Source organism: Sceloporus undulatus, unplaced genomic scaffold (assembly GCF_019175285.1).
Source record: "Sceloporus undulatus isolate JIND9_A2432 ecotype Alabama unplaced genomic scaffold, SceUnd_v1.1 scaffold_20, whole genome shotgun sequence".
NCBI lineage: Eukaryota > Metazoa > Chordata > Lepidosauria > Squamata > Phrynosomatidae > Sceloporus > Sceloporus undulatus.
The window spans coordinates 1,426,638-1,533,530 of NW_024802942.1; the positions used below are offsets into that span (position 1 = coordinate 1,426,638).

Consider the following 106,893-nt stretch of genomic DNA (forward strand, 5'->3'; position numbering starts at 1 on the left):
AAAGCTCTGTCACTATACACACCTCTCATACTCTACTATACAACTAATAAATTAAACAACATTTCCCCATACAAGCTCATGAAAACATGGGGCCTTTTCATGCTACATAGTTGTAGCACTATGATTTAAGTTTAACTGCTCCACCCTATGAAATGTTGGGATTTGTCATTTGAGATGGTATTTAGAATTCTCCGCTATAGAGCTCTTGTGCTTCACCAAACAACAAACCCCAGAATTCCACAGCATGCAACCATGACAGCTAAAGTGGTATCATAGCGCTATAACTGTGTAATGTGAAAAGGGCCTGTATTGTCATGGACTTGTTTTGGGGAATGTTGTTTAATTTATTAGTTGTATAGTAGAGAATGAGAGCCAGCATTGTGCAGTGATGTGAGCATTGGACTACAACTCTGGAGACCAGCATTCGAAACCCACTGGGTGATCTTGGTCGAGTCACACACTCTCAGCTGCAGAAAATTTCTTGCTAGGTTTGCTTTAAGGTTGCCATAAATCAGAAATGAGCTGATATTGTGATTAGTTAGACAGTTGGATTTAGGGAGGGGGTTGGCATGGCTGGTAACAGTAGAAAGGTGGAAGTTGAAAATTTATGGTTAAGAGTCAGGTTTAGAAATAAATGAAAGGCATTTTAAGGGTCTGAGTTAGCTAAAGAGGAGTGTAAGAGAGAGTGTGTGTCCGCTGTTTTCAATCTAATAAATATTTAATCTGCTTTTTTATATTTAACATCTGTAAATAAAGAACTGTTATTATTTTTATATACTTCTGGCGCTTGGGAACACTTTCTAACTAAAAGCTTGGGTTCCCACAGGTTGTCTGTGGTGGCAGCAGTGAATATAAAAGGGTGGCGCCTAAGTGGGCATAGAAGTTATATAACTCCTCATAGCATCTTTGAGGGCATTTAGGTGGTTCCCACATTTGGTGCCACACAAGGGGAACAGGAAGAAGTCTTTACACTGATGGCAGAGGTGGGAATCAGGGAAAGCCCTCCCTTTTGATGATCAGTGGATGTTTTCATATATGGTGAGTGGAAGGACAGAAACTCTAAATTTGGGAGTTTATCAGAGAAGGGGAATTGGAAGTATAATCCGATGGCAATCTGAACAGTTTAACATTATTGCATGATAACCCACTACACACAAATTCAGGCAATGGGAAGTCAATCCGAACACAGTCATGGGGTCTCATGTTATTGCGTGATAGACTGCCACACGCAAATTCGGGCAATGGCATGCTATTTTCGGGCAATGGGAAGCCAGTTCAAATGCAATGCGTATTCATGTAATTGCGCGAAACTAGCGACTTTAAGTGAATGCTTTCTGGCACCACTTTCTTTTCATTCGAATTTAAGAGAAATTCCTCCCGTTTGATAAACTTCTTGGCCACAGTGATAGGATTTCCTGAGAGGAAGCCCCACTGTTGATGGTGAGAGAGGGGTTTCTAGAAAGAAAATCCCCACATTTGGTGGCAGTGTGGTGGGATTGGAGTGGGAAAACCCCATATTTGATGGAAGGGCTGTGGGATATGAACCAAAAGTGAGCCCCATATTTTATTTATTATTTATTTTTTATCCCGCCTTTCTCCCAAAGTGGTTTCCAAGGTGGCTAACAACACATATAAAACACATTAAAACATATATGCTATGAACCAAAAATGAACCAAAGTCTATAATACAAAACAGTAAAGTGTAAACTAAAATTTAACAGAATTGAATTTGAAGAAGAATGAGGGGGGGGGGGGGAAATGGCAGAAATTTGGGTTTTGGTATATACCTTGGAGGACTCTTTTGTAGCTCTGTCAACTCCATGTCTCAGAAGAGAGGTGCTTCATTTTGGGGACATTTCAAAGGCTGATAGGCAGCAAATGGTCTACTGCTGCCATTATGTTGCAAAACATAATGGGGAAAGGATGAAGAAAGAAAATATAGCCACTATCTGGTGCCAACGCAACTCAGAACTAGGATTTTAAATTCTTCCTGGGAATGCAAATACATAAAGGCTGACAATAACATTACATAATGTAAACTCTACATGGAAAGAGGGAGAATCATAGAATCATAGAGTTGGAAGAGACCCCAAGGGCCATCCAGTCCAACCCCCCGCCATGCAAGAACTCACAATCAAAGCATCCCCAGCAGATGGTCATTCAGCCTCCGCCAAGGAAGGAGACTCTTCCACTCTCTGAGGGAGTGTGTTCCACAGTCAAACAGCTCTTACCATCAGGAAATTCCTCCTAATGTTTAGGTGGAATCTCTTTTTCTGTAGCTTCCATCCATTTCTCCGTGTCTTAGTCTCTGGAGAAACAGAAAAAAGCTTGCTCCCTCCTCAATGTGACACCCCTTCAAATACTTAAACATGGCTATCATATCACCTCTTAACTGTCTCTTCTTCAGTGGGGTATGAGTGTGTTACCTCCGTTTCTATCACTGTTCTCATCACCCTCCATTTATAGGATGTGGCTTCCTTAAGTGGAGTTTCCTCATAATTAAAATCTCAGTGATATGACGGTGGAGTTGGCATGTTGTGCCCCATGTGCCCTCCCCAGTGTATAAAGGTTATAACACCTGAATTGGGTCTTATAATCACATATTGGGAATATGTGGCCCTCCATAGGTTGTTGGATCCTAATGTCCCTCATCCTTGGCCAGTATAGTTTACGGTAAAGAAAGATGAAATTGTAATCCAACAGCATGGAGGGTCACATGTTTCATATGCATGGTTTATATGAAAGACAGGAATCACGCAGCCCTCCAGCATTGCTCACCACTGGCTAGGGCTGTTGGACTTGCAAGCCAACAGCATCTGGAGTGCTGTATGAGTACTAACCCAGTTCATAAGTCAAAACATGGGCTGGGACATAATTACAGCATCCCAACTTGCTGTACCTCCTTTACAGTTTCTGCATCGTATAGTTATTGCCCCTCTTCATGTCATCTGTACCCTGTAAAAATGGAGAGATTAGCGCTACTACTCTGTGTAGTGGTCCATGGACTGTTGCTGGCCAACAGCTCATTGGCTGGTGGTTCCTGGTGTGGTCAAGAAGGAAAAAAAAAACAATTGTAGCCGGTGAGCACAAATATAGTACTGTTCCCTGGCACACTGGGGGGCAAAGAAATCACCAGCTGCAACATTTGTTTTTTCCTAACTTTTTTTTAAATCCAAGACATATGGGAGCAAGGTGCTCCTTTCTCTTTTCCTGGTTATAGTGCTATAATGTATCTGTGGAATAGCACTTTTGTACTATTACTCTTTAATTATTAAAAAAATCAGGATAAAACTTTGCTCAGCAAATCAGGTTTTAAAAAATACATATTTGGAAGAGCCCTAGTGTAAATCCAAAAAATCACTACAAGCATCCTCCCAAAAGAAATGGTGCAAGTGGCTGCAGAGGCAACAACTGGGAATTTTTATATTACTTTAAGGTGCTATATTGTGAGAATTCTCATTTTTTAAGATCAAGCTTGAAGAGCCCTTGAGCACACAAAAAGCAGCATGGAAGAAATTTAAATAAATTTATCTAAAAACCAAAGTTTAGACTTTAGAGTTTAGACTTTAGAGAGCCAGTGTGCTGCAGTGGTATGAATCTTGGATTAGGACTCTGTGAGCCCACAGTTCAACTTCACTCAGTCGCAGAAACCCACTGTGTGATCTTGTGCAAGGCATACTCTCCAAGCCTCAGAAGAAGGCAATGACAAACCTTCTCTGAATAAATCTTGTCTAGAAAACCCCAGGACAGAGTCAACATAAGTCAGAGTTGACCTGAAGGTACATAACAACAACAGCAAAAGCAAAGCCAAATTACTTATTTTATATCCAGTGTTTATTCACAATCTTTCTGCTTGCCCACAGACCAGTAGGGCAGCTTAAAGTAATTTAAAATGAATATGGAATAAACACAACTATTGAATTACAATAGCACAACATTAATGCAAAGAGCTATCAGGAGTAACATCTTCTTGTCATCCTACTAAGCTTCTCCAATGCATACAAAAAGAAAAAGGATGTCATCCTTACTCTTATTGATCATCCTTTTGGGGTGATCTGCCACCAAGGGGGGAATTGTACTTAGTAGCAACCCCACCAAGAAGCAGAAAATGCTTTCTTCTACGTAATAGTTGGGGGCTGTGTCACTGGGGCAAAGGGTCAGTCTTGGCTCCCAGTTCTGCTCAGTATTGTCAAAGCTGCTAGCAGATAAAAAAATGTCTTCTTCCCAAATACAACTCAATTTTATTTATTCAAACTAAAGAAATGAGATAAACCCAGGGTTGCATCTACATTGCAGAATCAACACAGTTTGACATCACTTTGACTATCATGGCTCAATGCTATTAAATTCTGGAATTGTAAAAAGAAGCTTCTTTTCAGAGGTGGAGGCCCGTTACAGACGGGCCTTAAACTACGGACTCAGTCTGTACTAGGGTTAAAAAGGGGCGTCGCTTCCGGATGCCCCTAACCCTAGTACGGACTGAGTCCATACAAAATGGCGGTGCCCCTTCCAAACGGGGAAGTGCGGTCGTGACGTCGCTTAGTGTGCCCTTTCGGAGTGGGAAGGAGCTCCGAAATGGAGCTCCTTCCTGGTTTGCGTCGCTGGTGCAGCTGTGTGAAGGCTGCACCAGCGACGCAAATCAGAAAGGGCCCGAGCCCCTGCTGCCGTTGGGGTGTCCTTGGGGCTTGAAACCCCAAGGACACCTCTTTTGCCGCTTCCCCACGGCCTGGAAAGCGGCAGATCGGGGCCTCAGAGGCTGCCGTTCTGGCAGCTGAGGCCCCGATCCGGCGGGGAAAGAGCCGGTTACAGGATGCCCCAAACGGGCAGTCTGTAACACGCCTTTGTTAACTGAGCTGCCTGTGAATTCAAATATTTAATAATGCCTTCGTTTGAAACATCTGGAGGGTACCACGGTAAAGGACAGATACTCTGGTGTCCTCCAGATGTTTCAAACTCTGACTCCAAATCATTATATTTGAAATGTTGAATAATTATGGATTATAGGAGCTGAAGTCCCAAAGACAGGGAGGTTCCCTTCTCCTGACTTATAAATGTGAATACTACTGGAATACATTTTAAAAAATGATGTGTGAAAATAAAAAAGCTTTTTACTGCAGTTTTCAAACATATGATAAAACTCCAAGAAATTTGCAAAAATGAGATATTCTTGTGGGGAGGAAACCAGTGTGTTGTGTGCAGTGGGACTAAGAGCTGAGTTGCAGTTTTTGAGGTTAGTGGAATTCCAGAAAGCAGTAAGATATTAAAGAGAGAGATGAGCTCATTTAGTATGCATGACATTATTTATCATGCTAAACCACAAATACTAGCATTTGAAGGTCACCCCGTAAACACAACATAATATGTACTAAAAATGCATTGAGTTGCAACTGAGTTAGATCTTTTGTTCTGCATAGACTGAAATAGGTAATATCCAGCTATTCAAAAAACTAATTGCCAAGAGCCTTTATGTACATAATGATAAATATTGCACAATAAAGAGAACTAGGTCAAGTTAACTAATATCCTGTTTCTGGACTTTAGAAAGCTTCAGTGAATATATGAAGAGAGATGGAATACCTAATAAGCAAGGAGGGATTCTAAGAATGTTTCCTACTTCATAAAATTCAAAAGTTTGCCACCAGTTAGCCAGTCACTTTTGCAAACTATAATTACAGTTTTTCATTATTCAGATGGGGCATTAATTACAGGAAAGGATCTCATTTTTTAAAGTAGTTAACACTAAAGGAAAGATATTCATCACTAAGGACCTGATTTAAGCAACCCTGGAGTAGTTTCCCGCTAGCTTGTTGAAATGATTAAGGATATAATTATTAGAGAAAGATAGCAAAACATATGAGAAGATTATCTATGGAGGCAAAGTTTAAAATGTTAGCATAGGTGGGTTGTGGATATTTAAAAAACAACTGCCACATACCTATTTGTTGTTAGCCACTCTCAAGTCGATCTCGATTCATGGTGACTCTGTGAACGAGACATCTCCAAGACTCCCTATCCTCCAATATTCTTCTTTCTCGCAGAACTTCATACCTGTGATCTCCTTAACTGAGTCCATATATCTGGTATGTGATCTTCCTCTCTTTCTACTTCCCTCCACCTTTCCTAAGATTATTGCCTTTTCTAATGATTCATGCCTTCTCATGATGCGGCCAAAGTAAGACAGCTTCAATTTAGTCTTCTTTGCCTCCAGGGAAATTTCAAGCTTGATCTGTTCTAGGACCTACAGTTCTGGATCCCTCCGCGTAAGGTGAATTTCGCCTATGCTCAAGCTCCATTGTAAACAATGGGGCTCGTGCACGGCGGTGCGACGGCGCGCGAGGGCGCAACGGGCGTGTGCGCCCTTGCAATTGAATGGGACGTGCCGCCCCTTCCACCCCGCGCGTGCCCCGCAGCTTGAGCACGTATGCTCAAGCTGCGTAAAGTGTACTCGCGTATGGCGCGGGCGCGCTGTATTTATTTGTTTTTGCTGTCCAACGTATTTTCAAAACCCATCTGGTTGATTACTGTATATACGCATGTATGTCCAGCATTTTAAAGGGACATAGGTAAATGCCACAGCCCTTTTCTGCCCAAAGGCAGATGTTTGGGTATCAGTGGTGCCACTTGCCCTTTGGGTGTCATCTGGTGCACCTCCCCAATGCACCTCCCCAATAAAAACCCTGCCTTCAAAATAACCGTAACTTACGGCAACCCTATCCTAGGGTTTTCTTGGCAAGATTTATTCAGAGGAGGTTTGTTACTGCCTCTATCTAATGCCGAGAGACTATAACTTGCTCAGGATCACTCAAGATGTAGCCACGCTACAAAATCACAGCAGTATAATAATAATAATAATAAAAATTATAAAAGTATGATAGACTTTTAAATGCACGGCTCCATTCTATGGAATTCTAGGATTTGTTGTTAGGTGAGGCACTTTTAATTCTCAGAGGTATTCTTCTAAACTGTAGCACTGGAGCTTTAGTTTACTAAAATCCCAGAATTACAAAAGTAAAAGCCCCTGGATTCCACAGAGAGAAGCACCATGATATTTAAAGTGGTATCGAACTGCAGTAATTTTGTAGTATGGATATACCCCAAGTGGGATTCAATGGCTGAATAGGAAACCAAACTTGGATTTCCCAGAGACCTAGTCCAACACTCAGACCGCTATACCATGCTGGCCACCATCTCTAAAAATATATTGTTCAAATACTTAGAAGTTATTTCATTTTCTTTGTCCCCAGTGAACCCCTACACTGGTGGTCCTCCAAGACACGAGGGAAACATTTCTACTATACATTATGGGTTCTTTGGCACTGAAAAATTGTTTTGGTTCCAAGTGCTGTATTACAATTCATGTAACAATATGTGAAAGTTTGATATAAATACCCAAAGCTTGGTTATAATTTAGCTCCTGGTGAATATGTTCTTGAAATCAAATGTGAATCAGCCATCATTGAGCTTACTTGTCATTGATTTTGATGCAGATGATAATGTCAGAAATTACTCTGGCTGGTTTTTATTGATTCTTCTTCAGTCCTCATATTTCATCTCATTCAGGAGGGTTCCCTGACGCTCAGAAGAGACTCTAGGCCTAGGGGAGTGTACCATGGGAGTGGGCAAGTTGCCTTCCACCTCATCCTTTCTGGATCTAAACTGTTGCCTATCGTGGATAACTCCAATTATTAGTTATTTGGTGGAAATCGAATTGCCTATACATTCTCACAGATTTTCTATTCATCCTTAGATAAGAATGTCAACTTGTGTTCTATTCTTTTGCCAACCAAAGATTGTACACTCTGGAAAGCATTGAGACATTAAATATGTTTGTGGGTTCAATAAATTGCCATTTTAATTACTGCATATCACTCAATTGTCAGAGAATCTTTGCCAGAAAGAAAAGTTAACTATTCTCATTTGACTACAAGTGGTATTTCAAAATTCTTCACAGCCGTAAACCGCAAAACTGTTATTTGATTGGCTAGCAACAAACTTTGTCTTGTGAAGCAAGGAATGCTAAAAATAGCTAATGGAAACAAGTCTGTTCAATTTGCAAAGGGGACTCCTGGCTAATCACTCAGAGGTTTATTGATGGTTTCCAACTGTGGTTCTCCAGATGTTGTTGGATGTCAGCTGTCATCATATGCAAGCAGATTGGTTAATGGCTGGGGATTAAGGCAACACATAAACAGCCTATGGATTATTGTACGTTGATTACAACTTCTCCCTCTCCCTCCAAAAAAACAAAAACACTCCCTCTCCAACCCCCCCCCCCAAAAAAACACACCAGATGATGTTTTACTCAAAACAGAATTAAATCAAATTAAACCCAGTATACAGTATAAAAGAGGGAAATGCAAATAAAAACAGTGATTAATGTTCAGTTGAGACAATGAAAATAATTAACACAGGAATAAGAACCAGCACTGCAGCCCAGGCACACCAGAATAGAGGGAACCTATTCCATCATTTTGTGTGTGTATGTGCCTTCAATTTACTTGTCGACTTATGGCAACTCAAGGAATCTCGTAGGGTTTTCTTAGGCAAGGACTACTCAGAGGTAGTTTTGCCAGTTCTTTCCTCTGAAGAACCTGATACTTGTTGGCACTCTCCTATCCAAGTACTAACCAGGACTGACCTTGCTTAGCTTCCAAGATCAGACAGGATGTGGTGCCTTTAGAGTATTTAGGTACTTAACCCATCATTTGCACTAACAAAAATGTACACAGGCAGGTTTCTTTCAGAACTGTATCCTGCAATGGGCAACTACAACAGGGAAGGCCCTGCCCCATATATCCACACTTTTTGAGCAGATTCCGGGGTTGTTCATAAGATTAATTACATGTTAACGTCATACGTGAAGAATGAAAATCTTGCTTCCACCATGGTATGGCAGATTACAACCTGAAGACTCTTTCTACCATTTTTAAAGTGTAGAAGCAGAATATACAACTTAGATTTTCCCATCTCTGCTGCAAGAACACTGCATATGGACAGGTTGCTTACCTGTAACGGTATTTCTTCGAGTGGTCATCTGTGAATACATACAAATGGGTTTCACTGCGTCTGCGCAGTGCTGCTCGGAACCTATTGGAATCACTGGGCAAAGTTTACTTTGCAACATATAGAAACTTTTTGGCGGTAACTCTGCCCACCCGTTATAAGGCCCCTGCCTTCCCGCTCTTTTCCCCAGTTCCACAATTTTTCCACCAAGCAGGCGATGGAAAGAGCCAATGAGAGCAGGACACTGAGGGGACGGACGGGTGGGATTTGTATGTATTCGCAGATGACCACTCGAAGAAATACCGTTACAGGTAAGCAACCTGTCCTTCTTCTTCGTGGTCTCTGCGAATCATACAAATGGGTTTAGACTGACAAGCTAAGGTATGCGGCGGAGGGAGTGTCCTGAAACCAAAGCTATGGTGAACCAAAGGTATATTTATTACAGTAATAAACACCTTGAACCATAAAAAGAGTCAGTCTTTGTTGTTCATGAAAAGGCAAACATAGCAATAACATTGCTAAACCTGAGAAGGGAACAGAGGTCATGCAAGACCGGTCCCCTAGAACTGTACAAATCAACATTCAACCGAATGTAAACAGTATATTTGTACATAAGTACTGAAACACAAACCATCAGTAGTGCAATCAATGCAACCCTGAAACCAACACAGCCCTCCCGAAAGCTGCGTCTCGGATGGCCCTGGTGTCCAACCTATAATGTTTGATAAAAGTCAGAGGTTGGGACCAGATAGCAGCCTTGCAGACATCCTCCAAGGGAATCCTCGACAGGAATGCAGAGGATGCTGCCATTGCCCTTGTGGAATGAGACCGAACCCTGCCAGGGAGAGGTTTGCCCAACAGTCCATAGCAGAGGTGGATGGTACCAGCCACCCATTTGGAAAGCCTCTGCGCAGACACAGGCAACCCTTTTTTCGGTTCCGAGTAGCATTGGAAAAGTCTCTCGGACCGGCTGGAGGCAGCAGTTCTGTCCAAATAAAACGCCAGTGCTCTCCTGACATAAAGAGAGTGCAGGCGTCGCTCCGCATCCGAAGTCGGGCTGGATGCGAGAGTAGGCAACACAATGTCTTGGCACATGTGGAAAGCAGACGCTACCTTCGGCAAGAAAGTAATGTCTGTCCGGAGGACCACCTTGTCCTTGTGGAACCTCAAGAATGGCTGGTCCCTCCGTAAGGCACAGAGTTCGCCCGCATGACGGGCAGAGGTGATGGCCACAAGAAAAGCGGTTTTCCAAGTCAATAGTCTCAAGTCCGCTGTGGCCATCGGCTCAAAGGGCTTGGATTGGAGGGCAGACATTACCGCCTCTAAACTCCAAGCCGGTGTAGGTACCGACACAGGAGGATAAAGGTTGGCACATCCCTTAAGGAACCCCTTCACCAAAGGGTCCTTGAAGAAAGAAACCCTCCCCCCGAACTGGTATTTGGCACAAATGGCAGACAGGTAGCATTTGAGGGATGTAAGGGACAGCCCCTCATCCATGAGTGCCATCAAAAACTCCAGAACCACTGGAGTGGAAACCTGAGCAGGAGACAAGCCCTTTCGGTCAAGGAAGAGGCTAAACCTCCTCCATTTCAGGGCGTAGGACCGCTGGGTGGAAGGTTTCTTTGCAGCCAGGATCACCGTCCTTACTGCCTCCGGCAGGGCAGTCAGGGCTGTATCCTCCAGGCTACCAGCGGCAGGCTCTCGATGTCCGGGTGGAGAATCCGTCCGTCCTGGATCGACAGCAGGTCCGGACGAGGGTCGAGATGGAGGAAGCATCTCCTGGAGAGGTGAAGAAGGGATGCAAGCCAGGGCTGTCTCGGCCACCACGGGGTGATCAGGATCGCATGCGAGTGGTCCACTGTCATCTTGGACACCACCCTGATGATGAGAGGGAATGGAGGGAAGGCGTAGAGAAGCTCTCCCGTCCAGAGGAAGGCGAACGCGTCTCCGAGGGATCCGTCCATTCGCTTCCTGGAGCAGAACTGGGGACAGTGGCTGTTCCACCTGGTTGCGAAGAGGTCGATCCGGGGGGTTCCCCACCGGTTGAAGAGGTCGCTGACCGTCTCGGGATGGAGACTCCACTCGTGGCACACCGAGGGAGATCTGCTGAGGCGATCTGCCAGCTCGTTGTCCTCCCCGGGAAGGTGAATCGCCTGGAGGAGGACGCGTCTCTGGACCTGGTACCACCTTGCTTGTTGATGTAATACATCACAGTGGTATTGTCCATCCTCAGGAGGACCACCTTTCCTGTGACGGCGAACTCGAACGCCCTCAATGCCTTCTCCACTGCCAGCATCTCCAAAGCGTTGATGTGGAGGAGCTTGTCTTGTGTGGACCACCTGTCTTTGATGACCAAGTCGAGCAGGTGAGCGCCCCATCCCTCCAGGGATGCATCGGTTGTCAGAGTCAGTTGTGCCTGGGGCTGATGAAAGGGCATTCCGGTGCAGACGTTGCGGCGGTCCAACCACCATCTGAGGGAGGCGGCTATCGGTCTCGGTACCGTGAGCCACTTGGACGGGGGGTCTTCTACCGGAGAGAAGACCGAAAGGAACCAGGATCGGAGAGGCCGAAGACGAAGTCTTGCCCAGGGGGTGACGAATGTCGTCGACGCCATGTGGCCTAGGGCGACTTGGATGTCTCTGGCTCTCACCCTTCTGTGGGAGATGCACGGCCTGAGGGATGTTGTCAGGGCCTGAAACCGGTCCAGAGGGAGGAAGGCTGAGCAACTTTCGGAGTCGAGGATGGCCCCGATGAACTTGACCTGCCTGGTCGGTGTGAAGTGGGACTTTTCCCTGTTGACGACCAGCCCGAGGGAGTCCAAGAGGTGCAAGGCGAATGAGACTGCCTCCTGCAGCTCGTGTTGGGATTCGGCTGCAAACAGCCAGTCGTCCAGGTAGGGAAAGACCATGAAGCCCTTTTGATGAAGGTATGCCACCACCGGTGCCATGCACTTTGTGAAGACCCTTGGAGCCGTGGCCAAGCCGAAGGGAAGGATGTTGTAATGGTACGAGGTGGAGCCGACAGCGAAGGCGAGGAATCTCCGGTGGGATTCTCAAATCCTGATGTGGAAGTAGGCGTCCTTCAGGTCGACGGTCGCAAACCACAGGCCCTGGTGAAGCAGAGGCAGAATGGAAGCCAAGGTTACCATTCGAAAGCGACGGTAGTCAAGGAACAAATTCAATTGTCTCAAGTCCAGGATGGGCCTAATGCCCCCATCCGCTTTCGGTACCGTGAAGTACCTGGAGAAAAAGGCTCGAGGACATTGGTCGGGCGGTAGGGGGGAGATTGCCCCCTTACCAAGCAAGGCGCGCACTTCGTCGAGAAGGGTGTCCGAGGGGGGAGTGGACATGAAGGCTCCAGTTGGAGGGAGCTCTTGGAACTCGAGGGCATAACCCCTACGGACGATGTTGAGAACCCACGAGTCCGATGTTATGGAGGCCCAGATGTTAACAAAGGGCCTCAAAATGTCCAAGAAGAAGAGGGGTGAAGGAGGGACGAAGCGCGCTGCGTCCCTTCAGGTTATCTTCTTCCCCTGGTCGGTGTCCTGCTGGCGAGACTTGCGGTACCGAGGCGGGAAGTTGCGACGGCCAGAGGAGGAGGAAGACTGCGAGGGAAAGCGGCGTCTCTGGGAGCCCTGTTGCTGGGACTGCCGATCCTGGGAGAAGGTCCCCTGTGACTGACCTTGCGGCTGCCACGGGTGCTGACGCTTCCGAAATGGAGAAGCCGGTGTCGAGGACATGCCATGTTTCTTCGCCGCCGCCTTCATCCTGAACTTCCTGTTCAGGCGGTCGTCGGTCTCGGCATGGAAGAGCCCGGTCCCGTCGAGCGGCATGTCCTCGATGGCCGCCTTGACGGTAGGGTTGAGGTCCGAGGCCCTCAACCAGGCGTGTCGTCTGAGTGCCATGGATGCAGACATGGCCCTCCCTGCACAGTCAGCCATATTTCTGGAAGTGGTGATGAGCCAGCTTCCGATGGAGTGTGTCTCGTCCCTGACCTCGACCAACTGCCTCTGGACCTCATCTGGAATGTCTGGGATGAGGGGGGAGATCTGTTCCATGAGGGTCTGGATGTAGGCCCCCATGCAGGCAGTGTAGTTGACGGCCTTCACCGCAAGGGCCGCTGCCGAGTAGGCCTTCTTGGCCAGGCCATCAAACTTCTTTGCCTCCTGGTCGACAGGGGAGGTCGTCTGCTTCGGGACGAAGCTGTGTTGGGCTCCCTCCACGATCGCAGAGTTCGGCCTGGGGTGGTCGGCCAACCAGGGACAACTTGCCGGAGCGACTCTGTAGAGCGACTCTACCTTGCGGGAGGATGCAGACAAGGTGGCCGGGGAGTCCCAAGACCTCTTAATGATGGTCTGAAGCGACGGAAGCAGAGGGAGGCAAGGTGGAGTAGGCACCCGTCCGTGCATCCGACGTTCCAACGGATCCTGAGCGTTGTCGTCCGGGAAAGCGAGCTCGATGTCGAGAGCCCTCGCCATCTTCACGACGTGCTCACTGAAGGAATGAACGTCATCCGACGGGGAAGACGGCTCAGGATTGTGCATCCTCTGAGGCGAGGCCGACACGGAATGGACATCCTCATCGGATGGTGCCTCGGACGGAGGCAAAGGCTCCTCATCGGAGTCCAAGTCAGAGGAGAGGGCATCCATCACTCTGACTTGGGGTCTTAGTCAGACCGGGACGAGGTCGGTCGAGGAGCGTGAGTGCCTCCGAGGTGGAGATGGCGGCCTCTCGTACACGGATACGGTCGGGACCGATCTGGACGAGGTGCCATGCTGGGGGTCTGCTGGATGGGGGTTCAGTCTGGTGAACTCCCTGATTGCTCTGTCCTCCGATACCGACATGTAGTACCGGCCCGACTGAGTGTCGAGGAACAGGTCCAGTATCTGTTGTCTACAGGGCGGGTCCTTGTAGTTGTCGTTCCCGGAGTGAGGAGGCGACCGCTGTTCCGGAGAGAGAGGAGGAACGGTGTCCTCCGTCCCGTGGACGAAGTCCATGGTGGGCTGAGGCGGTGGCGTGTCCGGTACCGGAGTCAGCCGGACCTCGGGCGCAGGCTCTGGATCACGGGGAGCTGCCGGAGTGGAGGCGCGGGCCTTCTTGGAAGGGGAGCGCCTCTTGTCCTTCGCCTTCGGTGGGGCGGTACCGGGCTGATCCTTGGACGGCTTAGCCCTTTTAGAAGCAGGGTCACGACCCGTCTTGTCGTGATGCCTCTTCTTTCCCGGCCTCGGGGTCTCTTCCGGTGGGAAAAGGATTGTCCGGAAGATCCAGGAGGACAGCCGCCGCTCCTGATGAGGAGGGTCTTGGAGACCTTGCCCTGTCAGATGACGGGACGTGGGCCGCTCCCGAAAGCACAGCCGGCTCCTTTGGCTTTGGAGCGTGGCGAGATGCCTTGGATGCCCTGGAGGACGAAGGCGAAGCGAGTTGGACCTCCGCCTCCGTCGCTTTCCTCGCATGGGAGCCCTCCGATCTCTTTGTCGACTTGGAGGCCGGCTCGGTACCCTCAGTCCCCGCAAGCTTGTGGGGGCGCTTGGAGGGTTCGTCGGTGGCACTGGGCGGTTTCGAGCCACGGGCCACATCAGAGGTGGTGGAAGGAATTGTCCCGGCCGGGACACACACCACGCTGGAAACGGCGGCCCTCACGGACGTCACGCTGGACACACTGGCCCGAGAAGATGAAGCATGAGGTGCGGAAGGCGGGACGGAAGACGAACGCGAACCTCCCTCTTGCACCTTTCCCAGGGCAATCGCCGAAGTAAGCCGGGACTCACGGTTTTTCCAGGCCTGAGAAGAGAGGGATCTGCAGAGCAGACAGGCCTTGGTGTCATGGTTCTGGCCGAGGCACAACAGGCAGGAGGAGTGCGGGTCTTGGACGGGCACCTTGCCCCCACAAATATCGCACTTCTTGAACGGAGCAGGCATTTCCGAAGTTGTCAGAGCCAGAGGAGAATTCCAAGTGAGGTCAACAGTCCGAGAGTCCGAAGTTACCAGGGGCGGGAGACAAAGAGTGGTCAAAAACAGTCCGAGGTCAAGATGAGAAGTGATTCCAAATGCAAGCTAAAGCGAGCGAAGTTCCCTGAAGCAGCTAGCGCGGCGGAAAAAAGGAACTGGGGAAAAGAGCGGGAAGGCAGGGGCCTTATAACGGGTGGGCGGAGTTACCGCCAAAAAGTTTCTATATGTTGCAAAGTAAACTTTGCCCAGTGATTCCAATAGGTTCCGAGCAGCACTGCACAGGCGCAGTGAAACCCATTTGTATGATTCGCAGAGACCACGAAGAAGAACTTATATTTATCCTCAGCTCCACCCAGATTTTGCATTCATCTTTTAGATTCTTTCCCATGAAAGGTTTCTTTAACACCCCACCTCCATCAAACAGCCATGTCAGAGATTAAGAAGTTAAATAATCATAGGACGATTCCCATGTTGCATTATCTGACTGACTTTTTGTGTGTGATGTTTTAGAATTCCTAATGACTTTACATCCAAATGGGACTCACTGGTACTCACAGAAGATTATTGCAGGCTGTATTTCTTAATTAAAAAAAAGAAGTCCCTACGGCAGTATGCAGATGCTTGAATAATCAGAATTCATAGCTTCCAGTATACTACCCTGCCTCATAAAAACACAAATTGGTGTGTTTGAACTCTCAATTAATCCGTATTAATTGTAAATATAATTGTGTGTGTGTGTGTGTAGTGTGTGTGTAAAATGTCTTGATTTGAGGAACTCCTGTTCAACATTTCATATACAATACTGTAAATCGTTTTCATCACATCAGTCCATGGGGATGAGAGATGCAGGATTATATGGTGCTGTCTTTCGTCAGATTATATTTCAGTTGATGTTGGAATGTGGAGTCTCACAGATCACACAGAACTGTCCATCATGTGGAATAGAAAAACGCCACATTTTGAAGAATGTGGGTAATTGCGTAACAGAGCAACATAGGTAATTCAATAGTGTGGCAAAAAACCTCATTGCTTTTTCAGTAGTAAAGAAAATAAGATTGAGAACAGAATTGCATAAACCTTGGAAAAATCTGCTAAAATGTTCTCAAAAAGGAGCTAAAAAGCAGCTAGAAACTGTAAATAATTAAAGGCTCAAGAAATAATGTTGGCACAATAAGGTGGAAAGGCGAGGGAGGGAGGGAGGGAGGGAGGGAGAAGGGCTGATGTTCTAATAGAGCATGTTTGGATATAACTTAAGAACAAGTGTTCAATGATCAAAATCTAGTGATGCTTCTCACAGGCAACAGCTCCCTGGGTGAAATGGTTACACATGAATAGGGATGACTGACTGACCAGACTGCTCAGAGTGAATCGTTTTTGCCTATATTTACTGATGCCAAATCAGTTTTTCATTTGATTAGGGTCATTTTTCAATGTAGCCCTCTAGTCTGAAAGCCTTTGCCAAACAGCATTAACTTCGTCAATGTATCTGAGGAGGATAAAGTTTCTGATACAGCTGAAAATGGACCAGAGATGAACAGAGATCGTTCTGCAGTTTTTTGCCTTTAAAAATTAAACTATAATGAGGAAATAGTACCTACTTAATGCAGATGGTCCTAATTGTTATAATAAAGCACCACTAGTGTATTGCTTCACGCCCACTTTCTCTATGCGTCAGGCAGGAATACACAACCAAAGCACTTCAAAGAAATGGCAATCCAACCTCTGTTTAAAAACTTTCAAAGACGGAACTTCCACCACCTTCTGAAGCAGTCTGTTCCAATTTTGAACAACTCTTACAACAAAGACATTCTTCCTAATGTTTAGGTTGAATTTCTTGTAATTTGGATCCATTGGTTCATGTTTCTGGAGCAGCAGACAAAAAGCTTGTTCCATCTTCTACGTGATATCCCTTCAGGTATTCAAATATGGCTATTGTATCACCTCTCTTCTTTGGTAGTCTAAACATAACTAGTTCCTAAACCATTAATCATAGGGCTTGGTTTCCAGACCCTATACCAACTCAAGTCATCCTCTTTTGGCCACAATCCAACTTGTCAATAACTTTCTTGAAGTGTAGTGCTCAGAAATGGACACAATATTCTAGGTGAGGTCTGACCAAAGCAGAATAGAATGTGGTACTATTATGTCCCTCAGTCCGCAAGAACATAGACTTTTACTTCCCACAGTCCACAAGAACAAAGAATGGAAATACCATGCCAGTACCACGTCATACACAAGGTGTCAACCAAAGCAGATGTTTGGCCAAGCATCCGAGTTCTGAGCTAGGTCCACAGCCAATAAGGGAGTTACTAAGAACAGTAATTCAAGGTACATGCCAAAGTTCTGAGATTCACAATGCATCAGAAAAGGTTACACATGGAGTGTTGGAGCTGATTATTTGCACCAAGAAAATGGTCTGTGTTGAACCAATTTAGGGCCAGCTGTAAATCACAGCTGGTCTAATTAGCTCAGGATTCTCCTTTCAAGCTTGATCATGGCATTTCTTGTTCCTTTACAGCCTGCATTTTAATCTACCACACTCCACAGGATGAAATATCTGCATATTGTCGTCATGATATGCTGGAGTTGCGTGGAATGATCTGGATTCTACTTCTGCCTATAGCAAAGTGGGTATGCTTAGCCTAGAGAAGAGTCAGTTAAGAGGTGATATGATAGCCCTGTTTAAGTATTTGAGAGGCTGTGCTATTGAGCATGGAGCAAGTTTTTTTTTCTGCTGCTCTAGAGAATAGGATCTGGAACCATGGATGCAAACTACATGAAAAGAGATTCCACCTAAACAATAGGAAGAACTTCCTTACAGCAAGAGCTGTTTGACACTGGAACACACTCCCTTGGAAAGTGGTGGAGTCTCCTTGTTTGGAGGTTTTTAAACAGATGCTGGATGGCCATCTGTTGGGGGTGATTTGCTTGTGTGTTCCTGCATGTCAGGGGGTTGGACTGGATGGCCCATGGGGTCTCTTCCAACACTATGATTCTATGAACCCAAGGACTACCAGCCTCCTTTCTGTGACTGAAGCATTATCTTGGCTCTTCTCTCCCACTTCATCTGATGAGGTCTCCTCCAGGTACCACATGACATACAGCTGCACATCATTGCCATCCAACACAAGGGTCATGCAGCACATCATGTAATGCCACATTTGGAGATTTATGTTATGCAACTCTTATGTAGGATTTCAATCCTTGTCTCTCGAGGGGATTCAGGGGCATTTAAATGATGATTCACAGATTCATACATTATGGTACAGAGCAAGCATGGGGTAGTGGTTTGAGCCTTGGATTATGACTCTGGAGATCAGGGTTCGGATCCTGACTTGGCCATGTAAACCCACTGGGTGACCTTGGTCAAAGTCACGCTCACTCAGCCTCAGAGGATGGTAATGGCAAACCCCCTCTGAACAAATCTTGCTTAAAAAAAAAACCCCCATGGTAGGTTTACCATAGGGTCGCCATAAGTCAGAAATGACTTGAAGGCATACAAGCGTTGGTAGTGCCAGGGCAAGTCCTCAGTGTTGGTAGAACCTGCTGGATGCCTTGGTAGCTTCTCTGATGCCAGATGTGTGTGGATGTTCTCCTTAACGTTAATTACTGCTGATGCAGCTCAAATGGAGCTGCAGTTGGATCTCACAGCTTGTGTCAGTAGCCCAAATTGCTCTTGTTAAATATTCCGGCATGAGGAACAGGCAAAGCCATAATTAAAATCACAGTATCAGCAAGGGTACACCTGCTTCTGTAGATGTATAGATTTACTGAGACTCTGGGGGGAAAGGATGGAAATCAGTGACATTTGTTAAACTAAGAAGAGCAAAGAAATTACCGTCAGTGTAGGGTTTTTTTCCCTGGCCCATTTAGTTTTATTACCTCAACATTCAATCAGATAACATTTCCCCTTCTCTTGAATCAAACATTCTTAGTTTCCTCCAGTTTTATTCTCCAGATAACTAAAACTTTTGGTTTAGGAATGAACAATTTGGGTTAGCAGCATTGTAATAGAAATAGAAAGTATGTATGTACGCAGACAGAGGACATCATTAGACATTATAATAAAAAGGTACCAGTGGAAGCACATATCTGTAATATAGCTAGCAGCACAGGGAATGGTTTGCATTAACGATGAGGAAGAAAGTACAGAAATAGTTTTGTGAGAGACCGAAAAGTCCTACAATATTCAACGGATAGCTATACTTTAATAAGTATAGATGAGTTCTATAGAACACACAGTCCATTTGTAAGGAACTCTACAGCACTACCAGCAATTTGCCTTTATATATGTGTGTATATGTGTGTAAAGGTTTAGAATGATCTTGATAATCAAATCAAGTGTGCCAGGAAACCATTGTCAATGACTGGGTGAATCGAGTCTGTGTTGCTGGATCTGGGTGGAAGCTATTGTCAAAAAGAAGACAACAGCAAAAGAGAAAAGCATGCTATACAACAAAGAAGCAGAGCGAAACTATTCTAAAAATGCCATAATTTATTCAAGACCCACATGTTTAAGGAAACAAAGTTTCCTTCCCCAGAGCAATCAGCAACTTGCAAATGTAAACTCCTTGGCAGTCTCATTACTGAACCATTACAGTAATGAGAGAGCCAAGGAGTTTGCTTTTGCAGGCTGCTGACTGCCCCTGTGGAATGAAATTATATGTTATAAAAGGCACATTTGGGGCAAGAATTGTCAAGTGTTGGTATAATTTCCAGCTACAAAATTTGCAGAAGAGCTTGAAATACTTTTTGACACCTCAGATTTTCTTTTCATGCAGGTGAAAGGCAAAATACAGAGAGGGGTAAGATTTAATCTCTATGAGTTATGAAAAAGCTTTGCAAATGCCAATGGATGTGTTTAAACTCAACTGCTTTTCTTTTAAGCCTTCAAAACAATATGAATATATGTTTAACAAAGGAAATTCCATCACAATTTTTAACCTGGCAAATCAACTTGGGGCCTTGGGTGGGAGCTGGCCTATGCCACACAATTACAGCAGTTTAATACCACTTTAACTGACAAGGTTCCATCCTGTGGAATCCTGGAATCTGTAGTTTGCTGTCATACTTAGCACTCTCAGAGTTCTCTCCCTTGAACTATAGTTCCCAAGGTATGCAAGAGAAGAGATTAAGAATTAAATAAGTTTAATTCTGTAATATAGATAGGCAAAATGAATTTCTGGAAAAAATGAATGATTTAATTTCAAGAAAGAAAAAAGTGACAAACTTATTTTGAGGTTCCTTCACACTTCCAGAATTAGTGGTATGGCCAGTCTTACATTTTGAGCAAACAGCTGTCCAAATGCCATGTTTTCTACAGATCCATTTGCAGAATTGGAACGGCCCTTTTTTCACTGCAAATTAAACAGCAGAAGTCATAACAGTCAAGCTATGTTTGTAAATTATAGCCTCAAAACAGGATTTTAATGGTTTGCAAGTATGAGTTGCAGTAACAGCAGAGATTTCTCCTTTAAGATGTCATTTATTCTCATTCTTTAAAGCTCTTCTAATTCAGTATAAACTCAGGCTTTTCATCCGCCTGAAGTATATTTCACTAGTCATTCGGAAAAAAACCTTTTTCCTAAGCTAAGCACAAGCTGTAAATTGTCCAGTATCTGCTTTCCTTTCAATGCTGAAATAAAGGCCTTTGCTTGCTCCGTTCTTATTAGGACTACATAAATCAAAGTCTATTAAAGGGCAAGTCTGGTAATCTGAGACAACAGCCCCATACAGACTGTGCAGTGGAATTGTTGTGCATGTTTCTTTTGCTTTTATGCTTGCCTGAAATAAAGGAAAAACTTTCAGGGAAAGTTTCCACTAATTCTCACCCAGGTGCCAGTATACAGTTTTCTACATTAAAAAAACACATAAATTAACAGGATAACTAAGTAAATTTGGTAAGACTCAGGGTATACATGATTTTTATTTCTCTCAGTGCAGCAGCATTTTCACACAGGTCAAATGCATATCACTTTGACACTTTCATTCAAAAATTCCACATTTCAGCTCATATACTGTATGACTAAGCACCAGAACACAACACTTGATATGGTTATACTCGTCATATCTGTGTGTCTTCAGGAGATGCACTTGTACCAGACTGCTCTGTTGTACAGTGGTACCCCGGGATACGAATGCGCCGGGTTACGAATTTTTCGGGATACGAAAAAATCCCATAGGGATTTATTGCTTCGGCTTACGAAGGTTTCTTCGGGTTACGAAAAAACCGCGGCGCTATTTTCCGCCACCGGAGGGCAGCAGAGAGCTATTTTTCCATTAGCGCCTATGGGAATTCGGCTTACGAAGGTATTTCGGGTTACGAAATTAACCGCGGAACGAATTAATTTCGTAACCCGGGGTACCACTGTATATTAAATGTTGCTTCCAAAGATGAAATATATTGTAACCTATCCACGGCCATGACTTCAGTTTGCTCATTGTCCGCAAAGGAGTGAAAAATGTAACATATAGACATAGAGACGAAACCTTTCTCTATATATACACATATATTCCAAGAAACACCGAGAAGTTTTTTTTAATACAGCTCCCAGAATCCCACTATGGCCTGGGAGTTGTAGTCCAGAAGTAGGAATTACATGCTTTGCAGATTCTACAATTCTGTGGCATGCCATTCTGTCCTTAAAATAGGCAATTCTATGATTAACAAGGTCTCAGTGAAATCTTATTCATGTCACTCGTTCTTGATCCACCCCCTTCTTTCCCACTACTTTTAGTGAAGCCGTTCAATTGGACACTTGCTATTTTCAAAAATATAACCCACTGCCCCAGTCCCATCACTCAGACAAAATGTGCTCACATGTCATGTTGCCCCATGGTTTATGCCTATGGGTTGCTGCTTTATGGAAATGAATTGTCTCACAAACCAAAGGGTCTCTGTGGTTCCTTTTGCCAGTTCCTCTCTCTGTGTAGGCAGCTGAGAAAACTAACTAGAGACCACTGCTGCTTTATGGAAATAAATTTGTCTCACAAACCAAAGGGCCTCTGTGGTTCCTTTTGCCAGTTCCTCTTTCTGTGTAGGCAGCTGAGAAACTAACTAGAGACCACTGTTCAGGATGCATTCATAGTGTAAGCAACCTAGAGTTCACAAGTCAACAAAAATCATGTTTTTTAACTGTAGCTTTAGATAGCTAACAAACCTTGGTTTGTTTACCTGGACAGGTTCAAGACAAATCAACAATCCTGCAGCAAGTGGGGAACTAGTCTGTAATCAGATATCTTTCTATCTAGCCAGTCAGTCTTTCTCCCAATGCAATCATTATTGCCTTGCAGCATCTGTTATAAGAATTATATACTGCAGAAATGCATATAAAATTTATTAGGTCCTTCTGTGTAATTGGGGTTGAGAGATTACCATAAAACTCCAAATATTTTGTTTTAAAAATCACACAGACAGCACAGTATTCAAGACTAGTCTTTGCTGTTGGTTTTTATTTCTCAGAGAGGTGAGGTAACCATTATCAGCTCCTTCTTTTCAAAGCTGAAGTTGCTGCAATAGATAAATGACCCCTCTTTGGGGATTTTAAGTAGGGCATTATTTACAGTGATGTCAGGCTCCCAGCATCCCAAATTACAGAGCTCTCTGAACTCCTGTTCTGCAACAATTGGCCTCCCTGCTTGAACAAGTTGCCCCTGTCATATTCTTTGAAAGTTTCAACATTCAAAGGTCAACAAGCAGCAAGTTGAATATACAATTTCCTTTTTGGTTTAGAAACTTCATCTCCCACTTACAGTCCTCTCTTCTCAATTCTTTATAGTTGAAAGTTAACTTGAATGGAATTTTCCCTTAACAAGTTTGTTCACATCTTCAAAAATGCAACCTGCAATGGAAAAAAAATGAAACCAAAAAGTTAGCCACTATCCATGACTTTAAAAACAAGACAGTAATTCACCATCCCACTCATCCTGCCCCAAAGCTATTTATAACATTTTGAAGAGACATCTTCCTGTCTCTTAAAAGGGGGGTAAATGAAACGAGTGTTTTCCCCTTTAATCTCTTCTTACTGTCCTGCTTGAAGAGACAACCCATTAAATTGACTGTGTTCAGCATAACATATTCTACTAAAATTGAAGCAGATATAGATGTTGTGGCAATGTACTTTCCATACACTCAGCAAACTACACTATAAAGTACAAAGAACACTTCACTTTTAAGATAGCAAAAGCCCCACTTTGGAAGTGAATAAGCCTTGAAGAACCTGGACAGCTAGATTATAGCTGATTTTGTAGAAGAAGCAAATCTGAGGATTTTCAAGCACATCGGAAGCCCTGGTGGCACAGTGGTTAAATGCCTGTACTGCAGCCATTCACTCAAAACCACAAGGTTGCGAGTTCAAGACCAGCAAAAGGGCCCAAGCTCGACTCAGGCTTGCATCCTTCCGAGGTCGCTAAAATGAGTACCCAGACTGTTGGGGGCAAATTAGCTTACTTGCTAATTAGCTTACTTGCTGTTCACCGCTATGATCTTTGGAATAGCGGTATATAAATAAAACAAATTATTATTATTATTATTTAATTATTTTCCATAAAAAATAAACATTAAACAGTTTAATATTTCATCCTATAGCACCAAGATTTCTTTTAAAATAAATTTATGGCTAGAATCCTAATGGTGACATACACTGGTATAGGTACTCTGGAGGCATTATTGTGGAAGGAGGTATTTGGGACCTTCCTCTGCAGCACCCTTGCCCCAGTTGTGGAACATCTGCCAGAGAGTTCTTCCCTATTCCACCTGGGCAAGAAGGAGGACACTTATACTAGGAGAACTGGATGCTATTCCTTCTTCAGGTGCACACACTGACCAAATGTTCCCAGGTACAATTCCTCAGATGATTAGTGGCCAGGGAGATAGTTCTGCCCAGGAGCCTTCCTCAGTTGCTACTGTTCATTCAGAGGAGGAAATGGGGGAAGAGAAAGCAAGCTCTGAATGCTGACAGGATAGTGACACGGACTTACATTCCACTAGTGGACTATTTGGCTCTCAGCCTATGTGACACCTTTCCACTACGGCCTTCCTCACTTTGAAAATGATACTCATTATAAACACTCAATTGCAGTGAATTAAAACTAAAATTAATATAAAAATAGTAGTACAAGCATATGTAAAAGTAGTGCTGGATGGTGATTGTAGTTAACAGCTTCAGTCAAGATAAGACTGCACTGGTTACAGGACAGTAAGAACTTGCCAACATTGCCTAGCATCCTGTTGGTTAATCCCAACTAGATTAGAGTCGTTAAATCAACTGCTGAATGGCAAGTGTACATATATGTACATCCCACCAATTCAATGGGGTCTACTCTAGCTAGAACAATGTTTTTAGACCATCTGTCCCCAGAGCGCCCATCTTGCATAAAATAATTTGCCTTGTATGTAATGGATAATTTATCTAGGATAAACCATGGTTGTCGGACAGGTACCATTCTTTACTGGCATGGACAGGAGAGCATTCTGGTCTTCTTTTCCTTGTGCTAGGGAGCTCTTGGATTTAGTCTTGCTAATGAACTCAGAATTACCCATGTCACTGATTTAACTAACAACTGAGAGCCCCAAGTTCTTGTGTGCTCTTAATGAGCAACAAAACATTCCCAGCTGAGATAAGAAGACTCTTGTTTGGAAAAGTACCAGATTAACAGCCTCCTTTTTAGTTTAGTTAGGAAAATTCTTCCCAGTTGCTACCCCATTTTTATTTTCTATGAATATTAGCTGGTCTGAACTCAGTCTCTCATTCTTTTTGTTTGTTTGTTTTGTTTGAAAGTGTCCTTGGTAACATCCACATAATCCAACACTGTGTCTGTGCCCCCAGTTTCTTTGGCCAAGGTGTGCATCATTCCACTCTCCCTGTTTCTGAATTGTTGTCCTTTCCTGAAAGAGCAGTGCAACAAACAGCTATTTTCCTGGGATAGGACCCTCTGGTCTCATCCTTGCTATTCCTTCCTGTTGTGTGCCTTATGAGGGTACTCCACCATCTACAACCAACTTCTTAAAGTTACCTATGACCTGAATAACTGCTAGTCTTTACTCTAGTTGCCAAATCCTGAAAAATCCAATATGGATATTCTAAGGCAGGAGAAAGTTTTTCATTTAAACAAATAATGCCATGGAAATGAACTAACTGCAAACTTTTTAAAGAGATTAACAGGACCAGAAAACCTAAAGTATAGTTCTAGAGCTGAAGCAATCCATCAGGAGAAGCCTCATTAGATGGGAGCCTGACCTCTCCCACCCTCCTCCTGATCTTTGGAACAGCAATGTATCATCTGCAGTGACAATTAGAAATGTAATGCTGCCCAGTATAACTGGAAGCTTATAGCGCCTGTGCCAGTGTTTTTTTAATTACTGTCACACATGCTGGGAAGCAATGCATGCCAGTGGGTATTATTATGTTGCTGCATAAATTGTAGAAGAGCACAGGTGGCCACTAACTGAAAGAATCTTATGCTCAGATGAAAATCCAGAAAGCCTGATGATACCAGTAGGAACACTATTTTATATTCAGCTGGACCACTGATCAATCTGGTTCAGTATGCACTTCACTGAGTGAGTATGGCTTTCCAGAACTTCCGACAGTCATCGCTGTCATATTTACTGGAAAGTTGCCAGAGACTGATCTTGAGTGCTTTCATTGCTGAGCAACCACATGCCTTGCAATACTAAGGAGAACAGCACATAAAGATTTTGCTAGAAATAAAGGCCTTTCTATAATTACATTCAACCCTCCATATTCACAATTTTTTTAATCCATGGATTCAACCATCCACAGCTTGAAAATATTTTTTAAAATATGTAAATTTCAAAAGCAAAACTTGATTTTGCCATTTTATATATGGGGGCACCATTTTACTATGCTACTACATTTAACAGGACTTGAGCATCCACAGATTCAGGTATCCATGGGGGTCCTGGAACCAAACCCTGATGGATATCAAAGGCCCACTATATACAAATGTACAAAAATTAAATAAATAATACTTGAAGTACTTAATTGTAAGATAAACATAACTTCATTACTTAAAAATGTACATTCCAAGATTATTTTCAAAAACCTCTTCTTTAATTTTTTTAAAATTTCAGTTCTTTTACTTAGTTGAAAACCTTTCTTATAATTAATATCACTGTAAATTCCAGAATTTTTTAAGAAAATAAAATACAATTACTCCAAAACATGATTAACCAACCATTCTTTCCCAATTCAAGTGAGATCTGTTGATTTGATTATATACAACAGTCCCTCATTTAACAAAGCTTCTGGCAAAGGAGCTCCTTTTTATATACACCTGCCCAGCTCCACCTTTTCCTCCACAGTATCTTGCTAGCTGGAAGTTCATTTTAGTAGAAATGGCATTGAGAGAGGATTGTGAAGGAAGGCTAGAAACATACACTTTTGGTGTTGGAATGCACCAGTGTGTCTGCAGTAAATAATGCAATAACAACGCTTGAGTTGAGAAAGGGCGAGATTCTGTTGTAGTCATGTATGTCTGCCTGTAACAGCAGCTGCTTGTAGAATCATTACACAGCTTATACGAACACCAAAGCATAGGTCAATGGGGACTTGTAGATAAGCCTGCCTCATCAGATTCCTCCCATATTAAAAAAAAATAGTAATAGTTGAATTGGCCATCAAAATGGGACTCTTAACAAAAAGTGGAGACAGGTGAAATAAAAAGTGATCCACAGGTGCATTTTGGAAGAAGCCTTCAAGTGATCTGTAGAAGGTTCAAAATAGTTTTGTTTACTTATGCAAGACTTACCTGACCTGACTGTTTCATTCCACATGTTCATATAGTTTTATTGTTATGTGACTTCAAGTCATTTTTCTTACTTATAAAATAAGATCACCATTAGATTATTTGGTAGACTGTAACTGCTCATAAATTGGCCTAAACTAGATTCCATCCGATCTTAGAAGCTAACCAGGGACAGCCCTAGTTAATATTTGTATGGGAAACCACCAATGTATACCAGGTATGCAGGCTATATTTTAGAGGAAGAAATGGGCAAAACTACCTCTGAGTATTCCTTGCCTAAGAAAATCCTATGAAATTCATGGGGTTACCATAAATGAACAAATGAGTTGAAGGTGCACACGCATGCGCGCGCACACACACACCCCTGATCATAACTATCATCTTTCAGAATGGCATGTCTCAGTAAATATATGCACCACACCAGAAGAACCACATCTGCAGCAAACATTATTAACTCTTGGACAAATAATAGAATCATACAATTGGAGAAGGCCACAAGGGTCATCCAGTCCAACTCCTGCTGTGCAGGAATACACAATCAAAGCATTCCCAACAGATGGCCACCTAGCCTTTGTTTAAAAACCTCCAAAGGAAACTCCACTAGACTCTGAGGCAGCATATTCTGCTATCAAACAGCTTTTATACCAGGAAGTTCTTCCTAATGTTTAGGTGGAATCTCTCTTCCTGTAGTTTGAATCAATTGCTCCATGTCCTAGTGTCTGGAGCAGTAGAAAACAAGCTTGTTCAATCCTCAATATGACATCCCTTCAAGTACTTAAACATGGCTATCATGTCACCTCTTGGGAGTAAAGTACCATCATACACACAGTTCATGTAGCATTTTATGATGAATGTCTCTGAGATGTTTCTAGCCACATTCTAGTCTCAGAATTCCTTAAGGTATGCATACATCTGTCTTAAGAGTCCCTTTAACTGCTTGTTAGCGATGAAAAGTGGAACGCAACTGCTGGTGTCAGTAGAATCACTAGGGTTGGTGTCACCCCAGTGCATCTCATGATATCAGCCCTCTGGCAACACCTTTGCTAGCCAGAAGGTAGAGGGGCAGCTGTTTTGGGAACTGGGGACCCTATATGTATCTGACACCACACCCACTCACCAATGCTCAGCTTCAAAAAACATGCACTAGGTCTGGATAAGCATCCCCCCCCCAACCCCCCCCCCCCCCCCAATCTTGGCTTGCTAGGATGCCACTGATCACCAGGTGCAGCCCTTTCAGATATATGGATACCTTGGCTAAGGTGAGGATTGCAGGCATGGGGGGGGGGGTGATCCTCTTTCTGAGCCAGAGCAACCACAGCAGAGGCCAGCACAGAGGTTTCTCAGCACTTGCTGGCACTTCCCCCAATGACTAAAACAGTCTCCTTGGGGTGTCGGGCATACAAGCATCACCTCCCCAGCAGTGTCATGCCCTCTGATGAGTGTCACCGAGTGCAGCATACTCAGTACATCTTGCTAGTGATGCCAGTGGGTGTAGTCTGCTCACATAATGGACCAGTTATGCAGATGACTGTATTTTTTCTCAGAGTTGTGCAGGGCAGCAATGGCAGGAGAAACTTGCTGGCTCAGGCTATTGTCCAAGCCAGATCTCCTGGAATGTCTTGACTCCAAGGATCCTGCACATCCTGAAAGCAAGGCACTGGAGAAAAAGGCTACTTGAACCATGCAACGCTCCCTTACCACCACTTCCAAGTGTAGATTTGGACAATAGCTTGTTCCATGGCACAGGTGACTGTCCAAGCCACCTGTCCCAGATTGCCTTGCTTCCAAGGATCCCCCTTCCCCTGGAAGCCAGGAATGGGAAAAATCATCTCTCACCAGTGTCTTTGCCTTCTTTCCTCCATCATGGCTGCAACTAAATCTTTATCCTTCCTGCTGTTACTTCCATTTTTATCTGCACTGACGTAGTTCTATGCTAATGTGGGCAATCAACACAATTTCGGTCCATGAATTTGAATTACAATCTCTTATTATAGAAGTCAGATCCTTAAAATGTTGTAAATGTGAAGTTTAAGTTGTCCTACAGCTTAGAAATATTTTTGTGGGATAAATCTAGTATTAGTCCCACTTAAAATAGGCCTATTAAAATGAACTGGACTTGTAACTAATATGTCCTATCCATTTCCATCTAACTGGAACTAATTAAATTTAGGCCCATATTTTCTCAATATCTCATTTAATTACACATTTTTGATCTCCAGTACACCCACATCTTCCCAGTGTTGTTTATTATATTACAATGAATAATGGAGTTTTAGCATACATACTAAAGACATATGAAAAAGGGGGAAATACCAGTCATATCCACAACACAGCAAAATACTTTAGTCATGCTAGTTGTAAAGGAATGTCTGGAGGTATTAGTTAACACAGCACCATAAGTAAAGATGATATCTGGAGGTGTTAGTTAACACAGTGCCATAACTAACTTGTGGGACTCACCATGGAAATCCATTTTTGTGTTTTTGAGGCTTGATGCATTAGCCCTCAGAAAGAGAGCAGTACTGAACAAAGCAAAGAGGAAAGTAATTCCAAGGATAACTTCCAACATTACATTTATTTTCAAAAATCTTCAACTATTCTATGTGTGGTTCATCTATTTTAGTTTCTCATGCTTTCTCCTTAAGCATACTTGTGGTTTGAAAATAACTGTTAGGCAAGATTGCTCTTCAGCAATATCATGCTTTTCTGCAAGGCTTGAAACATACATATTGACATTACACACATCTCCCTTATCATGAATTCTAAAATATGAAATATTCCAAAATCCAAAATTGTCCATATGGGTGGCTGAGATAGTGACACTTTTGTTTTCTGATGGTTCAGTGTACACAAATTTTGTTTCATGCACAAAATTATTAAATATTTTGTAAAAAATTACCTTCAGGCTATGTGTACAAAGTGTATAAGAAACATAAATAAAGTTCATGTTTAGACTTGGGTCCCATCACCAAGATATCTCCTTATGTATATGCAAATATTCCAAAATACGAAAAACTCCAAAATTCCAAACACTTCTGGTCCCAAGCATGTCATAAAAGGGAGACTCAATCTTTTAATTTCAGTAGTCTAAATTCAATTTTAATTTCAGACAGAGTAAACCAGTTTAATCCATGGGAATGTGGAAAATCAGCATTTATGTAAATCTGATTCAATAGTTCTGCTTTAGTAAAGACTAATAGTTTTATTTAAAGACAGTGATACGGTTCTGGTTGTCTTGTTTTCCATGAGCACTCACAAAGAAATTAACTTGACTTCTGTAAGTATTATCATCCATCTGGCTCAGTATTCTCTACTCCACTCCATTTCACAGTGGCTCTCCAGGGTCTCAGGCATAGATCCTCCCCAATCCTACTATGAAATATTTGAACTAACAATACTAGGAATTGAACTAATCAAATGTGCCCTTCCTGTGAGGGCATGTCCTCTCCTATAATGTGAATTTTTGAAAACTTGTGGTTGTCTGTTACTTGCTGCTTACAACGCTTGCCGTTTACTGGACCATAAATCTAACAACTCTGTGTTACCATTCACCCCCATATGAGTGATGCTAAACTCCACTGGAGACATACATGTGCCTGACATATATATTGCCACATGCCAAGTTGCCTTTTAGGCAAAGAACTGAAAAGGGCCTTGAAAATGTTTCTTAAAATGGTAGCTCTATAAGGATGTTTGACAAACTGCAGTTACAGAGTCCTTTCCATATATTTATGTTCAATGTGGAAAAATCTAAAAGGCAGCTGGATTTGGGAACCTCATGTACAGATGAATGACTGCACAGGACTGAAATGATTGCTACCAAATTTGATAAGTGGACTATTTTAAACAGTCACCTCTGGCAGCATATGCTACAATATTTTGTCCTAGCTTCTATACTTCCGTTTTCCAGAGTCTAGACTCAGAAAGGTATCTACTTAGTAAGATCTACTTATATTCATTTTAGATTTGAAATGCTGGTAGCTGGTGGAAGTAATTTGGCATTTCAGCAGCAAAACAGATTAACTAGAGTTTTGAGGAGGGAAGGGATGTTCTTAATAGCATATAAAGTAGAAGAAATCTACTTTAACTCCAATGGCAAAATCGTCCAACTGATAGCCATGATGGTTTGCTTAGAGAAGCTGGGGGAAAGCTTACAGTCGACAGGCAATATATTTTAAGGGAAACAAGTCCTTCCAAGTTCAGCTTCTAGAAACTATTTTGTGGAGTTGGCAGCAAAGATATTTAGATACAAGAAATGGATGGGAAGGTGAGAAAAGCACAAAGTCAAAGGAAACGCTGAAGTCTTGAACAGAGGTAGCAAATAGAATGTCTGCCTTGAATGAGATAAAAGAAATGGATTTATTTTTCAACACTACCCTCCCTTTACAAAAAAGACAAGTAATTCAGTGTGACACATAAAGGCTTGACACTGCTTGCCAGTTTCTTTCCACAGCAGTAAGAAAACAATGAAGCTTCCAAGGCAGTCGACAAACCACTAGCTGCATTTGAACTACTCCTCAATGAAGCTGGTTTTGAGCTGCTCCTACATACACGTGCATGCACACACACAAACATATACTTGAAAGAAAGTGAAAGGAATGATGGAAAGAAGGAGGAAGGAAAGGAAGGAAAAGGCTTAATAAGTAGAAAGATCTGCACTATTTATAATATTTATGTCATTTCTGTCATGGCTCTCTAAATACAAGCCAAAGAAGCTGATCACAATATTCAGTGTTAAAACTAATACAAGGTAGGATAAATGTTTCCTTCCCAAAGAGCACGCCCAATATAGTGGACCCTTATTATACGCTGGGGTTTGGTTCCAAGATCCCCAGTGGATAACAAAATCCGTGGATAACAAAATCCGTGGATGCTCAAGTCCCATTAAATGTAATGACAAAGCAAAATGGTGTCCCTTATAAAAATTGGAAAATCAAGGTTTGATATTTGAAATTTATACTTTTTTTGAACATTTTCAAACCGTGGATGCTTGAATCCATGTATAAAAAATCCGTGTATAAGAAGGGCTGACTGTACAAATAACAAAAATCTTTACAAAAGTGTTGTAAAAAGGAGAAGCCTCCATTACAAAAAATAGCAATAGCAAGTACATTTCTGTACCACTTACTGATGTACTAAGTGGTTTACAAAGTGTAAGCTAATTGCACCAAAAAGCTGGGTACTCATTTTAGTGACCTATGGAAGGATGCCAAGCTGAGTTGACCCGCAGCCCCTAGCTGGTATTGAACTCAGAACCTTGTGGCTTATGAGTGAGTGTTGCAGTACAAGCATTTAATCACTGCACCATCAGGACTCTTACACACATTTGTAGACTAGGGGTGGAAATTTGCTTAATACAGTGGATCTCAGCATTTAGTCTTCCAGAGATTTGAGACTTCTGCTCACAGAATCCCTAACCATTGGCATGCTGCCTTGGGTTTCTGGGAGTTGAAGTCCAAAATCTATAGGGCTGGGCCAAAGGTTGAGAAATGCTGCAAGAACATAAGCTATCAATGAAAATAATAAATAATATAATAAAGATCGAGGCGAGATTACAACCTGACAAAATACATACGTAGTACAATCAACAATAAAATATAATAACAAAGATTTCAGATAAAAAGCTAGGCCTTATCATAGTACAGCAATAATTAACAATAGAATTGCTCAGTAATCATGGCTGGAGGAGTGGAGCATTGAGATGGATGGTTATCCTATACAGCCCAGTACTGGATATGATCCTCCAACTGGCAGGTCAGAGAACAAGGCTTCCTGATCTTAAGTCCCATGTGGTTTATAGGGCCATAGTATTAATTTCCCAAGCAAGTAACCTTATGCTCAAAAATTCTGCAGCACAGATTGCAATCATATATGGAGAGAGAAATCCCAAGCAGGATTCAGGAAAGGAAGAGGCACTGGGGACCACATTGCAAACATATGATACTTAATGGAACACACCAAATAATTCCAGAAGAAAACCAGCATGTGCTTTATTGACAATAGCAAAGATCATGAAAAAGTTATGGAATGATCTTAAAGACATGGGAGTGCCACTACATTTGATAGTTCTGATGATAAATCTGTACTTGGGACAAGAGTCTACAGTTAGAACAGAATATGGAGAAAAAGAATGATTCCCAATTGGCAAAGGGGTGAGGCAATTCTATCACTATTTGTTCAACTTGTAAGCAGAAAGTATTACATGTAGAGTAAGGCGGAGTAAAAACAGGAAGAAGGGACATCAACAATCTAAGATATGCAGATGACATTGTATACTTGGAACAATTACTAAGGAAGGTCAAAGAAGAAAGTGCAAAGGCAGGCTTACTGCTGAACACAAAGAAAACAAAAATAATGACAATGAAGGATCTACATAAAATTCAATCTAGATAACAAGGAAACTGAAATAAATATTGCCCATATCTTGGATCATATATTGGTCAGAACAGAAACTGCAGTCAAGAAATCAGAATCAAATCTTGTTCAGAATATAAAGTGCAGTCAAGAAATCAGAAGACTAGGAAAGGGCAGCTATGAAAACTAGATAAGATCCTAAAGTGTAAAGATATAAAATTGAGGACGAAAGAAAGAATCATCCAAGCCACTATATTCCCAATCAGCTGTACATATATGAGTGCTGGATAATGAAAAGGGTGAATAGGAAAAAGATCAACTCATTTGAGATGTGGTGCTGGAGAAGAGTGCTGAGGATACTGTGGATGGCCCAAAAGACAAACAAATGGGTTTTAGAACAGATCAAACCTGAACTATCCCTGAAAGCCAAGATGATGAAACTGAGGCTGTTGTATTTTAGCCACATCATGAGAAGACTGGAATGAATCACTGGAAAAGACAATAATGCTAGAAAGGTAGAACGTAGTAGAAAGAGAGGAAGATTATATTCCAGGTGGCTAGACTCAATCAAGTAGGCCACAGTCTAAATTTGCAAGATCTAAGCAGAGCAGTGGAAGATAAGGGGTCTTGGAGATGTCTCATCCACATGGTCGCCATGAGTTGGGATCGACTCGAGGGCAGTTAACAACAGGCTCATACCAACACAACTGCTGTGACTGCATGTGCTCACAAGAACAGCCTCCACTTTAAATAGCCTGCCTTCTACCAGTATAAAGCAGTCTTAACTCAACTGTAGCTTAGCTAAATGATAGAGTAAAATTCCAAGAACAGACAGTAACTGATTGAACTGGTAACAGCATAAGGAGGAATTAAAGTATTGTTTCGCAGACTCTGAAGGCAATTTGGCATTTTAGCCCACAGAAAAAGCTGTTCCCATGTTCTGCCCTCTCTAGTTTTTACTTGGCTTGGTTAGGACTTATTTTGTGTGCACTTATTTTGTTTAATATAATATTCAAAAGAATATTTAATTAAAAATAAGAGCATACTGTGGTTGTGATTCTGCATTAGGACTATGTAGTGTAATTCTTCTCATATAGAATTAAGCATTCATTGTAATATACAACCTTTGTGTTGCACAACTGAGCCAAAATATCAATTACCAATATTAATTAAATATTCTTTTTGAATTGTTCTAAAAACTGAGATCAGACATAGTGGTGCAGCCATGAAAACTGAACACATCTTGAGTCCCTTATTGGGAGAAAGGTGGGATATAAATTAAACAAAATAAGTGGAACTGAATGTACAATCAAAATGTGCATGGGTGTCCATCCACAAGGTACACTGATGTGCATCCACATGCAAGAAATCTCTACATGTGCAATGCCACAACATGCTATGCTGCTTCTGCAACTTTGAAATGAATGCAGATGCTTTCATCAGTCAAAACATTCAATTGTTTTTGCAGAGGAACTTGGGCATATATAAGAGACCAGTAAAATTCTGGCCTATATATAAGGGTTAGTACCAAAACAGGAAGTTTTTTATCCACAAAAATATGGTATTCTAATACAATCTTGGGATGGAAATCAGATGGAGACCAGACAGGTGAGGCATCCTCTTGGAAGTGAAAAGTACCATTTCAAAACGGATACAGTCTGTTATCAATATCCCCAACGGGAATAACATCCTCTTCTCTTGGCAACTGATTTGCTGAGTGGAACAGATCATGATTTTACAGAAGGTTGTGTGTGTGTCCCAATTTGGGAGAGACTGCCCTGATTGTCCACTGTCATCCCACTTTTTCATCTGCTTTTAAAATATCCCAGTTTCTCTCTCCTCCTCAAACTTTCTCTCTTTGTCCTCAGCACTTTACAATTGCTGCAAAAAAGTACAAATGTAGTTTGTAATCAACTTAGTGAGGGGAAACCCAGCCATTTCTGGTAGGGTCAGGTAAAAGCAATCAGCTGCAGCCTCTCCTAGCTTGTCTTTTGTTCCTCATTAATAATGTTTGCCTTCTTGACCACATTCCGATGTTAGTTGGCCACAGACATTCTAGTTTTCAATTGTGAAATGTTGCAGAGTATGGTTATGTTACAGTATGAAACCTATATCCACTCCTGAAAACATCTTTTACTACCAGATGATGAACCTCACCAAAAATTTAATCACTCTTCAAAATGGCATCTTTCACTGCCAAAGCCCACTACTGCCTCAGATATTCAAGCCAGACTTTGTATAGCTCAAACTACTATGCACAGAAACAACACACTTAGACAAATGGGCTCATCATCCAAAAAGAAAAAAAAACTTTTCAGAGGCTTAGTTTCCTGACAACTGACAGCGCTCAACATTATAACAGCTAGTGAGCTTCTGTATCAAACATCAGTACATGCCACTTGAATTTCTTCTATGCCTGACCTGTCAGGAAGCAGAAAGAGAACAGCAACAAAGCACAGCCGATTTCTTCGTCTTCCATTTACAAAGAAAAACTGCCACTATATTTTCCTAGACATGCCATCTACAGAACTAAAACGAGTGGGTATATATTGCAGTGAGTTCCTTGAGTTTTATAAGATGTCTAGTTCTCATCCCAAAATCTGCTTCCAGTAGTGCAATATTTGACAAAAGTTATCTTAGTATTCATTTTGTACATTTCCCAATATACTCTACACAGACTGCATTAGTAATATTTACAGTTCTGTAAGGGACACTCTGTTGCATGAATAAGAATAGCAAAGGTGCCGAATAAGGCTGAGAAATAGCAGCAAATATAAGAATAAATAGCAGAAAATTTCCTTTTACTTTTTCCACAAAGTTGCATTTTTCTGTAACTTTGTGGAAAAAGTAAAAGAAAGATGTATTCAGGGATGAAAAGATTGAGATGTCTCTCAAGCTGTTTTCTACACATACAACCAGTGATGTAGAAATATACTTTAGTTAACAAAGCCTTTGACAAAGAAGGTCCTTGTTACAAAGGCCTTTTATGTTTACTTCACTCACCAGTTAAAGTGGTGTCAAAGTACATTGTTTCTACAATGTGGTTGCACCCACAAATAACTGGTTCAGAGACTTCAATGTTGTAGTTCAGGAGCAGGAATCATGTGGCACTCTGGATATTGTTGGACTGCAGCTCCCATCAGTCCTAGCCAGCACAGCCAATGGTGTGGATCACTGGGAGATGCAGTCCAAACCTTTGGAGTGCCATGTGATTCCTATCATATAGAGCAGATGCCATTCATGTAAATGAAATAGTGTTCAAGGGTCCAACTCGGAGTTGGACAAATTCAACATAAGGCTGCTTCATACAACTGCCCCCCTCCCCATAAGAAAATCAGCACAGTCCCTTTAATTAAATCTATCTAGAGGAATTAGCTTTGTAATACTACTTTAGGCAGTTGATATGAAGCAGAGGTAAACGTAAAATCAAGAATGGTATTCCTTTGAAGATCAATGGTTGCACAGATTTACTTTAAGCTGCCTTTTTGCTAACGTTAACATAAGCATGCCAAGACCTGACCTAGCTTCAGAAGGAAAGGTAGGCATGCTGCAAAAGACAAATACAAATTGCTGTTGACTTTAATTCTCAAGATGGATGAGAGAAATCCTTTCAAATATGTTAAAAGGATTCTTGAAGAGGACCTTATTAAAGTTGAGATGTATGAAAAAGCTGTCCCTGCCTTCCTTCTCCATGCTCTGTCAGATCTCCAGATAAAGTCTGCAGTGTACTTTGGATATCTTTGTTTTCAGGAACCTTGGACAAAAATAATCATCACAAAACAAGCCCAAATATAGATGTCACCTATAACACAATGGTTCCTTTTTTTAAAGGGATGTTCATTTAGATTATTAAGCCTGAATTTCACTTCTGCATTTCTGTATTTAGCCACTGAGTTGCCACCCCTCTCCCCAATTAGAGTCTGAAAGAACTGATACTTCCAGGTGCTGTTTTTATTGATGGATATGAAAGGCTTGTGACAGTTATTGGAACCAACAGGGCTACAATATTTCTCTCAGAAACATGATCTAGGTTAAAGCCTATTATGGTCTATGGGAAAGTGAAAGATAATTTTTAAGAGACACCTAAGAAGGACAGGTTGCTTACCTGTAACAGTATTTCTTCGAGTGGTCATCTGCGAATACATACAAATGGGTTTCACTGCCCCTGCGCAGTGCTGCTCGGAACCTACTGGAATCACTGGGCAGAGTTTACTCTGCAACATATTGAAACTTTTTGGCGGTAACTCCGCCCACCCGTTATAAAGCCCCTGCCTTCCCGCTCTTTCCCCAGTTCCGCAATTTTTCCGCCAAGCAGGCGATGGAAAGAGAGCCAATGTGAGCAGGACACTGAGGGGACGGACGGGTGGGATTTGTATGTATTCGCAGATGACCACTCGAAGAAATACTGTTACAGGTAAGCAACCTGTCCTTCTTCTTCGTGGTCTCTGCGAATCATACAAATGGGTTTAGACTGACAAGCTAAGGTATGCGGCGGAGGGAGTGTCCTGAGACCAAAGCTATGGTAAACCAAAGGTATGTTTATTACAATAAAACACCTTGAACCATAAAAGAGTCAGTCTTTGTTCATCACAAAACAAACAGCAATAATTTTGCTAAACCTGAGAAGGGAACAGAGGTCATGCAAGACCGATCCCATAGGACTTGTGCAAGCATAAATTCAACAACATGTAAACAGTGTCAACTGAACAAGTGTAGTAAACACAAAACATCAGTAGTGCAATCAATGCAACCCTGAAACCAACACAGCCCTCCCGAAAGCTGCGTCTCGGATGGCCCTGGTGTCCAACCTATAATGTTTGATAAAAGTCAGAGGTTGGGACCAGACAGCAGCCTTGCAGATCTCCTCCAATGGGACTCCCGATAGGAACGCGGAGGATGCTGCCATCGACCTTGTGGAATGGGACCGAACCCTGCCAGGGAGAGGCTTGCCTAACAGTTCATAGCAGAGGTGGATGGTACCAGCCACCCATTTGGACAACCTCTGCGCTGACACAGGCAACCCTTTCTTCGGTTCCGAGTAGCATTGGAAAAGTCTCTCGGACCGACTGGAGGCAGCAGTTCTGTCCAGGTAAAAAGCCAGCGCTCTCCTGACATCAAGAGAGTGCAGGCGTCTCTCGTCATCCGACGTTGGGTTGGATGCGAGAGTGGGCAACACAATGTCCTGGCACATGTGAAAAGTAGACACAACCTTCGGCAAGAAGGAAATGTCCGTGCGGAGGACCACCTTGTCTCTGTGGAACCTTAGGAATGGCTGGTCCCTCCGCAAAGCACAGAGTTCGCCCGCACGGCGGGCAGAGGTGATGGCCACAAGGAAAGCGGTTTTCCAAGTCACAAGTCTCAAGTCCGCTGTGGCCATCGGTTCAAAGGGCTTGGATTGGAGCGCGGACAGTACCGACTCCAAGTTCCAAGCCGGTGTCGGTACCGACACAGGAGGGTAAAGGTTGGCACAGCCCTTCAGGAACCCCTTCACCAAGGGGTCTTTGAAGAAAGAAACCCTCCCCCCGAACTGATATTTGGCACAAATAGCAGACAAATAGCATTTGATGGATGAGAGGGACAGCCCCCCATCCAAAAGTGCCATCAAAAACTCCAACACCACTGGAGTGGACACCTGTGCAGGAGACAAACCCTTTTGGTCAAGGAAGAGGCAAAATTTCTTCCACTTTAGGGCATAAGAGCGTTGGGTGGAAGGTTTCCTCGCGGCCAGGATCACCGTCGTCACTGCTTCCGGCAAGGCAGTTAGGGCCGAATCCTCCAGGCTACCAGCGGCAGGCTCTCGATGTCGGGGTGGAGAATCCGTCCGTCCTGGATCGACAGCAGGTCTGGGCGGGGATCGAGGCGGAGGAAGCATCTCCTGGAGAGGTGGAGAAGGGATGCGAACCACGGCTGTCTCGGCCACCACGGGGTGATCAGGATCGCATGCGAGCGGTCCGTTGTCATCTTGGACACCACTCTGATGATAAGAGGGAACGGAGGGAAGGCGTAGAGGAGCTCCCCCGTCCAGAGGAAGGCGAACGCGTCTCCGAGGGATCCGTCGAAACGCCTCCTCGAGCAGAACTGGGGACAGTGGCTGTTCCGACTGGTCGCGAAGAGGTCGATCCGGGGTTCTCCCCACCGATCGAAGAGGTCGCTGACCGTCTCGGGATGGAGCCTCCACTCGTGGCACACCGATGGAGATCTGCTGAGGCGGTCTGCCAATTCGTTGTCCTCTCCAGGAAGGTGAATCGCCTGGAGAAGGACGTGTCTCTGGATGCACCAGTCCCAAATGCGGAGCGTGAGGTCTAACAGGGTCTTGGACCTGGTACCACCTTGTTTGTTGATGTAGTACATCATGGTGGTGTTGTCCGTTCTTAGAAGGACCACTCTTCCTGAGACTGTGCCCTCGAATGACCTCAGTGCTTTCTCGACTGCCAGCATCTCCAGGGCGTTGATGTGGAGGCGCTTGTCTTGTGGAGACCACATGTCCTTGATGACCAGGTCGAGCAGGTGGGCGCCCCAGCCCTCCAGGGATGCATCGGTTGTCAAGGTGAGTTGTGGTTGGGGCTGGTGGAAGGACATCCCGGTGCAGACGTTGGCGTCGTGAAGCCACCATCTGAGGGACGCGGCCACCGGTCTCGGTACCGTGAGCCACTTCGAAGGAGGGTCCTCCAACGGAGAGAAGACGGAGAGGAACCAGGACTGGAGAGGTCGGAGCCGAAGTCTTGCCCAAGGGGTGACGAAGGTTGTTGAAGCCATGTGGCCCAGGGCAACTTGGACGTCTCTGGCCCTCACCCTTCTGTGGGAGATGCAAGGCCTGATGGCGGTCGTCAGCGCCTGGAAACGGTCTGGAGGGAGAAAGGCGGAGCATGTCTCGGAGTCGAGAATGGCGCCGATGAACTTGACCTGTCTGGAAGGTGTGAGGTGGGACTTCTCCCGGTTGACCACCAGACTGAGGGAGTCCAAAAGGTGTAAGGCGAATGAGAGTGCCTCCTGCAGTTCTCCTTGGGACTCGGCGGCGAACAGCCAGTCGTCGAGGTATGGGAAAACCATGTATCCTCTTTGGTGGAGATAAGCCACTACCGGTGCCATGCATTTCGTGAAGACTCTCGGTGCCGTGGCCAAGCCGAAGGGGAGGACGTTGTAGTGGTAAGCGACTGAGCCTACAGCGAAGGCGAGGAATCTTCGATGGGACTCCCGGATCCCGATGTGGAAATAGGCGTCCTTCAGGTCGACGGTCGCAAACCACAGACCCTGATGGAGCAGAGGCAGAATGGAAGCTAGGGTTACCATTCGAAAGCGACGGTAGTCAAGGAACAAGTTCAATTGTCTCAAATCAAGGATGGGCCTGATCCCCCCATCAGCCTTGGGTACCGTGAAGTATCTGGAGAAAAAGGCTCTAGACACTTGGTCAGGGGGTAAAGGGGAAATTGCCCCTTTTTCAAGAAGAGTGCGCACTTCGTCGAGAAGGGTGTCCGAGGGGGAGGTGGACAAGAAGGCTCCAGTTGGAGGGAGCTCCTGGAACTCGAGGGCATACCCCCTACGGACGATGTTAATCACCCACGAGTCCGAAGTTATGGAGGCCCAGGTGTTAGCAAAGGGCCTTAGGATGTCCAGGAAGAACAAAGGTGACGGGGAAACGAAGTGCGCTGCGTCCCTTCAGGCTCTCTTCTTCCCCTGGTCGGTGTCCTGCCGGCGGGACTTGCGGTACCGTGGCGGGAAGTTGCGACGGCCAGAGGAGGAGGAAGACTGGGAGGGATAACGGCGCCTCTGCGAGCCCTGTTGCTGGGGCTGTCGGTCCTGGGAGAAAGAGCCCTGGGACTGACCTTGTGATGGCCAAGGACGGTTCCTTCTTCTGAAGGGCGAGATGGGGTTGGAGGACATCCCATGCTTTTTAGCAGCGGTCTTCATTCTGAACTTGCGGTTCAGACGCTCATCGGTGTCGGCATGGAAAAGGCCGGTGCCATCCAGAGGCATGTCCTCGATGGCCGCCCTCACATTAGTGTTGAGGTCAGATCCTCTGAGCCACGCGTGTCGACGTAATGCTAGCGAGGCCGCCATCCCTCGTCCCGCACAGTCGGCAATGTTCCTGGAGGCAGTAATGATCCAGTTGCCTATAGAGTGGGCCTCGTCGCGGATTTCAACCAAGCGGCGCTGGACCTCGTCAGGAACATCGGGGACGATGGGTGAGATGGTCTCCATCAGGGCCTGGACGTATGCCCCCATGCAGGCGTTGTAATTTATGGCCTTTACGATGAGGGCAACAGAGGAGTATGCCTTCTTCGCTAGGGCGTCGATCTTTTTGGCCTCGCGGTCAGCCGGGGAGGTCGCCTGTTTTGGCACGAAGGTTTGCTGTGCCCCCTCTACAATGGCCGAATTCGGTTTAGGATGGTCGGTCAGCCATGAACAGACCGGTGGCGCAATCTTGTAGAGGTTCTCGACCTTCCTCGAGGACGCAACCAGTGAGGCCGGGGTGTCCCAGGATCTCTGCACGATGGCCTGCAGGGACGGCAGCATCGGGATGCAAGGTGGGGTGGGGACACGTCCAAGGACTCGGCGCTCGACAGGATCGCGGGCCTCCTCCTCGGGTGGAGACGGGTCGATGTCTAGGGTGCGACACATTTTGATGATGTGCTCACTGAAGGCGCGAACATCATCAGTGGGCGACGACGAGCCCGGGTGGTGCATCTCTTGAGGTGAGGGTGGGTCGGATGGGTCGTCTTCCACGTCCGAAGGGTCCCGCGGTGGTGACAAGGGCTCCGGGTCGGACTCGGAATCGGAAGTCAGGGGGATGTCAGGAACCCTGGCCCGGGATGGAATGCGAGCCGGGATATTCGGTGCCGACGACTCCAGGGACTGACGGCGAGGTGCTGAAGTCTGGGAAGCCGATGGCCTGTCAGCCCGGGGCATCGCAGGGCGCAGGTTGAGCCTGGTGAACTCCCTGAAGGCTTTTTCCTTGGGAACTGACATGTAGTACCTCTGAGTCTCAGTGTCGAAGAACATGTCAGTGTCCATCTCCCAAGGGTCTTCAACCTCCGAGAAGGGGGCCGCCTCGTCCGCATACGAGTGGACCGAGCGTGGAGAAGGCTCTCTAACCGGAGAGGCTGGCTGGCTGGCGGCGACCAAGTCATCGGCCCGAGGAAGCGGTGTGGTCAGCTCCGTTGTCGCATGTCTCGGGGTCATCACAGCGGTCTCCCGGGGAGGAGAACGATGCTTGCGAGGAGCTTGCTCAGATGACTTAGCCGGGCGCTCCGACGCTGGGTGGTCCTTAGTCCCAGATTTGGACTTGGACTTGGATTTTTTAGGAGAGGAGGCCTCAGTAGCCTCTGTGCGACGTCTCTTCTTGGAGGAAGTTGGAGTCGCCGCCTTGTCCTCGGACGGAAAGAATGGATTCTCCGGCAAGTCGAGGAGGACGGTGGTCCGCTTGGAGTGGGCCTTAGATGGTTTGGCCCCTTCCGACGGTGTCGCCCTCGACGAGGAGGATGGCTCGGTCACAGGAGACTTGGGGGCGTGTCGGGATGGTTTCGACGACGCCTTGGAGGACGGTATCGGTGCGGTGCGAACCTCCGACTCTCGACGTCCTCCCGAGCGCGAGCCCTCCGGGGATGGCTTCCTCCCGGATCTCTCCCTGGGCTCGGAACCCTCAGTCCCCGAGGATTTATGGGGGCGCTTGGAGGGTTCGTCGGTGACACTGGGTCTTGAGGGACCACGGGTCACATCGGAGGTGGTCGGAGACCGCGTCCCGGCCGGGACAGAGACCACACTAGAGGCGCTGGCCCGTGAAGAAGATGCGGGCGGAGCGGCTGGAGGGAGCGAAGATGAGCGGGGACGACCCTCCCGGACCTTTCCCATGGCGATGGCAGAGGTGAGCCGGGATTCCCGGTTTTTCCTGGCTTGGGAAGATAGAGACTTACAGAGATGGCAGGCTCTAGCGTCATGATCTCTTCCCAGGCAAAACAGGCAGGAGGAATGAGGGTCCTGGACAGGCACCTTGCCCCCGCAGCTGTCGCACTTCTTAAAGGGCGCAGGCATATTTCCGAGTCGTCAAGTCCAAGGGCAAACACAAGAGTGAAGTCAAAAAACAAGCCGAGAGGTCCGAAGTTACCGGGGCGGGAGAGTAAGAATGGTCAAAAAGCGGTCCGAAGGTCAGAAAACGTAAAGTGATTCCAATCAGCAAAGCAGTGAAAGTTCCTAGAAGCAGCTAGCGCGGCGGAAAAAAGGAACTGGGGAAAGAGCGGGAAGGCAGGGGCTTTATAACGGGTGGGCGGAGTTACCGCCAAAAAGTTTCAATATGTTGCAGAGTAAACTCTGCCCAGTGATTCCAGTAGGTTCCGAGCAGCACTGCGCAGGCGCAGTGAAACCCATTTGTATGATTCGCAGAGACCACGAAGAAGAACTGATTTTTTTCTTTTTTTCTGCTCACAATATGCCTTGTTATTGTGGCGTGCCTTCACATCGTTTCCAATTTATGGCAGACCCTAGACAAAAATCATTGATTTTCTCAGCAAGATTTGTTCAGAGAGGGTTTGCCCTTTTCTGAGGCTGAGAGAGTGTGGCATGCCCAAAGTCACCCGGTTGGTTTCCATGCCTGAACCATTCAAACCCTGATCTTCAGAGTCGTAGTCCAGCACTCTTACCACTATGCCACACTGCCTTACATTCAATTATAACCACTTCCTTTTCCATCCTCACTTGGAATAACAGTGAGACGAGTGCATAAAGGTTGATACAGAGCTAGCCTTACTGACAGATTGCAGATGGGCACCATTTTCTTAGCTCACCTTCCATTAAAAAGGGAACAGTGGAGGAGTGTCATTTCGACTTTTCATCTCAGCTACCACATCTAAACCTAAACTTGGGTGTTTCTTCTGAAGAACTTTCTTTCTTGCCAAAGAACTTTAGTGCTCCTGTTCTACAGTATCTTTGCTTTTAAAGAGTAGACTTCCAAAAGCCTCCACAGAATTCAAGATTTTCCTAGTCAACACCAGCTGCTGTTTGCTTTTGTAGTCCAGCAATTACTGCAAAGATCGGCAAGTCTCAGCTAATGAAGCAAATGGAGCAGTGTGTGTGTGCATGTATATCAAGTGATCTAAACTGCAGCAGACAAAAAGAAGACCAGGCTACAGAGCATGTGGTGTATGTAAGCAGTTTGGAAAAAAGTTAAAATTAACTAATGCTCCACTTGGTCCCCTTCCTCATAGTAAACAGCTCTTCTGCTTTTCATTCTTCTGCTAACTTCTGTTTCAGTTACCCTGGGAGCAAATGACAAGGCAGAATGGTTCCTTGCATCTTCCAACAGAAGGGGAAAGTGGAATATAGCCATCTTCCACTGCTATATTCTAAGATGACTGACACCGTCTTGGAATCTAATTCTTACCTTTCTCTAACGCTGGAATATTTTCCCCTCTGGCATTTTCTCTTACTTTTTGCACTCTTTCAATATGTTTTTATTCTTATATTTTAAAGTATTTGTTTTAGGAAGAGAATCAGTGTGGTTTGAGCACTGGACTATGACTCTGGAACCCAGGATCTGAAGCCCACTGGGGTGGCCTTGGGCAAGTCACACTCTCTCAGCCTCAGAGGAAGAGAAAGACAAGCCCCCTGAACAAATCTTGCCAAGAAAGCCCTATGATAGGGTAATAAACTTGGCCTCTCCAGGGGAAAAGCAGCATATAACTAATTTTAATAAATAAGTAAATTGAAACTGGAGTGAAAAGCATGGTGCAAATGGGGGTGCAGATGGGAGCAACACAGAAGACTACCAGTAAGTGCTAAATCCAGTTTTACTCTCAACTAGAGGAGCCCTACTGAAATCATTGGGACTTGCTACAAGTGGTGACTAAAAGGTCCTGTTCATTTCAGTGGGCTACTCTAGTTGGGAATGAAATGGACTTAGCATGGAAGAATTCATTACTGGAAAGTAAAAGTTGCATCTATAGCTATCTAGCCATCACTAAAATGTAAATCACTGGAGGAATGGATTCCCAATTGCTTTGCAGACTACCAGCCATGGGTCTTTCAATCTGCTCTGGAGGGTTGGGGAAGAGGAGAGCAATGCAAATTCTATAGCATGAACAAAGTGTTGTAACAATGGGTTTGAAAAGAGACTAAAGGGACAAAGTAGTATAAAATGTTTTTATCTAAATACTTAAAAAGGGTAACAAAGCAGTATAACAAAATCACATTAAACACATATATACAAATGATAGTAAATAAAGCATAACAATGGCATACATAATAACAAATAGCAAATAATATAAACTACATAACACAAGCATAATACAACAGAAAGAAAGGCTAAGGATAGAGTGAGCAAAAGGGAGAGAGAGAGCTCACTACAAGGCCAGCCTTATTAAGGGTGAAAACTTAATTAGAGCTATACACACACAGGTGAAAGTCATCTACCCTCAGGAACTCTATATTAACCCGATAATGGTTACCAACCTTATAATGACTCAAGTGTAGAGCTTGCCACTATTCCAACACAAAGGTCTATTTGCAGAATATTGGGTATAGCCACATATATGTGTGGACTTTGAGCAAAATAAGGTACAGTACAGCCAAGTTAATTTGCTTTCAGAAAGATATTCTGTATCAAGGAACTTCCTAGGCTTCCATACCTCTGCAAGCCCTAGAAAGCATGCATGAGTTACTTGGGGCTCCTGGCAATGAGTTAACAATTTATTGTTGTAAATTTTTAAAAACTTCATTGCTGTGTGTTTTAAGCTTCCATTCAGACTCACTGATAAAACCGGGTAAAATTCCATTGTTCTGAGCATTGTTCTAAACATTCATCTTAATAGTCACCAAAATATGGAACTGACTGAAATCAACAGGACTTGTTCCAAGTAAACCAGGCAGGTCACAGGCACAAGGGGAGGGAATTCAAATGAGTTGGAACTACCATCAGTTTGTTTTCTTTAGGAGATAAGCCAAATGAAGAATGGAAGAAAGAATGGGATTTCTAGATAGTAGCTTTACATTTTAACTGTTTTTGAAATTGGAAACAGATTTTTCAGTCTTGGTACACACACACACACCATTTCTTCCCTTAAGAGAGGGATGAGCAAGTAGAGTCTGTGGGCTGATTGAATAATAATTCTATCAATTTACAGTAACTTCTTGTCACAGAAATAATCTTTTAAGATTTTCTTCATTCCTACACTTACCAAATATGCTTTGTACCTTTTAAAAAAATCTTCTTGATTGCTTTCTGTTCCACATTACTCTCGTTTTGGGGAAATTGTCCTTTAAAGTATCTACCTATGTTTAGCAAGTGGTCATGCACATTAAGAAGACAGAAATAAATGAGAAATATAGGGAGACAAGTACAAACAATGCTCATCCTATCAGAACTACCTAAACTAAGATACTTCTGAACTCTTCTTTGAGATTTCCCTGTCATGAAAGGATGGCAAAATCATTTTTCACAGTTGCTCAAGTAGGTCACAGAAAGTATCTCTAAAAAAATGGAAGGAATAACAGATTATTTTAGAGACAAATTGTTCTCATTTATTAGACGTAAACAGCATACACGATGGCTCTCAATGCTTCTCTGATCTTGTTACTACCATAGTAACCTTACAAACAAGGCTGCTCTCTCTGTTATTGGATTCACCTCCACAATATCTATAGTCTGAAACAGTACAGTCTACTCTACCAAAGCAGAATTCTACTGCATTATTTTATTTCTTATGGATAGACCTGGCTTTTCTCATAGGAAAGTAATAGGGAAAGCAAAACAGTAAATGGGCACCTTCTTATCAAGCATCTTACTATCTGCTATGTTCATTCTCATAATATGTTATTAGGTAGGTTATTGGGGAACAAAATAGAATGGCTATGAGACTCTGGGATTTGTGGGACTGCAATGCTATTTTCCTAAGTTTTGGTTTAAAGATGTGAGACATACATAAACAAACCTAGAGAAGCTTGCATTCAAAAGACTTTTCAAAATCTATACAGATCTGTTTTGTTAACTGTCATCAAGCTGACTCCAACTTATGGTGACCCTATGAATGAGAGACCTCACCCTGTCATCAACAGTCCTACTCAGGTATGGCAGACTCAGCAGATTATCACACAAGGGTAAAAGCAGGGAGTAAAAGGCAGAAACCCATGAAAATAGTGAAATTGGGCCCAACCTTTTTGGATGACATCATGCTCATCTGGGATTGTTCCTGCAAAGAACCTGACATGCTCTAGCAACAACTCATTCATGAGGGACTATCATAAATTAGTTTCCAATAGCTGGATTGAAGCGCAATTGGTTGCGGAAAGCAATCACACTATTGTGGGAGCATCTGGGGATATTTACCCACACTGCATTTTGAGAGAGGCAGTAGATGATGGGACTCTTCCCAGCAGCCAGTTGCAGGCAGTCCCTGCAACTATACTTGGTCCTGGTTGCATTGGCAAGGCTTTGAGTTGTAGAGAGACAGGGGACCACGGGATGAGGAAGAGGAGATTGTCTCCATCCCAAATATCTGCATTAAGACCATGTGTATCATGCACTACTTATTTGGTCTCATTATTTTCTGTCATTTTATTCTGTGCTTGATGGAATCATTAATTTCAGGCATGTACTGTTGTGCCAAAATGGCGCATGCACAAGACGATCATCCACACTATACAAGCAATTCATTCATGTATGTGTGCGGAACACAACTGCACAATTAGGTTTTATGCCGCCGTTCTTGCAAAACTGTGCAACAGTGTGAAAATAACTAGCACTATAGTGCTACTGTTGCACTTCCATCCAAAAGCGCAACTGTGGCAGAATTGGCCATGGTGTGATAATCTCCTCAGAGATTGCTTGAGTCTATCCATCTGGAATGTGGTCTTTCTTTTTTCTTACTGCCTTCCACCTTACCAAGCCATTATTGCCTTTTCTAGTGAGTCATCTCTTCTCATTATATGGTCAAAGTACAACAGTCTCAGCTTAATCAACCTCGTCAGGCTTGATTTGGTTTAAGGCCCATTTATTTGTATTTTTAGCAGTCCACAATCTGTAGAACTATTCTTCAGCACCATATTTCAAATGACTTGATTGTTTTCCTATCAGATTTCTTCACTGTCCAGCTCTCACAGCTATACATAGTGATGGGAAATACAATGGCATGGACAATCCTAGCTTTAGTGTTCAGTTCTGTATCTTTACTCTTTAAGATCTTACCAAGCTTCTTCATAGCTGCCCTCCCAAATCCTTCTGATTTCTTGACTGCACTCTTCATTTTGATGAATGGCCAAGCCAAGATATAGGAAATCCTTGATTATCTCAATATCTTCATTGTCTACTTTAAAATTATGTAAATAATCTGTGGATATTATTTTTTTTTAATATTCATCTGTAAATCTGCATTTGCACTTTTCTTGAATTTCTTCAGCAGTTGTTGCAAGTCTTTGCTATTTTCTGCTAGTAGTGTGGTGTCATCTGCATTATCTTAAATTGTCGACATTGCTCCTTCCAATTTGCAGACCTTCTTCCTTCAGAGTCGAATCCTGCTTTATGTATAATAGTTAATAATTGCATGATTGTCACTTGCTATTTGATGTTCTTCTGTTGTCTGTCTTATTGAATAGTTACCTGTATTGCTATGTATTTTATATGTATTATCCTACTATTTCTTAGATTGTACGCCATAGGCAGGTTTACTCTTTTAATATTTATTGTTTTTATGTACAGCGCTGTGCAAATCTACAGCGCTATATAAATAATAATAATAATAATAATAAGTGTAATTCTGCTAATTGCTGTTTTATCTGAACATTAAACAAGTTTAGTTATGTATGATAAAAGTGGGCATTTAATGAAGAGATGGATTTGGGGTGTGGAGGTACTCTCTGGCCTTAAATTGGAATAATACAGCCTAAAGAAAAGCTCACCAAATCATTAAAGGGTTTGTACCTGCAATTTATGCAGCTGATTCATAGTCAGGAAGCACACATACACATGCTCATCTGTAATCTCTATTTAGTTGAACTGTGATGAGAAGCTTGCTATATTCACTGTTATATTCACTAGCACAAAGAAACACCCAGTGTAATGTTTGAGTCAGAGATGGATCATTTACTTTATCATTTATGTTCTAACTGATCTACATTTTCATTAAAAATGGAGGCAGGGAGAAACAGAGAGAGAAAGAGAGAGAGAGAACAAGACCTTTAGCAGCAGGAATGTAATTAAATTAGTTCTTTGCTAGATGCATGGGGCATTAATAAAGTGTAACTTTCCCCAACATTTATGCAGCATAATTAAAATCATTTATTCAAAATCTATACTTAGCCAAGCATAAAATATTTCACTATCATAATATGCAACCAGTGTAATCAAGAACTGAACTGTAAGTGTTTCATTTCTTTTCATACCAGGCTGAAGACATTAAATCACTTACACTGTTTGAAGAATACTCAAAAGAAAAGATGAAAAAAAAGGCTCTTTAACCAACTACTAGAGTTGCTAATTCAGTTTTCTATCTTGTTTGAGGAATGCAATCAGAAACAAATCTCACTCCTGCTTTGAGAAGCCCCTTACTCCTCTGAACTGTGCCAACTGACACTGTGATGGGTAGGGTGGTGGTAGTTATAGTGGTGATATTGTGAAGGCCAAAAGAAGTGACACTGTACTTATTGGCCACTTGGGGACTAATAAACCAGCTGGTTAGCAATAGCCTGACTGCAATAACCAGACTATAGTTTTTTTGTGGGTTTTTTGGGCTATGTGGCCATGTTCTAGAATAGAATAACCAGACTGTTTCACCTATCACACAAAGAACTAAAACCTTGTGAGGTCACAACATTTAGGAAAGGACTGGGATGAGTCTATAAAATATATGATTCTCATGTTGTCAGGCCTCTCTTTCTGGCTTGCAAGCAGGAGAGACAGTAAACGTGGAAATAAAAAGTAAGGTTCATAAACCATGGGTTTTACAGACAGGCAGACCAGTTTCTTGAGTGCAGAGTAACAAGGAAGGTTCCCCTTTAATCCTGTTATTTCCAGCAATCTCAGTTTACTTCATGCTGTTGTTTTTATTATTTATTTTATTTATTTTATTGTAACACTATTCCATCCAGTATTGGTGCCCAACTTAACTTTGAAAGCTCATGGGCAATTCTGATTTCCAAGTATGGTAGCAATAATCTTCACATTACCATCTACTGACCACTTGAGTCCCTAAAGCATCAATGAGAAAGAGCAAACAGTTTATATGCACATTCTTCTTGAAAATGCACTATTACCAATACTTGTAGAGTTCCAGGAAGGATTTATTTGACAGAATAAGACCTACAGCCTACTGGTTCCAGTTTCAAACACTATACATCCTAATTTTAAAAGAAACCAGAGAACAGGATGTGGAGAGAGGTTTCATCAGTTACAGCACTGAATACAGGGCTAGCCAGACCTAACTCAACATAAATAATAATAAATAAAAGTTTTATTTTTATACCGCCCTTCTTCAATCAAGGCGGTGTACAACAAGGTCAGCAATACAACATAAGAAGAACTGCTTTTTATAGAGCAAGGTAGGGAAACTGTGCCCCCCAATCTGTTTTTCCAGGGCTCCTCAGCACCTCAGAAATATCTGTGAAAAAAAACAACATGAGGATTGCCCCCATATGGAGGCAAATGCGGAAATTATTTTTTTTTAAAGGGTGTGGAGGGCATAGCATGGCTGCATAACAAGAATCATGCACCTCTCCAAAGTCTTCTGGGAAGGATACAACTTTTTAGGCGTTGTAGTCCTGAAAGATAACTAGTTCAAGTTCTGTACCAGGCCTAAGCTTGCATTGAGGGAGTTTCTCACACAATTAGTACACTGTGAACAAGAACCATGGGGAAAGAAAGTGTCCTTCGTGACATGACTTTACTCTCAGTGATTTCAACAGGAATTATGTTTAACTAACAGTGTAAAAGGCCTACATCACCTAAAGGCACCACATCCCATCTGATCTTGGAAGCTAAGAAGGGTCATCCCTGATTACTACTTGGATCGGAGACCACCAATGAATACCACTGAAATTAAGTTGAAGGCTTTATTTCAATTTCCTTCCTTTTCAGAGGAAGGAAATGGAAAGGAATCCACATTGTTGTATGTATATATGTCACCAAATTGCCAGTTGATTTATGGCAACCCCATGAATTTCAATGGGTTTTCTTAAGCATCGAGTATTCAAGAGGTGCAAAACGATCTCTTGAGTATTCATTGCCTAAGAAAACCCTATGAAATTCATGGGGTTACCTAAAATCAAAAGGCAACTTGATGACACATGCACACACAACAGTGTGGATACAATAAGGTACAACAGGTATCTCTATCATACAACCACTAGTTCACTAGAAGAGGGGGAAGGTTCCCTCTCATCCTCTAAGATAATTCATTAACCATGTGTTGGCAAATATGGAACAATCTGTCAATAAACGTGAACAACCAGGTTTCCTCGAGAGCATCAATTCTTCTCACTAATTATGGCATTAAATACTATACACACCAGTACTTCCAAGTTAGGCATGGTTGCTAGATAGTGTGACTCTGGTCCAGCTCTGTTGTATTGTTTTAGAATTAGAATTAACTTTACAAATGAATCTTTGTGGGTGCAAAGTGCGAATGAATAATATATATATATATAATAGATAATCCTAGAGCAGATACAAACTATAATTCTTCTAAATAGGGTAAGATTCTCTTAACGAAATATTTCCCAGGATGCCAAGAAGGAGCAAAAACCTGAGATTAATTGAAGAAGTCACTAGACACTGCTGGGGAGGGGAGTAAAATACAGCTGAAAGTGCATTTACTAACTGTGGAGAGAAATAATGTAACTTACAGCAGAAATTTTCTCTTGTTTTTGAGTCTGTTCAAGCAGAACTCTTTAACCAAACTAGAACAATGCATCACCAATTGCACACAATTATACAGGAAAATCACCATATTCTTGCTTAGGCTTTCTTCCTTTTAAAAGAAAATAGAAATACCACTAAATCATCATCTTTTATTTTATTTTATTTTTAAAAAGACCATTTCAGACATTTAAATGGTAGAGCCCACATAACTTGACCTGTTAAATGCACTAGCATGTGTCACTTAAATTGTCCTCAACAAGACAATTCCACAAATCAACTTGAGTTTTTCTTTCTATCAACCAAACACAAGTTCCATGGAGGCTTAGTCATACTTCAAGCAGACTCAGTGACTAACGTATGTCCAATTTATTTTCAAAAGCTAAACTGCAGACCAGTAGTTTGGGTCGGGTTGGGGGCAGAATCAGGACATAGTGTCTACACGACACACACCTCAGATCTGCCCACAGGGCAGCGTGACACTGCGTGCCACACCACATGGCATCAAGGCACTCTTCTGGCACTGCATCTGCACAGCGCTGAAGAACCACCATTAAGCCGCGGCACAGCACCCTTTCCAGGGTGCAAAAAGGAGCTGCTTTTTGGGGCTCCTTTTCATGCCCTGGAAAGGCCAGATCGGGGCCATGGTGTGCAGTTGCTGCGGCCCTGATCTGAGTGTAAAAGGGGCAGCTGGAGGCCATCCCTTCGGGGCTGTCTGCACAGCTCCTTAGTCTGGATTCAATCCCATCTACCCTAAATCAAAAAATTTCAAACGACAATAAAATTAATTAAAAAAAACAAATGGCAGTGTGTCACTTTGAAAAAGTAGCTATAGGAATGCGATGATGAGAAGAAAGAGGAGAGTACAAGAGTATTAGCATACACTCTAGGGTTCAAGTTACATACCACATTATATTCTAGGACCCCTCTCATCTTCCATGTATGCAAGTGTGTGTGTGTGTGTGTGTGTGTGTGTGTGTGTGTGTGTAGCTTGGGCAAGTTGTAAATTACAACAGAGAGAAGTTGGGTATTCCCTTTCCTCTCTGGTCAATGTTAAGTTCAAAACCTTTATCACCCTCCTCCTTGCTTAATAAAGGAGTATCATGGAGAGGTGGTTAATTTTAAGCACCGTCTCTCCTTTTGACCTTTCTCACCATAAGTTATAGTCCATCCATGCAGACTGGATTAGTTTTTTAAAAAAAATATGGAAAGGAAAATATCCAAAGTAAACCAAACTCTTGCACTGTCTGAATTTTAAAAAATCTGATAGCAGCAACAGAGAATCAGAATTTTCATCCACGTATCTTTTGTTTAACTGGCATTCCAGAAATAATCGAGGAAGAAAGCAAAGGGGAATATTACTTTGGCTCTGGTAAGATCAATCAGGATTACTGGGTGTCATAAGTCTTCTTCTGTTTTAAATCTTTGGGCAAAGAGGAGAAGGCAAGTCCAATCTGGACCTTCAAGTTCCTACCCATTACCTACATGCTCCCCAGACCTTCTTCTTCACTTTTTTCAGGTGTGAGACACAATTACAATATTCTCAGGTTTTCCCACAGCTAGGAACGCAGGAGTCTGATCCTTTTGGAACCAGCCTCTACCCGCCTTCCTCATGCCAACAAACAGCACCCACACAGGAACAGGAATTTTATATCTGATTCTGGAAGGTTGAAGACGTTTTAGCACCTCTGTAGTCCACACAAAACTCGATTGGCAAAGAACATCTCACCTGATCTTAAGTAACCTTCTGCCTATCAAAATGGTAAATTAACCCCTTTTAAACTGGATGGTTCAAACTACTGATCAGAATAGAAACTGCAGTCAGGAAATAGCAATAGCAAGTACTCCTTTATCAGTGAACTAGCACTCCCTAAGCAGTTTACAATGTGTAAGCCAACTGCCCACAACAAGCAACAAAATATTCTGTGACCTCACAGAGGGCGTTCTCTATCTCGGCCCTGCAGCTTTGGAACTCTCTTCCCGGTGAGCTCCGCTCAGCTACCTCCCTTGACCTATTTAGGAAGAGGTTAAAAACCTTCCTCTTCCAACAGTCTTTCCCCCAGATGTTGTAAGATCTGCTCTCTCCCCGTTGCACCCGTTGTACCAGTACTTAAGCTAGTTATTGTATGGTTTTAATCTTGAAATTTTTAACATTGTTTTTAATAGCTTATATATTGATTTGGATGTTTATGCAATTACTGTTTGTAAAGTGTACATTTGTGTACTTCTGTGTAACCCGCTTTGATCTGCCAAGGAAAAGCGGGCTATAAATAAACAGTATTATTATTATTATTATTATTATTATTATTATTATTATTATTATTACTCATTTTACTGACCTACAAAAGGATGGAAGGCTGAGTGGATCTTTGAGCCCTCCTCTAGGATCAAACTCATAATCTTGTGGCTGCAGTACTGGCATTTAACCACTGTGCCACTGAGGTTCAGGAAATCAGAAGAAAACTGGGAATGGGCAGGCCAACTATGAAGTAACTAGATAAGATCATAAAGAGTAAAGATATACAACTGAACAATGCAGTTAGAATTAAGAATTAGAATTAAAACAGGTAGCCATTGTATTCCCCAACACTACGTATAGATGTGAGAGTTGGACAGTGAAGAAAGCAGACAAAAAGAATATCAACTCATTTGAGATGTGGTGCTGGAAAAGAGTACTGAGGATACTGTGTACAGCCAAAAAGTCAAACAAGTAGGCCCTTGAGCATATAAAGCCAGAAATTTCCCTGGAGTCAGGATGATCAAATTGAGGTTGTTGTAATTTGGCCACATCATGAGAAGGCATGACTCATTAGAAAAGACAATAATGCTAGGAAAAGTGTAGGGTAGTAAAAAGAGAGGAAGACCACATGACAAATGGACAGACTCAATTAGAGAGTCACAGGTATGAATCTAGAAGCCTTAAACAGAACAGTGGATGATAGGAGGGCTTGGAGATATCTCATCCACATGGTTGCCATGAGTCAGGGACAACTCGAGGACAGTTAACAACAACAAAGCTAAGTTCATAGCCAGTAGATAATGCACAAGTGATATTATCACATTGGATGCAGCCCAGAGCTTTTTTGGGGGTGGGGGGTATGGAGGGTCTCATTCTTGAACTCTGGAACTCCCTTCAGAAAGAGGCCCAGTTTTTCACATCACCAGGCAGACAGATAATTAAAACTTTTTTATTCTGCCATGCCTTTCATTCATTTTAAATTCTTGTCTGCTATTCTTAATAAACTTTTTACTTTGCCAGACATTTCATTCATTTTAAATTCTTGTCTCCTGTTTACTTCTGGTCTGGTTTTGAGATTTGCTGTACATGAGATCTGTACAATGTGATTTCAGCTGTATTTTAATTTAAGCCCCTATTGTGTGGGGGAGGCCCTTTGGAAGGGCAAATGCCAGGATTGGAATCATTTTATAAATAATTCAAGCAACAGAAGCACAAAGGAAGCAAGCAGAGATGGTCTGGTCTCCTCTGAGGACTGTATGCACCCCGCAAGTGAAGCAGCTAAATTTCAGAACTAAGTATCGGAAATTTTGCTTCCTCCCACATCCTCCTTTCTCCCAGGTGGAAGCCCCCTCACAGGTCATAATGGGGGCCACCATCCTATACCCACCACCCCACAGAACCTGTTTCCGTTATCTCCAGGACACTGTGAAATATCCCCCTTCTCCAAAATAATTACATTTAATCAACTAAACTCTGCCACCTTGGTAGCAGTCCCATGTTCAATAATTCCTTTTCCCAGGTCTATTCAGCCAAAAGGCTATTTCAGTGGATAACCCGTTAAAATTGGGTCTCCTGATTGGAACATGACACCATTATCATTACAGCTGAAATGAAATGAAAGGCTTTGATTTCACTCCACGTAGACAAGTTGTTGGGAACTGAAAGCAGACATCACTTTGAGGCCTTGAAGGAAAGGCTGCAACAGACTGAAAACACCTCTTGTACTTCAATTGGCAAATACAAGACAAGCTTAATAACCTCTCTTTGCTGCCCTCGTACACTTCATCACATCCAAATTGCTTTTCAGTTTCACAACCACATTTCACAACATGCTCTGAGCCTCAGTAATTTGGTACATTTCCTCTCTGAAGAGATGTCAGAGCCACTTGGCTTTCCTGATACCAGATCATCACTTGAACTTGCTCTGAATGGGCTGCCATGGAAGGCTGGCGATACAATATATCAGTTTAATCTTTTAACAAAAGTGACTTCCCAAAAGGTCATGCCACCTTGTCCAAAAAACCTACAATATTCAGCACTATTTTCCCAGCTATGAAATACAACTCCAGTTCAATGACACTACATGTCTGCATATCAAAGATATATTTCAGCACACTGCCTTCTTTCCTTTAGTTTAGGAATGGGCAAATTATGGCCCCCAGGAGTCAAATGATTTTTCAAATCCTCCCAAAATTATTATTTTTTGCTCCTGAATGACCCCAAATTATTTTTGGGTAGTGTGGATAATATCTCCACCACACTGGGAGGCACCCTGTGTCTCCCAGATAGTCAAATAACATTTTGAGAGGAGAAAATATCTATTTTTTTTTGCCTCAAAATGCAATCTAAGGCACCCCAGAAGGCCCCAAAACACATCTTTAAACTCTAATTTTACTCTTATTCTGGGTGCTGGAAAGTTCATAAAAACCCCTTTCCCCCTTCCTAAAGTAAGGATGTTTATACATGTGGCTTGATATATCATGGCAACTACCAACCATATTGGTTGGGAGATTCTGGAAGTTCTCGTACAAAAGACTGCAATGCCCAAATCTGAGTCAGAGTTCCCCAGTTCAGATATTACAGAGAACTCTGACCTAATACAAACTTGAATTTTCAGACCAAAGCCAGCAAGCAAAAAAAAGAAGTTAAGAACTCAAGTGAGGGTTCAAATAAGGCCAACATACTTTTACATGTTTCAGGGAAAAAATGACCCTCAGCTAAGTTCTGTTTTATTTTTTTGCTTTTGTAATTTTTAATGGTTTTATACTTTTAATAGTGTGTTTTTAAAGATTTTATATTTTTAAATGGTTATACTGATGTGATGTTTGTATATTTTTAATGTTTTTACATTTTAATAGTGTGTTTTTAAAGATTTTATATTTTTAAATGGCTATATTGATGTGATGTTTTTAATTGTACTTTTAAAATTGTGCTTTTGGGGGTATCTTTTGTGAACCACTTTGGGTCCAATTTAGGAGGATAGTGGCATATTAAATGAACAAATAAAAATTACAATATGTGTAATTTTGCCTGACTCTATACAGTACAGTAGATGCATTTTTAGAGCAGAACTATCATACGACCGGGTACATTCATTCTCTGTTTCTCAGTTATAGGAGTATGCAAATAGCTCAAGCCACATCTTAGTTCTAACACTCTTGAAATCTTGTTTCTTTGTTCCACCTGGGCTGATTGGCATCATTTGTTGCTTCTGTGTAGCTTCAAGTTATTTCTTACTTACGGCAACCGTAAGGCAACCTATCACAGCATTTTCTGGGGCTCAGAGTATATGATTCACCCAAGATCACCCAGTGGGTTCCCATGACCAATCATTTTTACTTACCTCATTATTTACTACCAAAACATCTAACAGTCTATCTGCATGATTTTATTGACTTCAGTTATATAATCTGAAATAATGGCCATATATCGCAACTCCTTATTTTAAACCAAGTAAGTAGCTATTCACATTTAGTACTGTACAATTTAAAAATCACAATGCTAGACCTCTGTTCTGAAGACTGCAACAGCTATATTTCTTTACAACAATGTGACAAAAGCAGCAGTTCAGAAATGATAATAGATAAATCATGATTTGTTGAATACACCAAGGGAATAAATTTAAACCTTCTGATCATAGTTTGCTGCAAACTACAATCTTTCATTTCATCCACCTACAGAAACTATTTTAACTAACCATAGTTAGTTAACAATATCAATCCAGGATCAAACTTTTCCTGGATATCCTGGTTAGCTACCATTAGGTTTGCAACATTAAGCTGGAACCAAAGGTTAATCCTTTCAATATTAGTTGCATTGTATCTTTTCTTTACCTGGAAAGAATTCATCCATTGGAGGGAAGGTGGCAATGAAGCAGTACTCTGAGACAGTATCAGCAGGAGATCCAAACAGGTTTTTGATGGAAATCTTAGAGGATGTACTCCAGTGTCATTTCTCCAAGTATCATAAAGACTGTAAAACAACCAGAAGCCCTTTTTACTTAATATTTAGGAAATTCAAACTTCCATTAAATGAAGCGCTCTACAGTTTTTGAAACCATCCATGTAACACAAGTATAAATTGAAATAAATAATATCTGGCAAAGCCTAATATTGATTACCCAACATTTTGTCACCATCACTGCCTTACTGGACCAAGAATACATTTGATCTAGCATTCTGCTTCTAGCAGCAGATAGATGCTCCTGAAGGTTCAACAAGACAAGCATCATGGTTAGCTGTCTTTGGTCTGTCCAGTTTCATTCCAAGCTTGAAATCCTGAAGTAGACAACTTAAAATGATGTAGCACAGAGATGCTGAGCTTAGAATAGGTAAGTTCAAATCCTTACCTACAGCTTAGTGATGTTAGTTTACCTGTTTGCTGGACAGAAGAGGGCCTTCTCTTTTGTGGAACATACCAGGTAGAATGATCTCTCCAAAGAGATCTGTTAGGCTCCTAGGCTTAGGAGTTTCTGCCATCAACCAGAAACCTCTCTGTTTAATCCAAGCATTTCAATGATTATAGTCCTGCTCATTAACATGAAGTCCAGGCACCATTGGACTTCAACTCCCACCGAAACTTCCTCGTTTTTAATGAACAGTTTTAAGTGAATTCTATTATGTTTCATCATCTACTTTTTTCAGAAATTGATTTTACTCCATTTGTTTTTATTGTTAGCTGTTCTGAGATATTTTTTTTTTACCAAAAAAGGGAATATAAAACTGTATTTAAATAAAATAATAAACCATAACCAGATATTTCATTAACTTAAAACCACAATAACTTGTGGCTTTCCAGATACTGTTGGATTACAACTCCCATCATTCCTTACAACTATCTCTCTTTATTGGTTATGATGGCCAAAACTGATGGAAAATACAGCCCTGCAAGATGATACACTATCCACAGGTTTTTGATAGATAACAAGAGATAACTTCTCATACGCAAGGGGACGCAAATAGCATCTCTGATACTATTTTAAAATTATCTAAGGTCCAAAACACACTGCAGAAATAATCCAGTTTGAAACCACTTTAAGTGCCCTGGCTCAGTGCTAGGTAATCCTGGGAACTGTAATTTATTGTGACACCAGAGCTCTCATGACAGAGAAGGCTAAATGTCTCAAAAAAAAAACAAAAAAACTACACTTCCTAGAATTTCTAGCATTGAGCCAGGGCAGTTTAAGCAATCTCAAACTGGATTATTTCTGCTGTGTGTTTGGGGCCTAAGAGCTACAAGTACTAGCAGGGTAAAAAACACCAGAAAGAGGTGCCTCCCTGGAGTCTCTTTGCTCCACCGGAGCGCCACAGCAACCAAATTGTGCGGGCAGCTCCGCGCATGTGGGCGCTCCGCCCACCAGGCAACCCTCGCATGTGAAGAGGGTGCCGCAAAGACCTGTCATAGTCTATGTATGTTTTTGAAAGCTAGATGGTGAAGAAATCTGACAGAATCAACTCATCTGAAATATGATGGTGTAGGGGAGTTCTGTAGATACCATGTAGTGCCAAAGAGACAAAATCGAGGTTTGCTTTTTGGAATTTATATATTTTTAAAATCTTTTCAAGCCATTGTTTGTTAAATCCATTGATAATAATAATATAATAATCAATTTTTATTTATATACCGCCCTGTGGCGAACCAATCCGGGCGGTTTACAACATTAAAATAACATACAGCATAAAAACAATATATTTCCCTCCCCCCTTAAAAAGTTATTAAACAACATATCTAATTTAAAACCACAATAACTAGTTAAAATAACAATAAATTAAACAAAATAATACCAACCAATAAACCACTGCAACTTCAATTCTAAAGAAAAGGGGCTTTGGAGACATTACTGAGGAGGGGGGAAATCCTGAGATCCTGAGGCCGGGATATTTCAATCTGGGAAGGCCTGCCTGAAGAGATCCGTCTTGACAGCCTTTTTGAAGCTGTCCAAAGATGTTAATTGACGGATCTCATCCGGCAGGCCGTTCCAGAGCCTGGGGGCGACAACAGAGAAAGCCCTCCGGGAGGTCGCCACAAGCCTCGATTTTTGAGGCTGCAACAAGTTCCTCCCAGAGGACCGGAGAGCGCGGAGAGGATTGTATGGGAAGAGGCGGTCTCTGAGATAGCTTGGACCCAAGCCATTTAGGGCTTTAAAGGTAATAACCAACACCTTGTACTGGGCCCGGAAACCAATAGGCAGCCAGTGGAGGGACCTCAAAACTGGAGTGATATGGTCCCTTCTGGATGTTCCTGACACAAGCCTGGCTGCCATGTTTTGAACCAGCTGTAGTTTCCGAACCAGGCACAAGGGTAGCCCCATGTAGAGCGCATTACAGAAGTCAAGGCGTGAGGTTACCAGCGCGTGCACAACTGTCTCGAGATCCCTTACTTCCAGAAAAGGGCACAGCTGGCGTATCAGCCAAAGCTGATAACAGGCGCTCCTGACCGTCGCATTCACCTGATCTATCATCAGGAGCGACGAGTCAAGGAGCACCCCCAGACTGCGAACACAGTCACTAGAGGAGAGTGTGACCCCGTCCAGGACTGGTGGTTGCAACCCAATTCTTGGTTTCGGGGCCGCTACCGTGAGCACCTCCGTCTTGTTTGGATGCAGCTTCAATCTGTTTTTCCTCATCCAGCCCATTACCGTCCGAAGACATTCATTGAGAGAAGAGATGCCATTAGAATTCGAGGCCGACGAACGAGACATGGAGAAATAGATTTGGGTGTCATCAGCGTACTGATAGCACCCAGCACCATAACTCCGTATGATCTCACCCAGCGGCTGGGTGAGATAAGGAATCCATGGATACAGAGGGCTGAGTGTATGATTTAAAAAAAAATGGACGAAAAGCAATTCAAGGTAAAAATCACATACAGTAATGATAATGTAGGAAAAATGCTTCAATGTGGCTATAGCCCCCAAAATAGGACACCATATGGACAATGCAAAGATTAATTGTTTTACATTTCTACATATATTTGTCACTGTCTTGCCTACAGGATACTGATTAGGGGGACCAGCTACAAGAGACAACTATCTTTCTGGAATTTGTCTTCTCAGTGGTGTTCTGTCTTCTTGCAGAGAAAAGAGCAGGGGAGCTTAGATGCAAAGATCATATTTTCTAAAGTTCTGTCAGCTCTCTTATCTTGATTCTCCTGAGGAAAAAGTACGGAGGTGCTGCTCCTGCTGAGCAGAGAAAGAAGCTTGGCTCCAGTTGCTCATTAATGACTGCTCAATACAAAAGTTACTTATTCAGTGTATTACCAAAATGTAATCTACAACAATCTCAGCAGTGAGTCAGAGAGCATCTCATTAAGAGACCCAAATAGCTCTTGGAAGGGTGTGTGGCTTGTGAATGCTTTAAAATGGGTTTTCTTTCATTTTTAATTGCTCTGCTTGTTGAACAAAGGCTATTGCATTTCAGCGGCATCTTCCTGAAAATTCATATCTTAATGAAAGACAGAAAAGATATTGGGTGGTGGGTAAGACAACAAGGAGAAATAAAACACAGGCGACCATGATCAGCTATTGCAAAGAGAAAGCCAAACTGGAAGCATTTTTATCCTTTGTTTGCTACCTGAACACCTGCAAGTTAGACAGAGGTATAGCATAGCTTCAGAGCCAGTGGTGGAGTTGTTTGAGTGTTGGACTACAATTCTGGAGACTAGGGTTCGATTCCCTGCTTGGCCATGGAAACCTACTGGGTGACCTTAGACAAGCCACACACTCTCAGCTCCAGGAAAGTTCACCTTAGGGTTTCCGTAAGTTGGAAGAAATTTAAAGACACACAAGAATAGCAACATGGCATAGCTTACCTAAAATAACAACAACAACTTTATTTATATCCCACCTAACCCAATTAGGATCAAGGCAGCTTGCAGTAAAAACAATCTGATACATAATTAAAAAAGTACTCAATAACCCCAAATTCTACCCCCCCCAAATAACAATTAAAATACATTATTTTAAATACATTAAAATCAACAAAACAAAAAATACATTAAAATCAACAAAACAGAGGATGGGGTGCGGACTAGCCGATGAGATGGGCTGGACGATGGTCGATGATCAATTCAGTTTAGTGGATGGCTGTTATGCTATTCTGGAAAGGCCTGTCAGAAGAGATAAAGCTGTCCAAGCTGGTAATATGATGGATCTCGTCCAACAAACCGTTCCACAATCTGGGAGTGGTTGCAGAAAAGGTCCTCTGGGACCTGTTCAAGTATAAAGCCCTTGTTTGTCACACTTCTGTCATCTGGGTAGCATCTTCTTGCTTCCTTCCCACCTCCTTTCTATCATATAATCATTAAGGCACTGCAGTATGTGCAGATGATAAAATGGACATAAAAACTGCAGGAAACCAGCTCTCTGATGGCTGGAGTAGAGCTGAGGCTAAAAAGAGTGAATTTCAGCAGGTGTTCCTTGTTACCTGGCTGCATGACAAACAACACCTGCTGATTTTTCTCTTTTGCACAGCCATTAAAGGTACTTGAGCCCTCTCCAATTTTCACTCTGTTGGGAACAGCGATAAAGGCAATGACTCTCCTGTATGGCTGAACAGTTTGAGGAAGAACTGTCCCTCAAGTAGTCCTAAAGCTGCCTATATTTCAGAGGCATAACAGTTATGCCACTTATATTATAAATCTCATGTTGTCTTTGGCTTAATTTCAAAAGCCTTGTGCAAGCCCTGACGAATTCAGGCCTCTGCAAGCACAATCTTTTCCCTTCTTTCCCAGCAGCCAGGGCAGTTGCCTCAGGCAGCAAATTATTAGTGTCATGAAAGGGCAGCAAATGGTTAGTTATTTAATTTCTTCTTGTTGTAGTTTCTACTGCCTGGGATGGGAAGAAGCACTGGTGGGATCTTCTGCCCCAGGTGCCAAACAAAACAAAACAAAACAAAAAACACTTGACTCCCTTGGAATACTATGCATCTCGACTTGGAATATTATGCACCTCCGGTAGCAAACTTTCTTGGAGCAGTCCTGCCAACAGCTCAATAAATGCAAAAAGAGAGAGAGAGAAAGAGATGAGGGAAGGAGGGAGGGAGGGAAAGGAAGGAAGGATCAGAAAAAGAGAGAAAAGGGATACATTTCCCCACATCTTGGTTTTGACCCCATCTACAGCTGGTATGGAGCCCCTGACAAGCTAACCCCAAGGGTATGAAAAGAGAAAGGTTGATCTGCTCAGGTTTACACCCCAGAGGTTTTGACTAAACATTGCCAAAACTCCTGTATTTCTCAGATTTTGGCAGCCAGCCTTGCCCTCCCTACAGAGTGATGTTTGATGAATAATAGCATTTCTTTCAACAGAAGCTTATTATGGAGTTTTTGAGAGTGTGCAGTGTGAAAATACTGAAGAACAGGGCCCCATTGCAACTGAGGTACATAGGAAGCTGCCTTAAACTGAGTCAGAGTGCTGGTCTGCCTCTCTGGTGCTTCGGTCAGGAGTTTTACCAGCCCTACCCAGAGATGCCAAAAAGTGAACCTGAGATGCCAAGAACAAGTTCTACTACCAAGCTAGTCCCTCTTTGATATGCAGTGGGTTTACAAAACAAAACAAAGCAACACCTTTGACACCTCAGCCTCCGTTGAAAATAGGTGAACTCTGACTTCATGAAATTCATCTCTTTGGAGATGGTTGTAGTCCAAAAGGATTTTCAACAACAGGCAGTATTATGGATTTTTTTCTCCCTCTCCCCTTGCTTCCAATCATAATAAGTCAACTGTTATTTATTATTCCATGCCTTCTCAAATGAAATCAGCTTAAATCAGCAAACAAATATTGCAGGCAGCCATTCTGGCCTATTGGAAGAAAACCCCAAAGTAACGCTGAGGCTGCATCCACATTGCAGAAATAATTCAGTTAGACACCACTTTAACTGCCATGGCATTTGTAGTCTGTCGCAGCATCAGAGCTCTCCAACAGAGAAGACTACCATAAATATGTCAAAACTACAGTTCCCATAATTCCATAGCACTGAACAGTTAAAATGGTGTCAAATTCCACTATTTCTGTAGTGTGGACACAGCCTAAGGCAATACAGCTGGCCTTCTGTATCCTTGGCTTAAAAATATTTAAACAGTATATAAATTCCAAACAGCAAAGCTTGATTTTGCCATTTTATATAAAGGGCGCCATTTTACTACACCATGCACTTAATTTTGGTATCCATGAGGGGTCCTGGAACCAAACGCCAGCAGATACCAAGGGCCCACTGTACTTTTATTATGACCAACTTAAGCTGTTGCACACAAAATAGTGTGAAAGCTTTTGTGTTCCCCATAACTGTTTTTCAGGTTGGATATTAATCAAACAAGCTAATGCAGGAGAGGGGGATGAAGCTGGGCATGATGGAAAAGCCCCACAGTCTGTAGTTCTAGCCCCAAGATCTTGTAGCAAACTCAAAACGGAGTGCAGGAGGCATCATGAACATTTAGATTAGAATGTGAGCCAGGAGCAAAACAGATGCAGCTTTCACCAAACCTGGTTCACACAAAGAACAACTGGGTAAATTGCCAGTGTGGTATAGTGGTTTGAGCATTGGATGATGACTCTGAAGATGAGGATTTAAAACCCATTGGGCAAGTCACACTCTCTGAACCTCAGAGGGAGGCAAAGGCAATAACCCTCTGAACAAATCTTGCAAAGAAAACCCCCAAGACAGGATCACCATAAGTCAGAAACAACTTGAAGGTACACAACAACAAACAATTGTGGTTACTTTCAGGTGAGGCAATTTACCCATATTTTGGACAGTAAGAGGGCAGTTTAGGGAGACTGAAGTAGTCAAGGGCTGCCGGAAAATAAGCCGTGAGTCCTGTGTGCATCTCTACAGCCACACTTTGTCCACCTCTGCTATATATATTTAAAAAGTGTATTTCTGAAGACTCCATCTAATCCCCTCCCAGCCACATAGGTCCATCTCAGCTGTGGCACAGACCACCTCAGCCCGTCCCCCCGCCTTCAAGATGGAGGAAAGGAGAAAACAAAGAGGACAGACAAGGAAAATCAAACAAGAGCCAGAAGACAGATGAGACTAAAATAAAGAAGGTCATGAGGGGGGAAGGAAAAAGGAGGGAGAAGAAGGGAGAAGATCAATTCAACAATAATGGGGAGTAGAGGAGAATGACATAGGAAAACAACTACTGGGCAGCAGCAGTAGTGGTGGGTGTCAACAAAGTGAAGAACAGCAGTGACATCATACGTGTTAGCACTGTGGACAGGAAAGTGTAGGTGGTCCTCCTTGTGTAGCCCCCCACCTAGAAAACACTATGAGGAGACACCAAAACTGTCACATAGGCAGGACAAGAGCACTAACAGAGAGATAGATAGAAACTAAAGGAAAATACACTTGCAAGAGCAGCTAAGAGCAGTCAAAAATGATGAAGCAAGCAGTAAACACTCTCAGAAAGACAAACCCCATCAGAAGCAGCACCACACATAAAATAGGGGCATGGATTGTGAGAAGCAGGAGCCAAGAGAAGCTAGACATAGTGAAAATGGAAATGCAATGCATGAACATAGCAGTACCGGGGGTGAGTGAGTTAAAACGGACAGGAATGGGCCACTTTGAATCAGACAGTCACACAGTGTTCTACTCAGGGAATGAAAAGACAAGAAGAAATGGGGTGGCTTTCATACTAAGAAAAGATGTTGCAAAAGCAGTCAGAGGATACAATGCAAAATCAAACCGAATCATTTCCATAAGGCTTCACAGGAAACCTATGAATATCACCATAATTCTAGTATATACACCAACCACTGAGGCAGAACAAGAAGAAATAGATAGATTTTAAGAAGGAGTACAGGAAGAAATTGACAACACACCGGCACAGGACGTTAAGCTGATCACTGGAGATTGGAACACAAGGGTTGGAAGTAAAGAAGAATCAAAAACAGTAGGCAGATTTGGACTAGGCAAAAAGAATGAAGCAGGCGAGAATCTGATTTTTTGTGTGAAGCCAACAACTTATTCATTGCAAACATATTTTACATAAAACCAGAGAAAACATTATACACATGGACATCACAAGATGGCCAATACAAAAACCAAATACTGTAGATTACATAACTGAAAGTAAAAGATGGCGAAGATCCATACTGGTGGCTAAGACTAGACCAGGTGTTGATTGTGGCACAGATCACGAACTACTCATTTCATTTCATTTCAAAAATAAAAGTAAAACTCAAGAACAGAACAAAACCAGACTTCATACCAAAATACAATTTAAACAACATTCTCACAGAAGTCATTGACAATATAAGGACAGATCTGCAGTACTAAGAATAATAGATCGTGAAACAGAAGAGTTTTGGGCTGAAGCCATGGACATAATAAAAGAAGAATGCATAAAGACACTTCCAATAGAAGGAAAATGAAGAAACCATGGATGTCAGATAAAATGCTACAAGCAATAAAGGAAAGAAGAAAAACAAAACAAAAAAGAGATAGGAATAGACTAAGAACCATGAATGCAACAGCACAATGGCTTGTGCGCAAAGATAAGGAAAATTATTACAACGACAAATGTAGAGAAACAGAAGACAACAACAAAAAAGGAAGAATGAGAGACCTATTCCACGAGATCTTAGAAATCAAGAGAAAGTTCAAACCAAGGACCAGGACGCTCTACAACAATAAAAATTACATAAGTCAAGACCAGGAAGGAATAAAAAGACGATGGATGTAATACATAGAGGAGTTCTATAAAAGAGATGACAACATGAAGGACACATGGAATGAAGATGAACCCCAAATTCTAAAAACTGAGGTGGAAGATGCAATAAAGAAAATGTCAAAAAACAAGACTCCAGGAACATATGATATTCCAATAGAACTGCTGCAATCCACATTGACAGAATCAATTCTGGTGCTAACCAACATATGTCAACAGATATGGGAAATAAAACGATGTTCAACAGATTGAAAGCAATCAATATACATCCCCATGTACAAAAAGGAGACACAGGAGACTGCAGCAACAATAGGACCATAGCATGAATATCCCATGCAAGCAAAATCATGCTCAAAGTTCTGCAACATAGGTTCCAACCATACATTGAGAGAGAAATCCCAGAGGTCCAAGCAGGGTTCAGGAAAGGAAGAGGCACCAGGGATCACATTGCACGTATATGATGGCTAATGGAGCATAGCAGGGAGTTCCAAAACAATATCAGCATGTGCTTTATAGACTATAGCAAAGCTTTTGACTACATAGTTCATGAAAGGCTATGGAATGACCTTAAAGACTTGGGAGTGCTAATACATCCAATAGCCCTAATGAGGAATTTATACTCAGGACAAGAGGCTACTGTCAGGACAGAACGTGGTGAAATAGAATGGTTCCCAATTAGAAAAGGAGTCAGATAACGCTGCATCCTATCACCCTACCTAAACATATTGTAAGGAAAGCAGGCTTGAATAAGGAAGAGGGAGGAGTCAAAATAGGAGGATGAAATATCAACAATCCGAGATATTCTGATGACACCATAATAGTAGCAGAGAACCACACAGACCTGGAACAACTACTAAGGAAGATCATTAGTGCAAAGGCAGGCTTACTGTTGAACATAAAGAAAACAAAAATAATGACCACAGAGAGCTTACACACATTCAAACTAGACAATGAGGAAATAGAAACACTAAAAGAGTTCCCATATCTGGGATCAAACATTGGCTGGAATGAGGATTGCAGCCAGGAAATCAGAAGATTAAGAATGGGGAGGGCAGCTATGAAACAACTAGAAAAGATCTTAAAATGTAGACATACAACTCAGCACAAAAGTCAGAATCATACAAGTCACTGTATTTCCTATTACCATGTATGGATGCGAGAGCTGGACAGTTAAGAAAGGAGATAAGAGGAAAATCAACTCAATTGAGATGTGGTGCTGGAGAAGAGTGCTGAGGATTCCATGGACAGCCAAAAAGACACACAAATGGGTCCTAGACCAGACTAAGCCAGAAATAGAAAACAAGAAAACAAACACTGTTCTAGTGAATTCTGGGAGTTTTGGAGTCTGAGAATTGAAGATAGTGTGGTGTAACAGTAATAGTTTTTGTATAGTAGTGACTAGCTCGTGTTATTTAGAAAAGAAGAAATAAAGCCCTCTAAGGAGTGAACCTGCTGGACTGTGATTCTTTAATTAAATAGCTATTTCACTAGGCATTGTTCCAGCAAGCTGAAAGGTGTTTGGAGTTTCGCTTTGTTCCTGAGTAGGAGAGGAGCCGGCATCTTTATCCAGTTGGCACCAGACCGGGACCATGGGCAAGGTTCATCACACAAAATATCAACAAAGGTATGAATTGTTGGAAAAGACAATATTAGGAAAGGTTGAGGGAAACAGAAAGTGAGGAAGACCACATACTAGATGGGTGGACTTTATTAAAGAGACCACAAATATGAATTTGCAGGAGCTGGGCAGAACAGTAGAGTACAGGGGGCCTGGAGGCTGTCTCATCCTTAGAGCCACCATGGGTCAAGATCGACACGAAGGCAGTTAACAACAACAAAAATGTCTGAAGAAACAGATTTGCATCAAGAGGTTCTGAAGAAATTATACTCAGAATCTGGGAATACATAAAATAGAGACATTTATGGAACAAAGTAGGGGTACTCTGGGAAAGCCAGCAATTTAAGCTTCTGTTTTCCCAAATTTCTTTTCTGATGTACACACCTTTAGTATGATCCAAGACTGCCATTTTCAACATTGCAGAATAAGGGGAACAAGTAGTACTAGTCACAGACATTGTGCTATCACTTCATAAGGTATGAACTGGCTCTGAGATGTAAGTCACAACCGCCCAGATAGAGCCAAATCAGATAAAATTCTAGAGAAGATGGATTTAGTTACAGTGGCTGCATGTGCACCCAGCCACTCAAAACAGTACCAGTTATTCTGTACATTAGAACATGTATTAGTCCTTCACTTTTTTATATCTTTATAGCTAAAACTGCCCCTTCTGTGGGGACTAAACTGTAACACTTCATCTTTGAATATGTTAAAGTATAGGATAAAACAATGTTATCCAAAACCAGCAATACGGAATTTCCAGGTGTGTTCATTTAATCAAATTCTCCTTTGTAAATATGTTCCCAGTTCCTAACACAATTGTTATTGTATGCAATGCAGAACCAGCCTCTTCTGAGCCATCTCTTTTCTAAAATCGGCTCTTTCTTTGGTATTATTATATATGCCTCCTCTCACTTCAAATGTTTATACCCTGCAAGTAATGAAGATCCCTGTGATATGGGCATTTCCCCCCTTGCATAATGAAGTAAGTGAGATCTAGCTCCTCAAGTAGTTCCTTTCGCTACACAGGGTTTTGCACACAGTGAAGTTGCTTTCAAAAAAAAAAAAAAAAAAAAGTGAAGTTGCAGAGTTCCTTCATGGCAGGGGGTTGGACTGGATGGCCCTTGTGGTTTCTTCCAGCTCTACGATTCTATGATTCTACACATGCACTACAGATAAAAACATGGTTGTTAAGAAAGTAAACCTTTTCTGTGCAAGTGAACTATGGGTTAAAAAGGGTTAAGAATTATGTAGCTCTGCAGATGTTGCTGGACTGCAACTCCCATCAGCTTTAGTCAGCATAGCCAATGCTAAGAGCTGCAGTCCAACAATATCTGAAAGCCTATATAATACCCACTCCTTGCTAAGAATAGCACATTCCTCCCCCATTTTCCCATCAAATTAGTACTTCTGTTTTTATGGCACATCTGGTTCCTGAAAGGGTGCAACAATGGTTTCAATGAACAGTTAAAGGCTGAGGTTTGGTGGTTGATCAGAGGATATACTTTGTTAGCTCAGGCTCAAATCACATTTAACTATGGTTTGGCACAGTGATGTCCAAAACACACTACAGAAATAATCCAGTCTGAGACCGCTTTAACTATTACTGTATTTATACCCTGCTCTTCAGCCACAAAGGATCTCAAGTACCCTAAGTGCTAGGGAATCCTGGGAATTATAGTTTAGTGTGGCACCAGAGCTCTCTGACAGAGATGACTAAGTGTCTCACAAAACTACAGTTCCCAGAATTCCCTAGCACTGAGCCAGGGCAGTTAAAGTGGTCTCAAACTGGATTATTTCTGCAGTGTGTTTTGGGCCTCTGTCTGAATTGAACCAACAAACATTGATTTACATCTTTTCCTTCTCAGCAACATATTAAGATGGGCTTTTCAGAGTTCCAACTCTACTTTCTTGAACGGTAGGAAACCATTCAATATCCAATGCTATATGAGCGTAATGGGGGTTATTCTCCCCTAAACACTTAACTTTTTACTTATCAGAACTCACAGTTTCTTGGCAGAAGCTGCAGTTTGCTCTTCTATAAAAGTCTCTCTAATCTAGAGAAATAGCTGTAGAATTCTACAATATATTGACAAAGTCAACACTTATCTTGGTAAAATACATTTAGCACAGGAGAGGAAGGAAAAAATATCTCCTTCTCTCTTGATTTCTCGTAGTCTCTGCCAAATATTATTTACTGCTAAAGCAAGAGTACAGCCTTTGAAAAAGGAGCTTTACTTTACCTGACTAAACACAGAAAAAGAAAAACTTTTTTTGTCTTTTAATAAGAGCTTAAGATAAATAATCCCAAATCCCAGTGGGCCTCGTTAAAGTTGCCTCATAAAACTTTTATACTTGCATATGAGTCTGGAGAGGAAAAAATGTCAACCTAGCAGTTTGAGCTCGCTCTGACTAATGCAGCCTTAGGGAAGAGATTGTCGAAATTCATATGCCTAGCTATTTAAAATGGATATAAAGCAGACAATTATGATAAATCATTGTGGATGGTGGCTAATAACAGATTATTTTCAGACATAATAATCTCATTTTTAAGTAAACAAAATTACCAAGGCAATATCTTACTATCAGGGAGCTTAGCTATTTTCCTAATGAAAACTGCAATCGTTTCCCCCCCTTATCTCTGACGCAAATTTTTTTATGGTCCAAATCTAAACCTCTCATGTCCTGAATGTTTACTCCAATAACCACGAGTAACAAAATGCCAAACAACTAGTCCAGCAGTTTAATTGTCATAGACTGAACTAATCCAGTTTACCAATGAAGGGAGTACATATCTGAATGTTCCCTTTCATGCAAACACAAAACAAAACAAAACCCTACCCTACATGTAGAAAAACAGAATTTCAAGTAGGCTTTGGTTCCAACGTTGCTCTAGATTACTGTAATGTGTTATACCTAGAGCTGACCTTGAAGAACCCTCAGAAGGTAAAACTGGTATTAAATGTGGAAAACAGATTCTTAAATTTAACAGAGCCGCAAGCAAAACCAAACAAAAAACAAACAGCTTCATTAATATACTGCTTCATACCGAACAAACAGTGTCTAAGCGGTTTACAACTGTAAGCACATTCTGCCAGCCTAAAAACATCTTCATTGGCTACTAAATGGAATTTAATTCAAAGGTGCTGGTTTTGGCATTAAAGCTCTAAATGACCCGGCCCTGGAGTACCAGTGAAGATCAATGTCAGAGAAAGCGATAAGCTTCTGTCCCCAACTTCTGAAGCTTCAGAAAGAGGGTCTTTTCAGAAGTGACAATCGAACTATGAATTTCCTTTTCCAGGTATATTCACTTACCACTGCCATTATCACCTTTAAAGAGCTAGGTAAAGTAGGTTATATTTCTCTAAGGTTTTAATGGCATTTGAAAACTATATCTGTTCCCCCTTTTAATGGGATTATAATTTTTTAGGATTTTACTTAAAAGTGTTGTTGCTACTATTTTCCATGCTACCTTAGCAGTTTTTGTGGTTATATGGCATTCCCTTATCATAAAATACCTATCTGTGTTATATTATACATTATTGTTACTATTTTTAATTATATAAGATATTTATTAATATTTTATTAATATATTTATTGTATTATATAAAATGATACAATGTAATACAATAAAATTCCTTAGTGATCCTTTACTTATTTCTCCAGACTTTTTCATTCTGTTTAAAGATACCCAATGACTAAAGTTCTCGGTTTTGCAAGAATCCTATGGCCCTCCAGATGTTGTTACACTAGAAGTCCCAGCTGCCTGAGACAACAGTCGATGATGAGGAATATTGGGAGTTGCAGTCTAACATCTTGATGGGCATATAATCCCTACCCTCTTTTAAAACAGAACAGTAACTTGTGTTAAGAGTTATTGTGTCATTCGTGGTACAAGATTCCGTATGAAATGCCAGGCAGCTAACTTAACTTTTAATTGTCCTTGTGCATATGTCAACACTATTATCCATGCAGATGCAGCCATTATATCCTAAGTTTGTCCTTGCTGGCAAAGCAATTGCAATGAGAATGTAAATGATTTTGACTTCCAATGGTGACATCACTATGGGATTTATTATCCTCCTGATACCCCAATAATGTTCTGTCTTTCAGTTGTTAGTAATGATACAAGAGTATTTCTGACAATATAAAGAGGATTTGGACAAAAGTGACTTGTACTGCTTGTACTGCTTTCTGTACCGCAGAAGCAAGGAGAATAAAGAGTATCAGAACTCTCATTAGAGTATCTAATTTTGTCTCCTGAATACATAATGTTTCTGGAGCTCAGTAGAGTCTTTCAGTGGATTAAGAACTTGATATTTGAAAACCTTCATACTATCTTTTCAAATTACAAAATTACAAAAATGCTTTCTAACTGCAGGGAGATATACAAACACCAAGAAAAAAGAAAAACCCGACATTCTCCTTTTAATAAGTTCCTCCCTCTGTAAACATGAGTGCTAAATACAACACTGATTAACTTTTATTGTATGCAGTAGGGCAAAAATCATAGAAACGTAGAGTTGGAAGAGACCATAAGGTCCATCCAGTCCAACTCCCTGCCATGCAGGAACTCTGCAACTTCACTGTTTCTGAAAGCAACTTCACTGTGTGCAAAACCCTGTGTAGCGAAAGGGACTACTTGAGGAGCCAGATCTCATTTACTTTGGGCCAGAACAGACAGGCCAAAATAAAGCTGCTTCGGATCACTTTGGAAGTGTGCTATTTAAATGATGCATGAATCCTAAGAGGCTGGAAGCCCCGCCAAAACCACACTACAGTTCTAAGGACCGGAGCACAGCTTTGGAGCAGCTTCTGGCTTCTTAAGATGCATGTGTCATTTAAACAGACCTGAAGCAGCTTTATTTTGGCCTGTCTGTCTGGGCCCTTCATTATGCCGGGGGGGAAATGCCCATATTACAGGGATCGTCATTACTTGCAGGGTATAAACATCTGAGGTCAGTTATGTACTTGCAAGAGATGGGATTTAGCTAGACACAAATGGGCTGCAGCTAATATGCCAGTAAGCCTAACTTAAGCTAGTCCAAGACTACATAAATTTATCAAGCAAGCCCTATTGTAATTGTGTAAGGGTGCAAATCACAGTCTTCCAGATATTATTGAACTGAAATCCCCACCACATCTTACAAGTGGCTTACCAGTGTTTCTAGAAGTTGCAAGTTGCATCTGAAGGAGCACATACTTCCCTTCCTTGTCTGCAGGACTGCAGTTTAAACCATTGTCTACAGGGGCGAAGCAAAGGTAGGAAAAGTTGATCTTCCTCATAGATATCTTTAAGGCTCCTCACTCCCTTAAGACTCCCCTAATTTTCCTGTTCCTACTCCTTTTCCTATTCCTACTTCTACTGCAAAAGGAGTGGCAATTCATCTTTCCAACAGGTTGGAGCTCTGCTTTTCAATAGGTTGTGCAATGTAACCTTCCAGACACTTCTGGTTTTGGTACCCACCATCATTTTGGGCCATTTTTGACACTCCATGCAGCCCTTGGGGACAGAAAATTGATCCCCAGACCCATCATAGTTGCCAATCTCCAATCTAAAGGACCCCTATCCTATGTTTGCTGTTGTTGTGTGCCTTCAAATAATTTCTGACTTATAGCAACCCTAAGGAGAACCTGTCACAAGATTTTCTTGCCAATATTCATTCAGATGGGCTTGGCTTTGCCTTCCTCTGAGGTTGAGTGAATGTCACTGCTCAAGGTCATCCAGTGAGTTTCCATGGCCAAGTGAGGATATGAACCCTGGTCTCGTACATATTCAGATTTCAAGATTTTCATCCCACGCCCTACTATCAGCTCTTCTAATGTCAGACATGTTTGGGGAATACCAGAAAACCGTTCTTGCTACGGTACTCTGATCATGGAACCTACTCCCTGAGGAAATAGGGAAGCCCTCCTCCACTTCTTATGTGTTTAAACACACACTGAGCATGGTTTTTATTTTATTCTGGATGAGCAATCACAATTATAAAATAGAGTTTTAGTTGAGCTGTTATATTTTATTGATTATATTATGCTTTATTGGTTTAAAATAAGCTATCTTTTATTTTTATTTAGAAATTTCCACATATCTACCCACACTCTGGAATATATAGAAGCTAGTAACATATTTTGGGGTAGCAACATTTTGCTCCCAAACTGATCAGCATTTAACAACCTGAATTTACGGCTGGAGGCATATTATACACACAAAGCCAGCTCTACCAACAGGCATCTGCTTTGGGGTATCATAAAAATGCATAACTTGGGGAATTATCTAGGATTTCCACTGCCCTGTCCTGGATTCGTCCCTTCTCACTTGCTGCACCTCACTCCTAGAACCTTCTTCCCCCACGAACATGGGTCATCACTTCTGTAACCACTTCTTTAACTGAGTTGACGACTATATTATTCAGGGAAGCGTTCCCAGGCATTGTGTGATTGTTTATCTGATATTTGATTTGGTATTTGATGTTTCTAATTTGTTGCCTGCTTATTTTATCTAATTCTATCTTATATTATTATCTATTGTTTTATATGTATTTTGTAGAATGTATGCCATTGGCAGGTTTCATTTTCATCAATTTTATTGTTTCTATGTACAGCGCTGTGTAAATCTACAGCACTATATAAATAAAGCATAATAATAATAATAATAATAATAATAATAATAATAATAATAATAAATATACCTTATACTTACTCTTTATTTCTGCTTTTTATGCAGGGATGATAAAGAAGTTTAATAGCTTTCTGAATCTTTGAAGGCCTTGAATCAGATGGCATGGCATGTTCAAGTAAAGTAAAATCCTCACTGGATGCAATGTTTCCCAAAGATTCCACCAGCAAAGTGTCAGAATTTAGTAGCCAGATCTGTTGACAAGACACTCTTACAAGTTGCATTAAAACAAAAATGGAGCCCAGTCTACATGAAATCTGTGGTTCTTATTTGCCTTAGTAGTTCAATTTTTGCATGCACAGATGATGCCATTTGCATGGAGTTAAAGAGAAGTTAAACTTCTAAAATCCATAATTCCCCAAATTATGACTGGCATCCCATGCATTTCTACCGAGATATAAAATCTACGGTACTCACTTCAATATAATTTATTCTTATGGTGTGTGTTTTTTGGTTTGTAGGTTTCAATCCAGTGAACTACCCATACAAACAAGCTCTCTTTATGAAAGTTGATAAAATGTGGCAAGTGCATGCTATTTCATCAAAAATGATGATGGATTTCCAGAGAGGTTATGGTAACAACTCAAAAACGTTTTGAAATTTCCAGAGATATAGGTCCAAAACACACTGCAGAAATAATCCCGTTTGAGACTGCTTTAATTGTCCTGGCTCAGTCCTAGGGAATTTTGGGAACTGTAGTTTTGTGAGACATTTAGCCTTCTCTGTCAGAGATCTCTGTTACCACAATAAACTACAATTCCCAGGACTGCCTAGCACTGAGACAGGGCAATTAAAGCAGTCCCAAACTGGATTATTTCTGTTGTGTGTTTTGGACCACACTTAAAGTGCAATAATATACAGTCATACCCCAATTAACAAAGCCTCTGACAAAGGCTCCTTTTTTCAAAAAAAAATTTAAGCCACACTTTTTTTTCTTGTCATGCTTTGTCTAACTGGGGAATCACAGGCTTTTGTTGCTGTGTCGCAGCTATGTATCTGTAGTAAACAATACAATAAAGTTTCAGCTGGGAAAGAATGGGATTTTACTGTAGTTGTGTGTCCCTGTCTACAGTGGGCAAGCTAAATAGCATCTGCCTCTGGAATACCTTATAACATGCATGAACAGAAAATACGAAAGAAAAGGAGGGGCAGATAATGTGCTTCACTAGCTACCACCCCCCTCTATGATTATAAAACAAAAACATAACCTAGATCTATAGGTATGGCCATTAAAATGAAATCACAAGTGGAGTTCCATCCCTGGATATATTTTGTGAAATTTTCACATGGTCTCTAGAAAGTTCAAAATGTTTTGGTTTACTTATGCAAGGCTTCCCTGACCTGGCTGTTTCATTTCATGTATGAATATTGTTAGTTTTCCATAAAACATTTGCTGAAATATGTTGAACTTCTCTTCTTTTTTTGCAGTGTAGAAACACATGCCTCTTCTCCCCTGTTATTTCTGCCTCTGGTACCAATTTTTCTGTTGATGAAACAGAAACAGATCTACTTCATTAACTTTGGTACACCTGTACACATCTACTAATCCCTTAAAAACACCATTGGTAGACCAGGTACTTGGTATACCTGTACACAACTACTAATCCCTTAAAAGACACCATTGGTAGAACAGAGGTTCCCCACATCTTCACCAGAGGGCTTGAGCTTATTCTGGGGGCACACAGGGAGTGGGGAATAAACTGCACAAATGTTTGTCTGTTCATGAAATACTGGATGCAATACACACAGTGTAATCCTATGCATGTCTACTCAGAGATAAGTCCCACTGGGTGCAATAGGGCTTATTTCCATGGAAAATTCCTTTGACGTCAATGGGTCGTTATTTCTGAGTAAACATGGACAGGATTGTACTATAAGACCAGGAAAGACTAACTAAGCCTATTTAACTAGGGGAGGGGGCAAGCTGAAACAGTCAAACAAAGTGAACAGCTTTAAAGTTAAATCACTGGATTATTTATATTTGTACCTAAACCAAAAGTTATAGACTTACCAGGATGTAGACTGCCCCATCAGTCCCTTCTATGCTGAATCTAAATGTGCTTCTAGAAGAAGAAAGCTCTACAAGGCACCGGGCTACAGCACTCTGTATAAAGAGAGACCTGGGGAGAGAGAGAGAGAGCATAGGGGGAGAGAAAAGAAAAAGCGTTTCACATCAAGCATCCCATGTTTCCTATTTTGTGCATATAGGAAATATCTACATCAAAAGAACAGAATCTTCCTTTTCTAGTAATTTATGGAAGCTATTTTTAGCTTCAATCCTGCATATAAACAGGGTGATTAAAAAAGAATGGTGCAAAACTGAGTAGGAACAGCTTTACTTTTCCACCATTCTGTTCGAATCGCCTGGTATTTGGCACAAGCTTACACAACACAGCTATAATAACAATTTTTTTTAAGGATGTGGGCAATGTAGAAAAAATATGATGAAAGAGACCAGATCAAGAAAAGGGTCAGGCATAAAACTATATACCAAGAGCATCATGTAAACCCCAAAATGTTTTAAATGTAATCCAAAATGCTTTTGAGGGAGCTTAAAAACAGACTCCAGGAACCCCATTTTGTGAGTAACTTTTGTCCCCATCCTCAAACCAGCAAGAAAAAAACAACACTTAAAAGTGATTAGATATGCCTTCCAGTCACCCAAAACATCATTTTTAGTAACTAATGGCTGAATCAATGCAGCCCACTGAGGGGTTCTAGAAACTGAAAATGCCTTCATGGTTCCCAGTATCTACCATGACCAGCAAAAACCTACTCAAGACTTTATGGGCCTTAGAAGTACAAATGGCCCTCCACATTTGCGGCTTTGACTTTTGCGGATTTAATTATTTGCAGTTTTGATTAATGTGTTCTCTCTAGGAATCTCTAGGTCCTCCAGTGCACTTCTGACAGAAGCTGACCATAGAGTTGTGCTGGACAACCTAGAGGTCCCTAGAGAAAACACTTCTCTAGGTATTTGTAGGTCCTCCAGCATGATTCTATAATCAACTTCTGGCAGATGTTGAGTATAGAGTTGCACTGGGGGACCTGGAGATTCCTAGAGAGGTATTCTCTCAAGTAAAAAGAATAGTGTTTGTTTTTTTTTAAATTTGTGGTTCTTCCACATTCACAGGGGTCCTTGACCCCTAACCCCAGCGGATGTGGAGAGACCACTGTAATTCACTGTATTTCAAGAACATCACCATTAACTTTCCTCATGTCCAGACTGTAAGCCAGAATTTGAGTACTGTAAGAATCAAGTGAATTTGCTCTTCTCAGTTTACCACTCTCGTTGTTCCACTGTAACAAGAACCATTTTTTCTTCCTACTATATAATAAATTGCTACAACTAATCTAATTGTGTACTATAAATCTGAACGTCCAAAGTAAAGTGCCTTAGATTAACGAAAAGGGGGTCTGACATATTATTATGCAAGGCTGCTGTGTGCATTACCAGTCCCATAGCATGAAAGGAGACAGAGCCATCCACCCTTCAACAGAATTCATGCCTCTCATAAGACCTGCCTTCACTAAATGTTTTAAACATAAACATATGTTACACCTTCCACTGTACCGTTATTTCTCCCAACACTACATTTCTGGAGGCCCAGCAAATTGCGTGCACAATAACATGTGCTGGAAAATAATTTTCCTCTTTCTTCTCTCTCACACACACCACATACACTTTGGCAGTAGGAAAACTGATTTGCGAGATGACAATAATGATGACAAGGTGATCACAGCATGCTGTATTTTGTGGTAGCCACAGTATACGGATATTTGCTTGTGCTTCAAACTGAGTTGTCCGAGAAGTTTTATTTAAGAGCCACCCTACAATTACAGAGTAGAAAGCTTTCACTGAAGCACAGAGCTGCATAGGCTAGAAAAAGATGGCTCGATATCAGCTTGTAATTGGCAATTAGACGTTTCATGGCAGAAATTAATTAAAGCAACATTAAGTTTGCATAATTTGCCACTGATTAACCCTAAGACTTGCAACAACAGCAAATGAATGTTCAGGTTGGGGATTATTAATTCTCTGTTAAGCATATCTCAACAATGATGTTATAAGGACAGTCCAAAGACGTTAAGAAGGTTTCCAAGAGCACAGCAACCAGCATGAAAATGGGGCGGGGGGAGGAATCTGGAAAAATACAGGATTAATGTTTCTAATAAAATTTTAGATTTGGCTCTGCATTATGTTCTCTAACTAGGTTTCACGGAGCTGGATCTACAAGGAGATCTCTGGTGATCTGAAATAGCTTGGGCAAGCATTTCTGACTCCCAATTGTTTAACAGAAGCAACATGCTTGAGGTGACTGGGTGGCCTAGAGCAGATTTTCATGTGGAAAGATTGTAAATTCATGTTCACTTCTGAGTCCAAGTTCTTAAAAGTTCTAAGAATATGATTTCTGTACCAAGCCTCAGTTGGTGGACTGCAGGGTAATTACCAAGCTTGCGTGTGTGTGTGTGTGTGAGAGAGAGAGAGAGGGCGAGGGCGAGAGAGAGAGTACATGCACACATACTAACACAAAGTAACTCCCACAAGCCTAGAATCTGACTTGCTCTGCTGCAGAAGAATGATAACCATGGAATTACACTGTTTAACGGACAAAGAGTACAATTCACAAGGACAATGCCCTGATCCATCATGGGGGGAAATATAAATATATAAATAAAAATAATAAAATGATGGTATATAATTTAAAAAAATTAAAAGGCTGATATATACAAAATGATAATTGAATACTGGAAGTGCTGTGTGCAGACATGAGCAGGGTGCCAACAACTCCAGTCAGAAATGGGGAAATCTAGACATCTGAACCGGGTGATTGCTGGCACCAGGCTTGTTCCTTCACCAGTAAGACAGACTGGAACAAACCATGGGTTATTTCTCTGGCTTGTCAGGGAAGAAACAAGCCAGAGTGCTGCCAGGCTAGACATCACACAGTAGCTGGGGTGGGAGGAACAAATGTAGCCCTCCACAATTCACAGTGCAACTCTCCAATACTCCTCATCACTAGCTATGCAGGCCAGGGTTGACAGAAGGTCAAAAGTGTCTAAGGGCCATAGTTCCCCACACCTCTACTAAGCACACCACCAACAGAAGGTGAACGGTGTGCTTAGCCACTGTCATGCAACCCTTAAGAGTTCGGTATCTGAAGATGAAACAGACCTAACACAGCTGTGCCCTCCTGCAGCTCAGTCTGACAGCTACCCAAATGCTCTAAAGGACTAGAAACAGGTAGGAAAGTACCTCCAAATCCTTGGAAAAGGTGAAGGCACTGACATCTGGCATAAGCCCAGTCCCTCTCCCCTTCGGGTAAAGTGAGAGGCTGCACACATGCAGCTGGGAAACACTCTCCCGAAATACAGTCTGCAAGTTGGGTGGGGCTTAATCAGCAGGCTTTATAAGTCAAGAGCCATTCTCCCTTTCAATTGCTGGAGGCAAACTTGTTTTTTCTCTCTCAGCCTATGTCTACTGTGAGATCTGACTGTGATTTATGAGCCTGTTATCTTGTTATATTAGCCTTGTTATTTTGCTACTTGAGGACTTTGCTTGGATTTACAGCTTCTGACTCTGGGCTGTTTGTTATTGGATACTGCATGTTCTTTTGGCTACTGAACTGTGGACACTGCAATCTGTTAAACTGTGAGAGCAGGACAGCCACTTTCACTTGTAGGGGGAGTCACAGTGTGCAACAAAAACCTGATCACAGAGAATAAGCTAATGTTTCCCATCCTATTCCCACAGAATCCAGATTTCTTGTGCAGTGCAAACTAGGTCGGTATTTCCAGTGCAAGTGTACAATACACAGTGTGTCTATTATGTCTTTTGACGAAAGCAGAGAGAAAAGAGAGACCAAGACTCAATCCTTCCTCCTGAGCAGACTATCCAAAGACAATCTGATACAGCTCAGGCTCCTGTACTCAACTTACACTTCAAGGAATAAAATGCACATTTTCTCCTAGTGAAAAGAAATGCAGTGCCTTTAAAACATTATGCTTGTTGGACAATGGGAATCAAAGAAATGGGCATCTTTTAATCAGATGTATGAGTCATCTAAATGATTCATAATAATCAGATGACCTGTGACTCCAATGCTTCCAGTCACCAACACGACATTCTAATTATATTTCGATGCAGGAGAGAGGGCAGAAAAAGCAATAAATACATTTAATGACCATTCAGCAAGCACTGCTGGAAACAATGTTAATATTTGAATATTTTATGGAATGTATGAAAGCAAAATATAACCAGGCTTCGGATATCAAATGAGCAGCACTATTCTAAATTAAAATGAATGAATCCTTTAACACCTTGGTATTGCGTTGAAGCAGTCTTCTGATGGCTGAACAAGCAATTCAGTGAAATAGTATTTTGTAACACCTAGGAACAAAATAAAATAAAATAAATGTTTATCTTATATTAATTAATATACAATCGGCCCTTCTTATACACAGATTTTTTTATAAACGGATTCAAGCATACGCGGTTTGAAAATGTTCAAAAAAAGTCTAAATTTCAAAGATCAAACCTTGATTTTCCATTTTTTATAGGGACACCATTTTGCTATGTCATTATATTTAATGGGACTTGAGCATACATGGATTTTGTTATACACAAGGGATCTTGGAACCAAACCCCAGCATATAACAAGGGTCTGCTGTATACTGAAACGTGGAAGTGAAATCTTTCTTGAAACATCATTAAAAACAGGTTATAAATTAGATATCACACCACAATTAAGTAGAAGCAGATAAGAGTATTCAAATGGGCAGAAGTCCTGAAATTCAACAACCATGGCTGCTCAAAAGTTTGCAACAAAAAAAAAAAAATCAGTTTTGTACTAATTCACATGGACTTTGACTTAATCTCAGAATGATCCTTCGCTTTCATCCTGCACTTCCTCACAAGCAGAACCTCCCTACCATTAGCTTTCCAAAATGGTGGCAAGAGGCCTGGGAAGAAGCTCTACCTAGGACCATCAGCCCTGCCAGCTATTCTGCCAATCAGGCCAGCTCCAGAAATTGAAGCATCCCATCTAAGCATGTGAAGAAACATAAACTGCCTGCCAGGATCCAAGGGTGTGTAGTTTTTAAAACAACAATCAGACACAACAATGGCTACCTTGAACTACCAGGTTCAGATGCAGTATGCCACAAAAATATGAGTTGTGTAATGAGATTAAAACCACCTCCAACTGAGGGACACAACCACAAATGCAAGTACAAAGTAGGGTTAGGCTGAGTGAGGCTAGCCCTAAGCAACAGCCTTGGGCTGGGTTTATATAAAACACAAGTTCCTAATCTTAGCAAGAATTCAGATATAGTTTGGAAAATCAGTATGCAAAGGGATCTTGTAGTACCTTTGAGACTAACTGAATGAAAGAAGTTATAGTATAAGCTTTTGTAGACCTGCATCTGAGCAAGTAGATCAAGTTTACGAAAGCTTATAGTACTGCTTCTTCCGCAGTTGGTCTCAAAAATTCTACAAGATCCCTTTGCATGATAACCTTAGCTAGTTAGAACTCTGCTCACAGTTGCTTTTCTCTTCTCCACCACTATCCCCAGTCAACAACGGCAGGTACGACTTCATTCCAGATGCAAGCACATTTTCAGACAAAGATGAGAAACAAGTGGACCATGGTCCATGCAGCTTCTCTGGGTGTTACAGCCCCTGTCGGTTTAACTGACTAAATGGCAGAGGACTGCATTCTTTCTTTTTCTCTTTGCTTCTCTTCATTCCACATGCCCATTTGCAACCAGCATCTCTCTGACCCACTCCCAATGTGTGAGAAAGAAAGACCAAGTCAGTTTGCATTATCCTCTGGAAGCTGAGGTAAGAAGCAAAATAACAAAAACAAAATATGCAGTGGTTGTGAAAGGAAACGGCTGCAGGGAAGAATAAATAAACTGGGGTTACATTTTTGTTAGTTTCAAGGAAAAAATGACTGTGTTTTACTTTTTAAAACCCTTAGTTTGAAAACAGCTGGTTCCTATATTGTGCTAGGACTTCTTAGAGAAGTGAAGACAATTTTTTTTTTTTTCATAAAAAGACCTGTAAGAGACTCAGGTTTATGAAAAGCAGTGCAATCTTCAGTGCAAGCGTTCTTCCTAAACTCTATGGGAGATACAGTCTGTACTTGCTTGGTCAAAAATCAGTGATAATGAAGTAAGCTGATAGGAAAAAAATTTGAAATGTGGTGCTGGAGAATTCTGTGGATACCATGGACTGCTAAAAAGACGAATGGATGGATGCATCTGAGAGCAACTCAAGCTGGAACTCTCCCTAGAAGCAAAGATAATTAAACAGAGGCTGTCATACTTTGGACATATCATGAGATGATGTGATTCTTTGGAAAAGACTAAAGGAAAGAATGTGGCAGTCAGTAGGAAAAAAAGGAGGTTGCACTACAGATAGACTTATTCAATCAAGAAAGCCATCGCCCTGAGTTTACAAGAGCACAGCAATTAATGAGCAGGGAGCTTGGAGGTCTCTCATTCACAGGGTCACCGTACGTTGAAGTCTACTGATGGTAAGCAGCAGCAGCAACAACAACAACAAGAATGTATTCAGAGGCATCTTTGATTTTTTTGTGGGTTTTTTATGGATGCCAGCCACAGATGCTGGCGAAACGTCAGAAACAAACTCTTCGGGAACATTGGCCACATAGACCGAAAAACCCACAAAAAACTACGGATGCCAGCCATGAAAGCCTTCAACTTCACATCTTTGATATAATTTTTGATCACTAAATGGAGATATAATTTATGGATTCTTGATTAAAATGTGTTTAAAGCAAGTACCTATATACAGTGGTACCTCGGGATACGAAATACCCAGGTTACGAAATTTTCGGGATACGAAAAAATCCCATAGGGAATTATTGTTTCGGGTTACGAATGTTTTTTCGGGTTACGAAAAAACTTTTGGTGCTTTTTTCGGCTTTTTCGCACGGAATCGCGGCTTTTCCCCATTAGCGCCTATGGCAATTCGGCTTACGAAGGCTTTTCGGGTTACGAAAGCGGCCGCGTTACGAATTAATTTCGTAACCCGAGGCACCACTGTACTGTATAGAGGGGGAAAGAAAAAGAAAGAGAAGGAGGGAAAAACAGAGAGAAAGAAGGGATCCTAGATCACATTTTAAAACTCCATGAATATCAATATTTTTAATTAGTGTTATTTATTTATTTAAATCATGCATCTTCTATCTGTGGATGACCTAAGCAGCCTATGAAAATGTTGTTTGCATACTCCGTACCTGAGGGCATAACCTCTCCCAGCAATGTTCTGCAGCGCTTGCAAATTACTCTGCTATTTGCCTCAGAATTCTGTAGGGCAAAGAAATAACATTTCAGTGTCTCATCTCTTTAGAAAAGGGAAATGTTACCTTTAAAATAAATCATACCACTGTCTAAACAAAGAATTAGATCTACAGGACAATTTTCTCCTAGTATTACTTTGCATCCCCAAACAGATGACTTTATTTTTATATCAAACTGTTATTGCTTCCACTCAAGATTATTACCATTAACACAAAAACTATCATACCAATCAACATTTATAAATCATTGCACCTGGTCCTAACCTGGGGACAGTCTGCCACAGACAGTCTCTGTACAGAAAGCTAGTGTTCAGTTGTTAAAGACAATGCAAAAACCAAATTATAAAAATTTATTTGCAAATAACATTTTATCAAACAGGGGCGGGATGGGTTTACTCGCTTGCTATGCACAACTGAAGACATTTGCATAAATTTTATTATCCTGATGAACAGAAAAGAAAATGGACTAGTAAATGAAACAGAAAATTACAAGAGATATAGAAAGCAAACAGGATATGAAATAATACTTGTATAGGGCATACAGTGGGACCTCCATATTCACTGGGGTTAGGGGCACAGGTCACCATGAAAAGGGGAGGGGGGACAGAAAGAAAATAAAAACTACTTTTTTAAAAAAATGAGACAATTTATTTCTAGGAATCTCTAGGTCCTCCAGCACAACTTTATGACCAATTTCTGGTAGAGGCTGACCACAGAATTTTACTGGAAGACCTACAAATGTCTAGAGAAGTGTTTTATGTAGGAACATCTCAGAGTTCCAGTATGATGCTATGGGCAACCTCACACTGAAGAAACTAGAGATTCCTAGAGAGCACATCAAATCCACAAAAGTCAAATCCACAAATGTGGAAGGCCAACTGTATTTTGGAAAGCCAACATGGTGTAGTGATTTAAGCATTGGACTATGACTCTGGAGAGCAGGGTTTGAATCCCACTGGGTGATCCTGGGCAAGTCACAGTCTCTCAGCCTCAGAGGATAGCAATGACAAATGCCCTCTGAAGAAACCTGCCAAGAAAAGCCTGTGATACGGTTGCCTTAGGGTCACCATAAGTCAGTACTGACTTGAAGGCATGCCACAACAACAACAAACTGTATTGTAGGGATAGGCAATTGACAGCTCTTTTAAAGCGTATAGTAAAAACTGGATTCACTGCTCCACTGACATGGAAGCCACCAGCTGGAAATATATTAGCCCAAAGTCATCCAGTGATCACTGAGCAAAAGTTATATGGATTCTAAGTGATGGTCAATATTGTTGAGTTTTGTGTGCTTTTCCTCTTACAAAAATACTTGTATTCCAAAGCTGGAAAAATGAACATTCACTACCCATTGTTACATGGTCAGAAGATCTTACTGCCTTAGTTATGAATTTTACAGACATCAATTTCAAGACATATTATATTATATATTATGTTATATTAATATACATGCCTGTTTATATACTATAGATTCCTCTTCCCCCTCCTTTTTTCTATTTGTTTTTCTTTACCTTTTCTGATTTTAAAATATAATCATACTTTTAAAACACAATTATTTTTTTAAAGGCTGAGAAGCAGTTTATCTACAGCATTATACCAGCTCTGTCATATATTTCCATATTTCTGTAAACAAGGTATCCTAGTGGCAATTCAGAAAGTTATTTTTTAGCCATATTAGCTGTAGGATTTAAGGAGCTGTATTCCAAATATAACACAACAAGAAACCACAATCCCCCAACTCTTAAATCTAATGGAAATCATCTTGTTTTGGTTAGCAAGTTAAAATCATCACTTATACTAATAAATATTTATTTCTAAGAAATGCAAACCACAGATTGCATATATATTGGTTTACAAACACGACAAGTAATTTCACAGCAAAAGTGAGTGTCATATAATTAATTGCTGACTTCTGCCATGTAGATTAAATGGTTAAACTAAATTATGTTGACAATTCTGGCAGGGCTATGGGCCAAATCTTCATTCCTAGCAGCCACCATGAGATACCCCAGACCTGGAAATGCAGGGGGGGAAAAGGGGGGGGGGGGGGCAGAAAGTGACCATACATAGGGCCTACTCACAGTACACATTTACACTACACTAGATTTCACTCTAATTGCCATAACAACATCCCATGAAATTCTGGGATTGGAAATTTAGAGAAAGGCATTTAGAATTCTCATCCTCAGAACTTCTTTAGTGCTGCTGACCAAGCTACAAAACCCAGGATTTCACTGGATGTCCCCATGGCACCTAATTTGAAATCACAGTGTGAATGGGCCCACAATTTTTATTTTTTGGATGGAGCAGGCATGCTTTCTAAACTATGGCACAACAACAAAAAACCTTTTAGGGTTTTCGATGCCTGGGGGCATCAAAGGGGGACCTGTGTGCAAGCCTTCAGAATGTCATGGGGGATGTCCTCTGCCAACCTCTGCAAAAGTACTTATTTTGCATAGGTATAATGTTGAAACAGACCCTAAGGACATTTTTAAAAAAAATATCAGCTTGATCTGACCAACATCTGGCTTAGTATTATGTTTTCAACAGTGAAGTGGCAGATGGTTTAGGAAAGACCCAGAACAGGACAATCCCTTAGATGGTATCCCACATACTTTCCATGCACTAAATTACATGTTCTGTCTAATATCTCTAAGAAGGGCCGGGAATTTGACATCTGTCAAATGCCTAGAGAGTCACTGACCGTCAGTGGAGACTACCATATTGGCTGGGTGAAAATATTGGATTGGGATATGGGCAATTCAGATCCTAGTCCCCACTCAGCCACAAACTCACTGGCTAACCTTGTGCTAGTTGTTTTGGAGCAGCATGAACGTCCTCACAGGGTTTTTATAAGGAAAAAAGTGGGGTGGTTGAGAGCTAACTTTATTGCCTTGATCTCAGTAGAGCAAGGTAAAAAAAAAGGTAAGGTTAGTCCTTTGACATGAATGTCTAGTCAGAACCAATTGTAGGCGGTGGTGTTCATTTCCGTTTCTAAGCCAAAGAGCCAGCATTGTCTGAAGATGACTCAGGCAGTCATGTGGCCAGCATGACTCTACCAAACGCTGTTACCTTCCCACTGAGAAGTTGTACCTATTTATCTACTTGCATTTGCATGCATTCGAACTGCTACATTGGCAGAAGCTGAGACTAGTGACACGAGTTCACCACATCATGCAGAACCCAGACCTCGAACTGCTAACCTGCCCATTTTGTAATCAACAGAGTCAGCATCTTTACCACTTCAGCCACTGCATCAAGTGATGCAGTGATCATCATGAGATGAGATGCTGCCTTGATCTCAGTAGAGCAAATTGGGATAAAAATGGAATAAACAAACAATAAAATGGTGCTGTACTTCAACACATTTGAAATGGCACTTGATTGGGAAAGGAAGATGGATCAATGGTATAAAGCAAGTTGCCATATCATCCTCCCTTGTCCATACCTCTAATTAATATTCAAAAGTACACTGCCTCCAAACTTTATTTAGCTATCAAAGGCATTCTGATGTATCCTGCCAACTTCCTCAATATGAAATTATCTGCTGAAGCTTTGAGACTTTTTTGACCATGTCCCTTCTCTCAGTCCCAGCCCCTCAGAGTGGGTAAAGACACAGAGTGGGTAAAGACGCAGAGCTCCCTGGCGAGAGTGGGTGATCCTCTCCTTGTTGTCCTTTCTTTGGCATGCGAAAACTTTTCATTCTGACAGGCATCTGGCAACTAACTGCTTGCTAGGGAAGGGTAGATCTTGTACTTTTGGATGTTGTCCTTTTCATGTTGCTTTTAATTCAACTGTATTTTAATATTGTATTTTAAAAATATTATTGTATATGTTTTTATCAGCACTACATTCAGGAGAAAGGTGGGACACCGAGGAAGTCAAATAAATAAATGAGCAATGAAAACTGCCAACTGCATCTCCTTCCCCACCCCTCCCGGCCCCAGCTAAAGTTACCTGTACAGTAATAGCATAACAGTCAAGCAGGCACCCAAAACTCTTGAGTGTCCACCAGTTTTGAACAAAATTGCCTGTACTTTTTGCCACCCAAATTAAATCAATGCATCTTGTGTGACAACTTTCAGCTGCCGGCGATCTACACTCTCTTAATATCTTTTTGCTCTTCTATTCGAAAAGATCCTTGATATTGTCTGGAAGAAAATATTTTCCCCTAGAGATAAGGACCAAAATACTATCTGACCTCAGGATGTTTAAAAATTGTGTTAAACAATGATTCAAAGTCTTTCGCCATTTTGGAGGCTGGGGGTGGACAGTTGGTTTCAATTACATTCAGGACTGATTCAAGGGACACAGACACAAGTACTTTGCTCAACAGCTCATTATTCAGTGACTTATCACTTGCTGAGTATCAATAAAGCAAGAAAAATGAACCTATTAAAAAGCATTGTTTCAGGTGAGATGGAGGATCAGTTCACAGTGTTCTCTGTAAGGGCTGATTTACATGTCAGGTTTATGAGTGACATACAATTACCATGTGATGAAAGTATCCAGCAACTCTCCCTGAGAGTGTGACAAGTGACAATTGATTTCCAGAGATTACACAAATAATTATGCAAAGTCCATGTGTGTGAGGAGTGGGAAAACACAGACTGTGTGTCCTTTCAGTTATAAATAGGACTATTTTCCCCTGCACCTGGGTCAACTCTGTTCTTTTTTTCTGCTAGAGACAGCTGCTTTACAAACCTTTTTTTAAGGATGGACAAATGTTTTAATAAATGAGCTATTTTTAAAAAATCATCCCAGCTTCCCCATAAAGCTGGGATTTGCCTCTATCTCACTTTTAGTCTTATTCTAGTCCTATCTCCAAATGAAAGTGGTTGTTTATGATGTACAGGCAAGGTTGGGTTCCCAACAGATGTTTTGGGAAACAAGGAAAGGCAACTAGAATCATTTTAAAGAGTTGCTGACCACTTTCTGTGATAACACTGCATACAAACCATATGGGCACTTAAATATATGAAACTGCCTGATCCTGAGTCAGACAGTTGATCCTTCAAGAATGGAGTAGACAGAATTCAAGTTTGGAGGCTCTACTTTGTTTACTACAACTTTGAGAGGATCCATCAGAAGCCAAGCAAAAGGTAATCACTGTGAAGCACCCAGGATGTGAAACTGTGTTACACAGCCTCATAAAGACCACCACCCCACTTCATCCCTGCAGAGTTATTTATCTGATATTCCTATATTGCCTCCCAGCCCACTAGGGCTCCTGAGGCATGAACAAATAAAAGCAATTAAAACAGTACAAATACACTGTATTAAAAATGTAAGAACACATTAAAACACTCCCTTAAAACTTTCAAAAACAGTAAAAAAAATCCTAAAATGCATTTCTAAAACTTTCACAGCAGCAATTTCAAACATTAAAGGCCATGCAGAACAGCCCTATTTTAGCTGCCCGCCAGAAGCACAAAAGAAATGGAGCCAACCTAATAGAGGAACAGGCAAAAAACTGATAGTTCATGTTGACATACATGCCTACCACTGCACTAGGTTCTACAGTGAAGAAGGAGAGGAGATTTAAAGAACATCAGGCTCCATTTACTTTGGATTAGGATCAAGACATGTGGGGGACCCAATTCTCTGATACTGATTGCTTGCCCTGCGGGCCAAGATTAAATTCTGAATTGAAGTCGTAGGTCCAGTACAGACTTCCACAAACCAAAGTACTATACATGTCAAACACGGAGGGTGCATTTTCACAGACACCTATACTGTGAGTGTGATGCCATGTCAATGTGTCAAGCACAGTGCTTGGGCCAAACAATGTTCCCACACTGTATGAGAACATTAGGGAGAACTTTCTGACAGTGAGAGAAGTTTGCCATTGGAACCAGTTGCCTACAGAGAAAGTGAGGTCTCCTTCTCTAGATAGCTTCAAAAAGAGGCTGGACAGCTATCTGCTGGGGATGCTGTAGCAGGTGGAGATCCTGCATTGAACAGGAGGTTGAACCTGATGGTCCATGAGGCCCCTTCCAACTCTATATTCTATATTCAAATAGCTGGGAACAAGAATGCCCAAACAAGGCTTCAGAACTGAAATGCTGAGATCAACAATTTGCACTGTATGTTTTTATTTTATTTTATTATTTATATCCCACCATTTCCCCAGCCCTGGGACACAAGGTACCTTGCAGAAGTTATAGCTGATACCGCTAAAAGTTCACAGCACAGAAAAGTTAAAATATAATTAAACTATCAGTAGAATTAAAAGCAATTTAAAACCATACTCATTAAAAAGAAAAACAACAACAGAGCACCTTATTAGTAACTTTTTCTCCATGAGTGAGTAGTCTTCAAATGCCTGCCAAAACAAACAAACAAACAAAATGTTCCCCTGCTACTAAGGAAGGGAGTCAGTCTAAGCCTCTCTTAGGATGGGAGCTGCAGAGCCTGGGAGCAGACCCTCTTTCTTGTGCCTACCAACCATGCCCAGAAAGCTGGTGGGATAAGAGAAGGGCCTCCCCCAAAGATCTTAGAGCTCAGACAGGCTCACAAGGTGAGAGATGGTCCTTTAAATGTCCTGGAACTAAGCTGTATATGGCTTTGTAGCTCATAAACAGCAATTTGACCTGTCTCCAGTAACTGGTAGCCAATGGGACTGTTCCAACAAGGGGGTTACATGCTCACTGCAGCTATCCTCAGTTAGCAATCTGACTGCAAGTCTTTGGGCTAAAGACTTTGAGCCCTCCAAATACTCTTGAAAGGCAATCCCTAATCAAAAAAGGATATACTAAGGCATACTAAGCAGATTAGGGGGTCTCTTGGAAGAAGAGTACCAGAACTGAACTGAACTCGCAGTTCTTTTACACACACACACACCTAGTTATCTTCGATTCGGCAGTATAATTTAGGACAGGGGGGTATTTAAGAGTCAGAAACCTTGGCTAATCTACTGGAAATCACCCAGCTCTACATGTACATCCAGAACTACCTTTCACCCACCATGTCAGCACCATCACCTTTGACTGGCAGTGGGTATCCAAAATCTCTAGTAGTATTATGTCCTCGGAGGGCTACCAGTAACCCTTTTAACTCTTGGGTGAGAAACATTCAACCCTCAAATTGTTTCTACAAGTACAAGTTCCATCATTGTGCTGGCTGGGAGTTAAGAGCCCAACAACATTTAAAGAGCCACAGGTCCCTGACTCATTTTAACTGGACAAACCAGGGAAAGGACCTGGGCCCTTATGCATTCAAAGTTTGTGATCTACACCAATCCTGCAAAAACAAAAGCAATTTCACATTTAGGCTGTCACCCAGCATACTTACCGAGGCAGAGCCACTGTTTTTGGAAGAAGGATCCTGAGATTCTGAATGACAAATTTGAAATCCTGATTCAGGTGACTCGTTTCCTGGATTAATCAGGAAGTAGTTGTGTCCCAGAAAACAGTCATTCTTTTGTGGATGAAACGCACTCTCATTGAAGGGGTTGGGGTGACAACACCACTCGTCCACCAAATCACTCCAGTTTTCACTGGGAAGGGAAAGGACTCTAAGAAAGGTCCTTTAAAAAAGATGAAAAAGAATGAGTTGGTTGCTATGTCAAGTCTAACTCACGTAAGCCGCATAGTAGACTGCAGTACACTCAGATCCTTTGGGGGTCATTTACTCCAGTAGGTCATGACTAGGTTGGCTACTGTCAGACAGAGGACCTTTTTCTTCAGCCACCCGTAGACTGTGGAATGACTTGCTGGAAGAGATTTGACACCTGAATACGCTGTCCGAATTTAAGACAGCATTAAAAACCAGTCTCTTCCGGCAGTCCTATCCAGATGATTTTTTAATATGTGAATTTAAAAATGTGGGTTTTTAAAATATGTATGGGTCTTGTTTGTTCTTTTAAATTGGTGTGTGTTTTTAATTGATGTTGGTCCAAAACACACTGCAGAAATAATCCAATTTGAATCAACTTTAAATACCCTGGCTCAATGCCAGGGAATCCTGGGAAGTGTAATTTATTGTGGCACTACACTTCTCTGACAGTGAGGGCTAAATGCCTCACAAAACTACAGTTCCCAGAATTCCCTAGAATTGAGTCAGGGCAGTTAAAGTGGTCTCAAACTGGATTATTTCTGCAGTGTGTTTTGGACCGCTGTGCATTTGTTGGTCTGTTGTTCCCCCCTTCCAACCATGGGGAGAGGTGGGTAAGAAGAAATGATGATGATGATGATGATGGTGATGATGATGATAATGATGATTCCATTCCACTATGCTAGGGGTAGGCAAGTGTCACTATGTTAGGGGTAGCTTGCACCCTCCACTCTACCTCCTCACAGGAGGAAAAAACAATTAAACAAGGCACTTCTGGTTGACTCCTGTATTTTGTTTTAAAGGCCTCTCCTGGCCCTAAAATTGGCCAGAGGTCAAAAACATGACAAAATTGTCTCCACTATGCGTAGAGGGTATATGGAGACATTTGGGGGGCAAAAGTATTTACAAAGCTCTAGGTGCCACATGTGGCCTGCAGACTACATTTGATACTACAATATTTAGGATCCTCATTCCGAAATATTTAACTCTGTTTATTTTAATTTACCAGTTATGTGACTTTTCATTAATAATATTTTATTACAATACATATTTCTATTACTTAATTATTAATATAAGACAAATTACTTAAATTATATCTATATACCCCCCATTATCCTCTTTAATATCCATTTCCTTTTATGCAGAATATCATCTTGTCTCATTCACTTCCTTGTACCACTTGCCCTTACTTACACATTCTATTAATATTTTGCAATTCCTTTGTCTTATCTCCTCTTTATGCAGGCTCAAATAAACAGCTCTTATTTCCAAAATAAAATCAAACTTAATACATTCTGTTATTTACCACTTATATGAGTTGACTTGACTGATAATCTTTTTTAGTATTAATTTTTTAAAATTATTGCTTGGTGCTATAAACCAAACTAAAGCTACAGTGGGATGGGGAAATACAGTGGTACCCCGGGATACGAATGCGCCGCCTTACGAAATTTCCGGGTTATGAAAAAAATCCATTGAAAAAAACTGTTCCAGGTTACGAAGGTTATTTCGGGTTACGAAATTTTTTTTGGTGCTTTTCGGCGCTTTTTCGCACGAAATCGCGGCTTTCGCTATTAGCGCCTATGGCTTTTTCGGCTTACAAAGATTTTCGGGTTACGAACGCGGCGGCGGAACGAATTAAATTCGTAACCCGGGGTACCACTGTATGTACGCTACAAGAAAATGGCAACACTGGAGTATGGGAGACGGCAAGCTCTGGGGGTTTGAGTGCCATTTTTCTAGCTGAGGGACCTCCCAGGAGCAACACCAACTCCTCCATGTGGTTATGGAAATTCTTGGAGGGTTACTTCAGGTTTGGAAAGAAAAAAAATCACATATAGAATCCCCCCCCCCACTAAAGGTACAGTAATATATCTAATTTTAGAAGAGAAGCATCCTGATGAAGCACAATTCTCTCATTTGGAGGGGGGACATTTTTTGCAGGAAAAAAAACACCATATGGAGCATGTCCTAAGAGCTGCAAAATAACCATGAAGGCTTGAATGACTTGTAAAACCCATGATAAATATTAATTGCAATTTGTGCATAGTTAAAAGGTTTGTATCACCACTAAAGACAGACTTCCACTGTCCAGCACAGACTACAGCAAGTTATGCAATGTAATGTTTCAGAATAAATTAAGGCATGTAATGAACAAGGGTTAACAAGAAGGGCAAATTCTACAAAAGAAACTTTGGAGTGACTTAAGATTACTTCTGCATATCATACCCACATAGAGATGCTATAAAATTTTGGATTCCATGCTGAGCCTGGTGAGAGGCTTATTAGTTGCTGGATATTCAGTAAGAAATCAACTCAGTAGCATTCTGTAAAAACTTTCCACTTTGACCACTGTCCAGATTGGTGTCTTGCAAATTTATTCTTCAGACATTCATGAGAAAAACCAGACTAGTCAATATGAACACTAGAAAAGCATGCTATGAGTTCTGCTAACACAAATCTCCTTTTCAAGAGCAGAGCCACATCTCCAATTTTTATGTCTTTTGTTTAATCAATTCACCTCCTCCTATGCTGTTTTGACATTTTGCAAACCAAGACACACACAAATCCATTTCAGGAACAAAGAAAGAAAAACAAGGCTTAGTCCCGCAGCTGTGCTAGGACTAAAGTAACACATTTTCCTAGCCCATACTACTAAATCTTTCACACATGCTAGAAAATTAATAGCTGGCACAATATGTAACACAATAAATGGAAACTTAAACAGATGGCACCCTCTGTGTTTCATTTTTCAGCATACCTATAAAGCAAGTGTGCAGTGATATTTGGGATTAATGGGAAAGGGTCAGTGCCAGAAAAGTTAGCGGAGGAAAATTAATTTAAATGCCACTTCTGCCCAGTTTTCCGAAAGCAAATGAATGGCAAGAGCAATAGTGTGAGGAGCATTTTCCCCGTGTGTCATGCATCAAAGAGACCTGCACAACCTGAGACTGACCAGGCTTAACACAGCTTGTCAGCCACATATTACAATCTCAACAAGCACAATACTTCTCAGTTCCTGGACTGAAGCAGCTAGAAAAAAAGAGGCAATCTTGCATGGTGTACTGGTTTGAATGTTGGACCATAACTCTAGAGATCAGGTTTCAAATTTCCGGTCGCCAATGGAAACCCACTGGGTGACTTTGGGCAAGTCACACTCTCTCAGACAAAGGTGATGATTAACCCTCTCTGGACAAATCTCGACAAGTAAACACTATTTTAGGTTTGCCTTAGGGTCATCATACGTCCGAAATGACTTGAAGGCACACAACAACAGCTATGACTAAATACCTTATGGCCAGAAATCCTCTATAGCTTCCCATTAAGGAAAACCTTTTATGGCTTACCAGCAAGAAAGAAAATGGGAGCGAGGGGACAATCCCCTTCTGCAAATCCAATTGACGTTCATGGCATAAAACAAACAAAACACAACAAAATTCAGGTTACCATGTCAAGTGATTACTAAAAATTCAAAATAGCAACTCAGATAATTCTTGTTAACTGGGCAGCATATTAATGCTGTTAATAAAGGAAATGAAATGAAATATCCTCCTTAGGATTGACTAAATAAATAAATGAATGAATGAGAAAACAGTGTGAGCTAGCTTCTTAGTTTAACGGAACCTCTCCTCAGGCTGGATCCTGTGATTTATTTATTAGGAAAAGTTAATATCCCGCTCTTTAGCCTGAAGACTCAATATAAACAAAGTGAAATGAAAACAAAGAAAAGGGGAAGAAATAGGGAGGATACACAGTAATGCGGAGAAACAGTTTTTTAAAAAATATGTTTTTTAATTGGTGGGTTTTTGGTTTAAACCAGTTTTTTGCATTAGTTTAAAAAAAAGAACCCTGCTCACTATATTACTACTGTGAAACATTATTTTATGTATTAGAAAGCTTTATCAACCTTGTTTAAACCAGACAACCCTGGGGATATGTTATTCATACTGGAAATATAGTAACAGGACACAGGTAGGAAGCTGCTAAAAGTCTAATTCTCTGAATGGAAAGACTGGTTGCTTGTCCAAAGAGTCATATTCCCAACCCAACTTTAATGCTATACCAATACAAACTAGATTGTCAGGAGCAAAGGCTTCACCAAGGAAGTCTTCACACTTTCTGTTGTTGTGTGCCTTCAAGTTGTTTCTGACTTATGGCAACCTTAAGGTGAACCTATCATGGATCAAGATTTGTTTAGGAAAGTAAAAGAAATATAAAAGCGTTATGTAAGATAACAGAAATGGATTATATGCAAAATTTATTTGTTGAATATTATGAAAAAATGAGCTGTAAACAATATTGTTATTGTAATTTTTTTAAAATATGGAAATAAAGTTAAAAGATTTCATTAGGGGAGGTTTGCCATTGCCGTCCCGTGAGGCTGAGAGCATGTGACCTGCCCAAGGTCACTCAGGGGGTTTCCACAGCCAAGCTGGGAACTGAACCCTGTTCTTCAGAGTTGTAGTACACTCAAACCACTACATCATGCTGGCTCTCTATTAGAATGATCCAATTACTTTCCAAATCCATCAATCCACAGAAAAGACATAAAATAAGGATCCCAGCACTTACTGATCACTTATTATACTCTCGCCACAAGTCTGGCAGTAAAAGGTGAAGCGCTTTTTGGATTTAAGACTGTCACCAACAGTTGGCAGCATTTCTGAAAAGATAATGAAGAAGACCTACATTACTTTCAACAGTAAAAAAGCAAGTACAGTAACATTCTCATGGCATTCCCATGTAGAGGACAGGATTGACACAACAAATACTATTTTTATAGCTTAGTTCAAGAATTTGGACATGAGATATACGTTATCTCAGTAACAATGCAATCTACAACTGACCAAAGTGAAGACAGCTGAATCTACTGTAAGGTAAGTTTATTAGTATGATTCTCATATGGCATAAACAGCAGCCTGAAACAAACACCAGGAGTCCTTTCACACAAGTGCTATGATTCTACTTTAATTGCCATGTTTGCATCCTATGGAGTCCTGGGGTATGTAGTTTGGTGAGGGACTGGAGCGATCTGGCCAAGATTTCTGAATACTTCTCCCTAAACTGTAAACCCCAGGATTACATAGGATGCTACCATGGAAGTGAAAGTGGAATCACAGTAAAATGAAAAATAAAATAACAGTAAAATAAAATGAAAGGGCTCCTGGTAAAGTCAAAGCTGGAGTGAGATGTGAAGCAGACATTTTCTGGAGCACAGAGTATTAATTCCTGCTAGTTATCATTATGAGGAAACAGGTGCTGGACTTTACAGATATTTCAGCTGATGTACCTAAGCTCTTCTTATGATTTGCTGCTCATATACTTCCCCACTGTGCTGCCTAGCTCATGTGAAAGACAGAGAAGAGAGAGTAAAGGCTTACGTAATGAAGGCAAAAGCATGTAGGTGGAAAGGTAAGAGTATGTGAAGAGAGAGATAAGAGTAAGTAGAAGAAGAATATAAGAATATAAGAAGGTATTTTGGAAGTGAAACAGGATGCAAAGGAAAGAAGGGGAGGGGAGAGGGAGAGAAGGAAACAAGTTAGGGAGGACATTAAGAAGGCTATAGAGAGAAGCAATATGAAAGAGAGAATAGGGGTTGTGTAGAATGAGAAGGTTGAATATTAACACGGTATAAGGAGTTACTATGATTAGACATTCAGATAACTGTTTAAAATATGTGTATTATATAGAGACATAATACATGTACAACAAAGATATACTAAAAATACTAGCTAATCAACTGGTGTAAGGTGGTCAGTTTTTTATTATATATATTGTTTGTTCAACTTCATTAATACTACTATATTTATATTTTTTCTTGTTTGTCTTGTTGTTCACGTACATTTTTATTATGTCTGTTGAATAAAACTCTTTAAAAATAATAAGAAGAAAGACAGATCCGTATCGCAAGGGCTTTCCCAACAGTGCATCAAAAAAGGACCAGCTTTTCTGAAGACAGAACACAAAAATATTATGAACACATTACTTTTCTGACATTATTATAACACTCCTACAACATAATCTGGTTAAAATACCAATATGCAAAGGGATTTTGTAGCACCTTTGAGACTAACTGAAAGAAAGAAGTTGGTAGCATGAGCTTTCTTAAACTGGAGCCTACTTCGTCAGATGCAAGTTTGGACTCAAACATGCATCTGAGAAGGTAGGGTTAAGTCTATGAAAGTTCAAGCTACCAACTTCTTTCTTTGTTAGGCTGAAAGATGCTACAAGATCCGTTTGTACACTGATTTTCCAGACTAACACGGCTATGGTTAAAATAATATTTCATAATACTTCTGTGGGAAGCATGTGGGTTCCCCCCTAATCCTATCAGCCCAAAACATCATAGTCAAGGGTAAAAGAGGAAAGAACTGTAGTCCAGCAGCAACTACAGGGTGCCATAATCCCCATTCCTATATTAATATAATATAGAGAATATCAACAGAAATAATCTGAGTCCTAGAAATCTGGAAAAATATGCATAACTCTGATCAAGCAGCAATAAAGTATTATTTCTGCCATTTTTAAAAGCAACATTAATAAACTATAGCAGATAAAATACGTCACTGGAAAGGTGACAGTGGGGGAAATTTCCATCCCATTCCATGACCAACATTTCATGTGACTTACTGTACAAACCTATACATTTCTACTCATAAATAAGCCCGTCTGAGCTCAATGGGGTTTGCTCTGACAGAGGATTTCAGCCATATGTCTCACTGACTGCAGCCAAGATTTCCACTGGCAATAAGTAAAGGCAAAGATGTGAAGTAACGTGAAAGGATAAACTGAACAGTATAATTTCTGGAACTACTTAAATGAGAGTTGGAGCACAGACTTATATGTCAGAGTCACAAAACCCACAACAGTGAATGTAAGGAAACTTTGTTTTAATACCACAATATTGTTTTGCATTTGTCTTGCTGAGAAATCAAGACTGTTAGTAACTTTTGGTTTCAATAGGTTCAGCATAGAGAGTAATCCAATAAAATCCATGTTGGACTTAATGACATTTTAGAGGCAAAACAGAAAAAAGAAAGCAGCCAGAATTGTGAAGTCTTTTTAAACAAATCTCACAGCTAAAAGTTAAACCTTCCATAATCCCATACTGCTCAAGCAAATTGTAGTTTCTGGAAAATGGACTTAATCCTTTACAGTTCAACCTGCTTGCATTACAAAAAGCACATCACTAAAGACAAACACACACACATACATATATTGTCAGTCATTTTCTTACCTGTATTTAAACTTGCTTGAACTAGAAATCTCATATGTAAGCCATCACCAGGCACATACTGCAGTCCACGACATGAAGAAGGAACAAGTTTGACCTCTTGTGGAAGCTTCAGTGCCTTGCAGTCTTCACCAGTTTTAAGCTCTATTAAGGATGGCATCACAGTAATATCCACAGGCCAGCTTTCCAGCTTCAGTTCTCTATGTTTTAAAAAGAAGCAAGTATGTTCCATTTGAAAATGCTTTGCAATCAACACACTGATAGGATTGTGAAAGTTAGTTGTTGTGGATATTGGGTGTTTTCAAGTCATTTCCAACTTATGACAACCTTAAGGCAAACCTATCATAGGATTTTCTTGGCTAGTTTCTTCAGACAGGTTTGCCACTGTCATCCTTTGAGGCTGAGAGTGTGTGACGTGCCCGAGATTACCCAGTGGGTTTACATGGCTGAGCCGGGATTTGAACCCTGGTCTCCAGCCTGGAGCATGGCTTTGGTGCGAATTCTGGACTCTTAGGACGCATGCATCATTGAAATACCATACCTCCACTGTGACTTGAAGCAGCTTTACTTTGGCTGTCTGTAACAGGCCATTGAGACTTCTCTGTCAGAGATGGCTCTGAGGCCACAATAGACTACAATTCCCAGGATTCCCCAGCACTGAGCAGTCTCAAACTGGACCATTTCCTCAGTGTGGATGCACTTGGTGAGGAATTCTGGGCACTGCAGTTCAACAACGTTTGGAGGGTTATGTGAGTCCCTGTCAGAGATAGCTCTGGGGCCACAGTGTACTACAATTCCCAGCATTCCCCAGTACTAACCCAGGACAGTTAAGTCACTCTCAAACTGGATTATTTCCTCAGTGTGGACGCAGCTTTGGTGAGGAACTCTGGGCATTTCAGTCCAGCATTGTTTTATTTCTGCAGTGTATTTTGGACCACAGACAAGGTGACCAGACATCCTCCTCCTTTTTCAGGATATGTCCTCTTCTGTCAAATTTCAAAATGTCCTCCATTTGGATTATGGCTAAGAAACATGCATTTATATTAACATTTTAAAAAAAAATCGTCAATTTTTTTCACGTGTCCTCCATTTATTAAAACTATGTCCTACATTTGAAAAGTCATCCTATATTTGTCCTACATTTGTCCCAGTTTGGAGGTCCTGACTTATGGCAACCCTAGGCGTGGCAGTGCAGCAGCACGCGCCATTCATTTTTCTAATGGAAGGGGGGGGTCCGGACCCCAAGATCTCCCCCTTGGCTACGTCCCTGGACACATTAATGTAACATATACAGGTTGATTCTCCCTTATCCAGAATTCCAAAATCTGAAGTACTCCAAAAGCCAAACTCTTTTTCATGGGTGACTGAGAAAGTGACACCTTTCCTTTCTGATGGTTCAATATACGCAAACTTTGCTTCATGCACAAAATTATTTAATTTTATAAAATTACTTTCCGTCTATCTATGTGCATAAGATGTACAAGATACGTTATGACTATTCAAGCAATATCGAACTGCATTAATTCTGCTGTGTAGATGCAGACAAAGTGCTCAGGCAGCCTGCTCAGCTCTTGGAGACTCTACAGTTTCCCAAGCATTTGTAAGTCTTTTCATGCTACGTCTAAAGTACAGCAGCCTGGGTTTACTCATCCTGGCTTCTAGGAAGAGATCAGGCTTAATTTGCTCTAGAGGACCTGTTTACTAATCTTTTAGCAGTTCGCATGGTATCTGCAGAACTCTCCTCCAGCACATTTTAAATAACCTTTGCAAATACACTGCACTTGAAGGAATAAGCTCAAGTCTAGGAAAGCTCATGTTGCCAACTTTTTTCTTTCACTTAGTCCCAAAGGTGCTGCAAGCTCCCCTTTGCATATTCATTTCAAATACAGAGCTAAGTAACATGCATCTGAGGAAGTAACCTCAGGTCTAGGAAAGCTCATGCTAACAGCTTCTTTCTTTCACTTAGTCCTAAAGGGAGTTGCAAGATCCCTTTGCACACACTGCATCTGAGGAAACAGGCTCAAGTCTAGGAAAGCTCATGCTAACAGCTTCTTTCTTTCACTTGTCTTAAAGTGAATGCATGCAAGAGGGATGCATGCAAGATCCTTTTGCATCCTTAGCATTCACTGATATTTTTGACACTTCCTGCAAAAACTGCCCTCAACCTGAGCAAAAGGAAGATGGGGGAAGAAGAAATAAAGTACCTGATAATGAGAAGCCCTGTCTGGGTCCTCTGCCTCACCTCCAGGAACAGTGCCATGAGTGCCAGCCAAGAAAAGATGGGGTTTTGCCCAAGGAAGGAGCCCATGTGGGGCAGGAAGGAAAAGGCAGACCAGGAAGCTCTTCCTTTCCTCTGAACCCAGCCAGCAAAAGAGGGAAGCCTCAGCCACAGCGCCCTCTGCACCCAGGAGGCTCAGGGCTTGGCTGGGCTGGAGCACTGCTGCATTTCTTTTCTTTTCTGCTTTCTCCTGGGCAGGGTGGCAAGGCCTCCTTTTCCAGGACGTGGCTTACATTTCAAGCCTTCTTGAAATTCCAAAATGTCCTCCCTCTTGAGAACATCACTAAGAAGCATGCATTGACATTTCTAGGAGGAGAGCTTTTAGCTTTATTTTCTGTCCAAGAGGAATTGCAAAATGGCCTCCATGTTGAAAACATCACCAAGAAGCATGCATTGACACGTTTAGAAATGTTTTTAGCTTTTATTTTCTGCCCAAGAGGAATTGGAAAATGTCTTCCATTTTGAACATCACTAAAAAGCAAGCAAGCAGCGGGCACAAAACGCTGTGTTGGTGCTGAAATTGGGGTTCCAGAGCGCGTGGAAACCACACGCTCTGCAACCCTAATATATATGGTGCCATTTTACATGGTGCCATCCATACGTAGCGTGCATCCTTGATGTCATGTGTGCGCCACATCCAAACAGCATTGCACATGCATGACATCTCCGTGCCGCCCCAGGCTGCTTACAGAGCTCCTTTTGGGGAGCAGATCGTTCCCACACCAACCGCATGGCCAAGGGAACGATCCTGAAGAGAAAGGATCTTGTTGGAGAAAGATCTGGCTTGGCTTTACTTTGAATTATTTGACAGTCAGACGATTATTTGAAGCCCCAAGGACACCCCTTTTCTGGGCCATGGAGAAGTGGCATTTTGCTGCTTCTCCGTGGCCTGGAAAACGATTGGGGCCGTAGGGCTGCCGGTGAGGTTGCTCTGGCCCCAATCCACCGCAAAAAGGGGCAGGTGCAGCAGGCCACCCCTTTGGGGCAGCTCTGTACTGCACCTAAGACTGTTTTTAGCTTTTATTCTCTGTCCAAGAGGAATTGCAAAATGTCCTCCATTTTAAGAATATCACTCAGAATCATCGATTGGTATTTCTAGAAGTGTTATTAGCCTTTATTCTCCGTCCAGGAGGAATTGTAGAATGTCCTCCATTTTGAGTATATCACTAAGAAGCATGGATTGACATTTCCAGGAGTGGTTTTTTTTTTTTTTTTGGTTTTTTTTTATTTTATTTTATTTTCTGTCCAGGAAGAATTCCAAAATGTCCTCCATTTTGAGCCTGACTAAAAAGCATGCATTGACATTTCTAAGAATGTTTTGAGCTTTTATTTTCTGTCCAAGAGGAACTGCAAAATGTCCTGCATTTTGAGAATATTACTAAGACGCACAAATTTACTTTTCTGCTTTCTTTTAAGCTTTCTTTGTTTTCTTTTAGCTTTGCTTTGGTCATGTCCTCCATTTTTCTTGAATAATAATAATAAATTTATTTATAGCCTGCCTCTCCCAGAGGATCGAGGCAGGTTGCAACCATAAAATACGTTAGTAATAATAACAATATAAAATGTGCATAAAATAAAAAGAACACAATTCCCTTAGACTCCAATTTCAACTAAACAACAACAATTGTGAATTACAATTAAATTAATAAATTATAAATTGTAAGATCCAAACCATGCTAATGTTACGGGATGGTCAGTCAGGGAAGGCCTGCTGGAAGAGATCCGTCTTGACAGCCTTCTTAAAGGCGTCAAGAGTCATAATAAGACAGATCTCTTCTGGCAGGTCATTCCAAAGTTTAGGAGCGGCAGAGAAGGTCCTCTGGGTGACCGCAGCCAAGCTGGTCTTCCTAGGCTGCAATAGATTTTTCCCAGAGGACCTGAGTGTGTAAGGTGGATTGTATGGAGATTGTATGGCGTACCTGCAAGTAGACTGGACCCAAACCATGAAGGGCTTTAAAGGTTACTACCAACACCTTGTACTGTGCCTGGAAACTGATTGGCAGCCAATGTAGAGATTTTAAGATTGGTGTTATATGGTCACTTCTAAATTTACCGGCGACCAGCCTGGCTGCTATGTTTTGAACCAATTGAAGTTTCTGAACTTGGCACAAGGGTAGCCTCATGTAGAGTGCATTGCAGAAGTCAAGTTGAGAGGTTACCAGCGCATGTACCACCATTTTCAGGCCCCAAAGCTCCAGGTAGGGTCGCAGTTGGCATATCAGCCGAAGTTGATAACAGGCAATCTTGGTTGTCACATCTATTATTATTATTATTTATTTATCTATCTGGACTGACAACTGGAGCGATGAGTCCAGGAGTACTTCCAAATTGCAAACATAGTCCTTTAGGGGAAATCTGACCCCATCTAGGACCAGTGAACATATCTCCATACCTGGATTAGAGGTCCCTATACTGAGTACCTCCGTCTTATCTGGATTCAGTTTTAGCCTGTTTTTCCTCATCCAGTCCATAACTGCCTTAAGACATTCATTTAGAGGAGAGATGCCATCCTTAGTCACTGCAGCAGTCTGAGACATGGAGAAGCATATCTGGGTGTCATCAGCGTGATGATAACAGCCCGCCCCATGTCTCCGAATGATCTCACCCAGCGGATTCATGTAAATATTAAATAGCATTGGAGACAACCCCCTTTTAGATGAGTAACTGTCTCCAAGCATCACCATCTGGAATCTGCCTGCAATTTAGGAATGGAACCACTGCAAAGCAGTGTCTCTGACTCCCAGTTCTTGCAGGCGTTCTAGATGGATACCATGGTCGATGGTATCAAAGGCCACTGAGAGGTCCAAAAGTAACAACGGGGTCACACTTCCCCTGTCAATACCCAGACGGAGATTGTTGACTAAGGCGACCATAGCAGTCTCAATTCCATATCCTGTCCTAAAGCCAGTTTGAAATGGATCTAGATATTCTGTTTCATCCAAGACTACTTAGAGTTGAATAGCAACAGCTCTCTGAATCACTTTGCTCAGGAATGTAAAATAGGAGACTGGTCTATATGTAGTTGTTTTTGTCCAACAGATCTAGGGAAGGCTTTTTCTAGAGTGGTTTTACCACTGCTTCTTTTAAACAAGCTGGTAATCGGCCTTCCCTGAGATATGCATTAATTATATCCTAATTGTTTCTCCATCCTGGACAGCCAGCTATGAAGGGCAAGGATCGAGAGAGCAAGTTGTGTTTTTTTTCACACTACCAAGAAGCTTGTCCATGTCCCCGGTACTCATTGATTCAAATTGATCCAGTATAACATTGTTCGCAGAGTTACTGGACACCTCTCCTATTACCTCTGCAGTAATGCCAGCATCCAAGTCAGCTCCTATCTGAGAGATTTTATCTCCAAAGTAGTTGTTCAATGCTTCACAGTAGGTTGTAGTAGGTTCTAATAAAAGGTTCTGGATGGTGGGTACTTGAGTGAGATCCCTCACCACGCTGAACAGTTTCTGCTGGATGAGACTTTGCAGACGCAATACGTGCAGAGGAGAAAGATTTCTTCGCTGCACGTATTGCCACTCCATAGGAATCAAGAAAATTCCTATGGAGTGTCTTACCAGATAGGAGATGAGTCTTCCGTCAGTGGCACTCTAGTTATTGTCCAACACACTTCATATTTCTAAGGTCTTCGGTATACCATAGTTTACGATTTGAAGTGGGCTGGAAAGGACGCTTAGTAGCGATTGTGTCTATAGCCTTGCTAAGATCTCTATTCCAAATATTAACCAAGACCTCAGCAGAATCACCAGTGTCACCAACCATTGAACCCTCTAAGGCATTCTGGAATCTGACAGGTTCCATCAGCCTTCGTGAGAGGACCATTCTAATGGATCTTCCAGCCCCAAAGGGTTAAATAATGGCTTTTAGTCCAAACTTGATCAGGAAATGATCCGTCCATGACAATACAGTGGTATTAACTACCTCTGCCCATGGACATACCTGTTCTGTACTAAAACGACCTGCACAATGTGTTGGCCTGGAGACTAATTGGGATAGGCCCATGTTTGTCATAGAAGCCATGAACTCCCAAGCTGCCCTGTTAGATTTGTTGAACTGGCCCCGAGTGGGATGTTGAAGTCACCCAGGACTAAGAGCCTTGGTGACTCCAACCAACACCAGCTCGGCTAGGAAGTCTGTAAGAAAAGGGACAGAGAGATCTTTAAAAATGATGCAGAATCAGGCTCCTCAAATTAAAGTATTATTTTATTAAAAATCACACACCAGTTCACCATCACACACACATTCATTCAAGTCTCAGGAAACCAGGAGTTAGCTTGGAAGAGGCTGAGGCAGAACTAACAGAGATATTTACTCTAGATGAGGCTCACTTCCGGGGGTCCAATGGGATGAGATGGGGGTGAGACACAACCGTTACGAGAGCGTTAGATGAATGGTAGTGTCTGTGCTAGAATAGAAACCACGGTGACATAAAGTTCCCATGAAATTTTGGCCTTCACACTGGGGAAAGTTTTCCAGGGGGTTTTAAGGGTGAAAACTAGCCCAGGGCAAAAGTGCTTGATGGTCTGGACAAAGGTGTTTGATTGTTTGGGTGAGACAATCTGGTCTGGCAACAATCATGGGAAATGGGGAAGGAGTAAAATTGGTAGCTGGCTCATCAGGTGAGAGATCTTAGACAACCATCGCCCATTCTTCTGATTATTGGAGGCAATACTGATTCCATTAGCGACTCCCAAACTTACTGTTGGGCCAGTCTGGGGGGAATTGTTCTCAAGAGGCCTCATGAGGCTGACTTTATTGAAAGTCATGTCCTCCTGCTTTGAGGATAATTGTGGCTGGCCTGACAGGGTCCATCTGAGCTGAGGTCATGTGGAATACCACACACATCAAAATTTAGAGAAATGCACTACGGCTAACACAACCCCAGGGAAGAATACATGCAAAATTAAAACATTTTTAAAATGTGCCAGAAAACTCCTCCTTCCGTTTTTAATTATGGCCCAGAAGCATCTAACTAAAGCAACAAAACTGGCTTCAGTTAGTTCTGTTGAAGTAATTTGGAAGTGCATATGTGACAGTGAGCACTGAAGACAGCACCTGTGCTTTGTTTAATGGTTGTGTAGAAGAGGGAAGTTGTAGCAGGTGTTGCATGTTACCTGGCTGTGTGACAAGCAACACCTGCTGAAATTCTCTCTTCTGCACAGCCATTAAAGCCACAGGAGCTGTGCCCACTTTTCAATTTGGCAGCCCTGCATAACATCTGAATCCCTGGAGACAAAGCTCGATACTGTATTTCACAAAACTACAGATTTATTTATTTATATATGATATTTATGCCCAGCCCTTCAGCCCTAAAGGCTCTCAGAGCGGCTTATAATTATTATTATTTTTGATTGGACAGTTTACAAAACCACAAAGTT

General features: G+C 41.8%; 1 protein-coding gene across 4 annotated transcripts; it reads right to left on the reverse strand.

The window, feature by feature from the left end:
- Nucleotides 1-19,687: 19,687 nt before the first annotated feature.
- LOC121917495 (E3 ubiquitin-protein ligase E3D-like) lies at nt 19,688-101,574 on the reverse strand. 4 transcript variants are annotated; one of them, XR_006101047.1, is made up of 11 exons: nt 101,433-101,574; nt 99,232-99,428; nt 96,567-96,657; nt 91,734-91,968; nt 84,378-84,447; nt 81,433-81,502; nt 77,123-77,231; nt 75,136-75,305; nt 57,982-58,120; nt 22,704-22,792; nt 19,688-20,308 (listed from the first exon to the last, which is right to left on the reverse strand). XR_006101047.1 is itself a non-coding variant. In XM_042443511.1 (10 exons), exons 1-10 carry the CDS (start codon nt 101,534-101,536, stop codon nt 22,772-22,774), a joined length of 1,206 nt encoding a protein of 401 aa, XP_042299445.1. In that variant the 5' UTR covers nt 101,537-101,574; the 3' UTR covers nt 22,386-22,771. The 4 variants fall into 4 exon arrangements, 3 of the variants coding, with proteins under 3 accessions (XP_042299445.1, XP_042299446.1, XP_042299447.1); XM_042443511.1 differs by lacking the exon at nt 19,688-20,308 and having other exon boundaries at nt 22,386-22,792; XM_042443512.1 differs by lacking the exons at nt 19,688-20,308; nt 22,704-22,792 and adding an exon at nt 43,472-46,532.
- Between the last annotated feature and the right edge of the window lie 5,319 nt (nt 101,575-106,893).

Excerpts from the sequence above, each read along its gene's own strand:
- LOC121917495 (XM_042443511.1), bottom strand. The coding sequence starts at position 101,536 with ATGGGCTCCTTCCTTGGGCAAAACCCCATCTTTTCTTGGCTGGCACTC. Across the intron at positions 75,306-77,122 it reads ATGGGGCAGTCTACATCCTG|ATCTGGCTACTAAATTCTGA; the intron begins GTAAGTCTATAA and ends TCTTGTCAACAG. Across the intron at positions 22,793-57,981 it reads AATGGATGAATTCTTTCCAG|GTTGCATTTTTGAAGATGTG; the intron begins GTAAAGAAAAGA and ends TTTCCATTGCAG.